The following is a 144,179-nucleotide window of genomic DNA, read 5'->3' as shown; positions in this document are numbered from 1 at the left end:
AACCTGTCTATATATGGTCCCACAGTTGACAGTGCATGTCAGAGCAAAAACCATGAGGTCAAAGGAATTGTCCGTAGAGCTCCGAGACAGGATTGTGTCGAGGCACAGATCTTGGGAAGGGTAACAAAACATTTCTGCAGCATTGAAGGTCCCCAAGAACACAGTGGGACTCCATCATTCTTACATGGAAGAAGTTTGGAACCACCAATACTATTCCTAGAGCTGGCCGCCCGGCCAAACTGAGCAGTTGGGGAGAAGGGACTTTGTCAGGGAGGTGACCAAGAAACCAATGGTCACTCTGACAGAGCTCCAGAGTTCCTCTGTGGAGATAGGAAAACCTTCCAGAAGAACAACCATCTCTGCATCACTCGGGCCTTTATGGTAGAGAGGCCAAACGGAAGCCAGTCCTCAGTAAAAGGCACATGGCAGCACACTTGGAGTTTGCAAAAAGGCACCTAAAGGACTATCAGACCATGAGAAACAAGGTTCTCTGGTCTGATGAAACCAAGATTGAACTCTTTGGCCTGAATGCCAAGCATCACGTCTGGAGGAAAACGCCTTCCCTATGGTGAAGTATGGTGGTGCCAGAATCATGCTGTGGGGATGTTTTTCAGCGGCAGGGACTGGGAGACTAGTTAGGATCGTTGATGAAAACCAGCTCCAGAGCGCTCAGGACCTCAGACTGGGGCAAAGGTTCACCTTCCAACAGGACAATGATCCTATGCACACAGCAAAGACAACGCAAAAGTGGCTTCAGGACAAGTCTCTGGATGTCCTTGAGTGGCCTAGCCAGAGCCCAGACTAGCACCCGATCAAACATCTCTGGAGAGACCAGGAAATAGCTGTGCAGCAACACTCCCCATCTAACCTGACAGAGCTTGAGAGGATCTGCAGAGAAGAATGGGAAAAACTCCACAAATACAGGTGTGCCAAGCTTGTAGCATCATACCCAAGAAGACTTGAGCCTGTAATCGCTGTCAAAGGTGCTTCAACCAAATACTGGGTCTGAATACTTATGTAAATGTGATATTTCAGTTTATTGTTTTTGATAAATTACAACAATTTAGAGGGAGGAAGAAAGAGAGCCAACTCACTGGGCAAAAACAGAGTAAATCAACATTGTTTTCAGATTTCCACCAAAACATTCTATGTGATGTAAAAAAAAAAATTGTTATCAATGTAAGGAAATTTTATATTTTTTTACTTTTAACCTAAATCCACTGGCATTGTGACATTTTTTATTGACAACCCAACCAAATGTAAATCAAAACTAGAAGTTTAACTGACGTCTGTGCCCAGTTGGATGGTTACTTGTTGAAGCCTGAGAAAGGGAGTCCTGGCTGTAGCTCCAGTCTGGCTTTATGCCCCATTCCTTGCACTGTGGTGTATCATCTGCACAAGATGGTTTAGATTATGACGTATGTGAGAGGCTCTTTTTTTCTATCCAAAGAGGTAGAGGAGAGTTTTTTCCATCAACTTTTAGTTCACTTTCAAAAGACTAATGCACTTCCCAGTCATAGTAATTTGGTTCTTCCAATTTGTCAATGTCATCAACCTGGTCACTGAATGCATTGCTTTTATAGTCATTAGCAGTGCCTCTGAACTCATTTCCTAAGGAAAAGACTGACACTGTAGAACCAAGATTAATAAATGGAGATGAAAACAACATTTTGCTCCTAAAATGTTCAGTTTACAATAATTATTTAATCATAAGTTATTAATTATATATTTTCATCAGTAATCACTTTTCTCTTCTAATTCGGTTTAGAATTGTGCAATTGAGTAAATCATCTACAGTAATGACCATGTTTTTGTGAGAGTCCAGATGTGAATGCTGTATGATAAGCTGGGTGAAGAGGAGCAACAACCTCTCAGTCATACTGTATCAGTTTTAGTGCCCAAACATGGGGAATGGTTGGAGGTGGGGTCGACAGAGGCAGTATTTGCCTTGGCACCTTTTGAACTGACAGACAGGATGCATGGGTGAACAATGCAGGACATTACTTTAGCCACATTTTTCAAATAACTTTTATTTCTTGGGAGGGAACTTCCATGTGTGGTGACAAATTGGTACATACAAGACACATAGCAAAATAGAACATATTAGTTTCACACTTAAATGCCCACGATGTCAAGGTGTTTTGGTGCAGTTTTAGGATTTGCCACTAGCCCAATGGAAGAAGGTACTAGGGTGGTTATGGCTAAGATGTGTTGTTCTTTTGTGTGGAGAGACGGCAACATGTACAGCCATGTCTGTGTCGATGCGATATGTCTGTCAGTCACATGACATGACTTGCATCCTGCTCTTTATCTCTCCTTTCAGATCCATAGAGTCTTGACATGCTCTGTCCACTCTGGCACATTGAGGGTTGGCATTGACTGTAAGAAAAACAGACTTGATCAACACTTAGGCTTATCATTTTTCAGTCATGATTAATTTTTTGGCCATAATACAAAGACTCACCCCAATCCAGAGAGGGATATCTTCACGTGCCATGATCAATGAGTTCCCAGGTGTGTGTGTGCACGTGCGTGTGTCTAGTTTGTGAAACTTCTGGTTGTGGCCAAACAAAGATCTTTTCACATAGGAGCTGTAAAATCAGTTTCTAATAAACAAACATCGACATGTTTCGACAAATCTTGGCATCCAGTTGCATAACCATAAGGAAATGGGATTATACATGATGTCTGGTAATGTGTCCTTAAATTGATGATAATAAGGATTAGGTGAATTTCTCATAACTCATCCCATAGAGCACATAGGAAACCTTTTGTATGTTCCTAAAGGAATGTACAACAGAGATGAACAACAAGGGCGATAAATTATTCAAAACACATTGGTATACGTTTGTAAAACTTAATTGCCATGCTGATTTACTGCTTGTGTGTTTTCTTCCAATGAAAAAGGGTAGATACCACTTAAAACCCATAAGCTACACTTATTCATAACATGTTCATATCCAGGATGTGAACCATACTGTACATGGATTTGAAGCATTGTATATCATCTCTGTAATTATTGCACAAAAAAACCTGAGGGAAACATTAGGGTGTGATGTTGACTTTACATCATCAACTTTAATTCACTCGGACCTTTATTGTCTTCCTTCTTATACACTGTACAGTTTCCCTTTGGTTCCATGTCTTCAGCTCAACCATGACTGTCATTGTTTTTTTCACATTTTGGAATGGCTAATGTAACCCAGGTAACTGTAAAATGTTCTCCAGAGCACTTGGAAGGGGTAAGGAGGTTTCAAGGAGGGACCTCTGCTTAAACGAGGACTGCTCTGTAGTATTTTTGCCACGTGTGGGACGGAAGATAAGTAAAAGTATTCGGCCCCCTTGAACTTTGCGACCTTTTGCCACATTTCAGGCTTCAAACATAAAGATATAAAACTGTATGTGGCTGCGCTTCTCATCCCGGTACAGTCCTGTGTTTCAGCCCCTTTTCAGGTGTCCCAACTTTTCTTTCTACAAAAAAGCTCCTTTTGTCAGCAAGACACATAAATTAATTCAGCCTACAAGAATGTAGACCCAATCACAATCACCGTTTTTGATGCTGGAATTATTTAGGAGTGGACGAACATGCACAGGTAGCCTACTTTTTTGAAGTGATGTGTTGACAATAAGATGAAAACATCTTATTGTGTTCATGCCAAAGAAAAAAAAAACTGTTTTTGCTTAGTCATTATTGGGTATCGTATGTAGATTGATGTGGAATTATTTTTTATTTAATACATTTTAGAATACGGCTGTAATGTAACAAAAATTGGAAAAAGGGAAGGGGTCTAAATACTTTCCAAATGCACTGTATGTAAGCACTCCTTCTGATTGTAATGTGAACCCGGCTAAATTATGGAAAACTGTCATATCCCTGAAGAGTTCTACTTCCTCCTCTTTGCCACAACAAACTAATTCAGACACTGGCCTCATTACCTAAGACAATGCCATCATTGATGCATTTAATCACCATTTTATTTCAACTGGCTATCTCTGAGAAATAACTTCTAAGCCTATTCACAATGATTACTGGGCTGGATACTGATAGGGTAAACTTGCTGAATGATCAGAGAAATTATATTCCAAACTTTTCATTTAGTCTATTTAAAGAAAAATAAGTCCTGGATTCTTTGCTAGCAATAGACAACAAGAAATCCACAGGGGCCGACCAATTGGATCCTGATCTGCTTAAGTGTGCAGTCCCCAGCATTGTTGGCTCAAGAACCCACATTCTTTATTTAACATAGTTATCAGGAAATATTCAAAAAGTATGGAAATCAGGTCTTCTGCTGCCACTCCATAAGGGCGAGGATAGTTGTGATCTTAATAATTATTGCCCCATTTCAAGGCTTACTTGTCTAGCTAAGATTCTTGAATCCTTGCTAAATGTACTACTTTGCTTTTTTTAAAATCTGAGAAATGTATTTTGAATGTAAACCAATCAGGGTTTAGGCCTGGGCATAGCACTATTACAGCAACCACTTTAATTGTTCATGCTTTAGACAATCAAATGAAATGTGCTGCTTTGTTTATGGAGTTGTCAAAAGCATTTGATACTGTTGATCATGCTATTTTATTGAATAAGTTGTCCCCGATAGGCCTGATCTCTGACACCTGTTAATGGTTTCATGATTATCTTAGTGACGGAACAAAGGTCATCATGATTGATGGGGTTAAGTCTGAATTTCTTAAAGTGCATAAAGTTGGAACCTGTTCTCTTCACTATTTATATAAACACCATTGGTCAATCTGTTAAAAATTCTAAACTTTATCTATATGCAGATGATACTATGATGTATGCTATTTCCTGTTTCCTGTTTCAGCATAACAATGCCCCGTGGACAAAGCGAGGTCCATACACAAATGGTTTGTCGAGATCGGTGTGGAAAAACTTGACTGGCCTGCACAGAGCCCTGACCTCAACAGAACTGAACACCTTTGGGATGAATTGGAACACCAACTGCGAGCCAGGCCTAATCAGTGCCCAACCTCACTAATGCTCGTGACTGAATGGAAGCAAGTTCCCGCAGCAATGTTCCAACATCTAGTGGAAAGCCTTCCCAGGATAGTGGAGGCTGTTATGGCCACAAAGGGGGGACGAAATCCATATTAATGCCCATGATTTTGGAATAAGGTGTTCGACGAGCAGATGTCCACATACACATACTTTTGGTCATGTAGTGTAGCTGATGGTAGTAGTGTTGGCCTTGCAGTGGGTGAATGAAATTAAGCCGGACAGGGTTGTTGTGTGTTCTGATTCATGTGCTGTATGGATGAGTCTGAAATCTTTTAGTTCATGGAGAAGACAGTACATGCTATATGAGGTACTCCAAATTCATGCCTAGGTGAAACAGATGTCCAGATAAGTTTTGCTTGGGTCCCAGCCCGTGGGGTTGGGGAGGAGTAGATATGCTAGCTAAACAGGCCCTTAGGAGAGAGGTGGATGTGCCAATGAGCAAGACGTAGGCTAAGGAAATGATATGGACAATGGTGGTGCAGAGATGGCAGGAGCAGTGGAACAGAGACATTAAGTCCGGTGTCTTTTTGAAGTAGAGAGTAAAGTCGGGGAGGATGGAAGGAAGAGATATAAGAGCGGAGGCCATCTTTACAAGGATAAGGGTGGGACACAGACAGTTGAATAAGACATTAAATGTGATAGGAAATCATCCAACAGAAAGGTTGATTATTACCAGGAAAGAGAGACAGTGCATGTGCTGATACAGTGTGGGCAGTATGACAGGGAAAGAGAGCAACAGATCCAGTATGAGGGAGAAGGGGATACAGGAATTGAGTTGAAAGAGCATACTGAGTAGGACACTAGATACAGTCTCAAATAGTGTATATTTTTAAGAAAAACGGGCCTGGCATGTACTTCCACCCTGTCTGTGGCCCACACTCCAGTGCAATAGGTGGCGGTAATGCTGCACCATAACGTTGGATGCCTCGTGCCAAAAAACTAAACAACAGTAGAAAAGTGCGCATGACCGGTTGTGGAGTTGTCTGACGACAAGAACCTCTACCGTTTGGCAGTTAGCTGAATTCTGGCTAAATAGCTACATTTCTTGGACGCAAGTTACAACCTCGCCCCCAAAATGGCAAGTGCATTGTATATTATGTGAATACCTTGACATTCGTGTCATTTACATACTTTTTATAGTTCATATCTTATAACGCTAAGTATTTAGCTAGCTATATAGGCTACATGATGCTGGGCGTTGCCATAGCTAGTTAGCTTGGCTTCGACGCTGGTGGCAAAAAATATTTTCGTAGAATAGCGGAAGGCAAAAGCCGCGTTTAAAACAACTAGGAACTTGTGCAAAATTAACTCCGAATGGGAGAAGGTTTTGAACGGTCAACCATTTCGGAATTCCAAGTCGGAAACTCGTATTTTTCAATAGCTCCGACTTTTTGATTTGAAAACTGACGTCGTGATTTGGCCTCTCTTCAAATTCCCAATCTGACAACGCTCTGAATCTACGATCATTCAGAGCGCACTCTGGCACGACAGCTTGAATTTACAAACACACTCATAATATTCCCTCATCTCAATACCTTTGTTGCTGTAGAGGGATTGTTACATAGCTGCAGTGTTTGTCACCTCCGTAGGCTGGACATATGACATTAACTACATTTTTTTCCTAATAAGTAGTTCATTGCATCCGTCATAATCGCGAAACGCTGGTGGTTCCTTTTAAAACACGGGTCTTCAATATTCCTAGGTAAGACATTGAAGTCATTTACATTGAGACGTTTTAGGTTGTAGTTATTATAGGTTGTAGTTATTATAGGACTGTTTCTCTCTACCATTTGTATTTCATATCTTTGTTTTTAATGGGTACTTTAGTATTGCCAGCCTAATCTCGGGAGTTGATAGGCTTGAAGTCATAAACAGTTCAATGCTTGAAGCACAGCGAAGAGCTGCTGGCAAATTCAGGAAAGTGGTTTTTGAATGAATGCTTACGAGCCTGCTGCTACCTAGAGCAGTCTGACTGAGCGGTGCTATCTATGATTTCATAGACCTAATTATTATATAATAACACAGAAATACGAGCCTTAGGTCAATTAATATAGTCCGGAAACTATAATTTCGAAAACAACGTTTTATTCTTTCAGTGAAATACGGAACCGTTCCGTATGTTATCTAACAGGTGGCAACCCTAATTCTAAATATTGCTGTTCCATTGCACAACCTTTAATGTTATGTCATAATTATGTAAAATTCTAGCAAATTAGTTCGCAACGAGCCAGGCGGCCCAAACTTGCATATACCCTGACTCTGTGTGCAATGAACGCAAGAGAAGTGACACAATTTCCCTAGTGAAAATAAATTAATATTAGCAGACAATATTAACTAAATATGCAGGTTTAAAAATGTATACTTGTGTATTGATTTTAAGAAAGGCTTTGATGTTTATGATTAGGTATTGGTGCAATGACAGTGCTTTTTTTCATGAATGCGCTTGTTAAATCACCCGTTTGGTGAAGTAGGCTGTGATTCAATGATAAATTAAAAGGCACCGGAATCAATTATATGCAATGCAGGACAAGCTAGATAAACTAGTAATATCATCGACCATGTATAGTTAAGATCGTTTTTTATAAGATAAGTTTAATGCTAGCTAGCACCTTACCTTGGCTGCACTCGCATAACAGGTAGTCAGCCTGCCAAGCAGTCTCCTCGTGGAGTGCAATGTAATCGGCCATAATCGGTGTCCAAAAATGCCGATTACCAATTGTTCCGAAAACTTGAAATTGGGCCTAATTAATCGGTCGACCTCTAATTTATGTAGTCAAGCTACCCCATGCAAGTATCTGCAAAACACATGACTGTATGTATGTATGTATGTATGTATGTATGTATGTATGTATGTATGTATGTATGTGAGGGGAGACAACTGGGTGAAAAGGTTGCCTCAGTCTGTCACAATTGAGTGAGGACAATAGGGTCCAGAATGACAGGAAGTTACTCCAATCAATCAAATGTATTTATAAAGCCCTTTTTACTCCAGACATACTTCCTCAAAAGTTGAGCAAGCAAGTGCCTTTGACTGTCGGCCCAGATGATGTAAAGCTGCATGGAGAGAGAGAGAGAGAGCGGAGAGGGATGACTCAAGTGTTGGGGCGGCAGGGTAGCCTAGTGGTTAGCGGTGGACTAGTAACCGGAAGGTTGCAAGTTCAAACCCCCGAGCTGACAAGGTACAAATCTGTCGTTCTGCCCCTGAACAGGCAGTTAACCCACTGTTCCTAGGCCGTCATTGACAATAAGAATTTGTTCTTAACTGACTTGCCTAGTTAAATAAAGATTCAAAAAAGTAGCGAAGTAAACTATAAAAATGGACATTAAACATGCCGTATCACATTTAACAAACCAAACATTCAAATGCTGTTATAGAGGGTAAAGTCAAAACCCAAACTGGTCCACGCATCAATACTGGTATTAGAGGTCGACCGATTAATCGGCATGGCCAATTAATTAGGTCTGTTTTCATAACAATTGTTCATCTGTGTTTTTGGACGCCGATTACATTGCACTCCACGAGGAGACTGTGTGGTAGGTTGACCACCTGTTACGCGAGTGCAGCAAGAAGCCAATGTAAGTTTAATGCTAGTTAGCAACTATCTTAACATAATCACTAGTTAACTACACATGGTTGATATTAGTTTAACTAGCTTGTCTTGCGTTGAATATAATCAATGCGGTGCCTGTTAATTTATCATAGAATCACAGCCTACGTGTGATGATTTAACAAGCGCATTAGTGAAAAAAGCACTGTCGTTGCACCAATGTACCTAACCATAAACATCAATGCCTTCCTTAAAATCAATACACAAGTATATATTTTTTTAAACCTGCATATTTAGTTAAAATAAATTAATGTTAGCAGGCAATATTAACCAGGGAAATTGTCACTTCTCTTGCATTCTGTGCAAGCAGAGTCAGGGTATATGCAGCAGTTTGGACCACCTGGCTCGTTGCGAACTGTGTGAAGACCATTTCTTTCTAACAAAGACCGTAATTAATTTGCCAGAATTTTACATCATTTTACATAATTGTGACATGACATTGAAGGTTGTGCATTGTAACAGCAATATTTAGACTTCGGGATGCCATCCGTTCTATAAAATACGGAACAGTTCCGTATTTCACTGAAAGAATAAACGTTTTGTTTCCGGATTTGACCATATTATGTATGTCCTAACAGGCTGACTACACCGCTTGCGTCGCATGGACGTGCGTTGCAAAATGAATTTAGAAATCAAGTCCTGCCTCTCCCATCTCCTCACTGGTTTATAGAAGCAGGTACCCATGTGCCATCTCCTCATTGGTTATACCCACGTGAGTGACTGAAAGACGAACGATGTCAGTGGCGGTAATGCACCTAATTTATAAAAGTTGCCAATCGCAATATAAAGTCGAGAAGAAAAGGCCTGGAAGGAAGAGGGATGACTAGAAACGATTTGGTTGACTGTTTTCATGTGTGGATTAATTGGCGGAGTAGAGGACCTTGTGCATTTCAGGTAAAATAACAACTCAATGTTTATATTCCAGGAAAAATTATCTAGTGACAGCAAGCTAGCTAAATAGGATAAATTAGCTAGCAAGTGCAAGCTAGCTAGCTAAATTGCCATAAATGTTTAATGCTTTTCGACCTGTCCCCAAATTAATATAATTGGTTCAGAGTTTGTTTTGATGTTTTAACCTGCGTGTCATGATCGCATTTGGTGTGGGGGGACAAAATAAATGTATGCATGATGGCGCACGCACGCAGCCAGTTTGGGTTCTGTGTAAGGCTCGTATTTCTCTGTGTTTATTATATGATAATTGTCTGTGATAGAGCAGTCTGAGCGGTGGTAGGCAGCAGCAGGCTCGTAAGCATTCATTCAAACAGCACTTTCCTGCGTTTGCCAGCAGCTCTTCGCAATGCTTGAAGCACAGTGCTGTTTATGACTTCAAGCCTATCAACTCCTGAGATTAGGCTGGTAATACTATAGTGCCTATAAGAACATCCAATAGTCAAAGGTAAATTAAATACAAATGGTATAGAGAGAAATAGTCCTATAATTCCTATAACTACAACCTAAAACTTCTTAACTGGGAATATTGAAGATGTTAATAAAAGGAACCACCAGCTTTCATATGTTCTGAGCAAGGAACTTAAACGTAAACTTTTTTACGTGGCACATATGGCACTTTTACTTCTCCAAACGCAGTGTTTTTGCATTATTTAAACCAAATTGAACATTCATTTCATTATTTGAGACTAAATTGATTTTATTTATGTATTCTATTAAGTTAAAATAAGTGTTAATTTAGTATGGTTGTAATTGTCATTATTACAAATATATAAAATCGTCCGATTAATCGGTATCGGCTTTTTTTTGGTCCTTTTTTGGTCCTGTATCGGCGTTGAAAAATCATAATCGGTCGACCTCTAGTATGTGTGTATTAAATCCTGTAATATTCATCTGTATGCCGACGATACGGTTATATATGCCATTGCAAGGACTGTTGACCAAGCTATGTTAGCTGCAATCTGATTTTGTCACATTACAGAAAGTCCTTGTTGAATTAAAACGTAAATATGTTCTCTAATTCACGGCAAAATGTCTCAGACGGGCTACATATTCACTCATTGAATGGTTCTCTCGTCGAGTAGGTTCCCACCTATACATATCTGGGCATTTTGATTGATAAATAATGTTTAAAAACATACTGATGATCTACTTAAAAAGCAAAGATTTAAAGTGGGTTTATTTTTTTTAAATTATTGATCTTGCCTCCACGAACAGCAGGAATCAGATTGCACAGTCAACTTTCCTGCCAGTTCTTGGCCATTGTGACACAATTTACCTGAATGCAGCAGCCACTACTCTTAAACCTTTGGATGCCTTCTACCATTGTGTCCTTTGCTTTATTGTAGGTGACAGTTTTAATACTCATCACTGCATCCTGTATAAGAAGGTTGGCTGGACCTTACTAAAGTCCCGTAGATCACTTCATAGGACAATTATAAGCACCCAACAAATGTGTTATTATTATTGTTGAAAGGAAATTTTGCAGGCCGCTGGCTAGCCAAGTTGGCTAACAACATTCTGGTTTGGTTCGATTTCATGAAGGGAAATCATTTTAACTTAGCTAACTAACCCTACAAACAGTATATTAACTGCTTAGCAACCACTCCAGTCTAATACTTTGTCACTTTGAAGTTGTTGTTCTGCTAACATTAGCCAACTAGTCACTGGCTAGCTAGCTACTGTTTTTTTTTCTTTTTTTCTTCTTTCTTTCTTCTCCTCATTCCTGTCTTGTTGCAATCTTGATGATACTGCTTTTAACTTAAGGGAAGTGTGATTTTTTTAAAATTATATTTAAAATAACTGCTGTCTTTTAGGCTGAAGTAGAGGAAACCCTCAAGCGAATTCAGGGTCAAAAAGGGGTGCAAGGAATCATCATTGTCAATGCTGAAGGTAAGCCTAATGCAATGATTACCATAGTTTAAACTGGTTTGCTATTCCATGAACAATATCCTTTATTATGGTAAATCATGGCACAATTAAGTTTCTTTCAAATGTATTTAAGTCTGCAATGATCTCCCACAGACTCAATGCACAATGGTTCCCTCTGCATTCCCCTCTGACATTCTCCAGGCATCCCTATCAAGACCACCCTTGACAACTCCAGCACAGTGCAGTATGCTGGACTCATTCACCAGTTAGTGATGAAGGCACGTAGCACAGTTAGGGACATTGACCCCCAGAATGACCTCACCTTCCTCAGGGTCCGCTCCAAGAAGAATGAGATTATGATTGCTCCAGGTAACTTACAATGATTGTCACATATAGCATGGCTTTTGCACATCGGTGTCCCCTGTAGTTGCATTACCCCCACATTTAGCTTGGATGTTGAATTTTGTCAAATGCAATGTTGCAGTAGTAGTAATTTGTTGTAGAGGACACTGACACTACATACATGATTAGAATCTGTAGAAAGTTAAGATTAGGGTTTTCAAATAAACTTTTATTTGTCACGTGCACAGGACACAGCAGGTGTAAACAGTACAGTGAAATTCTTACTTGCAAGCTCTTCAACAGTGCAGTGTCAATATCAAAATTGGAAAAAAGGGTTGATATAAAATAATAATTAAAGATTTTTCTGAATTACAGATTATATAGGGAAATCAGTCAATTGAAATATATGGGAATACAGATAGTATGTTGGTCACAGAATACAGTAACTACAGTAACAGAATACAGTAACTTTAAAAAAGGTAGTTGCATGGATCAGAACCAGTAAGTGTCTGGTGTGACCACCATTTGCCTCATGCAGTGCGGCACATCTCCTTCGGAAGGAGTTGATCAAGCATTTGATTGTGGCCTGTGGAATGTTGTCCCACTCAACGGCTGTGCGAAGTTGCTGCATATCTGTATTCTCAGTCATGTGAAATCCATAGATTAGGGCCTTATTTATTTAAATTGACTTATTTACTTATATGAACTTTAAGTCAGTAAAATCTTTGAAATTGTTGCATATTGCGTTTTCTATTTTTGTTCAGTGTATATTTGTTTAGAATAATACTCCTTTTGCTTTCCCCTACAGATAAAGACTATTTCCTCATTGTCATTCAGAACCCTTCAGACTGAGAGGATCACCTACACCATCTCTTTGCTGTATTAGTTTTTTCTATTTAATGGCCAAATGTTTATTCTATTGTTTTAGCAAGATGATAAGTTGTACAATAAGCTTTTGGGAGCTTGATTCATATCATCATGGGTGGGTTGATATATGTATGTTCCTGTTTGATCATCATTGCAATTCCATCTCCCCTGTCTGAAACGCTCTTTATTGGCACATAACCTTATTGAAGGATCGTTGACTAATTTTGGGGCGAAGTCCTTAAAACATTTGAAACTTTAACTTATTTTTTTTTTTAATCCAATAGGTTTTAACAATATTCTTTGTAAACATTGAGCATCTGCTTCATCATTTCATGTTGGTACCTTGTAAGGATAAGATCTATACAATAAACATTTATCATACAAAAGAGCCTAAACTCGGTGACATTTCAAATGTTTATTCAGCAAAGATGTACAGCTGAATAAATCAATGCAGTGTCCACTTATATCCTGAGCTCTCACCCCCTCCCTTCCACAAAGATGTACTTTTCCATCACCCAGGATTTCTTCGTTCTCCTCCGTGCATATCACAGGACTTCTTATCAGTCTAGAGGCCTTGAATTATTGGGAGTACACATTCCTGCAGTCCACTAAATAATTGTATGTCTCATACACTAAGAACTTCCGCAATTGCATAATTAAATGCAAAAATCAACCAATCAGCGCATATTATGCGAGAGCTCGCAATTTTGACGAATCGAATAAAAGGGTCCAATCGAAAGCGGGTTTGTAATTTTGACCAATTTACTGCACTGTTACCGTGGAAAATGGCCCAATCTAACCTCACGTCAACAGTGTTTCCCCCTTGCCCTGTCAGTGTATTCACGTGCGAAGATGGGTGATATTTGATGGCTGGACAAGGCAGTACAATGAACAGAAATCACTCATTTGTCAACAAAAATGACGGCTAACGACTGCGAAACAATTTCCAAATGTTTTTCGAAACTAGAGAAAGTCGACAATCAACAGTCCCTTCGAATCAGCAAATCATATGAAAATGTCTGAACAGTTCCCACAGCAGCGGAAAATCACCATGACTGAAGTGGTAGCAGGGTGGACTGGCAAGCGCTGAAAGAATCAAGGTGAGTGGCGTTTTACTCAAACTTTTACTCGGCTAACCTTGGCCTTAGAGCAGAGTGCCGACCACCCTACTAACTATGGAGAACGCTGCTCAAAGCACGGAGTGCAACTTTGCCTTTTAAACTCTAAAACTTAACACGGATCACGAAAGCACAGGATTTTTTTTTTTAAGAAATGGAATAGTACATAACCACAATACTCAAAGACCCTTTCAGATTTTGAGGGGAGAGCTGCATCTCGTGTTGATAGCAAGCCCCAAGCTTGATGGAGAGGTCTTGAGTGGATTATGACAGTTTTTTTTGTTAAGGAAAATAAACAACATTGGGCACTTTTAGATGTTTCTAATTGTTTTTTTTTTGTATTCTGTTTAAAATCGTTTTAAAACTGAGAACATTACTTTTGATTGCTTTATGAAATTAACGGGGGGAGCATTTTTGGCCAGGAGGGACTGCTGATAGGATATAATGATGTAATTTACAATCAGGCCTATACAAGTAAAAGCTAGTGCTGAGCGAGTAGGGATTTTTTTAGGTCGTTTCGGTAAAAAAAAAAAAAAGTCTCTCTAGTCACCCCCAAAACCAATTCTTTCTTTGGCCGCCTCTCCTTCCAGTTCTCTGCTGCCAATGACTGGAACGAACTACAAACATCTCTGAAACTGGAAACACTTATCTCCCTCACTAGCTTTAAGCACCAACTGTCAGAGCAGCTCAGATTACTGCACCTATACATAGCCCACCTATAATTTAGCCCAAACATCTACCTCTTTCCCAACTGTATTTAATTTATTTATTTTGCTCCTTTGCACCCCATTATTTTTCTCTACTTTGCACATTCTTCCATTGCAAAACTACCATTCCAGTGTTTTACTTGCTATATTGTATTTACTTTGCCACCATGGCCTTTTTTGCCTTTTACCTCCCTTCTCACCTCATTTGCTCACATTGTATATAGACTTGTTTATACTGTATTATTGACTGTATGTTTGTTTTACTCCATGTGTAACTCTGTGTCGTATCTGTCGAACTGCTTTATCTTGGCCAGGTCGCAATTGTAAACTTGCCTACCCGGTTAAATAAAGGTGAAATAAAAAAATAAAAAATCTAATCTCTAGTCGGGCTGTAGCAGCCATCCAGACAATGTTATCTCTGTGCTCCCCATACGGTCTTGTCATCCTGTGTTGCTGCCATGGTATGTTGTCTTAGGTCTATCTTTTATGTTGTGGTGTCTCGTCGTGATGTTTTTTTTTGTCCTATATTACATTTTTTCCATTTTTAATCCCAGATCCTGTCCCTGCAGGAGGCCTTTTGTGTTTTGGTAGGCCGTCATTGTAAATAATCATTTGTTCTTAACTGACTTGCCTAGTTAAATAAAGGTACAAAAATATATATATTCTATTTAGCTAGCCTGGGTAAGCATGCTGCAGAGCTGTCAGTAAATCATTTGACTAGTTCTTCAAGGGAGATAAGGCATAATTACACGAATTTGCCATATTCATCTCATGTGTTGTGTACATTCCTCGCCTATGCTGTCAGTGTGTATCTAGCCTAAAATGTAGCAGATGTAAAAGCACAGACAGAAGGGGAATCCCAAACACGTCACGGGGGCTGTGAACCTTAAGAGACGTTGAGCCTACACGTTTTGTGCTCTTGTAGGAAGCAGTAACTCCCTATTGCTGACCTATACTCATAACTGGGCAAATTTGCTAACTAGCAAAGAATATCACATCAACATGGCAAATTTCGAGAAAAAGGCTACCTAAATTCTATCAGCATATTGATTGTAGTACTCGTGCTGGCAAAACGCTGGATCACTGCTACTCTAACTTCTGCGACGCATACAAGGTCCTCCCCCGCCCTCCCTTTGGCAAATCCAACCATGACTCCATTTTACTCCTCCCTTGCTATAGGCCAGTGGTTCTTAACCTGGGTTCGATCGAACCCCAGGGGTTCGGTGAGTCAGTCTTAGGGGTTCGGCGGCGGTCGACACACATCCGACTCATATGATTTGTGATGACACGCCATCATTGGCTGCCATCATTGGCTGCAGGTGATCACGCTACATCGCTTGGCCTATCTGTGCTGCAGGGAATTTGGTGCGCTCAGAAGTTGACTTGTGATGGTACGTGATGGTACGTCTTGTGATTTCTTTATTTTAATCCCTTCATACTTACTATGTCGAGCAAAAAAATAGTGGTCAGACGAATATGTACAATATGGATTCACATGTATAACGGAACGCGATGGGAGTCAGCGTCTTAATTGCATGATTTGCAATGTTGAGCAATTCTAGTCTAGCACCGGCAAAACTAAGACAACACTTCCTTAAGCTGCATGGAGATGGAAAATACAAGGACACAACGCTCGCTGAATTCAAGGTGAAGAGAGCCAGATTCGATGAAAAGGCTACTCTGCCTGTTCTCGGCTTTGTACCCATCAACAAACCGATCCTCACAGCATCGTACGAAGTTGCTTACCTGATCGCAAAGCAGGGCAAACCACACACCATTGGTGAAACACTCATAAAACCAGCTGTGTTGAAGATGGCGAATATCATGCTGGGAAAAGAGGCTGAAGTTAAGTTATCCCAAATTCCTCTTTCAAATTACACCATCAGTGACAGAATAGAGGACATGAGACATCTTGGCTCAAGTAGTTGCAGATCTGATTTCAAGCCCGGCAAAATTCAGCCTTCAACTCGAGACCACAGACGTTTCCAATTTAAGCCAGCTTGCTGTATTCGTGCACTATGTGAAAGACGACGTGATAAAGGAAGATTTTTAATTTTGTAAGCCTCTTACAACAACTAAGGCAGCCAATGTGAAGAAACTTGTGGATGACTTCTTCAAAGACAACAATCTTTCGTGGGTATGGTTTCTGCAATTTGTTCGGACGGAGCTCCAGTCATGCTGGGAAGAAAGTCTGGTTTTGGTGCGCTAGTGAAAGCCGATGCACCACACATCATTGTTACGCATTGTATTCTGCACAGGCATGCGTTGGCAACAAAAACCTTGCCTCCAAAACTGGCAGAAGTATTAAAAATTGTAGTGGAATGCATGCACATGCGAACTAGTGCTCTGAGGCACCGTATCTTCAGTGCGCTGTGTAAAGAAATGGGCTCTGAATTCGAGGCACTTCTGTACCATTCTAAGGTTTGGTGGTTATCCTGGGGACAGGTGCTGAATCGTGATTTTGCCGTGCGTGTGGAATTAGCCCTGTTTTTGCAAGAGCACCAACAATGTCATGCAGATTGCCTCAAAAATTCTGAGTTCATTCTCATTTTAGCATACATGGCTGATATCTTCGCAGCTCTCAATCATCTCAATCAAAAGATGCAGGGCGGTGGAGTCAACATCATCGAAGCGGAGAAAAACCTGAAGGCTTTAAAAAAAAAAGCTACCGATATGGAAACGACAAACAGAGAACGATAACTTCGCAAACTTTCCCCTGCTGGACGACTGTAAGTAAGATCGAAGATGTATCTGGAATCGGAGACATTTCTGTACCTTCGGAACTGAAGCAAGCAATTGCCACGCACTTAGATGAGCTTGCAAAGTCTCTCGACGGATACTTCCCGTTCAGACAGCCGTTCACGTTTAGTGTTGAGACAACAGATGTCAATGATGAATACCTCGATGAAATCATTGAAATTCAGCAGAGCCATGTTCAACAGCAACTCTTCAGAACAACAACGCTTTCAACGTTTTGGTATCAACAAATGGTAGCGTACCCTGTTATTGCTAAGAAAGCTCTGGAGATTTTCATACCGTTTGTTACAACATATCTTTGCGAGCAATCCTTTGAGGATGCTGGACATAAAAACGAAGAAAAGGAACAGACTGTTGTGAAAATGACATGAGTGGCACTTGCCAAGGTGAAGCTGCGCATTTCTGAACTGCTCTCTGAAAGGCAACAGCAGAAGTCACACTGATTTGCAGCAAATATTCATTATGTTTTGATGATTTTGTTCTTTGAACACAGTGATGTTGATGCACGGTTCATTTTGTGCACCAGTAAACTGTTATGAATTTGAAAAAATCCTATTTTATTTTTCCAGTTAAGAAGGGTTCGGTGAATGCGCATATGAAACTGGTGGGGTTCAGTACCTCCAACAAGGTTAAGAACCACTGCTATAGGCAGAAACTCAAACAGGATGTACCCGTGACAAGGACATTTCAACGCTGGTCTGACCTATCGGAATCCATGCTTCAACATTGTTTTGATCATGAGGACAGACTATTCCGAGGCTACCCGGAACATATATTCATTTTATACGCCGATTCGGTGACTGAGTTTATGGAAGTGCATAGAAGATGTTGTACCCACTGTGACTATTAAAACCTATCCTAACCAGAAACCATGGATAGATGGCGGCATTTGCGCAAAACTGAAAGCGCAAACCAACGCATTTAACCATGTAAAGTTGACTGGGAAGATGGCAGAATACAAAGTGTAGTTATTCCCTCCAAGGCAATCAAACGAGCAAAATGTTAGTATAGAGCGCAGTTCAACGGCTCAGACATATGTGGCAGGGTCTATCTACAATCACCGACTACAAAAAAAACAGCCACATCACTGACACCATCTTGCTTCCAGACAAACACATCCACTTGGGAGCCAAATGAGAGCTTTTTGTGCGTATGAAACAGCACTTTAGGTGTTGAGTTTTATATTTTTGTTCAGTGTGTCTGCTTTATGCTTGCTTCAGAATACAAACCCTGCAACACCTCCAGTTGGTTAAATTTAAAAGATGGGTCATATTCAGGCACTGGATGGACTACCTGAATATGGTTAATTTTCAGTTAAAATGTTTTACTATTGTGCCCTAATGAATGCACATACAGGCACAGCTCAACCTCACACAGGCCACCTTCCTCCTGGTCAACCAGCACAGCATGGTGGAGTGTCTCCACACTCATCTACGTGCAGGAGTGCGACGAGGATGGCTTTCTCTACTATGTGTTCTCTTTTGCCCCTCTCCATGGATGGTTTGAGTTCCACTTAAGGGTCATTAAACAGACACCATAACTGCATCTTTTCATGACACTAGTAAACAGGAATGCATGTGCAACATCACCCTTCCCCTTCTAAAACTTAAAACAGCTTTTGTCTTAAATTAAGGTTAGCAGTGTGGTGGCTGTGCCAGCTAGTGACCACTGCAGAGCTGCATCCAGTAAGAGTCATCTCAAATGCCAACCTGTGACATGTAAAGAGTTCTTAGCAGACTTGCCTAATTAAAGGTTAATAGAAATCAAGGACAAACTAAATATTTAATTTCTCACATAGTTACTGCCTAAAACAATGAGCTTGAGTGTTCCTCTATTGATACAGCTTATGGACATTTAATTCAATTACTGTTGGCAAACTACACAAGGAATGCTACCATAGGCTAATCGAGCAATGGCTGTTTTTAGGTTCTTCTACTTTTGTAAAAGTACTGTTTTAATCCAAAATAATTGATGAAGGTTTATTCAGTAGTGTGTCACCTTTTGAATCACAAGTCTGGGGTAGCTGACTGGTTCCATGGGCAAGATGAACATCCTTAACAGCCAGCATCACATTCGGCCATGATTGGGAGTCCCATAGGGTGGCGCAAATAAGACTTGCCTAGTTAAATTGTAATAGATGGCTAGTATTTAGGAGTGGAAACAAGCTAAGCACAAATGTATACAAGATGAAGCGTTGAATTTAACAATGACTGTCTCCATATGCCTTTGGTAAATTGACTTTTGAAATGAAGGGCTTTGACACACTACATACCTAACATGTTTTGACACAATAGATAACATTTTAATAAACTTCACATTAATTGTTTGAAACTGTGGGTAAAATCATCAATTCTGTATAAATTCAAGCAGCATCCCTACAAATAAACCTTTTGCCAATAGATTCCTTGAGCCATGAATGCAATTTGGTTTACAGGTGTCACGTAAATACAAAGTAGGTATGAACAATTTGATGATTAGAAACAGATTGTGACAAATGCAACGTGTTAAAGGGTAATCCATTTATTGTACATTCCAAAAATCCCCACATCAACAGTTTGCCATGCGTGGCTTTACTGTAATGTACATATCCTGCTTCACATATGGAACATTAAAACTAACATGGTCACTGTTTACAGTAAACTCTTGATTTAATATTGCCAGAACATAAGTAGATTTAAGGAATTATGAAGTCTAGCATTGATATACCATACAAAATTCCAATAAACATTGAAGGTTTAACCATATCGGGAGAAATGTCCAGCTTCTTGCATTCTGCAGCAGTTTGTACCTCCTTTCAAGGTAGAATGGCATCTTATGCAAGGCTGGAAAATAAAATGAAATATTATAAAATGGGCCCACAGTATTGTATGTCAAAGGCTCCAGTAAATCTCCACGAACATCTTAATGTGTTGAAAAACTAACTATAAATACAGTAATGTTGAGCAAAATGGCTTCAGACTTTTCTGCGCATTCAAAAAATAACCTCCCCAAAAGAAAGGGTTTACAAAGGTGATTTGCTATGTCATTGGCCGTAACTTCTGTAGGACAGGGGTTCCCACAGGGGTTCCCAAACTTTAGGCTCAAGACCATGTGAAAAAAGTGATGTAATAAACTGCCAATGTTTATTCAATTTGGGTCTATTAGTCTTTCATAAAATCACTCAACAGTATTTCATAGGGTTGGGCAGTTTCCAGATTTTCATACCGTCCTCCCATTTATGGGATTACCAGTTTAGTATACAAGGGGGCGCCAAAATGTGAAGACCACTGGGCACCTTACCAGAATGCTAATAAAATTAGCACAAGTAAAAGCAAATTTCCAGTGAGGCTGCTAACTAAATATACTAATGAGCACAAATGAAAATAAATGAATTGCTAAGATATACAACTGAGCTGGATTGCCTATGTAGGAGCTACCAAGTGTAACTTTTGTTGAGTTTAGATCATTTACAAGCGAATGGAACAAGAGTTGACGTGCTTGTCTGCTCTGAAGCAGCATGTGTACAACGCTCGGGCAACAGGCCTGTATGCTCTGAGAGGAGGAAGGGGCAGTCGGCAGAGAATGGAGAAAAAAGGCAAGGAAATCAAGAGTGGCAGCTGTGAAGAACTCCTTCAAAGGGCCTTGACTTCTCAAACACTGCACAAACCTCACGATACCCCATCACCTCACGATACCCCATCACCTCACGATACCCCATCACCTCACGATACCCCATCACCTCACGATACCCCATCACCTCATTCATCCAGTTAGACTAATTCAGACTAATTTTGTGCTCCTCCACTTTGAGAATTGACAAACAAATTCTATCAGCAGCCAGTGCTATGACTGATGTAGCTTTTTTTCTCAGAGGTAAAAATGTACGATTAACTTATGCAAAACATTAGGAAATGTAGCTGGCTACATTTTTTTCTATTGATAAACAAATGGCCATGCATCGTTTTTTCAAAAAACACCTTGCAAGCTCATCTACTGTGGCTGTCAGCCAATAGCTTTGCACCTCTCATCTGATAAATTATTATTTTATTTACCGGGAGAAGAAGTTAAGGCACCTCCTGGACGGAGCCTATAATAACTGAGTTCCATGTTGTCAGAAGTGATCACTCACCTGTCAATTAGAGAGTCTCTCATTGTGGTAGCGATGGCGCTAGGCTGAGACTCGCTCAGTCTGAACACACTCTCGATGACAGACAGCTCTGTGCTGGTGGTGTCCAGCCCAGTGAAGGCACACCAGTCGTTTACCACCATCCCCGCAGCGATGACCTCGCTACCACGGTTCACCGTTCCTGCCTGTGGAGTACGGAGAGTTGGGAATTAGTCAAGCACTTATCACCAACTTGATGCAATGTGCACTTCAGTAGATCTGAGAATAACCAATCAGGGGGCAAGGTAGCTGTATTACTACATTGCTTATATGTATCAGATGTATTTAGATCTACTTAAATATTATGGGATAGAGACTAAGTAGAAATGAGCTTAGGCAGCACCATGAACACTAACCACCAGAGGCACTTGGAGTAGGGAGGAGAGCTCATCCTGGTCTTCTATGGAGGTCTTGGGGTGTACCAGTCCCCCCTGATTGCTGAAGGCACAGTAGCTCCCCACTAGAACTTGCTCCGCTACTGTCTGACGAAACACCTCCACCTTCAGACTGTCTGCCAGGATCTCCTCTGTCTCCTAAACCAAGATGGGAAATGCATTAACATCCCCTACATCAGACAATGTCCTAGGGATGGGCATTTGAAATCATTTCGGTTTGAGTAATCATGGAATTGATTAAGGTCTCTAATGTTAAGGTTTTAAATGTGGCTGGATAAGGCAACGTTTGCCGTATTCTCCATTATTTTTGTATAAATTTAACCTGCTATATTTGCTTTTGAAAGTGAAGTGCTCATTGTAATCAAATACAAACAAGGGAAATAACTGATGAATTAAGGTATATAGCAGCTAGTCAGACTGGTTATCCACTCATAACTTTTATTAGCCCAAAACAATATTTAGACAGTCTCATTGTTGCCCCTCACCCTGTCCAGATCAGGATGCACCAGAGCCACATAGTCATTACAGGCAATGACATTCCCCAGTGCTGAGAGCCTCTCCTCTACCCTCTGGATCTTCACTGCGTCTGGGAGACAATTCCTAATGTGCTGCAGCTCTTGGTCCGTGGTGTTGTTGGGCACCAGGAGCCCATGACGATTCCCTGGTGAGCAAAGTTACAAGGTAAAAGTAGTCGTTAGCTGTACATTAATTTATCACAAGTCATTTACCTAAATCATTTATAAAATATCAAGTACAGTATTAATCTATTAAATAAAGCATAATTAACGCTTTGACGCATACGGTCACATATTTGTGATCATTGTTAAGTGGTCCCTGCAGCGTACCATCAAAAATATGTGATTGGAACGTATGAAGCAACATTCACACCTGAAAAGCATCTAAACAATGTTCTGAGGTCCTCAACAACTTTATTCCTCAATTTCACCTTTTATTGTAAAAAAAAAAGAAGTGAAATTCATCATCCACTCACACTCTCGGAGCTCAGATGCAATAACTTAACCTAATAACCAAAGTCAAGTCAGACAAGCTATATGAAGACCGCTTGTCTGTCGAAACATTGGTTATTACATTATTACATCTGAGCACCTAGAGTGTGAGGCTCTTAATTTTTCAAACCACCCCACAAATCATCACCCCAAATACAAGCCTACTGCCGAGCCATAGCACGAAAGATAAAACAGGGATGAAACCATTTCAGGAGGGTTTAAGTACATGGAGGAAGGTATCGTGGGGATATGATGCAGGAAATATAACTGCGATGGGGGGACTTAACAAAAAAATGTGGGTCAAAGAAGTTTATACGCTAAAGAAAAGAAGGGTCTGAGCTGGCAACCCTGAGATACCAGTTGCAATCTGATGCTGCGTTCAAAACGGTCAACTCGGAAATCTCGGGCTTCCAACTTCAGTGCGTTCAAAACGACTGGGAACTCCAAACCGAGCTCCAACTGGGGAAAAAACTTTTTGAACGGTTATCCAACTCGGGCCTCTTTCTGACCTGAAGATCACTGACATGATTGCACCTCGTATTTTTCAAAGTTCCCAGTTGTCTTGAATAAGTCAGTCAAGTGAACTATCCCATAAGCTCATTTGGCCTGACAGATGCTTACGTGACAACCAGAACGCATTGTATGATGTCAAACATGCGCCACACAGCATAGTTTGTCATAGTCAGTACAGCCTTCTAAAAAGTATCACACACTCTATTACAATCTATACAAGAATTGGAATGCATGATTTGTCACCAGTACTTACTGGTAAACAGTAAATACATTATGGTCCATACATACAGTATACAACAGTAGATAAGACAACACGATATACTGAAAATAAGGCACTTTGATAGGAACACAAGCATAACCATACGTTATTTGTAAAGAAAACCATGCAGCAGGGGGAAAAGTTTGGAAGGCCTGTTCTGACTAGAGATGTGCAATATCTTCATACTTGATACCAGGGAAACACTGGGTAAGTGCATGGGCTCTTGTCAAAGAGAGAATTAAAGTCTCAAACAAATTGTCCGCAACAGTGAAATGGGCTACTTCTTATGTGAATTAATGAGGCAGAACACACCTCAACCCCAAAAGTTAAAATATTTGAAATTGAAACAGCCTATAGATAATTAGCAGGCAGTGTGCCTTGTTTTGAGGGCAGCACAGGTTAACTGTCCTACTGCGTAACAATCACATTTTGGAACAGTTGAGTGCATTGTCATCACAAGCAGAAAAAAAAACAGTCACGCTTGTGCGACCGTTCCAGATATTTGGAACTCACACGTGAATTAAGTATTCCATTCTCCTATTGAACCGATGAAGTTTCTTTGTGCACTTGCAGAGGATAGCTGTTTGACGTACAATGTTGATCAATTACAGAGCCATACTCACCCACACACATTCTTCCAATTATCCGACATCCTGCTATTGAGGCATGTACAACTGGGATGGTTTCGGACAACTCGCCTTCGAAGACACTAATCATAAATTGCATGTTACCATTTTTTTTAAAAAACACTCCCCAGAGAAGACTGACATTACTGTATGTAAGCTTTCAATACAACTTTACTTGTCCATTAATGGAAATGACTCATATGCTCTGTTTTCAGTCCCCAATTAGACACAGTGAGAAGAATACTGGGTTAGACACAGTGCAGCTATTTATGGGGTTTAAGTGCCTTACTCAAGGGCACAATGGTAGACAATAGCACCTGGGATCTGACATCAGCAGCCCTCTAGTTTCCAGTACAGTCCCCACTTTGTTAGTGTCATACAATCACACCAGGAACACTTGTGGCATTACATAACTTCAGTCCTCCATTTTACTTGTCATCATAAATATGCTCAAAATGTAGTCTCGATTAGCCTCAATGCCTGGTAGACCATTATTAGTTTCCCCATCGCTGAACGCTATATATAAATTTAAATAAAGGTTATATAAAATAGACACCAGCCCATTGGTTTACCTGTTTCAAAAAAATGTTTCCCGTCAAAAGCATGTGCATAATCCGGAATGCTTTCCCAGTCAGTAGAGGTTAAATGTGTGAACCACTAAAATGAACAAACATTGAAATACAACTTTTCCAGAGCTCAACGAACTCCATACTCCATCACCATCTCGGATCACGCGGTAATCCCGCTTGGCAACTACCACCGAGAGTATCTACTAGGGAGTGAGCTTTGGAAAATGTAGGTATAAACGTTTATTTGTAGTGGTTCACACATTTTTACAACCCGTATTGGGAGGTAAAGCTTTCCGGATTCGGTGACAGGAAGCTTTTTTCGGAAACACTTATTCACTACATCTTGTAACTGAAACGGTTTAAGAACCAAACCGAGAGGGGCCTATCTGAATCGGTCCAATATAAAACTAGTTTTCGTTGCAAAACGTTAAAGGCCTGGTAACGGGGTACTGGAATATAGCGTTCCGCGACGGGATACCAACGTAGCTAACGTTCATGGTCGACCGCACGTAGATGCTCGTCTCGATAAGAGATCTTACCTGTAGAAGTTCTCTGACCCGCCAATTGCAACTAGGCAGTATGTGTTTGTTAATTTGGCGAAGCAGCCTATTTCGTTGTTCTTCTCGAAAGATGCCCTGACAGCCATGTTGAAGTTTTACAGTTGAGGCAGTCCGTTTCTTAAACAAAATACAATGGATGTGAAGATTACGCACTTTAACAAGTTACTGCTAGTCAAGCCTAGCTATTAGTACTAACCAAGCGAGCTAGGCATCAGTTAGCCCAGACTGACAAATTATATTCTTATAAGCTTGTGGCTTTCGATGGCTGTATCACTACAATGGCACATACAAACATGACAACTACCATGTTTCCTTGCAATATATTACGAAGCGATACATTCGTTTAGCTAGCTAGCCGAGGGGCTAGCTGGAAGTTTCCTCAAATTGAGTAACGTTTGCTAACTAACGTTTTAAGAAAATCCAGTATCACTGGCTAGTACCCATACAAACTATAGCTATATACCTACGTTTAAATAGCCACCAGATCTTTTCGACATATCGGATAATGTAAATAACAAGAAATGTACCTACTTACGTGTGACCACTCCGCAAGCGTGGATCCCTTCCTTTCCCCACACGTGTTCACTTAAACATCTACGTTTACGTCTTCTTCTATGATATCATAGCGGTCTGCAAACAAACGTTTAAAGTGCATGCCGCCACCTACTGTGCTGGAATGTACGATCAATCATGATCATGATTTCTGTACTTCCATGAAAATACAATTCAAAACCAAATAAATCCCAAACTTTTCCTGGCAAGACTTTCTCAAACTTCTGCATCACTGATAAGCTTTCACTTGTTTAACCCTCTTTACTACTGATCAACCTTTTTGGCCTCAAACACTCACTCTCCCTCCCATCACATTTTCTTTAATATCATCTGTGGACATTTTTTTATTTTACTAGGCAAGTCAGTTAAGAACCCATTCTTATTTTCAATGACGGCCTAGGAACAGTGGGTTAACTGCCTGTTCAGGGGCAGAACGACAGATGTGTACCTTGTCAGCTTGGGGATTCGAACTTGCAACCTTTCGGTTACTAGTCCAACGCTTTAACCCAGTGGTCACCAAACTACGGCCCGCGGGCCGGATACGGACCGTCAGCACATTTGGCCCGGCCCTCTGAACAATACCAGAGACGCTATCGAATTTTTTTCCTATTTGGCCTCCAGAAAAAAAATCCTAGGCCCGGCCCTGTCAAAGAGAGAACGGAATAATGGCGAAAAGGTTAGGTAAGAGAAAAATTGATTCAGAATGCAGGGTATTCGTTTGTCCTGCAGTGGACAAACGATTATTTTTTTGTTCAATGCAAAGAAAAGGCTGTTTGTCTCATCTGTCAAGAGACGGTGGCGGTATTCAAAGAATACAATCTTCGCCGACACTATGAATCCCGTCACAAAGACAAGTATGATAGCTTGCAAGGCCAAATACGAGCAGACAAACTCTCAAAGCTAAAAAGTGGACTACTATCTCAGCAGAATACATTTGTACGCCTAAGGAAGGAACACAAGAACTTTAAGAGACTGCTCATATGTGTCAGAGAGATTCTGCTCTGACAACTGAGCTGAACTTTTATCTGTTAAGATTGTGCATGGCACGACAGAAAGTTAATGTTCCATGGCTTTTTTTTATATGAAGAACCCAGAGAGAGTTATTTAGTTATTATTTATTTCCTGTTTTTTTCTGTGAAGAACTCAGAGAGGGTTATTTAGTTATTATTTATTTCATTAATAGTGTTATTATTTGTTTCCTGACTTTTTTTCTGTAAAGAACCTGGAAAGGGTTATTTGGTTATGTGTGGCTTTCTGGAAAACAATACATTTTTTAAGCTCCCCTACGATCGTCACACTTTTTCTGTTACAAACTGACACCGGCCCCCCATCAGAGAAGGGAAAAGTTGTGGCCCTCACAGGAAAAAGTTTGGGGACCCCTGCTCTAACCACTAGGCTACCCTGCCACCCCAGACTACCCTGCCACCCCAGGCTACCCTGCCACTAGGCTACCCTGCCACTAGGCTACCCTGCCACCACTAGGCTACCCTGCCACCCCTAGATATTGGGACCCCAGTGATGACTCCCCTCAATCTAGCATAAGCACCGGGGACATGGCTTTTAATCGTCTTCCCATGAAGCTTTTCCATTTTTAGAAATCTTATCTTGCTGAGCCTGGCTACCACACAATAGTAACACTCTACCATTTCACTTCACCTACCTCTTTCTCTACTGCATTAGTTAGTCGGATAGGGTGTGGTCTCATCCAACACTATCACCACTTTCCACTCCAAATACTCTTGCTTCCTACTTTGACTTTCTTTACTAGACACTTTCTGTATCATGATCTGTCTTCTTCCTACGTCTTTCCACTACCGAACATTCCGGTCCTTGACCCTCAATTCTATTATTTTGTCATTTTCCAACATTGTTGCCATTTGTACCTCTGATTTGCCTACCCCTTTACTTGTAACAAAAACCAAGCTATGAAGAGTAAATGACTGATTTAGATTTTTAAAATATATTATATGGTAATTATAGGTGTTCTGTCCAGTGTAGGCTATACATCCGGTGTACTATACATTTTATCCATCATGGTGCATCTAAACAAACAGTTTTTTTATACATCAGTAGCTAGGTTTCCATCCAGTTGGCGACAGACTTTCATACAAATATTTTTTTTTAAATCACATTTTCCCACCACAGATGTGTTTCCATCAAATTAACTTGTTTCAGATCAATCAAATAAAATGTTATTGGTTGCATACACATATTTAGCAGATGTTATTGTGGGTGTAGCAAAAGGCTAATTTATATGTTATGTATCACTAGATTTGATTTATTACAAGATTAAAGGTGTACTCTGCAACTTTCATAAGGTATGGATGCCTTATATGGAATACAGTACAACTAAAGAAAGGAGTGTATTGAAAACATGCCTACGTCAAGGGAGATACCCATTTAGGGAATCCCTGGCTACTCAGTCCTGGCCCTGGGGGTCTTCTCTCCTGTGGGTTGTCACTCTGGCCTTGGCCTAACACACCCGAAACCAATAATAAATGCTTAATTAAGATCCTAAAGCTGAGTGGGGTGCTGTAGGGTGGTGGACACCAAGATAGAGTATGGGGAAACCCAGCTGTATTGTGTGCAAGCTAAAAAAGCTCTACAGTACTATTAGTCCTATGAGATTAATTATATGAGGGATTTGCTGTTTCTGTGTGTTAATGTATATTTGAGGTGTAAGTCAATCAAATTTATTCATAAAGCCCTTTTACATCAGCCGATGTCACAAAGTGCTGTACAGAAACCCAGCCTAAAACCCCAAACTGCAAGCAATGCAGATATAGAAGCACGGTGGCTAGGAAAAACTCCCTAGAAAGGCCAGAACCTAGGAAGAAACCTAGAGAGGAACCAGGCTCGGAGGGGTGGCCAGTCCTCTTCTGGCTGTGCCGGGTGGAGAATATAACAGAACATGGGACCAAGATGTTCAAACGTTCATAGATAACCTGCAGGGTCAGATAATAAAAATCACAGTGGTTGTAGAGGGTGCAGCAGGTCAGCACCTTAGGAGTAAATGTCAGTTGGCTTTTCATAGCCGATCATTCAGCGTTAGAGACAGCAGGTGCGGTAGAGAGGGTCCAAAACAGCAGGACTGGGACAAGGTAGCACATCCAGTGAACAGGTCAGTGGGATTTTGTTTTTGTTTCCAAACCTTTCCCTTGGGAATGACTTTTTTAAAGGTGTGAACTGGGAAGGAAATTGTGTTGGGTGAGTTGAGTTATTGACAAGATTGGTGGGGGTCGGGAGGGCAGGCAGGCAGTTCATGATGGCTGAAATTTGATTTAGAGGATATCTTAATAAAGACAATAAAAAGTCTATGTATACTTCTTAATTTCTCAAAGGAAAAACATCAACCAATTTCTACGTTGCTTAACGCAACGTAACGTAAACAACACTGCTAGCTAGCCAGCTAGCCCCCGAATAGCAGCACTGCAGAAACTATTACACTCAACGGAACGACTTGATTAGTGTAGTGTCAACAACGCAGCTACTGCCAGCTAGCCTACTTCAGCAGTACTGTATCATTTTAATCATTTTAGTCAATAAGATTCTTGCTACGTAAGCTTAACTTTCTGAACATTCGAGACGTGTAGTCCACTTGTCATTCCAATCTCCTTTGCATTAGCGTAGCCTCTTCTGTAGCCTGTCAACTATGTGTCTGTCTATCCCTGTTCTCTCCTCTCTGCACAGACCATACAAACGCTACACACCGCATGGCCGCGGCCACCCTAATCTGGTGGTCCCAGCGCGCACGACCCACGTGGAGTTCCAGGTCTCCGGTAGCCTCTGGAACTGCCGATCTGCGGCCAACAAGGCTGAGTTCATCTCAGCCTATGCCTCCCTCCAGTCCCTCGACTTCTTGGCACTGACGGAAACATGGATCACCACAGACAACACTGCTACTCCTACTGCTCTCTCTTCGTCCGCCCACGTGTTCTCGCACACCCCGAGAGCTTCTGGTCAGCGGGGTGGTGGCACCGGGATCCTCATCTCTCCCAAGTGGTCATTCTCTCTTTCTCCCCTCACCCATCTGTCTATCGCCTCCTTTGAATTCCATGCTGTCACAGTTACCAGCCCTTTCAAGCTTAACATCCTTATCATTTATCGCCCTCCAGGTTCCCTCGGAGAGTTCATCAATGAGCTTGATACCTTGATAAGCTCCTTTCCTGAGGACGGCTCACCTCTCACAGTGCTGGGCGACTTTAACCTCCCCACGTCTACCTTTGACTCATTCCTCTCTGCCTCCTTCTTTCCACTCCTCTCCTCTTTTGACCTCACCCTCTCACCTTCCCCCCTACTCACAAGGCAGGCAATACGCTCGACCTCATCTCTACTAGATGCTGTTCTTCCACTAACCTCATTGCAACTCCCCTCCAAGTCTCCGACCACTACCTTGTATCCTTTTCCCTCTCGCTCTCATCTAACACCTCCCACACTGCCCCTACTCGGATGGTATCGCGCCGTCCCAACCTTCGCTCCCTCTCCCCCGCTACTCTCTCCTCTTCCATCCTATCATCTCTTCCCTCTGCTCAAACCTTCTCCAACCTATCTCCTGATTCTGCCTCCTCAACCCTCCTCTCCTCCCTTTCTGCATCCTTTGACTCTCTATGTCCCCTATCCTCCAGGCCGGCGCGGTCCTCCCTCCCGCCCCGTGGCTCGACGACTCATTGCGAGCTCACAGAACAGGGCTCCGGGCAGCTGAGCGGAAATGGAGGAAAACTCGCCTCCCTGCGGACCTGGCATCCTTTCACTCCCTCCTCTCTACATTTTCCTCCTCTGTCTCTGCTGCTAAAGCCATTTTCTACCACTCTAAATTCCAAGCATCTGCCTCTAACCCTAGGAAGCTCTTTGCCACCTTCTCCTCACTCCTGAATCCCCCCCCCCCTCCTCTCTCTCTGCAGATGACTTCGTCAACCATTTTGAAAAGAAGGTCGACGACATCCGATCCTCGTTTGCTAAGTCAAACGGCACCGCTGGTTCTGCTCACACTGCCCTACCCTGTGCTCTGACCTCTTTCTCCCCTCTCTCTCCAGATGAAATCTCGCGTCTTGTGATGGCCGGCCGCCCAACAACCTGCCCGCTTGACCCTATCCCCTCCTCTCTTCTCCAGACCATTTCCGGAGACCTCCTCCCTTACCTCACCTCGCTCATCAACTCATCCCTGACCGCTGGCTACGTCCCTTCCGTCCTCAAGAGAGCGAGAGTTGCACCCCTTCTGAAAAAACCTACACTCAATCCCTCCGATGTCAACAACTACAGACCAGTATCCCTTCTTTCTTTTCTCTCCAAAACTCTTGAACGTGCCGTCCTTGGCCAGCTCTCCCGCTATCTCTCTCTGAATGACCTTCTTGATCCAAATCAGTCAGGTTTCAAGACTAGTCATTCAACTGAGACTGCTCTTCTCTGTATCACGGAGGCGCTCCGCACCGCTAAAGCTAACTCTCTCTCCTCTGCTCTCATCCTTCTAGACCTATCGGCTGCCTTCGATACTGTGAACCATCAGATCCTCCTCTCCACCCTCTCCGAGTTGGGCATCTCCGGCGCGGCCCACGCTTGGATTGCGTCCTACCTGACAGGTCGCTCCTACCAGGTGGCGTGGCGAGAATCTGTCTCCTCACCACGCGCTCTCACCACTGGTGTCCCCAGGGCTCTGTTCTAGGCCATCTCCTATTCTCGCTATACACCAAGTCACTTGGCTCTGTCATAACCTCACATGGTCTCTCCTATCATTGCTATGCAGACGACACACAATTAATCTTCTCCTTTCCCCCTTCTGATGACCAGGTGGCGAATCGCATCTCTGCATGTCTGGCAGACATATCAGTGTGGATGACGGATCACCACCTCAAGCTGAACCTCGGCAAGACGGAGCTGCTCTTCCTCCCGGGAAGGACTGCCCGTTCCATGATCTCGCCATCACGGTTGACAACTCCATTGTGTCCTCCTCCCAGAGCGCTAAGAACCTTGGCGTGATCCTGGACAACACCCTGTCGTTCTCAACTAACATCAAGGCGGTGGCCCGTTCCTGTAGGTTCATGCTCTACAACATCCGCAGAGTACGACCCTGCCTCACACAGGAAGCGGCGCAGGTCCTAATCCAGGCACTTGTCATCTCCCGTCTGGATTACTGCAACTCGCTGTTGGCTGGGCTCCCTGCCTGTGCCATTAAACCCCTACAACTCATCCAGAACGCCGCAGCCCGTCTGGTGTTCAACCTTCCCAAGTTCTCTCACGTCACCCCGCTCCTCCGCTCTCTCCACTGGCTTCCAGTTGAAGCTCGCATCCACTACAAGACCATGGTGCTTGCCTACGGAGCTGTGAGGGGAACGGCACCTCAGTACCTCCAGGCTCTGATCAGGCCCTACACCCAAACAAGGGCACTGCGTTCATCCACCTCTGGCCTGCTCGCCTCCCTACCACTGAGGAAGTACAGTTCCCGCTCAGCCCAGTCAAAACTGTTCGCTGCTCTGGCCCCCAATGGTGGAACAAACTCCTCACGACGCCAGGACAGCGGAGTCAATCACCACCTTTCGGAGACACCTGAAACCCCACCTCTTTAAGGAATACCTAGGACAGGATAAGTAATCCTTCTCACCCCCCTTTAAGATTTAGATGCACTATTTTAAAGTGACTATTCTACTGGATGTCATAAGGTGAATGCACCAATTTGTAAGTCGCTCTGGATAAGAGCGTCTGCTAAATGACTTAAATGTCATGTAAATGTAAAGACTGTTGACCTCCAGTGGAAGTGATAGGAACTGTAAGCAACTGCCTTAGAATTCTAGATTCCCATTGAAAACCCATTGAAAAGAGAGTGACCTCAAAAAAAAGAAAATCCTGGTTGGTTTGTCCTCTGGGTTTCGCCTGCCAAATAAGTTATGTTATACTCACAGACATCATTCAAACAGTTTTAGAAACTTCAGTGTTTTCTATCCAAATCTACCAATAATATGCATATCCTAGCTTCTGGGCCTGAATAGCAGGCAGTTTACTTTGGGCACGCTTTTCATCCGGATGTGAAAATACCACCCCCTAGCCTAGAGAGGTTAAGAGTTAAGGAGAGTATGGTTAGTGTTTTCCCTGTTGGTAATGCTGGTGTGATTAACACTGAGGCTCGGGGGAAGTGAGATGGGTCTCATTAGGTTCTCTGAAAGTCAAAGTGAAGCAGCTATGGCTAACTGTGCCTCTCCAGTGAGTGCTTAGGGCTGGAACAAAGAGTGGAACATGGATTGTGTTCCAAGTGAGTGTGCTGAAGTTGTGGTTGATATTCACTTGTCCCTGGTGGTGATTGCTCCAAGTCTCACATTGTTGCTTTACATATCAGATGGAGCTTGTTGCTTGTGACCATGGGCCTAGTGAAGGAAGTCAGGCTCTTTGTTTAGAATCAGAGGGGTTACAGGTTGTCCCTTGGTTTGTTCAAGTCAGAGACTTTTGGCAGGAACAAATGACCTGAGTGTAGAATTTGATGGTTTTGGTTTTTCAGAATGGCTTTATCTCAGAGTTGAGTGTTTCTGTAGTCAGGTTGTGTAACTGCAGCGCTAGTCTTTATTAGTGATTGGAAAACAAGGCTTTCTGAGGGCTTCAGTGCTATCACCAAATTCTGCCAAAAAACGGTTCATTACTCAGAGCTTCATTATCTGCTGGTAAGCAATAATTGATCAGATAAGACATTTTTTTCTCTCCACTTTTTCAGCAAAACTCCATGGCGCAGCGGTAAGTTGTTGGCTTTAGTAGCCTATAATCAGTTGGAATACCAGGTTTGCATCTTACATCATTCTTCCCTCTTTTGCCTTGAAGTTGACTATTTAAAAAAAAACGGAATATATGGCATTATTTAGAAAGTGGTTTCATGTCAAGCTAAAGTGTACTGTTAGCTAGCGTTAGCTGGCTGGCTCCCTAGCTAACGTTAGGTGGCGTGACGTGATGTGTGCGATCTTACATGTTGTTTACCTAGCTAGGTTTATTGTTTATCTAGGTAGCTAGCTACATGTCTTAAGCTAAAGTGTACAACACCCGTTGAATATGGCCGGTGTCAGTAAAAGTCTGCAAAAAAGCATAATGAAATTGTTGCCAGCAGAGCTGTTTTCATGTTATCCAGAGGTAAACAAATCATCGGCCAGAGTCAAGTGTGTGCTCTGAATGCAAGGAGATGGGTGGTGCTAAAGCTTAAGAGGGTGTGAACAATGTTGAACGGGTGTAGACAAAGAAGTGCTCTCTCACCGAAACACTAAATTGCCATTTTCTCAAAAGTTTTACAAGTTTATCAACTTTCAAAGCAGAATAACGTTCCCATTGTACCTCAAATGCAGTGTATGATATACCCTTTTGTAGCTCTGAGTCTCTACTTTTATCCAATGTAAAAAAAATGAAATTCTAATTTTGCTACGTAAGACCGAATCCATGTGGTGAGTCACATATTTGTAAGTACGGTGTCCAGTAGAGGTCGGTGTTTGAAAGCAGCTTGGAATCGAAGAAAGCACCATAACCAGTGGGATCTCGCACGATTTGAAAAAGCACGTGATCAAACAAAGCTTCGGACATCGTTGAGGGCTCCAGAGTGGCGCAGTGGTCTAAGGCACTGTATCGCAGTGCTACAGGTGTCACTACAGACACCCTTGTTTGAATCCAGGCTGTATCACAACCGGGCGGGATTGGGAGTCCCATAGGGCGGCTCACAATTGGCCCAGCGTTGTCCGGGTTTGGCCGATGTAGGCCGTCATTGTAAATAAGAATATGTTCTTAATTGACTTGCCTAGGTAAACAAAGGTTACATTTAAAAATATATATAAAATAAAGACATACTTCTGATAAAGTCATAGACGCATCGCCACACTACTTCAATGTTTTGATGCATGCCTTGGAGCTCCAGTATCAAAAGTAACATCACTAGTGCTTATAGTGTCCATATCTTGTCTCTTCAGTTAAGGACGTTTTATGGAAAAGAAATAGGGGGGAAAATATAAAAGTTAGGAAAATTCAAGAAAGTAGATAGTGGTGAATATGAGTTTTTGATGTTCGTGTTAAGACACTATCCAGGATACACTTCTACACTCTATCCCCAGATGGCAGCAACTGGATCTAGGTGCTGAGCTTAGCCTTTATAAGCACATCAGCTGCAGCCAATTAGGGTGATCATCAGTCCCAGCTGGAATAGCTGTTGGTTTTGTTTGGGCATGCCCTTTTCTACATATTTATGTTTCGTCATCATCTGAACAAATAATAGTCCGCTTGGACTGGCTTACCAAGAGATCAACAAGGAGCTGGCCCTGGACATAAGGTAAGGTGGCTGTTTCCTGGGTACATACAGTGCATTCAGAAAGGATTCAGACCCCTTGACGTTTTACCACATTGTTACGTTAGCCTTATTCTTCTAAAATGTATTAAATACGTCTTCAATCTACACATATAATGACAAAGCGAAAACAGGTTTAGACATTTTTGCAAATTCCATAAAAAATAAAGAGCATACTATATTTACATAAGTATTCAGACCCTTTGCTATGAGACTCGAAATTGAGCTCTGGTGCATCCTGTTTCCAATGATCCTCTTTGATGTTCCTACAACTTGATTGGAGTCCACCAGTGGTAAATTAAATTAATTGGACATGATTTGGAAAGTTACACAGCAGGAACCTATAGCCTACTGTAGGGGTGCGCCTCAACAGTCTCCAGTGGCTTCCTCCATCTTCTCCTTTCATTTGCACTGATCTGAACAGCAGATAGGTGAAGGCATTATGGTATTTGTTTTCACCTGTCCATTCAGATCAGTATGAGCAGAGAACAGAATAGTGACAGTGAGCTACCTCAGACTATTGAGATGCACACAAAACCTTGGGTAAGGTGCCACACTGTACCTTGAATTTGAGCTTAGCTCTGTTGATGTCCATGCAGGAGCGGAGACACTCCCCCACCACCATGCCCCTCACACACTATGCTGCTGTCCAGGCGGCTCTGCATCCCTCCCAGCATGAACTGCAGCAGCTCTGACAGGAGAAAGGACACGAGGGTTGTGATTATTAAGCACCAAACAGAAGAAAACTGACTTCAACAAGGCAGGACTACATGAACACTTCCTATAACAAAACGCTCAGTATTCATAGGCTTTTTTTTTGGTGGGGGGGGGGTTATGAATACAACCCAGAGGCGGACAGTGTGTGTGAACAGCTCATCGTGTGACAATACTGTACCTGAGCGTAGCGCTGCATCACTCAGCCACACACCGCAGCAGAGCACAGCGGCCCGGGCCTGGCACAGCGACAGCAGCACCTAGACACATGCATAAATAAATGCACATATCATCACAACACTAAAGACTTTGTTGTACACTCACCTGTATACGTAGCGGACTCTCCCTGTCTGAGCCAGGTAGAATAATCCTCAAAACATCCTCAAAACATGAATCTGGGAATGAAGTTGAAGACTTCAAACACTAACCCTGCAGAAAGAGACAATTATGTAACTCTCTGATGAATGGAAAAGTGTTGCAGTTGACAATCAATGCAGGACAACACACGTTGAACACAGCCTTAATGACCACTGTGTCCCTGAACAAGCCTTCCTCAGGGCATGGGCCACAAATGTCAGGGAGCAGTCTTTTCCATCAGGTAACAGTGTATTTACACTGAGTGACATACAATACATGTTTGAAGACGAGTTAAAGTTAACCATAAATAGACCTGTAATCAGAATGTACTATACTGCATTCAATAATTTATATCTTCTGCATGGATGTAAACCTCAGCCTGACAGGTTCTCTCCAGCGCTGTCAAGAATGTTTATAAAATACAATTAAGTACTTTCTCCCCAACAATCAAACAAGTATAATGGCAACGTTTAGAGCTTGTCAGTGAAATATACAGTGCCTTCGGAAAGTATTCAGACCCCTTTTCCCAAATTTGTTAAGTTTAGGCCTTATTCTTATTCCCCCCCCACCCCCCCATCAACCCCATATTGACTGAGCAAAAACAGGTTTTTATAAAATGTCTGCTAATTCATTACAAATAAACTGAAATACCACACTACACAAGTATTCAGACACTTTATGGGTTCCTCGTCACCTCCCTGACCAAGACCCTTCTCCCCGGGTTTCTCAGTTTGGCTGGGCGGCTCAGTCTTGATGGTTCCAAACTTCTTCCATTTAAGAATGATGGAGCCTACTGTTCTTTTATGACCTTCAATGCTGCATACATTTTTTGGTGCCCTTCCCCAGATCAGTGCCTCGAAACAATCCTCTCTTGGTACTCTACAGACAATTCCTTCGACCTCATGGCTTGGTTTTTGCTCTGACATGCACTGTCAACTATGGGACCTTTATATAGACAGGTGTGTACCTTTCCAAATCATGTCTAATCAATTGAATTTACCCCAGGTGGACTCCAGTCAAGTTGTAGAAACATCAAGGATGATCAATCAAACAGGATGCACCGGAGCTCAATTTCGAGTCTCATAGTAAAGGGTCTGAATACTTATGCAAGTAAGGTATGTTTTATTTGTAATACATTTTAAACATTTATAAAAACCTGTTTGCGCATTGTCATTATTGGCGATTGTATGTAGATTGCTGAGAATTTTTATTTATTTAATTAATTTTAGTATAGAGCTGTAATGTAACAAAGTGGAAAAAGGTCTGAATGCTTTCTGAAGGCACTGTAACCAAATTGAATAATTACCCCCTGTATGAACACTTATCGTTCTTGTATCTTATCTACATAAATATCGGATCATCCTGAAAGGGAAAGACCCCCGCCAAAAATATAGCTTTTTGGAATTCAAAAAAAGCTATGCAAAACCCAATTGTGACACAACTTGTTTAACAGTTCACCAACACCATGCTGATCTGTGGAGGGGGAGAGAAAAAGGGAAAATAAGCATGGCAATAATATAAAAACTGTTCTGTTGACATTATCCTACCATGAAAGTTAAGTTATGCCACTGGTATGACTATCACTAGCTAGTTATTACGGCTGTCACTCAGCAATAACAAGAAGAACGCACAGCTCTAGTTTAACTTTGTCACTGAGGGTGCTCAGACACATGCACACAGAGAGGGGGTGAAAGATTAAACAATGTGGACCCAATTAATAATTTTGCTTGCTTAAAACATGCTTGACTGACTATCTAATACAAATGGTGCAGTAATCAAATGTATCATTTCAGAAAAGTGCGTGACAACAGTAGGTACATTTAGCTAGCCAACCACATTCCCCTTCAGCACCATATTAAGCCCTTCTTATTTGGCTGGACACATGTAATTTTTAACTTTTTTTCTGTTAACTAGTTCATTGCATTCGCTGTGTAGCCCCGTTTCACAATATTACCACATGTCCCAGCTGCTTGCCGCAGTTTGAAGTAATCACGAAAAAAACAGGCCTTATTTTCGGGCATTTTTCTTATGTCGAGCTTCTTAGCTCTGACAGGGCACGTAATTGCTCCGACAAATGTCCCCCTCCTTTCCCACGACGAATTAACCCCCCCAGGCAAAAAAAAGTAGGTATCATACAGCGTAACATTCAAGAGTACAAATACAAAATATCACGACTCTAAGTGCATGTTAATTGATAAAAAGACGCCCTCACTTCTACATGTGAACAAAATGTAGTTTATGCTCTTAAATTATTAACTCACGACGACCAGCTCCGGTTACCTCAAATCGCTCTCCATTTAGGTTATGGGCGATAACGTTCATTGATTTTGTTGCCATGACACCCATACCAACGAAACACAAAGAGGATCAAATGAAAAAAAAGTAGTTTTCCTGCTGGTAGACAGAGATCCTTAGCGGAATGAGAATGTGTATCTCAGCTGGCAGATTTGGAATCATATGCAGGCGATGCGATTCAAGATCAATAAATTGATTCACATTAAACACATTAAAACAATAGTAATGAAATGCATTAAAAATTATTTCAATGTTTTTATTCCCTATTTTTAAAATGTCATTCATGCTGCAGTAGACACATTTTCATGGTGCAGTGGATGGTGCAATATTTACCTGATATGAGAAGCTGACACCCTAAGCAGGTCAGTGAATCCAAATGGTAGTTTGGAAAAAATACCCGAATTCAAATTGTTATAAATTCAGTTATGCACCCAACAGGCCGTTTTCAGTAATATTCTGCCTATGTCTGACATCTGACAAGTTAAATGTCAACAAAAAAATATAGATATTGTGGATATTTCCATGAAGTCCCCTTAATTGAATCAATATAGGCTATGCAATATATGGTTATTTTCGTGTATCTCATGTTTTCAATACAGCAATACAGCAGCAAGAGGTCAGGCTGATCTTTGGACTAAAGTTTGGACTAAATGTGATGGACTAAACACATGGGATGTCTATTTTTGGGGGGCGAAATAGTTGGAACGCCGATTGGGTCTTTACGTGTCAAAGATTCACGTCAAATAAGCTTTAAATTTGACACGTCAAATAATACAATTATATTATAGAATTGGATTGTATTTGCACGTGCAAGCCAAGCGCCACCATTACGATCACTGTCAAAGCTGTACAATACTGCATTGGTAATAAGGCATTATTTGTTTGACCACATGGGAAAATGTTTGTCAGCATTTGCAATTAGATCAGGATCAGATTTTTGAAGTTGCTACTAACATATGTCTTTAGCTTGGTACATTGCTAGCACCAATGCAAACCCGCCTGAAAACAATGACCAGTAAAAATGGCAGTAATTTTCAATATTCTTAACAATGATTGAGGAATCAATGTGAGTAAGTATCAGCTAGATAGCCACTTGCTTGTTCTCCTGTTGAAATTAATAATAATAATAATAATAATAATATATGCCATTTAGCTGACGCTTTTATCCAAAGCGACTTACAGTCATGTGTGCATACATTCTACGTATGGGTGGTCCCGGGAATCGAACCCACTACCCTGGCGTTACAAGCGCCATGCTCTACCAACTGAGCCACAGAAGGACCACATTACTAGCTAGCCAGCTACTTAACCCTGTTACTCAAAACTAACCTTATAAGCAGCCAGCTAGCTTCATCTGGCTAGTATGGCTTGACCGGAACAGGTTATGTGCTGTGAAACTAGCCACAATAGCAGAAATTGCATGTTGCCTTCAAAATAAGTCACTCTTTGAAATTGATACAGAAGGTTACAATTGGTGGCATCATGCCATATTTAGACTAGATAATGTTAAACAAGGTTTGAGTATTGGAATGTGGAGCATTGAAATGGGGTATCAGTCTACTCGGTAATACCCACAGAACACAACTGTGTAGTTTATGCAAATATTAGCTCTTATTTACAAGCATTTTGCTACACCGGCAATAACATCTGCAAAATATGTGTATGTGACCATTACAATTGGATTATTGTGGGACTTTGACTGTTCCCTAAAGTCAGCCTATTGTGCATATTGACATTCACATTCCACTGTACAGCCTTACCTAAGGATTGGGGATCAATTCAAATGGGGTATCAGTCTACTCAGTACCCAAGTGCTTTTTTCCCAATGGCCTCAGAGCTTTCAGGCTGTATTGTTTTCCCTCTGGAATAGTGTTCAATACATGTATATAGTAGGTTGACTGGAACAATAAATGTGACTAAATTCAGCGTTTTTCAGAGTCCCGTAATAAGAGCTACGACGCTACTATTCTCTGGGTGTCACTGTCATTCGTCCACAATCCATAGGTAAGGCTGTACAGTGAAATAAGTATGCCCCACAACGCAATTCTAAAGTCTAATAAGTGTGATTTCAGATTTTTTTTTAAATGAATAAATTATTGTATTTTGTTGAATTTATAAGAACATTCCATCCTTGTTTAGCATGATCTATTCCATTCTGTCATGATTCAAATATTTGTATTCATTGGCATCACTTTCATTGAGAGACGTTTACTTTGAAGGCGAACAGCAAATTTCACTTGTCTAAGCCTTTATTGTGGCTAGCTTCACATAGGTGGGTCCCGACCACCATTAATCAAATAACAACTGTCTTATAAATTAGTGGTATTTTAGATGACACCAAGCTAGCTAATTATAGCTACGGAAACAGATTGTCGTTTTTGGGGAAGAACATTGTCTGCACCCATCAGCTCGCTAGCGTTTTTATGACCAGCACTGTCCAGAGCTTGGGTGTCTGCGCTCGTGCGGCAGGTGCGTGAGACAACTTCATCAGCGTCATAGCATTGGTATCAGCGAATCGTTAGTGGCAAAGACAGACCTGATATCGCCCAAAATTCAACGTTCATGGACGTCACGTGGTGAGTGGGCTTCATCAAAAACTGCATCACCGTCGATCACATGGTTTTTGTGAAGTTCATGCATCCGATATGCAGGCGCAAGTCAAGAGAGTTTTATCCTCAATGCACATACTTGGAAAGGCAGACAAAATGTATCACCTCGAACGTACCCATTTCCATTCAATAAACCCGCATAGCAACTGCGATTTCAGAGCCAATCACCTTGGGGCTCCGTGTGACGTCTTGTTTGTTGACACGTGTATTAGCTAGCCACCTGTGAAACGTCATTGCAGCAGGGAAACATCACTCCTTGGACTGTCAACCAGCTTTTTCTGCCTAGAAACACACAACTAACGGGAACATGGACACAGAGTATCTCGTGGGGGTCGCTTGCATGGGGTAAACGTTTTTTTTTATAGGCATCTAGTGTACACCTTTATCATGTAGCATAGTGTTCATGAAGCATACTCCTGAATCCATAGATCTTGCTCGCTTTCAACCTTAAAGACTATTTGCTACTGTGCTGTAAGGTTAGCTAGGATATTTCTCGTAAGTTAGGTTATTCTAAATGGCTTTCAAGTTGGCTATAGTGCAGCCACAAATGTTCAACTATAAACACATTGATTTCACCCGCTTCCTTATAATGAGCATAATATACAGTCTAGGGAAAGGTCTTCTTTAGCCTTATGTTTTGATTAGTTGTGAGGGTGAGTTGCTTTGAGGAGGAATTTGGTCCACCAATTGTCTTTCACAAGAGGGCAGCATAGAGCGCAGCAGGGGTTGTCAAAAGCCACAGATTGCTTTCTATATAGCAACATGCAGTAACTTATTCTGATGCTGCATGACTTTGTTATGATATTTTACCTGAATAATTTGCTGTAGACCTAAGTGTTCTCAAAAGAGACAGGGTAGCCTAGTGGTTAGAGTGTTGGACTAGTAACTGGATGGTTGCAAGTTCAAATCCCCGAGCTGACAAGGTACACACACATCTGTCGTTCTGCCCCTGAACAGGCAGTTAACCCACTGTTCCTAGGCCGTCATTGAAAATAAGAATTTGTTCTTAACTGACTTGCCTAGTTAAATAAAGGTAAATAAAATAAGGTTTAGAACTCTTGGCATAGGACCTAACTAGACTGACAGAGTTAACGTTGTGGGGTCAAGTCCCACACGGACTGCAGTCAGATCTGTAGTTGAATCAGTCAGTCAGTGGGATGTGGCCAGTCCAATCTTTAGGGATTTCATATCCCGACGGGGCGTCGTAGTAACATCTGACTCTATCAAAAGGTTGGATCCCTTTGGGTTGGACTGACAAACAACTGCACCCTAAAAAAAAAAAATGTATGTCCAGTCACAAACTCTGACGTGACTGGCTGAGTTTGAATCTAATGTCTGCCTCAAGACTTGTAGCTCGCAGAGGTAAAGCTTAGGCATTCACTCGAGGAGCAAACGCACGTCTTCAGGTCTCAAAGCATGGTTCCTAATGTCTTAAACTCAATTTAAACCTGGTTTTAACATGTTTCCTTTGTCCTGATTTTGTCCCCATTCTGATTGTGCCCACATTTTCAGACATGCATCTACACATAAAATAGGTTGCTTATTCGTCCACTGTGTCTAGATTGTGACCAGTTTTCCTGGTACCTCCCTGTATGCAAATTATGAGATTCTTTAAAACGTATATTTGTTTACTTACTTTAAGCAACATATTGCATCAATAAGTCAATAAGACAGTGGCACAGAGGTCTAAGGCTTCTCCTGGTTCAAAGTGGAAGAGATTGACTTCATCACTACTTGTTTTTGTAAGAAGTGTTAACAAGCCGAATGTACAAAGAGGTCTGTTTTAAACTACTAGCACACAGCTCGGAGACCCATACCCCACAAGACATGCCACCAGAGGTCTCTTCACAGTCCCCAAGTCCAGAACTGACTATGGAAGGTGCACCCTACTACAAGGAACTGTATTCCACATCAGGTAACTGATGCAAGCAGTAGAATCAGATTTGGTAAAAATACACCTGGAACAGCATGAATAGACACACACACATTGTAATATGGTGGTATTACAATCCATCCAGAATTGATTTTTTTTTGGTGATTTCTTGATTGTGGTAGCTTTTCTACAATTGTTTTACCTTTATTTAACTAGGCAAGTCAGTTAAGAACAAATTCTTATTTTCAATGACGGCCTAGGAACAGTGGGTTAACTGCCTGTTCAGGGGCAGAACAACAGATTTGTACCTTGTCAGCTGGGGGATTTGAACTTGCAACCTTTCGGTTACTAGTCCAACACTCTAACCACTAGGCTACCCTGCCACCCCAATGTAGCAATACATTTTGCGGATGTTTTTTTCTCACAATGCAATGTCACATGTGCTCTGTTTTAAGATAATTTGAAACCTAATACAAAAACAATTAGAAACATCTAAAGTGCTCAATTTTGTTTATTTTCCTGAACAAACAGGTCTGTCATAATCCACACACACACACACCTCTCTATCAGACTTGGGGCTTGCTATCAACACGAGATGCACTTCCCATTCCTACTTACTCTCTTTCTCACTTCCTCTAAAAAACAAAGGATTCAAAGCTGATCAATCACTTTCAATTTGAGGATCGGTATTTCTTTCTAATAAGTTGTCTTCAAAATACTTGATTGTGATGTATTTTCTGAAAGGGTCGTAAGGAGATAAAGCACAGAAAACGTAAAAAAATAGATTTGTGTTTGACATGTACTATTCCATTTCTAAAAAAATCCTGAAAGATTGTGCTTTGAAATCAAAGTTTAGTCACATGGGCCGAATACAAAAGGGGTAGAGCTTACAGTGAATTGCTTACTTACGAGCCCCCAACCAACAGTGCAGTTTCAAAAATGTTCAGGAGTCTTATGGCTTGGGAAGAGAAGCTGTTTTAGAAGCCTCTTGGACCTAGACTTGGCGCTCCTGTACTGCTCGCCACGCGGTAGCAGAGGGAACAGTCAGGGTGGCTGGAGTCTGACAATTTTTAGGGCCTTCCTCTGACACTGCCTGGTATAGAGGTCTTGGATGGCAGGATGCTTGGCCCCAGTGATGTACTGGGCCGTTCACACTACCCTCTGTAAGTGCCTTGCGGTCAGAGCAGTTGCCATACCAGGCAGTGATGCAACCAGTGCTCTCGATGGAGCAGCTGTAGATCCTTTTGAGGATCTGAGGACCCATGCCAAATCTTTTCATTCTCCCGAGGGGGAATAGGCATTGTCGTGCCCTCTTCACAGCTGTCTTGGTGTGCTTGGACCACGATAGTTTGTTGGTGATGTGGACACCAAGCAACTTGAAGCTCTCAACCTGTTCCACTGCTGCCCTGTTGATGAGAATGGGGGCGTGCTCAGTCCTCTCTTTCCTATAGTCCACAATCCTCTCCTTTGTCTTGATCACGTTGAGGGAGAGGTTGTTGTCCCGGCACCACACGGCCAGGTCTTTGACCACCTCCTTATAGGCTGTCTTGTTGTTGTTGGCGATCAGGCCTACCACTGTTGTGTCATCGACAAATGTATGATGGAGTTGGAGTCGTGCCTGGCCATGCAGTGATGAGTGAACAGGGAGTACAGGAGGGGGTTAAGCACACACCCCTGAGGGGCCCATGTGTTGAGAATCAGTGTGGCAGATGTGTTGTTACCTACCCTTAGCACCTGGGGGTGGCCCGTCAGGAAGTCCAGGATGCAGTTGCATAGGGAGTTGTTTAGTCCCAGGGTCTTTAGCTTATTGATGAGCTGAGGGCACTATGGTGTTGAACGCTGAGCTGTAGTCAATGAATAGATTTCTCACATAGGTGTTCCTTTTGTCCAGGTGGGAAATGGCAGTGTGGAGTGCAATAGAGACTGCATCATATGTAGATCTGAGGTATGGAAATTGGAGTGGGTCTAGGGTTTCTGGGATGATGGTGTGACTGTGCACCATGACCAGCCTTTCAAAGCACTTCATGGCTACAGACATGAGTGCTACGGGTCGGTAGTCATTTAGGCAGGTTACCTTAGTGTTCTTGGACACAGGTACTATGGTGGTCTGCTTAAAACATATAGGTATTACAGACTTTGACAGGGAGAGGTTGAAAATGTCAGTGAGGACACTTGCCAGTTGGTCAGCGCATGCTCGCAGTACACGTCCTGGTTATCCGTCTGGCCCTGCGGCCTTGAGAATGTTGACCTGTCCAAAGGTCTTACTCACATCGGCTGCAGAGAGCGTGATCAGTCTTCTGGTACAGCTGGTGCTCTCATGCATGTTTCAGTGTTATTTGCCTCAATGCGAGCATAGAAGTAGTTTAGCTCATTGGGCAGCTCTCGGCTGTGCTTCCCTTTGTAGGCTGTAATGGTTTGCAGGCCCTTCCACATCTGATGAGTGTCAGAGCCGGTGTAGTTCGATTTGATCTTAGTCCTGTATTGACGCTTTGCCTGTTTGATGGTTCGTCGGAGGGCATAGCGGGATTTCTTAACTTCCGGGTTAGAGTCCCGTTCCTTGGAAGCAGCAGCTCTCGCCTTTAGCTCAGTGCGGCTGCTGCCTGTAATCCACAGCTTTTGGTTGGGGTATGTACATACGGTCCCTGTGGGGACGACGTCATCGATGCACTTATTGATGAAGCCAATGGCTGCAGCATAAATACTGTAGGCTGTGACAGGAGGGGTCGGGGGACACTGTGGCCTCGTCCGACAGGGCCAAACAGGCAGGATATAACCCCACCCACTTTGCCAAAGCACAGCCCCCACACCACTAGAGGAATATCTTCAACCACCAACTTACCTTCCTGAGACAAGGCCGAGTATAGCCCACAAAGATCTCCGCAACGGCACAACCCAAGGGGGGAGCGCCAACCCAGACAGGAAGATCATGTCAGTGACTCAACCCACTCAAGTGACGCACCCCTCCTAGGGACAGCATGGAAGAGCACCAGTAAGACAGTAATAGGGTTAGAGGCAGAGAATCCCAGTGGAGAGGGAGGAACCAGCCAGGCAGAGACAACAAGGGCGGTTCGAAGCTCCATTGCCTTTCCGTTCAACTTCACACTCCTGGGCCAGACTACACTCAATCATAGGACCTACTGAAGAGATGAGTCTTCCATAAAGACTTAAAAGTTGAGAGCGAGTCTGCGTCTCTCACATGGGTAGGCAGACCATTGAGACCATGGAGCTCTATAGGAGAAAGCCCTGCCTCTAGCTGTTTGCTTAGAAATTCTAGGGACAGTTAGGAGGCCTGCGTACGTGTAGGTATGTACGGCAGGACCAAATTGGAAAGATAGGTAGGAGCAAGCCCATGTAAAGCTTTGTAGGTTAGCAGTAAAACCTTAATCAGCCTTAGCCTTAACAGGAAGCCAGTGTAGAGAGGCTAGCACTGGAGTTTTATGATCACATTTTTTGGTTCTAGTCAAGATTCTAGCAGTTTATTTAGTGCTTTATCCGGGTAGCCGGATAGTAGACCATTTCAGTAGTCTAATCGAGAAGTGACAAAAGCATGAATTAATTTTTCTGCATTATTTTTGGACAGAAAGTTTCAGATTTTTGCAATGTTACGTAGATGGAAAAAAGCAGTCCTTGAAACAGTCTTGATATGTTTGTCAATAGAGAGATCAGGGTCTCGAGTAATGCTGAGGTCTTTCAGCTTTATTTGAGACGACTGTACAACCATCAAGATTAATTGTCAGATTCAACAGAAGATATCTTTGTTTCTTGGGACCTAGAACTAGCATCTCTGTTTTGTCCGAGTTTAAAAGTAGAACATTTGCAGCCATCCACTTCCTTATGTTTGAAATACAGGCTGCTGATTGGTTGATATTTTTTTGTTTTTGCATTAAATGAAATCCTAAACATATTTAAAATCAGTCCAATCACTCAGAATCCAATGGTATAAAAATATGAGGTGAAAATAAATCAACTTATACAGAAAATGTTGTGAAAGTAAATCTCATTTGAAAGTTATTTAACAAATCAGTGTTTTTACAGGTTGATCCAAATTCACAAGTATCACGGAATCCTGGAGGGACTGGTATTGTACATGTTGTATTGTAGATATCTAGTGGTGTAATGATGTACTGTTGTTATTTTTTGTTTTATGTGTAATGTAAGTGCCTTAATGTGTTTGGACCCCAGAAACAGTGGCAGCAGCTAATGGGGATTTCTAATAAATACAAATACTACTCTGCCCCTCAGTGACTGCCCCTCAGCTCTGCCTCCTCAGCTCGCGCATAGGCCATGCCAACATTGCCTGGATTGTTTTGCCAGATATATGCTATGAGGGGGAACTGCATAAATTATAACAGCACAACGTAAATGGACCGTCCTGGGGTGCTCAAATGTACGTTCAGTCAGAACTTCTGGGTCTGCTCTCGTCTCCCTCCCAATATGTATCTAGTGCCAGACTTGCTTGCTTACTTTCTTGAGATTAGATCTGCTCGATCAGGTACAGATGGTGCTAATTGTAATTAACTTGTAAATAAATAATAAAGGTCATGGGACCTGATAAACCGGACATCTACATCCAACTGTAGTCGAAGGACAGAGGGATACACCAGCTAGAACCTTGTGAATCTGGTAGGAGAGAACCATGACGTTGGCTTATTGTTTCCCCAACATGTTGTTAATTAATCAGCTTCTACTGTAGGTGTCAGGGCGACAATGTTGTATACTAAAACAAATAATTAGGTACATTATTGTGTCAAATAATTTGTTGTTGGTCAAATTAACTACCAGTTATCTACCTTAAGCAGATTGCTTGCTAGTTAGTTCCCATGCCAATTTCAAGTCTTTCTAAACAAATATCTGACTAACTCAAATATGAAATTATTTCAGAATGACTGGCTAGAGCATAAATGCTTTTGACATTGTTAGCTAGCTATTCCCAGTTAATGTGCTAGATATTCCCAGATAATGTGTTTACTTATTGCATCTGCATGCTTGTTGCGTTCTCCCTGGTGCACTCGTTCATACGCGAGCTGGCTGCTCGTTCTACAGAGTATAATCTGTTCAAAGCAGTGGCAGCATGTGCAACAGTGGCCATTCGGTTTTGGCATGCAAAGTGAAATGGTTGTATTTATGCTGTTGTTCAAATGCTGCACATATCGCTTTATCTATCTTCTCAAAGAAACTACCGGTTGTTCAAGAACTTGGCATCATATTTCTTTCATGCTGCATGGATGACAACTTCAACCACTTCACGCTCTGGGTATTCAGCAAACTTAGGGGCCGCCACTGACTTAGCCTTAGCTCACACAGTTAAAACAGAAACCTGTTAAATTACTGAGTATGCTATAAAGTGCATCTTCAAATTGTGCAACACATTTATACAAACAGGTCTGGATAGGGTTGATCTTTACACATGGATGTTTGCATATGTTGGGGTGGGGGGGGGGCTTTGCTGGTGACATTCAGTGATTTTATTTAGAATTCAGGGCACACTTAACCGGCATGGTTACCACATCATTCTGCCCCGATATGCCATCTGGTTTGCGCTTAGTGGGACCATCAGTTGTCTTTCAACAGGACAATGAACCAACACCTCCAGGCTGTGTAAGGGCTATTTGACCAAAGAGAGTGACGGAGTGCTGTATCAGATGACCTGGCCTCCATAATCACCCTAGCTCAACCCAATTGAGATGGTTTGTGACGAGTTGGACCGCAGAGTGAAGGAAAAGCAGCCAACAAGTCCTTTCAAGAGTGTTGGAAAAGCATTCCAGATGAAGCTGGCTGAGAGAATGCCAAGAGTGTGCAAAGCTGTCAAGGCAACGGGTGGCTACTTTTGAAGGATTTAGATCTAACACTTTTTTTGGTTACTACATGATTCCATATGTGTTATTTCATAGTTTTGATGTCTTCACTATTATTATACAATGTAGAAAATAGTAAAAATAAAGAAGAACCCTTGAATGAGTAGGTGTCCAAACAGAATGGTATTGTATGGTTGTGTGCTTAGTTTTATATACAATCTCCATATACGATCTCCACATTAGCAGTGGAATGGCCTTACTGAAGAGCTGTGACTATCAACGAGGCACCGTCATAGGATTCCACCTTTCCAACAAGTCCGTTTGTCACATTTCTGCCCTGCTAGACCTTCCCCGGTCAACTGTAAGTGCTGTGAAGTGGAAACGACTAGCAGAAATAACGCCTCAGCCACGAAGTGGGAGGCCACACAAACTCACAGAACGGGATCACCGACGCGAGAAGCGCGTTTAAAGTGCTCAGTTGCAACACTCACTACTGAGTTCCAAACTGCCTGTGGAAACATCGTCAGCAAAATAACTGTTCTTCAGGAGCTTCATGAAATGGGTTTCCATGGCCAAGCAGCAACACGCTAGCCTAGAATCCCCATGGGCAATTCCAAGCGTTGGCTGGAGTGGTGTAAAGCTCGCCGCCATTGGACTCTGGAGCAGTGGAAACGCATTCTCTGATGGGATGAATCGCACTTCACCATCTGGCAGTCCAACGGACAACTCTGGGTTTGCCGGATGCCAGGAGAACTCTACCTGCCCAAATGCATGGTGCCAGCTGTAAAAGTTTGTGTGGAGGAATAATAGTGTGGGGCTGTTTTTCATGTTTGGGTTAAACTCATTCGTTCCAGTGAAGGGAAATCTTAACACTACAGCATACAATGACATTCTAGATGATTCTGTACTTGCAACTTTGTGGCAACAGCTTGGGGAATGCCCTTTCCTGTTTCAGCATGACAATTCCCCTGTGCACAATAGCGAGGTCCATACAGAAATGGTTTGTTGATATCGGTGTGGAAGAACTTGACTGGCCTGCTCAGAACCTATCCTCATCGAACACCTTTGGCATGAATTGGAAAGTAGACTGCGAGCCAGGCCTAATCCCAACATCTATGCACGACCTCATTGTCCCTAGAATTTCCAAGCAAACTCCTGGAGACAGGGCTTTCCCCTATAGAGCACCAAGTCTTTACTGAAGACTCATCTCTTCAGTAGGTCCTATGATTGAGTGTAGTCTGGCACGGGTGCGAAGGTGAATGGCAAGGCAATGGAGTGATGAACCACCCTTGCTGTCTCTGCCTCTGACCCTATTATGGGGGCTGAGTCACTGGCTTACTAGTGCATGCCGTCCCTAGGAGGGGTGCGTCACGTCGTGCCATGCTTTTCCCCCGCTATATGTGACTTGAGTGGGTTGAGTCACAAACATGATATTCCTCTCTGGTTTTGCACCCCCTCTGGCTCGTGAGGTGGAGGAGATCTTCGTGGGCTGTACTCAGCATTGTCTCAGGGAAGTAAGTTGGTGGTCTGATATCCCTCTAGTGGTGTGGGGGCTGTGCTGTGGCAAAGTGGGTGTGATTATATTGCCCCACCGTTCATCAGATGTGCTACCTTGTGCCCAACCTGCTGTTTTCGACCCTCTCCCTCTCTACCGCACCTGCTGTATCGACCTCTGAATGATCGGCTATGAAAAGCCAACTGACATTTACTCCTGAGGTGCTGACCTGCTGCACCCTCTACAACCACTGTGATTATTATTTGACCCTGCTGGACATCTAAGAACATTTGAACGATCTGGCCTTAATAGCCATGTACTCTTATCTCCACCCGGCACAGCCAGAATAGGACTGGCCTCCCCACAGAGCTTGGTCCCTTTCTAGGTCGCTTCCTAGGTTCCTGCCTTTCTAGGGAGTTTTTCCTAGCCACCTGCTTTCAAAATACAGAAATCATCCCTGTATGATGCATCATAGAGGGATGATATCTGTATTTTGAAAGTAACATATCTTGACAACTTGATTTGTCAACAATAGACTAATCGTTTTTGGGTGGAGATTTCCTTTAAGGGGGTGGCTCTCCCATAGGCACTAATGCTATAGCAGCTGGTCTGGTCTACTTATTTACTAACATTGAAACAGAAAAATGAGTGAGTGGGATGTCTCGCTTCCTCTTCTATGATCTTAATTCAAGTATCCATTTTTTTTTTTTGAGATGGTGGGACAACCGTGACGTCTGCAAAATTTCTACGCTTTCGTTGTCAGGATTAGTTTACGCTTCAAGGATATCCATACAGGATGTGCCTTCAACTACCTCCGGAGGTGGTCAGGAAGAGCTAATCACAATCAGATCACAATGATGGGGCGGCAGGGTAGCCTACTGGTTAGAGCGTTGGACTAGTAACCGAAAGGTTGCAAGTTCGAATCACCGAGCTGACAATGTACAAATCTGTTGTTCTGCCCCTGAACAGGCAATTAACCCACTGTTCCTAGGCCATCATTGAAAATAAGAATTTGTTCTTAACTGACTTGCCTAGTAAAATAAAGGTATATAAAAAAAAATGCTTCTTTTGATCCTCCACACCTGTCAATGTGGGCACAACAGAATGTGTACCAGCTCAGGACAATGGATGCATGTTTGAACCAGGTATAAATGGGGCTAGTGATGCCACCTATCAATAACCCCATTTTATAAGCTACCTGGTGCTAACATGCAGCCTCCGGAGGTAGTCGGGTACCCGTTTTGTGTCTGGATATCTTACAAGTGTAGACGGATCTGGATGGTCAAACCATTTTAAATCATTATAATGGCCTCTAAAATCATTGACAGGTAGCACCATTGACTTATGGCATTAATATAGTCTTTAAATAAATAAATCAATTAACAGATGGCAAATGGCTCATATTGAGCAAATCACGAAACCTACGTGTTAGCGCAAGGTGTAAACGGGGCCAATGATTTTAGAGGGCGGGATCATGATTTAAATGTTTTACTGTCCAGATCGGTGGAAGATATCCAGACTCAATGCATTCCTGACTACCTCCGAAGACAGAGCTATTAGAAGACCACATAGCATGAAGACCGTGAGATCACTTTGAGCCAACCTAAGGAGTCCCCCACCAAGCCCTCCTCCAGAACAATCGGTACAGTCCCCCGACCAGAGCTTCCCCAGTGTCAGATGGCATCAGGTGAGTGGATGACCAACTGGTAATGACAGAAGACAATTGCACACAAGAAGGCTTGTTTTCACTTTCATTTATTGACATGTCTGATTTAATAGAGCATGGTGATATTGTTAAATAAAATATTTTTTATTTACTGTGGGGCAAAAAGGTATTTAGTCAGCCACCAATTGTGCAAGTTCTCCCACTTAAAAAGATGAGAGGCCTGTAATTTTCATCATACACTTCAACTATGACAGGCAAAATGAGAAAAACAATCCAGAAAATCACATTGTAGGATTTTTAATGAATGTATTTGCAAATTATGGTGGAAAATAAGTATTTGGTCAATAACAAAAGTTTATCTCAATACTTTGTTATATACCCTTTGTTGGAAATGACAGAGGTCAAACGTTTTCTGGAAGTCTTCACAAGGTTTTCACACACTTGCTGGTATTTTGGCCCATTCCTCCATGCAGATCTCCTCTAGAGCAGTGATGTTTTGGGGCTGTTGCTGGGCAACACGGACTTTCAACTCCATCCAAAGATTTTCTATGGGGTTGAGATCTGGAGACTGGCTAGGCCACTCCAGGACCTTGAAATGCTTCCGTCGTTGCCCGGGCGGTGTGTTTGGGATCATCGTCATGCTGAAATACCCAGCCACGTTTCATCTTCAATGCCCTTTCTGATGGAAGGAGATTTTCACTCAAAATATCACGATACATGGCCCCATTCATTCTTTCCTTTACACGGATCAGTCGCCCTGGTCCCTTTGCAGGAAAACAACCCCAAAGCATGATGTTTCCACACCCATGCTTCACAGTAAGTATGGTGTTTTTTGGATGCAACTCAGCATTCTTTGTCCTCCAAACACGACGAGTTGAGTTTTTTTCATCTGACCATATGACATTCTCCCAATCTTCTTCTGGATCATCCAAATGCTCTCTAGCAAACTTCAGACAGGCCTGAACATGTACTGGCTTAAGCAGGGGGACACGTCTGGCACTGCAGGATTTGAGTTCCTGGCGGCGTAGTGTGTTACTGATGGTAGGTTTTGTTACTTTGGTCCCAGCTCTCTGCAGGTCATTCACTAGGTCCCCCCGTGTGGTTCTGGGATTTTTGCTCACCGTTCTGGTGATCATTTTGACCCCACGGGGTGAGATCTTGCGTGGAGCCCCAGATCGAGGGAGATTATCAGTGGTCTTGTATGTCTTCCATTTCCTAATAATTACTCCCACAGTTGATTTCTTCAAACCAAGCTGCTTACCTATTGCAGATTCAGTCTTCCCAGCGTGGTGCAGGTCTACAATTTTGTTTCTGGTGTCCTTTGACAGCTCTTTGGTGTTGGCCGTAGTGGAGTTTGGAGTGTGACTGTTTGAGGTTGTGGACAGGTGTTTTTTATACTGATAACAAGTTCAAACAGGTGCCATTTAATACAGGTAACGAGTGGAGGACAGAGGAGCCTCTTAAAGAAGAAGTTATAGGTCTGTGAGAGCCAGAAATCTTCCTTGTTTGTAGGTGGCCAAATGCTTATTTTCCACCATAATTTGCAAATAAATTCATACAATCCTACAATGTGATTTTCTGGATTTTTTTTCTCATTTTGTCTGTCATAGTTGAAGTATACCTATGATGAAAATTACAGGCCTTTCTCATCTTTTTAAGTGGGAGAACTTGCACAATTGGTGGCTGACTAAATACTTTTTTTGCCCCACTGTAATCTGTTAAATTAAAATGAGTGTTTTTTTTAAATAAACTTCAATATCTTTAGACATGAACTAAATCTATTTCATTTAAGCATCTTATTGAAAATGGTAATCGATTTTGTGCAAAAACTAAGCTTTGAGAAAGACAAATACAAAATCTTAAATAGCTTAGAGCTGTCTGTATATTTACATGAATTGATACACTACATGACCAAAAGTATGTGGACACCTGCTCATCAAACATCTCATTCCAAAATCATGGGCATTAATATGGAGTTGGTCCCCCTTTTGCTGCTATAACAGCCCCCACTCTTCTGGGACGGCTTTCCACTAGATGTTGGAACATAGCTGCGGGAACTTGCTTCCATTCAGCTATGAATATTAGTGAGGTCGTGTATTTATGTTGGGATTAGGCCTGGCTCACAGTCAGCTTTCCAATTCATCCCAAAGGTGTTTTATGGGGTTGAGCATAGGCTCTGTGCAGGCCAGTCAAGTTCTTCCACACCGATCTCGACAAACCATTTCTGTATGGAACTCGGTAGTGAGTGTTGCAACTGAGGACAAACCATTTTTACACGCTTCAGCACTTGGCGGCCCCTTTCTGAGCTTGTGTGGCTTCCTATGATGGTGCCACGTTGAAAGTCACTGAGCTCTTCAGTAAGGCCATTCTACTGCCAGTGTTTGTCTATGGAGATTGCATGGCGGTGTGCTCGATTTGATACCCGTCACCAACGGGTATGGCTGAAATGGCCAAATCCACTAATTTGAAGGGGTGTCCACATACTTGTGTGTATTTGATTGTAAATTACATAAGGTTCCACCACAAAATATTGCAATTTACCAAGTTGTTTTACCAAATGAATTAAATCGACAAACTAATCAAAGTGTATATACAGAAAATGTTATAAGAAACACCACCGAATTCATTTTCTCTTAAAGCTGTATCTGATAAAATCTCCCTTGATCAGTAGTATCCAAAGAATTTCAATGTCGTCATTTTAAACATCTGGACCTTTTTGATTTAACCTCCATTATTATTTTATGAAAAAGAACATTAGAAACAAAGGCAACAGGCAAGTGAAAGGCAACTCACTGTTGTCTAAAGCCACCAGCATATCCTTAACAGAGGCCCACTGAAGAGGACTCGTCGCCCCACCCCCTAGAATAGTAGAAACCGTTACAATGAATAAGAGAGAAAGAAAAGTGGAAAGGCATGGGGCACCTTAGAATAAAAGTTGTCTTCATGTGTTCAATAAACAATTGAACGTGAAGGTCATTATAATGAATCTCGAGTACCCCTACATCTTCTCAAACACAACCATGCCGATACATATGTTGTGGTTTATTAGTACTCTTTTGGACATGTCAGATCGGATTTTACGTTTCAGTAAATATATATATACATTACACAGTTTTGCCTTGATTACTCTGTAGGTACACTCAATCATTGTGATGAAATCAATAAACAAATTAAATTGACTTTGGAACAATTGCATGTAACCTCCAATATGATATGTCCTTTTTGTAGCGTGAAGCATATGGTGAATGAGATTTATTTAGCTCCCCCTTCCACAATAGGATTTAACAACGTGATAACCATGCAGATTGAAAATGGCTTTGCCTGGAAAATGTTCATCTAATGAACAATGCCTGGCTAATACCCTGTATCTTTCCCATTCATCTGCCATCATCTTTAGCTGAGATGTGAGTTGAGTAATACCAAGAACATTTCCTACTCATATGAGCATGTTCCACATACACTGAGTGGTTGTTTTAATGGGTTATTTTGTCAGAATCAGATTTTTCGTAATCTGCATCAAATACTCAATCGCCAATTGATCCAGTTGCTATCAATTAAGGTGTTGGTTTCAGATCCCGCCCATAACACCAGCTAATAAACTTTGTTTTGTTGGATACTTCACTCCATACAATGTTTGCCTATAAAGACATACAGGGCTTAAGTTAGAAGTTATGTTCTGACGGTGAGGGAGAAATTGAATATCGCTATTTCGCTATTCCTTGTGTGGCTCTCTGTAGCCTGAAAATAGATGCAGAAAGCCACCCCAAAAATGTTCCCAAAAGTCTGCCCAATGATTTATCTAGAGATCGTGAAATGGAGTTATTAAAATATGGGCAAACACACTAAGTCTGCTCTGATTCAGTGCCATGTCTCTGCCACTCGCTAAACTGCTCAGAATGAAAACGACAGAATAAGAAAAGATAATAGAGCGAAGAAAATCCATGAACTGAGTGCATTTTCATAGTGTGAGAAATATTGGAGAAAAATACACCTTTGAAAACAAATGATACAAAAAAACATAAAAATGTTAACTCTGATGTTATCGTTGAAAGAATCCTTAGAGGTATATGTTTGTCAACTAAAAAAGCACATCAATTGAGCGCGCCACTGCAAAGTCTGACAAGGCACAACTTCCAGAAGTACCAGCAGAGGCTATTTAAGGCAGACACTGACACGGTCAGACATATACACCATTTCAGTAAAGATCTCATGGTGGAGATTATTTTGGAAGACCTAGAGCAGATTAGGGCTGTAGAAATAAAGTAGGGTAGCCTTACAGTAAATTACATATTTTCAAGTTGCAGATTTCTCACATAACAAAAGTATCTTTGCCTACTGGAGATTTTAAGTCCTCCAAAACGGAGCCAAAGACCAGACTGGGAGGGCTGTTGTGCGTCTTACTACATATTGCTCACACATTCAGTGCGACACAGAACTAGAGAGCTCTTGACTAGGAGCATAAAGGATACAGAGAGGGGGTCAATGGTGGCAGAGCTGAATAGATAGTATAGACCCATTCTCAGAGACCTTGGGGATGTTACACAAAAGCCACATAACGGATGGTTTTGTTCAGCTGATGGTTTTGCTGATTAATGATTGGGATATGCTTTGAAATGGATGATGGCAGGAGAGAAAGTGATTTGGCACTTTGTCAACGCAGCCATATCTGCAGTATATAAGCTCTCCCCAACTTAGTTACGAATAAAACCATAGATGTAATTGCTTTGTTAGTAGTACTACATTATGACAAGGAGTGAGCAGTGTTATAGAGGTAACATCAGTGTGCACATCTGAGATTATTTTTAAAAAAGTGGATAATGAGTAAATATTTGTCAAATCTATGCAGTTACTTTCAATGTAATTTCATAGTACATGTTATCAGAATTCTGATAGGGATTCCAGTGGTTGTGAAAACCCATAAGGCAAACATGTAAAAACAAGAGAAAGTAATCTTCCAGAAAACTGTCCATTTCAAATTCTCACCATAATAAATCCACTATAGCTTTATACGAAACATCAGGCCATTTAACTATTCAACTCCACTTATCAATGTGTAATATCCAAATGTTTACATTGTGTGTGTGTGTGTGTGTGTGTGTGTGTGTGTGTGTGTGTGTGTGTGTGTGTGTGTGTGTGTGTGTGTGTTAGGAACGGGGTCACAACTGAGAAGAATCTCACAAGAGTTACCATGACGTAGCAACATCGCAGATAAACTAAGAAAAGTACTTCAAAGGCATGATTAAAAAAAGCATGTCAAATTAGTAGGAAAAGAACATTAACAGTTTAAATATACTATTCTTAAGATTGTAACAACACTTTGCCAGTGATTATCACACTATTAAGACCCATTAGAAGTGGATGTCCCACTCTGGTTGCAGGAAGCCTTGCAGTTAGAGAGGTGAGCCAGCAACAGGAGGGTTGCCATTTGGAATCCAAAATCTGTTGTGCAGGGAACCGGAGGGTTGCTGGTATCAAATCCTAGATGCCATTGACTTACGTCATGTCCTTATGCAAGGCACTTAATTTCTCACAACAGCAGCTCCCTAGGCCCCCAGTGTGGCAGCCCACCACATCTCTCCAAAACCTTTATGTGTGTCTTTCGGATGGGTTGGGGTAAGTCAAATTCGGGTTGGACATTGTGTGCAATTGACCAATAAAGTGATCTTAATCTCTTAATAAGATATCTTAATTGTGTAGCCTGTCCAGGTATCCCATTCTATAGACCATATGCTTTTTGCATTTGCAAATATAAGGAATACTGTATGTTAAAAGCAAAGTCTAGATTTGGTCATTTTGTCATTGTCATACGTTATCAATTACACTGAACAAATATTCAAATGCAACATGTAAAGTGTTGGTCCCTTGTTTCATGAGCTGAAATAAAAGAGCACAGACATTTTCCATACTCACAAATTGCTTATTTCTCTCATTGTGTGCACAAATTTGTTTACATTCATTTTAGTGAGCATTTCTTCTTTGCCAAGATAATCCATCCACCTGACAGGTGTGGCATATCAAGAAGCTGATTAATGCATGATCATTACACAGGTGCACCTTGTGCTGGTGACAAATGGCCACTTTAAAATGCAATTGTCACACAACACAATGCCACATATGTCTCAAGTTTTGAGGGAGTGTACAATTGGCAGGCTGACTGTCTGCCCTCTCACTAAGGGGTGGCCAGATTGTGAACCACAAAGCACAAAATGGACGGCCGCAGAAGCAAGGGGAAGGCTCGCAAGGTTAGGCCGACCAACATATATATATATAAGGGGTCAAGCCACACCAGGAAGAGGGGAAGAGCAAGGAGCTGTGAACCATTGAAAAGAGAAAGTGATAATATATCGGCTGGATTTACCGTGTATGATCTGGACTTACCTGTTGGTTGTTTGGACCCTGATCTACTGAGAAGCCAATTTATGTACCGAACCCTGCTATCCTCGATCACGCCTGCGGCCTGGACGGTCCAAACAAACATTGATTTTGTGTCAGTCTCACGCTTAATTTGTGTACAAACACTCCTAACCTTGAAGAGGATTGTCACAGTATGGGCAGGCATAAGTTACAGACAACAAACACTCAGTAAAACAAAAATCTATGGCAATTTGAACGCACAGAGATACCATGACGGGATCCTGAGGCCCATTGTGGTGTCATTCATCCGCCGCCATCACCTCATGTTTCAGCATGATAATGCATGATAATCCATGTCACAAGGATCTGTACACAATTCCTGGAAGCTAAAAATGTCCCAGTTCTTCCATGGCCCGTCAATAACTTTGAACCGCTATTGAAGAGGATTGGGACAACATTCCACAGGCCACAATCAACAGCCTGATCAACTCTATGCGAAGGACATGTGTCGGGATGCTTGAGGCAAATGGTGGTCACACCAGATACTTACTGGTTTTCTGATCCACATCCCTACCTAGTGTATTCGCAGTCATGTGACATCCATAGATTAGGGCCTAATTTATTTATTTCAATTGATTGATTTCCTTATATGAACTGTTAACTCAGTAAAATCTTTGAAATTGTTCCATGTTGCATTTCTTTTTGTTCAGTATAAATGAGACTAGTCACATCATGTTTCATCATTTAAATAAGCAAAACTTTTTAACAACAACGAACAATTTGACAGATTGTCAATGCAATGACAAAATGGGAAAGTCAAGTCTCCTTTCAACCGATTCCTAATTTTTGTGATTGCAAAAAATGTATATAAATTTACTAGCTCGATAGGATACATACAACCAGATCGGGATATTCGCTAATGATAATACATCATTTCAACAGCAAATAAAAGTACAAATAAGATTTAATTATTTTTTTTTTTTTTAAGTCAATAAAAAAATCTAAAGACTACATGTTTGATGTGTGGTACCAAACCCCATTGGGGTCAGAATTAAGTCAGAAAATACAGTATCAAGGACTATACAGATCTTAATCTTGGATCTTAATTTGAGCCAGTTTGCTACAGCAGGCTAATAATCTTGCAGCAATGGGAAATGGGAATTATGTGGAGTATAATTAAAGTAAATTTTTGTAGATGTTTCTGGAAATTACAAACTTTAGAGGCCTTTTTAAAACCTCAAATAAACTACGTTTGCATTTCCTACTGTACAGGAAAAATTCTCTGGTTTCAGTCCTGGCAACTGCATTGACATTATTATCTGGGTGAGATGAATACATGATAATTCTCTACTGTAGTAAAAGTAGTGAATAGAAATACAGGGAAATTAATGGAACGTATGAAATAACTTTGCTTTTATCATGGGTCATCTGTGTATTTGTTTTTATCAGGGTAAGAAACAGCTGAACTCAGGAAATCCTGACCTGCCCTACAGAGATAGACAAAGTATGGTAATTACCCCAGTGTACCAATGCACCCCAGTGCAAAAAGACTCTACCTGGATTTTTCTTTTAAACATCACTTTCCCATTGTACATCTTTCCTATTGAAAGCGAGGTTAGTAACAAAACTGTAAATTAGATCACGAGGACAGCATTTCAATGAAATGTAGGGTGTTAGATATAATGCCCTCCGCAATGATTGGGACAGTGAAGCATTTTTTTTTTTTGTCTCTATACTCCAAAAGTTTGGATTTGAAATCAAACAATGACTATGAGGTTAAAGTGCAGACTGTCATCTTTAATTTGAGGGTATGAATCGTGAATAATGAAAAGCGAGAAAGTTACAGATGCACAAATATCATACCCCCCAAGCCATGCTAACCTCTCGCCATTAGAATAACAGGGGGGTTAGCATTTTTTTAGGGAGGGTATGATATTTGTGAGTTGTAACTTTCAAGAAACATATTCTATTCTTATTTACAATAAAACGGACTCCAAAATGACACAAACAAAAGAAACAGAAAATGCATCCAACAAATGTGTAGAGTCACAAGCTTGATGTAGCCATTGTGTGTAATGAATATGGGACCAAGTACTTAACTTTTTACTACTTTAATACATATGAATTTGTCCCAATACTTTTGGTGCCCTAAAATGGGGGAAATACGTACACAAAGTGCTGTAAGTTCTTAACCGTTCACCCGATATGATTGAAAACACCCTCAAATTAAAGCTGTCAGTCTGCCCCTTAACCTCAGTCATTGTTTGATTTCAAATCCAAACTTTTGGAGTGTAGAGGAGACAAAAGAAGAAAAATTGCTTAATTTTCCCAGTCATTATGGAGGGCACTGTATATAAAGAGAGAGCGACACAATTGGAGGAAGAGAGAAAGTGAGAGAAATAAGGAGGAATGAAGAGGGGTATGAGTGGAATTCAGGCTGCCTCAACAGCAGTTCATTGTGCCTAGTCAATGTTGGTCTGACATGCTTAGCCTATGGAAACGGCCATAGGTACTCCTCTACGCCTTGAGGCATGTAAAAAATAAAACTAAGTTTAATTCTAAGAAAGATAACTGTGACCAATGTCTTTAAATGCTAACTCGCTCTCTCCTACGCCCCTTGGTCCAGGCAGAGGAGCAGGGAGTCTGTGCTGGGGGATGTTGGTATAGCGGCGGTCCTTCAGCAGACATAATTACATTCTCAGTCCTCTAGCTTAGGTCAGTCCATCGCTAGAGGCAGAGGTCTGGCTATGAAGAAATGTATCATTTGCGATGTACAAAGTTTCTCCTCTTGATAACTCCAAGCTCTCGAACTGAAAATATTAAATGATCCACAGAAATCCTTGGTATTCTTTTCTATGGCCTTTCTACTACATTTTTTGTTCAAGTTTACATTTTTTCTTTAAATATCTTGTTTGACTTGATAATACTTGAAGTCCATGTACAAGTTGATACTGGACAGATTACTGGTACCTGGCTATGTGAGGGTAGGCTCCCCCTCTGTCTCCCCCTGAGAAAAAGTGTATGGGAGTCCCATCGAGGTAAAGTATGTGTGACAACACCCACTGAAACAGCCAGATAAGAATGGACAACAGATAGACGAGGCGCAAAAGGCAGAGCAATCGGATTTGCTGTGCTCTGTCCTTACCCTCAAAGCCTCCCAGCGTCCTATGAATCGCCTCATGCTAATATTCAACATACTCAATTTTGGCGATGTTCATCTAGAGGTCCTTGACAGTGGATGAAAGGGAGTAACTTAATTCTCCTCCTTCCCTTCTCGCAAAGGGTTTGTGCAAGACAGGCACTGGTCACATGGTGCTCAGAGTTTTTGTAGCCCTCTCAGTGCAGTTTCGTGGTTAAGTGGCGGCGCGCTGCCTAAGCCTGTCATACCCACTCCTGGACCGGATGTTTGTAGTAGGTGGCGTTCTGTTGCACCCCTTTGTTTTTGAACTGGAAGATGGTATAGACCAGGACCAGGATGCACAGGGACAGGATGCAGGGTATCACCACAGCGATGGCGTTGACAGTGCTGTGCACATCATTGATGGTCACCATGATGTCCACGTCATCGTGGGGAAGCTGCCGGTCTTTGTTCTTCTCCATGTCTGATTGGTGGCAGCCCATCCAGTCATTGACAATAGACTTGGGGTAGCCGGGCTCAACGGTCAGCTTCTGGTTGTCAAACTTCCAGTAGTCCTTCCCTTTGTAGAAATAGGTATAAACTAAAGAGGGGAAAAGAGAGCAAAAGTACAAATTAATTTGTATCTAACAGATTGACTTGTATAGTTTGCAAATCTAACACCTCAAACATTCTGCCTGACAACTCATCCTGAATTTAACTCTGCTGCTCGATCACTTACGCCATATATTCTCCACACATTCCATTGTGGAGAAGAAACGCTAGTGGGCGTGGCGTTTGGCCAGGAACGATGTGGATTGGTAATCAGGCTACTCAAACATTCCCTTGTCCAAATAAACACTGTACCTGATTATCTGTTTGTCATATCATAATGGTATGCTATCAAAGCTCTAAAACCGAAAATGCAGTCTCCAGACCATAACTCTCTAAATGCCCTGTTTGTTTTGGAGGGGTAGTTCTTTGTACTATGCAATGCCTGGGAGAAAAGGCACACGGATTGAGAATGTGTGGCAATCAGAGGACCACAGAAACCCTGGAGGCTACTGATTGATGAAGTACTCCCCCCTGCTGCCGTCCAAAACAGCACCTCCAGATCCCGTAAGAAAATGGCTGAGCTACAGGCTAGTGGATGGACTAGCCAAATGGACCATGCCACCCCCTCTGATTTCCACCTCTCATGTTTTCAAGTCCTCTGTGGAATGTGTTTCAGGAGGTTGTGACATGACTCGCAAAAAGTGATGATAGTTCCTTCCAGAGGAAGTCTCCCGGGAGGTGCTGAGGCAGTGCAGCGTTTTTTTGCTAGAGCAGCACAAATGAGTGGCGGGGCTGAGGCCTCTGGCTGGGTTAACCCTCTGACCCTGATTACAAACAGTCCTCGGACACAGACGGCCAAAAGTTCAGCGACAGCCCTCTGGCCAGAAGGGCCAAGTATCTGATGTTGACATGGCTCTCACAGATGGGTTAATATTAGCCAAAAGCATCTCAGAGAACGGTGAGCAATTCTGACTCACACAAGCTGCTGAGACTTCATAAATACACACTAAAAACAAATGGCTCTATAAAGTTCCAAATAAGGGTGCTTTGGCATGAAACCATAGGGGAAGCCTTTTTAGTGCTATATGGAGCCTTTTTTTTAAGGTTCAATAAAGAACCATGCTCATAAGGTTCTAAATGGAACATGTATGTTGCTATAAAAGAACCCTTTCATTAACTTCTATAAAGCAACATTAAAAAAGGTTCTATATAGCACCAAAAAAGGGTTCCGCTATATAACCCTTTTTGGGGCTATATAGAACCCTTTTGATGGTTCCTTATAAAACCTTTATGGAGAATCGTTCTATAAAGAACCTTTCTCAATCTCAAAGGTTCTTTGTAGAACCAAACATGTTTTTATTTTGGTTTAATAGCCAAATTATATTGTTAAAATACCATCGCTTTTATTATTGTGCTTATTAACAAGTTGAATCAGGTCTGCTAGCTCTGGAATGGCTTGGGATCCCCGAGGAGAGAATTGAAAACTACTGAGTCAACAGTTCTCAATTGACACAAGGACATACATGAGTCTTTCACAAGACACTGTCACTGGCCATAGTTATAACATGCACTAGCATAACACAACAGATCAAATCAACTGTAATGACACTCACTCACTGTTGCACAAAAAGCTGTGAACAAACCACGCCCCAAAATATTCTAATGAGCTGCCGCCCCTACATTTTAATTATCACTAAAAGAGGAAAGATTCCTTTTGTTTCAGTAACGTTCGACATAGAACCATCACCCTTCCCAAAGAGCCATTGAGGAACCCTAATGATTTAGTGTGTACATGATGAATTATTTTCTGCTGTGTTACGAATGTGTTGTCAACACATTTGAAGCTCGATCTCGTATAATATTTACCTCGTGCTTGATGAATATTCTGTATACATATTTAGTAGGCCGACTATAACATTGGCACTTTACTCCAGAGGTAGTCAGGGACCCAGATCTCGATTGTCAAACCATGAAAATCATCATTATTACCAGACTCTAAAGTCATTGACAGGCATCAATAATTGTCTTAAAATAAATGCATTCATATTATTTTGAAAATATATCTGTTAAATAATATGCATAAAGGGAGGCATCAGGATATCTGGTCACCTGGAAAACAATGTGGACAGATATTTACATTTTGATCACAAACTTTGATCACAAAACCCACATGTTAGCGCAAGTTGTAAATAGGGCCTTCTGATAAGACTCAAAAGTGCAATGTTGTTATTGTAAGACTTCAGTTATTGTTTCAATGTGCAATTACAGCTTATGTACGTCACTACGATAACAGTCCAAGTGCTTTTTTACTGTAATAGCAATTACAGTACCAAATGTAGTTCATTCATAAAGTAAACAGAAATTCCAATTCCCCAATGAAAATAATTGGAATTTCAAATTACTCCCCGAATTGACGTTATTGAGATGGAATGAACCCAAACCCCTGTCAATCTGCATGCTTCAAGGCTGTAGCCACATGGTCTGTGGATAATTATACTCACAGCCCTCCCTGCTGACAAAGGCTCCCTGCGGCGCCTTGGGGATGCCCTTCCACACAGTGATGGGTTTGGGGTAGCCCGGGTCGGCCATGCGTTTCTCCTCGTTGTAGCGCCAGTACTGGTCCCCTTTGAAGAAGTAGGTTTTGCCCACGGGCTCCCAGCGCAGTGCTGTGTCAATGCCGTCCTTAGGGAGACAGTTACCCAGCTCCACCAGACTCTGGGGGTACCCGGGCTCAGCAGTCACCTCTTTGAATAACCAGTACTTGTCACCTGTGGGGTAAACAACAACAGGGTCATGTTCATTAGGCACTAAACAGAGGAAAACCGACTGAAAAGGGGAGATTATCTCAAACTATTTTCATTTTCCATTGTAAAAGTTTTTTTTTATTTTTTTTTTTTTTTTTTTACCTTTTACTGAAGTGAGCTAGATCAGGGTCTCAGTGTTTCTTGGTAGTTTTAAACAAATCCCACACACATGGTTATGGGCTTAAGAATAAGAAGACACCTGTGCCATGTCAGATACAGGGCTCTATTTTCGGCATGGCGCACTGGCATATTCCAGCCTTAACACCAGGTTTAGCAATTTACCTGTCTAACATCAGCATGCTTGTGCTCAGATGGAAGGGGTGGAAATATTTGAGGCACGTCCTTAATGATCCAAAGTGCTAATTTCAGGCAACGCTGGTAGGGATATTTAAGACCAACCAAATCTGGTTTTAGCAATTGGATATGACATTAGTTGTGACAGTGGAAACGCAGCTGATCCAGCCTTTTTCCCCATTTTATTTGATTAAAAACAAAGCATAGTGCCCCCCTCAAAAAAGTCTGTTTTCTTTTTGTCCTGCCCAATGTAGTCAAAACCGTTGATAAAATGTTCGGCTCGTGAGACAGCTTGGAAATAAATCTTAAATCACTAAAGAATTATTAAAATACCAAGTTTGAGAGGAGCAAAACAGTGAGCTGACGTTACATTATATTAGCAATGCTTTGGATGTACGTAAAACCCCCTCCATGATGTAGGCTACATGTGTTCATGCTCATCATGAAACGAGAGATGAGAACCTCAGTGAATACCAATGAACCTCATATTTAGAAGTTATTTGCCTGTTACAATTGTTTGTTTTTCGTTTCATATTTTTGAAACCCAAGCCCACCGTTGGCTACCCTTACCCTAGGCCTTCTATAACAAAGGCTGGTTCAACTGCAATGCATTGTCTTTTTTTATGATGGTGATTTTATGATATGACATTTTACATGTACTGCATTTATTGTAGTTGAAAAAATTAACAGATTACTTGTATTTCATTGAATTTTATTCAACCCAAACTAATTCGAATGATTCACTGTCCTGGTTTTATGGTGGGAATGTCCGTGGCACGCATGTAATGCAACTTCTGGAGAAGTGTGAATGCAATCTGTAAGAAGTTTTCAATTCGTACAGTACTAGTCAAAAGTTTGGACAAGGTATTTAGACTATGTTCTACATTGTATAATAATAGTGAGACATCAACACTACGAAATAACACATGTAGTAACCGAAAGGTTGCAAGTTCATATCCCCGAGCTGACAAGGTACAAATCTGTCATTCTGCCCCTGAACAGGAAGTTAACCCACTGTTCCTAGGCTGTCATTGAAAATAAGAACCTGACTTGCCTAGTTAAATAAGGTACTCAGGGATCTATTGTCCCTCCATCCTGTCCTAATGGTTTGGTACTCAGGGTAGTATTGTCCCTCCATCAGGTCCTAATGGTTTGGTACTCAGGGCTCTATTGTCCCTCCATCAGGTCCTAATGGTTTGGTACTCAGGGCTCTATTGTCCCTCCATCAGGTCCTAATGGCCTGGTAATTCAAGGGCCTGCTGCCAAGGTAGCTAAACGACTACCGCCCCGTAGCACTCACTTCCGTGATCATGAAGTGCTTTGAGAGACTAGTCAAGGACCATATCACCTCCACCCTACCTGACACCCTAGACCCACTCCAATTTGCTTACCGCCCAAATAGGTCCACAGACGACGCAATCTCAACCACACTGCACACTGTCCTAACCCACCTGGACAAGAGGAATACCTATGTGAGAATGCTGTTCATCGACTACAGCTCGGCATTCAACACCATAGTACCCTCCAAGCTCGTCATCAAGCTCGAGACCCTGGGTCTCGACCCCGCCCTGTGCAACTGGGTACTGGACATCCTGACGGGCCGCCCCAGGTGGTGAGGGTAGGCAACAACATCTCCTCCCCGCTGATCCTCAACACGGGGGCCCCACAAGGGTGCGTTCTGAGCCCTCTCCTGTACTCCCTGTTCACCCACGACTGCGTGGCCACGCACGCCTCCAACTCAATCATCAAGTTTGTGGACGACACAACAGTGGTAGGCTTGATTACCAACAACGACGAGACGGCCTACAGAGAGGAGGTGAGGGCCCTCGGAGTGTGGTGTCAGGAAAATAACCTCACACTCAACGTCAACTAAACTAAGGAGATGATTGTGGACTTCAGGAAACAGCAGAGGGAACACCCCCCTATCCACATCGATGGAACAGTAGTGGAGAGGGTAGCAAGTTTTAAGTTCCTCGGCATACACATCACAGACAAACTGAATTGGTCCACTCACACTGACAGCGTCGTGAAGAAGGCGCAGCAGCGCCACTTCAACCTCAGGAGGCTGAAGAAATTCGGCTTGTCACCAAAAGCACTCACAAACTTCTACAGATGCACAATCGAGAGCATCCTGGCGGGCTGTATCACCGCCTGGTACGGCAACTGCTCCGCCCTCAACCGTAAGGCTCTCCAGAGGGTAGTGAGGTCTGCACAACGCATCACCGGGGGCAAACTACCTGCCCTCCAGGACACCTACACCACCCGATGTTACAGGAAGGCCATAAAGATCATCAAGGACATCAACCACCCGAGCCACTGCCTGTTCACCCCGCTATCATCCAGAAGGCGAGGTCAGTACAGGTGCATCAAAGCTGGGACCGAGAGACTGAAAAACAGCTTCTATCTCAAGGCCATCAGACTGTTAAACAGCCACCACTAACATTGACACTGACCCAACTCCAGCCACTTTAATAATGGGAATTGATGGGAAATGATGTAAATATATCACTAGCCACTTTAAACAATGCTACCTTATATAATGTTACTTACCCTACATTATTCATCTCATATGCATACGTATATACTGTACTCTATATCATCGACTGCATCCTTCCTTATGTAATACATGTATCACTAGCCACTTTAACTATGCCACTTTGTTTACTTTGTCTACATACTCATCTCATATGTATATACTGTACTCGATACCATCTACTGTATGCTGCCCTGTACCATCACTCATTCATATATCCTTATGTACATATTCTTTATCCCCTTACACTGTGTATAAGACAGTAGTTTTGGAATTGTTAGTTAGATTACTTGTTGGTTATCACTGCATTGTCGGAACTAGAAGCACAAGCATTTCGCTACACTCGCATTAACATCTGCTAACCATGTGTATGTGACAAATAAAATTTGATTTGAATTTGATTTAGTCTTCCTGGGGTCCAGCAAAATTAAGGCAGTTATACATTTTAAAGCATTACAATACATTCATATCAGATTTCACAACATATTAAGTGTGTGCCCTAAAAATTTAATTAAAAATAGAATTCATGGCACACTTAACCAGCATGGCTACCAGAGCATTCTGCAGCGATACGCCATCCCATCTGGTTTGGACTTTTTTATTTTATTTATTTGTATTTTATTTCACCTTTATTTAACCAGGTAGGCGAGTTGAGAACAAGTTCTCATTTGCAACTGCGACCTGGCCAAGACAAAGCATAGCAGTGTGAACAGACAACACAGAGTTACACATGGAGTAAACAATTAACAAGTCAATAACACAGTAGAAAAAAATGGGAGTCTATATACAATGTGTGCAAAAGGCATGAGGAGGTAGGCGAATAATTACAATTTTGCAGATTAACACTGGAGTGATTAAATGATCAGATGGTCATGTACAGGTAGAGATATTGGTGTGCAAAAGAGCAGAAAAGTAAATAAATAAAAACAGTGTGGAGATGAGGTAGGTGAAAATGGGTGGGTTATTAACCAATAGACTATGTACAGCTGCAGCGATCGGTTAGCTGCTCAGATAGCTGATGTTTGAAGTTGGGGAGGGAGATAAAAGTCTCAAACTTCAGCGATTTTTGCCATTCGTTCCAGTCACAGGCAGCAGAGTACTGGAACGAAAGGCGGCCGAATGAGGTGTTTGCTTTAGGGATGATCAGTGAGATACACCTGCTGGAGCGCGTGCTACGGATGGGTGTTGCCATCGTGATCAGTGAACTGAGATAAGGCGGAGCTTTACCTAGCATGGCCTTGTAGATGACCTGGAGCCAGTGGGTCTGGCGACGAATATGTAGCGAGGGCCAGCCGACTAGAGCATACAAGTCGCAGTGGTGGGTGGTATAAGGTGCTTTAGTGACAAAACGGATGGCGCTGTGATAAACTGTATCCAGTTTGCTGAGTAGAGTGTTGGAAGCAATTTTGTAGATGACATCGCCGAAGTCGAGGATCGGTAGGATAGTCAGTTTTACTAGGGTAAGCTTGGCGGCGTGAGTGAAGGAGGCTTTGTTGCGGAATAGAAAGCCGGCTCTTGATTTGATTTTCGATTGGAGATGTTTGATATGAGTCTGGAAGGAGAGTTTGCAGTCTAACCAGACACCTAGGTACTTATAGATGTCCACATATTCAAGGTCGGAACCATCCAGGGTGGTGACGCTAGTCGGGCTAGTCGGGCATGCTGTTTCGGTTGCTCCTTTTGTTACTTTGTATTTAACGTTCAGTTCTATTTCATAAAATGACGAACACGTACCACGCTGCACCTTGGTCCTCACCTTCTTCCACCAACGGCCGTTACAGTAAAACCCTCTGTAGTCTGCATTCTTTTAATATTGCATGCCCACAGGAAGCAATTATGTTTGTCTGTAAGTGTATTTACATATAGCCTATTTAAAGCAAGTTGTCGTTTAATTTTGTTTAGAATTTGATTAGAATTATTCACTCTTTTTAGGCATTATCAATAATTAATTTAATCTTGCATATTGACAGTATCAGTGTGAATGCTATGTGTATATATTCCCACTTTTTAAATTTTTTTTTTATCTGTTATTTTACCAGGTAAGTTGACTGAGAACACATTCTCATTTGCAGCAACGACCTGGGGAATAGTTACAGGGGAGAGGAGGGGGATGAATGAGCCAATTGAAAACTGGGGATTATTAGGTGACTGTGATGGTTTGAGGGCCAGATTGGGAATTTAGCCAGGACACCGGGGTTAACACCCCTAATCTTACGATAAGTGCCATGGGATCTTTAATGACCTCAGAGAGTCAGGACACCCGTTTAACGTCCCGTCCGAAAGACGGACCTAACATTATAACCATGCAATTACTTAGAGCAATTTGGACTGCAAACAGGTTGAGGTTAACATATTTAGCAAAGATGGATCAACATTTTGTTTCTGTAAACTGTTAAACAAACTATAGCGGACTATCATTGGAGTTGATTCCAAGGCAATACATAAAACACTGTAAATACACAATTGAAAGCAACCACATATTTAGCCCTGGAGCATGTTCTGATTGTCCAGTGGGGGGCTAAGTCTAGACACACCCACAACTTGTTTATTCATCAAAACCCAGCCCTTTCGCACCGATGCCAGTAACTGTGCTGATAATTGTGGTTGTTAAAATAGCTACAATAGCTCGAACCTATAGCAGATTGACCATTGCTTTAGGTTTGTTAATAGAGTTTAAATGTTTTCTTTGCATCCCAATATTACACTTTATATTCATCCCAGAAGACTGAAATATAATTGTTTGACATAGAAACACAGGATTTTTGGCGTCATTTCTTAAATAATGCTTAGTAATTATGAAATTATGAGGAATAATAACATTCCACCCATGAGGGCACTAGGTCATTTGACTACAGGAAAGGGCTACATGTTTCCTGTCGCATGCCCTAATGAACATGACCTAGGTCAATGTGATATTGTGAATATTGTGAATCCTCAACTATCCGCATGTTCAGGGCTTGGAAATTGAACTACCGTACAAGGACCGTGTTAGAGATTGGGGTTTTATAGTTGGTACTGTGTCTCTAATCCAGGTTTATTCACCTAAAGCGAAAATGACTTCGCTAACAATAACACTGATCAGTGCAAAAAGGGCTATATCACATTTGAAAAGGAGAAGGGAGATAAAATACCCTTAAAGAATACAAATTTGCCGTCCGATCTCTCGTAGGCGGCGTCGATACGGGGCGGTAGACCTTTCCAGAACTGCTCAATCTGCATCGGGTAGCCCTCCTGCACCTCGTTGTTCCGCAGTCGCCAGAACCATCGGTCCTAAAGAGAATAAAAAGAGAGAGAGCTCACATCAATCACAGCTCATTATCATTTGGCTCTAGTAAATCTAGGGCACGGCTGAGCAAACTCCCCACTGACTGCTACCCACATGCAAATACCCACACTTACCCCTCAAACAGCCACAAATGATTCGCATAGCAGAGGCCTTATTGCAGGGTAACTACAGTGCTTTCGGAAAGTATTCAGACCCCTTGACTTCTTCTACATTTTGTTACGTTACAGCCTTATTCTAAAATGGATTTAAAAAATAATAATAATCCTCAGCAATCTACACACAATACCCCATGGTGACAAAGTGAAACACCTTTTACATTTTTTTTTGTCAAATTTATTTACAGAAATGCCTTATTTGCATAAGTATTTAGACCCTTTGCTATGAGATTTGAAACTGAGGTCAGGTGCATCCTGTTTCCATTGATCCTTCTTGAGATGTTTCTACAACTTGATTGGAGTCCACTTGGGGTAAATTAAATTGATTGGACATGATTTGGAAAGGCATTCACCTGTCTATATAAGGTCCCACAGTTGACAGCAAAAACCAAGCCATGAGGTTGAAGGAATTGTCCGTAGAGCTCCGAGACAGAAGATCCCCCAAGAACATAGCGGCCTCCATCATTCTTAAATGGAAGAAGTTTGGAACCACCAAGACTCTTCCTATGGCAAGACATCAAAATGGTTGTCTAGTAAAGATCAACAACCAATTTGACAGAGTTGAAAATAATAATGGGCAAATTTAAATGTTGCACAACCCAGAGTCTTAGCGACTTACCCAGACAGACTCAGCTGTAATCGCTGCCAAAGGTGATTCTGACATGTATTGACTCAGGGGGTTGAATTATTATCTCATCAAGATATATGAGTGTTTTACTTTTCATATGTATATATATATTTAGAAATGTTTAATCCCACTTTGTAACACAACAAAATCAAGAGCTGTGAACTACTTCCTGAAGGCACTGTGTCAATATAGTGAATATAGTTGCTATTTAACGTGTTTCAGCATAGAATATAATCCTTTATATTTGTACATGTTTTATTTTGTCAATATACTCTGTCAATATACACATTAAGGACACCTGCTCTTTCCATGACATAGACTGACCAGGTGAATCTGGGTGAAAGCTATGCTCCCTTTTTGGGGAGGAAACAGGTTAAAGAAGGATTTTTAAGTCTTGAGACAATTGAGACATGGATTGCTTATGTGTGCCATTCAGAGGGTGAGTGGGCAAGACAAAAGATAGAAGTGCCTTTGAACGGGGTATGGTAGTAGGTGCTAGACGTAGGGCTACTGCGGTGACCGTATTACTGCCACCCTGGCAGTCATAAATCATGACCGCAGTAAAATTCTGCGTGACCGTTGAGTCACGGTAATCTCCTTTTATGCACTCTGGACTTGTGCTGTTGGTAGTACCCAACTTGCTAACAACCATCAGGTCCTAATGGCCTGGTACTCAGGGATCTATTGTCCCTCCATCCTGTCCTAATGGTTTGGTACTCAGGGCTGTATTGTCCCTCCATCAGGTCCTAATGGTTTGGTACTCAGGGCTCTATTGTCCCTCCATCAGGTCCTAATGGCCTGGTATTCAAGGGCCTGCTGCCAAGGTAGCAGCTAGTCTTCCTGGGGTCCAGGAAAATTAAGGCAGTTATACATTTTAAAGCATTACAATACATTCATATCAGATTTCACAACATATTAAGTGTGTGCCCTGAAGACTACTCCATGGGTATTCTAAAAATTACAAAGTTCTCACAGAGGGGTTGAATAATAGAACAACCAATACTAGCCATGTTAGGGATTTGAATAATAATTTAAAAAAATAGATAAAGCAATAAAATTAAACAATTGTTAAATAAAATACAACTACACTATACCATTCAAGATAGAGACTGTTGTAAAATAATTCTTTACTTTTCCATTTATCGTATTTTATGAATGGATAAGACGGCATTCGAAAAAAAGGACAACTAGCAAAATAATACGTCTTCAAATATAACGAATTGGAACACAAAAGTACTCAATCAACATGGTGGAGATAAAAATATAGCAAACAGAAGACATAGAAAGCACAGTATGTGGATGTGTGGATGTATTGTCATGGAAGGTGTGGTGTGTGTTTTGTATGGCGTTTAAGTGAGTGAGAAAGGAAACTGTTGCATATCCCAGAACCAATGTGTATCTGTGAGCAGGGGTAGCGAGAGAGAACTTTCAATTTTGTGCAGATGAGGGATATACATTTTTAAATAAATTATACATCCTCATACTTATTGTCCTATCATGATGGAACGGTCCCCAACCTTAAACCCTAGACACCCACCTGAGCGACCAATACACTAGGGTCCATATCTGTTTTATGGGCTTACTGTAATGTGGACAGCACAGCCCCCTCAAGATTCTGAGCCTGCCTGGCAGGGTTGGTACTACAAAGCCAGAGCCCCCACAAAAGGGACATTCTCAAAGCTGCTAATGAGAACCTTGATGACCTCGTACCTAGCCGGTGGGGATTCCGGTGGGGTACCCCCAACCAGGTAGTGGCAGTGCTGGCAACACTGGCTGCAGTAACCCAAAGGGAGGGGATCACACTCGGCCAACCAGAGGGGACATATTATTGTGACCCTGGTGGCACAAAATAATCTAAGATCTGACTGCACAGAGATGCTTGGGTAATGGTCACAACAGGGGACCAGTGTTTTTTCAATTAATTTAACCTTTATTTAACCAGGTAGGCAAGTTGAGAACAAGTTCTCATTTACATATGTAAACTGGCCAAGATAAAGCAAAGCGGTTCGACACATACAACAAGAAAGAGTTAAACATGGAGTAAAACAAACATACAGTAGATGAATAAGTCTATATACATTGTGAGCAAATGGGGTGAGATAAGGGAGGTAAAGGCAAAAAAAAGGCCATGGTGTCAAAGTAAATAGAATAAAGCAAGTAAAACACTGGAATGGTTGATTTGCAGTGGAAGAATATGCAAAGTAGAGATAGAAATAATGGGGTGCAAAGGAGCAAAATAAATAAATAAATACAGTAGGGAAAGAGGTAGTTGTTTGCGCTAATTTATAGATGGGCTATGTACAGGTGCAGTAATCTGTGAGCTGCTCTGACCAGCTGGTGCTTAAAGCTAGTGAGGGAGATAACTGTTTCCAGTTTCAGAGATTGTTGTAGTTCGCTCCAGTCATTGGCAGCAGAGAACGGGAAGGGGAGGCGGCCAAAGGAATAATTGGTTTTGGGGGTGACCAGAGAGATATACCTGCTGGAGCGCGTGCTACAGGTGGGTGCTGCTATGTTGAACAGCGAGCTGAGATAAGGGGGGACTTTACCTAGCAGGTTCTTGTAGATGACCTGGAGCCAGTGGGTTTGGCGACAAGTATGAAGCGATCCCACGAGAGCATACAGGTCGCAGTGGTGGATCGTATATACAAAAAGGATAGCACTGTGATAGACTGCATCCAATTTATTGAGTAGGGTATTGGAGGCTATTTTGTAAATGACATTGCCGAAGTAGAGGATTGGTAGGATGGTCAGTTTTACAAGGGTATGTTTGGCAGCATGAGTGAAGGATGCTTTGTTGCGAAATAGGAAGCCAATCCTAGATTAAACTTTGGATTGGAGATGTTTGATGTGAGTCTGGATGGAGAGTTTACAGTCGAACCAGACACCTAGTTATTTGTAGTTGTCCACATATTCTAAGTCATTCTAAGTCATATTCTAAGTCTAATTTGATTAACCAATGTCAAGTCATAGGTGATGGAGATCAGATACGCCTCCTTCCCCTGAAACACACACATCGAATCCAGGCTGCATCACATCTGACCGTGATTGTGAGTCCCATAGGGTGGCGCACAATTGGCCCAGCATCGTCCAGGGTTGGCCGTCATTGCAAATAAGAATTGGTCCTTAACTGACTTGCCTAGTTAAATAAAGGTGAAATAAAGACATTTTGCATGCTTTCTCAAAAGGCTGTAACTTTATATGCATTCGTAAATCAAGTCCTTTCTTGAGTTGGCTCTGGGATGTAACAACTGTTTAGTGTGTGTGTGTGTGTGTGTCCCACATCTGTTGCTAGGGGGTAAGGATCTTAGGGACAATATAGGATGAATCACAATTGTTTGTAAAAAATAATAATTGCTTGACAAAAATGTAATGCAATGGCAATCCTGGTTATAGGTCACAATCCTTTGCATGAACTGTCAACATTATTATTAATGATGGAAATTTAAGATACACAAGATTTTGGAATATATATATACAGTGCCTTGCGAAAGTATTTGGCCCCCTTGAACTTTGCAACCTTTTGCCACATTTCAGGCTTCAAACATAAAGATATAAAACTGTATTATTTTGTGAAGAATCAACTGCAAGTGGGACACAATCATGAAGTGGAACGACATTTATTGGATATTTCAAACTTTTTTAACAAATCAAAAACTGAAAAATTGGGCGTGCAAAATTATTCAGCCCCTTTACTTTCAGTGCAGCAAACTCTCTCCAGAAGTTCAGTGAGGATCTCTGAATGATCCAATGTTGACCTAAATGACTAATGATGATAAATACAATCCACCTGTGTGTAATCAAGTCTCCGTATAAATGCACCTGCACTGTGATAGTCTCAGAGATCCGTTAAAAGCGCAGAGAGCATCATGAAGAACAAGGAACACACCAGGCAGGTCCGAGATACTGTTGTGAAGAAGTTTAAAGCCGGATTTGGATACAAAAAGATTTCCCAAGCTTTAAACATCCCAAGGAGCACTGTGCAAGCGATAATATTGAAATGGAAGGAGTATCAGACCACTGCAAATCTACCAAGACCTGGCCGTCCCTCTAAACTTTCAGCTCATACAAGGAGAAGACTTATCAGAGATGCAGCCAAGAGGCCCATGATCACTCTGGATGAACTGCAGAGATCTACAGCTGAGGTGGGAGACTCTGTCCATAGGACAACAATCAGTCGTATATTGCACAAATCTGGCCTTTATGGAAGAGTGGCAAGAAGAAAGCCATTTCTTAAAGATATCCATAAAAAGTGTCGTTTAAAGTTTGCCACAAGCCACCTGGGAGACACACCAAACATGTGGAAGAAGGTGTTCTGGTCAGATGAAACCAAAATTGAACTTTTTGGCAACAATGCAAAACGTTATGTTTGGCGTAAAAGCAACACAGCTCATCCCTGAACACACCATCCCCACTGTCAAACATGGTGGTGGCAGCATCATGGTTTGGGCCTGATTTTCATCAGCAGGGACAGGGAAGATGGTTAAAATTGATGGGAAGATTGATGGAGCCAAATACAGGACCATGATGGAGTCTGCAAAAGACCTGAGACTGGGACGGAGATTTGTCTTCCAACAAGACAATGATCCAAAACATAAAGCAAAATCTACAATGGAATGGTTAAAAAATAAACAAATCCAGGTGTTAGAATGGCCAAGTCAAAGTCCAGACCTGAATCCAATCGAGAATCTGTGGAAAGAACTGAAAACTGCTGTTCACAAATGCTCTCCATCCAACCTCACTGAGCTCGAGCTGTTTTGCAAGGAGGAATGGGAAAAAATGTCAGTCTCTTGATGTGCAAAACTGATAGAGACATACCCCAAGCGACTTACAGCTGTAATCGCAGCAAAAGGTGGCGCTACAAAGTATTAACTTAAGGGGGCTGAATAATTTTGCACGGCCAATTTTTCAGTTTTTGATTTGTTAAAAAAGTTTGAAATATCCAATAAATGTCGTTCCACTTCATGATTGTGTCCCACTTGTTGTTGATTCTTCACAAAAAAATGCAGTTTTATATCTTTATGTTTGAAGCCTGAAATGTGGCAAAAGTTCGCAAAGTTCAAGGGGGCCGAATACTTTCGCAAGGCACTGTATATATATATATATATATCCCCCCAAAATATATATATATATTACTACACCTGTACATAGCCCAGTTTAAATATATATATATATAAATGTATATATATATATATCGTATTTATATATATAGTACACTACCATTCAAATGTTTGGGTTCATGTAGAAATGTCCTTGTTTTTGAACGAAAAGCTCTTTTTTTCCCCATTAAAATAACATCAAATTGATCTGAAATACAGTGTAGACATTGTTATTGTTGTAAATGACTATTGTAGCTGGAAACAGCTGATTAAAAAAATATCTAATATCTACATAGGCGTATAGAGGCCCATTATCAGCAACCATCACTCCTGTGTTGCAATGGTACGTTGTGTTAGCTAATCCAAGTTTATCATTTAAAAGGCTAATTGATCATTAGAAAACCCTTTTGCAATTATGTTAGCACAGCTGAAAACTGTTGTTCTGATTTAAAGAAGCAATAAAACTGGCCTTCTTTAGACTAGTTGAGTATTTGGAGCATCAGCATTTGTGGGTTCGATTACAGGCTCAAAATGTCCAGAAACAAAGACCTTTCTTCTGAAACTCGCTAGTCTATTCTTGTTCTGATAAATTATGGCTATTCCATGTGAGAAATTGCCAAGAAACGGAAGATCTCGTACAACGCTGTGTACTACTCCCTTCACAGAACAGCGCAAACTGGCTCTATCCAGAATAGAAAGAGGAGTGGGAGGCCCCGGCGCACAACTGACCAAGAGGACAAGTACATAAGTGTCTAGTTTGAGAAACAGATGACTCAAGTCCTCAACTAGCAGCTTCATTAAATTGTACCCGCAAAACACCAGTCTCAATGTCAACAGTGAAGAGGTGACTCCGGGAGGCTGGCCTTCTAGGCAGAGTTGGAAAGAAAAAGCCATATCTCAGACTGGCCAAAGAAAATAAAAAATTAAGATGGGCAAAAGAACAAGACACTGGACAGATTAACTCTACAAAGAAGGCCAGCATCGCGGGGGTCACCTAGTAATGTCATTACTACATAGTACTGTACTTACTAAGGGATTTTACCATTATGGTTACTCTGATATAAGTCAACTATCATCAAAATGTGACTAAATATTCCATTATGAACAAATTGCAAGTGGCAGGGGTTATTACCAAGTATTCAATTTATGTACATGGGTACATTTCCTATTGATTTGTTTATGAACACTGAACATGTAACTATGCTGTAGTAAGTAAACTTACTGTGTGTCCATTCATACGCCTTAAACATGCCTCCAAAAAAAGCTCCTAAACAGGAATATACAGTTTGTATCAATAAAGGCCAGGTTTTATTGATGTGTGTTAACATTCATCAGATAGTGGAGGAGTGACCTTTTAGGACATTTAGGCAAAGATCAAATGCATCAAACAGGGTTTGTCTACTCTACGCACTGCTCAGTATGAGAAAAAAAAGACAAGTAACAATGCAAGTTTACCTTCATTAAAGCACATTATCTGGTGACTAACTTGGTGATGGGGAAAAGGCCCATTGAGTGTGACACCAGCTACAGATAAGCGTATTACTGTAAAAAGTGATCTGAAGAGGGAGGTTCTACACCCGATCATGAGAGAAATACTAGAATACAAACTCATACTACTGTGTATGTAATAACCAGAGAACCAATAGTTTGGAACGTTGTTGGTACCCTTGCAAAATCTAAGAGCTCCCTACAGTGTGAGAATCTCTTCAGCATTGCTGAAACCCTTAAGTAAAAAAAAAAAAAAGGTTCAATTTGGTGTTGTCATTTTATGTGAGTCCGGTAAAATAAAACACTACACTACCACTACCAACCAAGGCATGTGAACTGAAGAACAAATTGAATGTGCAGGAGATATTTATCCACTCTTGGAGGAAAATGGTGCGGACACATTTTTTGAGTTGGGAACAAGGCAAAATTAAAGCAACTTCTATTGTGTTAAATTCAATACTCAAAAAGTGTTAATTTTGGGAAAGGGAAAACGTAGTCAGTTTCACAACTGAATGCATTAAAACGAAATGTGTCTTCTGTATTTAACCCAACCCCTCTGAAGCAGAGATGTCTTAATCGACATCATCGGCGCCCAGGGAGCAGTTGTTGTTGGGGTTAACTGCCTTGCTCAAGGGAAGAACGGCAGATATTGCTACTTTGCCGGATCAAACAATCAACCTTTGCTTACTATCCCAACACTCTAACTGCTAGGCTAAAACTGCCCCAAATTATAAAAGGATTGTCCTACACTACACAGACTTAATGTTACACTTTGCAGTGTTCGCTTTGTAATGGAAGTCTCACCCAATGATTTATATATACACTACATGGCAGGGGGCGCTGTTTTGAAGTCACCGTGCCTCCATCTTAGCACTCCCCCAGCAGTGTAAAACATATTTATAAAGCTATAGAAATGCAGTTAAAAATGATTTGTTTTTGCCACATTTATTTTATTACAGATACCTTAATGCATACTTTTAAATGATATTATGTGAGCTAAACATCAAAATGAAAAAATATACACATTTTTGTCCTTGAAACATTTAAATGAAATACTGTGGAATTCCATTAATTTCTATGGATGACTGCTTTTATGAGGAGTGCCAATATGGCTAATACATGGCATCAGCAATCCAGGGTTTATATACATCGTTGGTCTCACCTTGAAGACAAACATCTCGCGTCTGAAGAAGGCCACGGTGTTGAAGTTGCCATCACAGATGTTGGGTTTGCCATTGGGGAAATAGGGTCTGTCACCGGAGGGCAGACGTGGCGGGCGGGACTGACGGTCATGTTTCCTCTCTGAGGTGGGGTGGGTTCGGCGAGCGGGCAAGGTGGGCAGTGGTCGTGTAGGCTCCAGCATGGCTGTAGGGACACCTGCACACAGAGGCACACTCATAAGAACAGGCTTTCAAAAAGCTCTCGTCATTCCTAGATCTCTCTATCCTGTAATTTAGTCTAGGTCCTGCTGTAATAACAGTATATTAACACCAATTTGTCCACAATGAAATCAGGGGGGACTATTTTTTTTAACCTTTATTTAACTAGGCCAGTCAGTTAAGAACAAATTCTTATTTTCAATGACGGCCTAGGAACAGTGGGTTAACTGCCTGTTCAGGGGCAGAACGGCAGATTTGTACCTTGTCAGCTCGGGGACTTGAACTTGCAACCTTGCAACCGTTACTAGTCCAAATCTCTAACCACTAGGCTACCCTCCTGCCACTATGGATCTGTCTCAGTCTGTTTGTACGTACGTTAGTCACACACGATATTTCATGCCAGCTCTCTTGCCATAGATTACATTGATTGGCCGAAGGGGGGCACTATAGTAATCAACTGAAAATGCAGACTTTGAAAAAGCATATCTCCTGTCCCGTTTGAGCTTGAATTTTTGTCAATAATTGGCCCAAGGGGGGAGGGCGCTGCATCATTCGTGGGGGAAGTTTTTAATGTTGCGATGTTTTATGTTTACGTTTTATGTTTAAGTTGGTGTAATTTATGCCTAAATTTGTATTCATATTTTTTCTGTGTCCATGTTGTTCACGTGCTTCTAGTAAATAGACATGGTTTAGGAGACAATAGCCCCAAATAGCCTATAATCGACAAGGACAAACAGAAAAACAAACAAATTCGACCAAGGAATTAAGAAAAATCCACACACAAAGGTGCCTCAGTACAGGTAGGCATAGTGGAGCTCTGTGGGGTGTGACTGAATGGACTGAATGCCAGCTAGAATTAGGCTATTCAGTTTGTGGGAAGTTAGACATTTTCTGGGCACAGTTGAGTAGTCTACAATGCCTATATGAAATTCATAACTGACACGCAGATCTTTAGAAATTGTAGGATCAATTGTAAATTGTCACTCCTATGAAAAAGGTTGCAGACACCCTGCTATAGGCTATATGAAGTCACCCTTGTGGAACGGCACATACAGTGTACTATGACAGTGTCATTGTCTCGTGCACTTCGCACCAAAATATTTGTTCTGCATTCAGAGATGTTCCTTATAATGTGTGAGCCCAGCTCATTTCTGTATTTGCATTATTCGCCAGGGAAGGGAAACATTCTATGTATGTTGAAGAATTGCATCAACAAGGTTTCTGAGTATATTGAAACATTGTATCCACGAACGAGTTGGCTCAAAGAATATTGAATCATTTTGTATCAACGAGACTGCTTTGAGAATATGTAACGAGTTTCAGAGAACTAGGCGTATGTCGCGTGTCACTACTTCACAGGAGTGGCATTTTAACTTAAACATTTATTTTTTATCAAAATGTGTTCTTTGGAAATTCTGGTGTTTGATTGCAAACAATGCGGAGGTAGTCAAAAGAGAACACACAGAAGAAGGCTGTTGTATAAATCACGTCTTTGTTAAAAAAGTTTGAAATATCCAATAAATGTCGTTCCACTTCATGATTGTGTCCCACTTGTTGTTGATTCTTCACAAAAATATACAGTTTTATATCTTTATGTTTGAAGCCTGAAATGTGGCAAAAGGTCGCAAAGTTCAAGGGGGCCGAATAATTTCGCAAGGCACTGTAGCTAATGTTAGATGGCTGGCTCACTAGCTAACATTACGTGTATGATCTGTGTAGTAATATTATTCATATCTCAGATCCATTTGCATTGCTAGTTATAGCCAAAAGTTATCTAGCAAGCTAACATTGAACCTAGCTAGTTGGTTAGTTATAGCTACCAACAGATTCATGCAGGGTAGTAACATTATGAGTTGGGATTATGGTTAATTGTTTAGCTAGCTAGCTACATGTCTAAACAAAGACTCCACTGTGCAAGTAACCATTTCACTGTGCAGTTTACACCTTCTGTATCATGTGCATGTAACAAATAAGCGTTGATTTTATTTGCAATAGTGTTTGTTTACCAGAGATGGTAACGTGAAGAACAACATGTGAATAACAAAGTCAGATTATGATATAATGTTAGGCCACCGAGATAGTGTCCAAGTTCTAAAATTCTCCAGTAGAATTCTAGTTCTAAAATTCTCCAGTAGAATGCCCTGCTTTTATTTTGTCACAATCACAACGATAAGCTATTTTCTGTAATTAGCTTGCCATTAACTTGTAAATAATCATCTTGTTGTGAGTTTATTTTCCTGTAATAGCGACTACAAATTAGCTAAAGTTAAGACTTTGTATGCTATATGATATGGTCTTTATTCGAACTGGCGAGCCAGCTAACAAGCTAGAAACTAACCAAAACATTGTTTTAGTTTCTTGGTTTGTTAGATTGACATCTACTAAATAAATGTTTAAACGAATGGATTTATTGGTGTTAAAACACACCAGGTATGCTATTTTGAACTCCAGGCTGCTGATGTCATGCATCCTGTCGTTTTTGTGTTTATGTTTTTTCATAACGGCAACGACAAGTTTGATGTGGGACAACAATAGTATGTTCATGATGTCACTGAGACAATTGTCTACAGACATGACGATAGACGTAGTATAAACCAGCCTTAAAAAATCTTTGGTTGTTTTTACTAAACTACCGTATTCACTCTGTATAGCACATGGCCTCACATGTGAATCCTTAAAGAGATGGGTGGGCCTAAGGCTTAAGAGGGTGTGGACGAAGAAGAGCTCTCCAGTAGTTGTGCCAAACCATTTTCTAAAAAGTGGGGTTACAAGTTTAACTTTCTACCATAAAGTTTCACTTTCAAAGCATAATTACTTTCCCATTGTTCCTCAACTGTATTGTATGATATACCATTTTCTAGCTCTGAGTTGCTACTATTTTCCCATGTAAAACACACAATTTCAAATTTTGCTACATAAGATCGTATTGAGCCGGTCGGTCACATATTAATATTACAATCGAGTAGCCAACGCTGGCAAATTTTCACCGGGCCAGCTTGTCTCTGTCTGATATAATTCTGTTTCCTACGCAGCATCTGGGTGCTCATTATATAAAAAAACAGCCCTACATCTACCCTATAGTTAAATAACTAAATAAATAATTAAATAGCAATATATATATTTTTTATTATTTTACCCCCAATTTCGAACTTGTCTCATCTCTGGAACTCCCAAACAGGCTCAGGAGGTTGAAGGTTGAGTCATGCGTCCTCCAAAACATGACCCGCCAAACCGCGCTTCTTAACACCCACCCTCATAACCCGGAAGCCAGCCGCACCAATGCGTTGGAGGAAACATCATTCAACTGACGACCGCAGTCAGCCTGCAAGCACCTGGCCCACCACAAGGAGTCGCTTGAGCGCAATGAGTCAAGTAAAGCCTCCCTGGCCAAACACCCCCCTAACCTGGACGAAGCTGGGCCAACTGTGCGCCGCCCGGCCGGGCGGGACTCCCGATCACGGCCGGTTGTGATACAGCCCTGGATCGAACCCGGGACTGTAGTGACGTCTCTAGCACTGCGATGCTGTGCCACTCTGAGGCCAAGTTAGTCATATTTAATGATGTTTTGCCAGCTAGATTGATCTGTTATAATATCTCATTTTAATTCAGGAAGATGGCCAAGCAAGACTGATAGAGTGAGAGGTGGAAATACATTATACTACAGGTAGGGATGAAGGCAGAGGATGATGATGTAGGCCTAGAGCAAAAAGTTTAAAAAGTTAGCCCAACTAGGTAATCATGAATTATTTGCATTATCTCAATTATCATTCTGTCACTGCACTGTTATAACCTTCAATTGTTATTGTCTTTGAAGACAAAAACAAGACATGCATTTTGGGGAATCTCCTTGCTTGCTAATTTGGCATGCTAACATGCTAACTGCTAGCTTGTTTAGCCCAGGTCCGCTAACTACTACCATGTTTACCCCGGCCTGCTAATCTGTTAGCTTGTTAGCACAGGCCTGCTAACCGTCTGCATCGCAGTGGCCCATATGTACTTTCTATCTCTTCCCGATTTTTAAAAATTGTTTATACCTTCCGGAAACCTGCCTCACCCAATGTGATACGGAATCGCTATTATTTTAAATTTTTAGAACACACTCAAGAACCTCCAAAAGCTAACCAGCTAACTAGCTACAAGCTATTTAGTCATTGTTAGTTTTTTAAAACCTGGATAACACTCGCCAGTCCAGCCCCCCTGCCCCATCCACCGCTGCCCCTGGACTCTGATCACTTGGCTACATAGCTGATGCACGCTGGACTGTCCATTAATCACGGTACTCCATTCTGCTTGTTTGTTTTATCTGTCGGCCCCGTTGCCTAGTCAATGCCATTTTACCTGCTGTTGTTATGCTAGCTGATTAGCTGTTGTCTCACCCACTGTTTTAGCTAGCTTTCCCAATTCAACACCTGTGATTACTGTATGCCTCGCTGTATGTCTCTCTCAAATGTCAATATGCCTTGTATACTGTTGCTCAGGTTAGTTATCATTGATTTAGTTCACACTGGAGCCCCTAGTCCCACTCCTCATACCCCTGATACCTCCTTTGTCCCACCTCCCACATATGCGGTGACTTCACCCATTACAACCAGCATGTCCAGAGATAAAACCTCTCTCATCATCACCCAGTGCCTGGGCTTACCTCCGCCGTACCCGCACCCCACCATACCCCTGTCTGCGCATTATGCCCTGAATATATTCGACCATGCCCAGAAACCTGCTCCTCTTATTCTCTGTCCCCAATGCTCTAGGCGACCAGTTTTGATAGCCTTTAGCCGCACCCTCATACTACTCCTTCTCTGTTCCGCGGGTGATGTGGAGGTAAACCCAGGCCCTGCATGTCCCCAGGCACCCTCATTTGTTGACTTCTGTGATCGAAAAAGCCTTGGTTTCATGCATGTCAACATCAGAAGCCTCCTCCCTAAGTTTGTTTTACTCACTGCTTTAGCACACTCTGCTAACCCTGATGTCCTTGCCGTGTCTGAATCCTGGCTCAGGAAGGCCACCAAAAATTCAGAGATTTCCATACCCAACTATAACATCTTCCGTCAAGATAGAACTGCCAAAGGGGGAGGAGTTGCAGTCTACTGCAGAGATAGCCTGCAAAGTAATGTCATACTTTCCAGGTCCATACCCAAACAGTTCGAACTACTAATTCTGAAAATTACTGTCTCCAGAAATAAGTCTCTCACTGTTGCCGCCTGCTACCGACCCCCCTCAGCTCCCAGCTGTGCCCTGGACACCATTTGTGAATTACATTTACATTTACATTTAAGTCATTTAGCATACGCTCTTATCCAGAGCGACTTACAAATTGGTGCATTCACCTTATGACATCCAGTGGAACAGCCACTTTACAATAGTGCATCTAAATCTTTTAATGGGGGGTGAGAAGGATTACTTTATCCTATCCTAGGTATTCCTTAAAGAGGTGGGGTTTCAGGTGTCTCCGGAAGGTGGTGATTGACTCCGCTGTCCTGGCGTCGTGGGGGAGTTTGTTCCACCATTGGGGGGCCAGAGCAGCGAACAGTTTTGACTGGGCTGAGCGGGAACTGTACTTCCTCAGTGGTAGGGAGGCGAAAAGGCCAGAGGTGGATGAACGCAGTGCCCTTGTTTGGGTGTAGGGCCTGATCAGAGCCTGGAGGTACTGAGGTGCCGTTCCCCTCACAGCTCCGTAGGCAAGCACCATGGTCTTGTAGCGGATGCGAGCTTCAACTGGAAGCCAGTGGAGAGAGCGGAGGAGCGGGGTGACGTGAGAGAACTTGGGAAGGTTGAACACCAGACGGGCTGCGGCGTTCTGGATGAGTTGAATTGATTGCCCCCCATCTAGCTTCAGAGTTTGTTCTGTTAGGTGACCTAAACTGGGATATGCTTAACACCCCGGCAGTCCTACAATCTAAGCTAGATGCCCTCAATCTCACACAAATCATCAAGGAACCCACCAGGAACATCCCTAACTCTGTAAGCAAGGGCACCCTCATAGACGTCATCCTGACCAACTGGCCCTCCAAATACACCTCCGCTGTCTTCAACCAGGATCTCAGCGACCACTGCCTCATTGCCTGTATCCGCTACGGTGCCGCAGTCAAACGACCACCCCTCATCACTGTCAAACGCTCCCTAAAACACTTTTGTGAGGAGGCCTTTCTAATCGACCTGGCCCGGGTATTCTGGAAGGACATTGACCTCATCCCGTCAGTTGAGGATGCCTGGTCATTCTTTAAGAGTAACTTCCTCACCATTTTAGATAAGCATGCTCCGTTCAAAAAATGCAGAACTAAGAATAGATACAGCCCTTGGTTCACTCCAGACCTGACTGCCCTCGACCAGCACAAAAACATCCTGTGGCGGACTGCAATAGCATCGAACAGTCCCCGCGATATGCAACTGTTCAGGGAAGTCAGGAACCAATACACGCAGTCAGTCAGGAAAGCTAAGGCCAGCTTCTTCAGGCAGAAGTTTGCATCCTGTAGCTCCAACTCCAAAAAGTTCTGGGACACTGTGAAGTCCATGGAGAACAAGAGCACCTCCTCCCAGCTGCCCACTGCACTGAGGCTAGGGAACACGGTCACCACCGACAAATCCATGATTATCGAAAACTTCAACAAGCATTTCTCAACGGCTGGCCATGCCTTCCGCATGGCTACTCCAACCTCGGCCAACAGCTCCGGCCCCCCCGCAGCTCCTCGCCCAAGCCTCTCCAGGTTCTCCTTTACCCAAATCCAGATAACAGATGTTCAGAAAGAGCTGCAAAACCCGGACCCGAATAAATCAGCTGGGCTTGACAATCTGGACCCTCTATTTCTGAAACTATCCGCCGCCATTGTCGCAACCCCTATTACCAGCCTGTTCAACCTCTCTTTCATATCGTCTGAGATCCCCAAGGATTGGAAAGCTGCTGCAGTCATCCCCCTCTTCAAAGGGGGAGACACCCTGGACCCAAACTGTTACAGACCTATATCCATTCTGCCCTGCCTATCTAAGGTCTTCGAAAGCCAAGTCAACAAACCATCTCGAATCCCACCATACCTTCTCCGCTATGCAATCTGGTTTCCGAGCCGGTCACGGATGCACCTCAGCCACACTCAAGGTACTAAACGACATCATAACCGCCATCGATAAAAGACAGTACTGTGCAGCCGTCTTCATCGACCTTGCCAAGGCTTTCGACTCTGTCAATCACCAGATTCTTATCGGCAGACTCAGTAGCCTCGGATTTTCGGATGACTGCCTTGCCTGGTTCACCAATTACTTTGCAGACAGAGTTCAGTGTGTCAAATCGGAGGGCAGGCTGTCCGGTCCTCTGGCAGTCTCTATGGGGGTGCCACAGGGTTCAATTCTCGGGCCGACTCTTTTCTCTGTATATATCAATGATGTTGGTCTTGCTGCGGGCGATTCCCTGATCCACCTCTACGCAGACGACACCATTCTATATACTTTCGGCCCGTCATTGGACACTGTGCTATCTAACCTCCAAACGAGCTTCAATGCCATACAACACTCCTTCCGTGGCCTCCAACTGCTCTTAAACGCTAGTAAAACCAAATGCATGCTTTTCAACCGATCGCTGCCTGCACCCCCATGCCCGACTAGCATCACCACACTGGATGGTTCCGACCTTGAATATGTGGACACCTATAAGTACCTAGGTGTCTGGCTAGACTGCAAACTCTCCTTCCAGACCCATATCAAACATCTCCAATCGAAAATCAAATCAAGAGTTGGCTTTCTATTCCGCAACAAAGCCTCCTTCACTCACGCTGCCAAGCTTACCCTAGTAAAACTGACTATCCTACCGATCCTCGACTTCGGCGATGTCATCCACAAAATCGTTTCCAACACTCTACTCAGCAAACTGGATGCAGTTTATCACAGTGCCATCCGTTTTGTCACTAAAGCACCTTATACTACCCACCACTGCGACTTGTATGCTCTAGTCGGCTACATATTCGTCACCAGACCCACTGGCTCCAGGTCATCTACAAGGCCGTGCTAGGTAAAGCTCCGCCTTATCTCAGTTCACTGGTCACGATGGCAACACCCATCCGTAGCACGTGCTCCAGCAGGTGTATCTCACTGATCATCCCTAAAGCAAACACCTCATTCGGCCGCCTTTCGTTCCAGTACTCTGCTGCCTGTGACTGGAACGAATGGCAATAATCGCTGAAGTTGGAGACTTTTATCTCCCTCACCAACTTCAAACATCAGCTATCTGAGCAGCTAACCGATCGCTGCAGCTGTACATAATCTATTGGTAAATAGCCCACCCATTTTCACCTACCTCATCCCCACAGTTTTTATTTATTTACTTTTCTGCTCTTTTGCACACCAATATCTCTACCTGTACATGATCATCTGATCATTTATCACTCCAGTGTTAATCTGCAATATTGTAATTATTCGCCTACCTACTCATGTATATAGACTCCCCTTTTTTTCTACTGTGTTATTGACTTGTTAATTGTTTACTCCATGTGTAACTCTGTGTTGTCTGTTCACACTGCTATGCTTTATCTTGGCCAGGTCGCAGTTGCAAATGAGAACTTGTTCTCAACTAGCCTACCTGGTTAAATAAAGGTGAAATAAAAATACAAATAAAAAAAAATAGAACATTTGTGGGCAGAACTGAAAATGCATGTGTGAGCAAGGAGGCCTACAAACCTGACTCCGTTTCACCAGCTCTATCAGGAGTAATGGGCCAAAATTCACCTGATTGTGGGAAGCTTGGGTCTTCCAAATGGACAATGACCCCAAGCATACTTCCAAAGTTGTGGCAAAATGGCTTAAGGACAACAAAGCCATGAAAAAGCCCTGACCTCAGTCCCATAGAAAATTTGTGGGCAGAACTGAAAATGCATGTGCGAGCAAGGAGGCCTTACAAACTTGACTCCGTTTCACCAGCTCTATCAGGAGTAATGGGCCAAAATTCACCTGATTGTGGGAAGCTTGTAGAAGGCTACCCGACACGTTTGACCCAAGTTAAACAATTTAAAGGCAATGCTACCAAATACTAATTGAGTGTATGTAAACTTCTGACCCACTGGGAATGTGATGAAAGAAATAAAAGCTGAAATAAATAATTCTCTCTCCTATTATTTTGACATTTCACATTCTTAAAATAAAGTGGTGATTCTGACTGACCTAAGACAGGGAATTTTTACTCTGATTAAATGTCAGGAATTGTGAAACATTTAAACTAATTTAAAAGTTATTTGGCTAAGGTGTATGTAAACTTTCGACTTCAACTGTACTGTATATATTTTTTCTGTTAATATTTTTCAGGGGGTGCTGCAGCACCCTCAGCACCCCGACTTCCTGCGGCTATGGGCCTGGATAACATTGATCTTTTCAACAATGTTCCAGTGACTATGGTGGATGAGTAACCAGGCCAGCTCAGTACAGCTCGGTTTAGCTTAGCTTGGCTAAGTAGTGTAAAAAATACACAAGTGACAAAGTACCGTATATTTTCTGGATACCCTGGAGGTCATCGAGGGGCAGTTTGAAGTTGTGTGTCTCCATGTATTGGTAGAAGGGAGCCATTATGGCACTGGGGTCATTCGAATGCTCCAGTCCCAAAGCGTGCCCAAGCTCATGTACCGCCACCAAGAAAAGGTCATTACCTGGAGAGAAAAAACATTGCATTGGACCATTATTCAAAATAATAGTGGTAAATGTATCAATGAAGGGAAAGGGAAAGGAAAGGGGGATGCCTTGTCAGTTGTACAACTGAATGCCTTCAACTGAAATGTGTCTTCCGCATTTAACCCAACCCCTCTGAATCAGTGAAACCATGCTGCAAACGTTTTACCACGTGAATTAGACTAAATGTGTTTGGGGTTTTCTATTGGTTGCACAACGGACATTTGTTTGAAATAAAGGATGCATTGGGTTTTAAGAATAAAATACAGCTTTTTCAAGCAAACGTGCATTGGGCTACCAAGAGTTGCTTTATGTCCTTTCATTTTCAGCTTCATGCACTGGATTCTGTCTGTTGGTGGAATTCCTTAGGGACCTATGCTGTGTCTGGTTTTGCTCTTAATGTTATGTCTTGGTGGGTGTCATCCTTCCATTCCCATGCCTTAATATTTTATGTAGGCCTACTTGTTCATTCAATCATTGGGGGTCAATTTGTACTTCCTATGTATTTTTGCAGCATTGTTTCACTGATACATTTTGGACACTGCTATTTTGAATAATGAGCCTGGAGTATCCCCCTTACTTGTTCATATTGTCCAGTGCTATGTCACTCAGATGGCACACACACACACTTATCAAGAGCTCACTGGTATTCAACTATTGATCATTGATCACTGAATCATTCAGCAATGACCATCAGCCAATGAAAGAGATTTCTTCATCCTGGTATGCACTATTCTTTGGTAGCTTTTGAGTAGGACAACACTTGTTAACCAACAACTGAGCAAAAATGTAAACGCAACATGCAACAATTTCACTGAGTTCCACTTCATATGTGAAAATCGGTCAATTGAAATAAACACATTAGACCCTAATCTATGGATTGCACATGACTGGGAACACAGATATGCATCTGTTGGTTTACCTTAAAAAAAAGGTAGGGGGGTGGATCAGAAAACCAGTCAGTATCTGTTGTGACCACCATTGGATGTACGCTGTTTTTCACGCTCAACAGTTTCCCGTTTTGCATCAAGTGTGTGTGTGTATGTACCAGTCAAAATTTTGGACACATACTGCCAAGTTCTCTAAAACGATGATGGAGGCAGCTTATGGTAGATAAATTGACATTAAATTCTCTGGCAACAGCTCTGGTGGACATTCCTGTAGTAATTGCACTCTCTCTTAAAACATGAGACATCTACAGCATTGTGTTGTGTGACAAAACTGTAAATTCTAGAGTGGACTTTAAGTGCCCCCAGCACAAGATGCACCTGTGTAATCATCATGCTGTTTAATCAGCTTCTTCATATACCACATCTGTAAGGTGGATGGATAATCTTGCAAAGGAGAAATGCTTACTAACAGGGATGTAAATGAATTTATGCACAACATTTGAGAGAAGCTTTTCTGGGATCTCTTATTTTAGCTCATGAAACACGGGACCAACACTTTACATGTTGCATTTATATTTTTGTTCAGTGTATATAGAATCAGGAGCACTTTGAAAAAAAAGTTACGGTGGTATAAACCAGTATGTAAAACCCATTATACATTTAATAATCCATTCAAATACAAGGGTTCAACATTACACATGAACAAGCCAAAGTAGTGAGTATTACTTACCATCATGATTAGCGTTGCCTAGTGTCCAGGGCTCGTCCGAATCAAAGTGAGTGTCCCCACCGATCCCAGGGCCCGGGAAGTAGGCGTGGGCCAGGAACCCCCCCTCTCCGTCAAATGGAGAGCTATCACCATGGAATCCAGAGGCGAAAAAGATCATGATGTCGGCCTCCTTCCCCTCGTTCTTGATCTCGGAGTAGGCCACCTCCTGGAAAGTCAGTGGGGTCACCGTCTGCCACACGTCAAAGGCCTGCCGTATGGCTCTCTGCGTGTCTTTCTCCCCCACTTTAGGGGTAAAGTTGTGTATGCTACAGTAAGGAAGAATGGGAAAAGGGGAAGCATGGTAATAAAGGAGTACAGAGGAGTACAAAGTACTGTATGCAGTATGGTATTAAGAAAGAAAGAAAGAAGAAAGAAGACTAAGTGCACTCAAAAACATTATGGGTTAAAAACAACTCAAATTGGGTTATTTGGTAAACCAGCGCTGGGTAAAAATTGGACAGAACACTAGCTGGGTTATTTTGACACAGCCAGTTGGGTTGTGTGAATAATCCAACTTGTTGGGTTTACTCAAACGTGGTTCATTTAACCATCAGTTGGGTTTTTATTAACTTTCATGCTGGATTGACCCAGCAGCTGAGAAGGCTGTAATTGCAGAATGCAGTTAATTCTGAGTTCTGCAGAATTTATTTAATGATACAAATCATTAAAATCCAGACAGAAAATATTTACACAAGAAGCAATCTAATATCACACAGTCAAACTCTCAGTCATTTAGTAAGTTCACCATTCTGCGATTCTCACTGTTAATAAACATCGCAAGGCGTTTCAACACAACGGCTCTTTATGTCATAATTTGATCTGATCAGTCAATGCCACTTTTTAGGTAGCGTCCCACCTGGCCAACATCCAGTGAAATTGCAGAGCGCCAAATTGAAAATACAGAAATACTCATAATAAACATTCATAAAATACATTGGTTTAAAGATGAACTTCTTGTTAATCCAGCCGCTGTATCAGATTTCAAAAAGGCTTTACGGCGAAAGGGGAGCCTTGAGGGGAGCCACCACTGGACAACACGAGGAGTTACTGCAATGTCTTATGGAGGAACTCCATACCCTGGCAGAACTCCATTGTGGAAGCTGGTCTGAGTCTGCTGGGTCGGTCATGACCAGTTCGTACTATCACGTTTTAGGGAAGACCCAGATGCAGACAGTGTCGAAGTAACAAAAGTTTATTCCTAGAAAAGGGGGCAGGCAAAACGACAGGGCAGGGCAGGCAGAGGTCGATAATCCATTGTGGTGAGGCAAGGTACAGGATGGCAGGCAGGCTCAGGGTCAGGGCAGGCAGAATGGCCAAAACCGGGAAAACTAGAAAACAGGAACCATAGACAAGACAGGAGCAAGGGGACAAATGCTGGTAGGCAAGGAAGAAACAAAACGAAGGAGCAAGGAGAAAAACGCTTGTAGGCTTGACGAACGAAATTAACTGGAAACAGACAAACAGAGAACACAGGTATAAATACACAGGGGATAATGAGGGGAGATGAGAGACACCTGGTGGGGAGTGGAGACAAGTACATAGACTGGTGAAACAGATCAGGGTCTGACAGGGATGCTGAACCACATCAGGGACTGCACCGTGGCTGAGTCACACAGAGTACAGGAGGACAGTTCGTGGGACATATCTGTTGTCGAACTAAAAGCCGTCATTTCGATTTTGTATATCTGTGGTGCACAAGAGTTTGGCATTGGAGAGCTTCTGGTCGGCTGACTATGGCTATGCATTCTTCAAATGACCATGTCCCGGAATCGATTCAGGGAGATCATGAGATTCCTGCATTTTGACAAGAGAGAAAATCGAAGCAGATGTCTCCAAGAAGACAAATTTGCCCTGGTTTCCGAGGTGTGAGTGAAACTTGTTCAGAACAGCATCACCTGCTACAAGCACGGTACTGACATCACTGTGGATGAGCAACTGTTCCCCACAAAAGCACGCTGTCGCTTTACTCAATACATGGTGAACAAACCAGAAACGTTTGGTATAAAGTTTTGGCTGGCTGCAGATGTGAAGAGCACGTACATTTTGAACGGCATACCTGAGAAAGCATGAGACGCGGAGACCCGGTCAAAGATGGTGCTGAAGATGGTTGATCCTTACCTGGGGAAGGGAAGAAACATCACTACGGACAACTTCTTCACCTCACTTGACCTCGCCAAAGCACTGCTCTCCAAACAAAAACTGCCCGGTGGGCACAGTAAACAAGGCAAGACAGGAGCTGCCCCCCTCTGCTAAAGAGCAGATGGAGCTGTTCAGCACACAGGTGCTGAAATGTGAGAATGCCACACTGACCATTTTACTAGGGTAAACAATGAAAGAACGTCTGCCTCATCAGCACGATGCACCCAACGGTTGCCAAAAGGAGAAGCAGGAGACGGTTGCCCACTACAATGCAATGAAGATATATATTTTGTTCTTGCTGTGTTTACATTGATTCTTTGTATTTACACTGGCACTGTTTTGTGTAGCCTATAGAATTTGCAAGTAAGAATTTGATTGTAGCAAATGGTGTACTGTATTGTTTTCCAGTATACCACTAATAAACTTGTATTTCATTTGAAGGTGAGCGTGGATGTGCTGGACCAAATGACGTGCAAGTACAGGGTCCAAGGCAGTACTCGAAGATGGCCAGTGGCAGTGTCCTACAACATCTTTGAACTGGCTGGCATAAACGGCTGCAGCATCAGTAGGATACGCGGCCAGAGCAGAAGCGGAGGCAGTTATAAGTGTGCAGGCACCGCAAACAGAACAAAACTTGTAAACACTTGCCAGAAAGTAGAGTGTGGAAAATGCAGACGAATGCGGTGATTACTTGTGTTAACTGTGAGTAGGTTATAGAGACTAAACAGTATGAGCCAGGGCACAAAGTTTGTCCAATAAATATATATTGTTTTACATTTAACCAAGTTAAATTCTTATTTACAATGACGGCCTAGCAGGGGGCAGTGGGTTAACTGCCTTGTTCAGGAACAACAGATTTTTACCTTGTAAAGCTCAGGGATTTGATCCAGCAACTTTTTGGTTACTGGATCATCTGGATCAATCAATAGATTGTCTGACTCATTACAATTGACATTTGGTTTCCTAAGGTTTCTTATGACATATTTTAACATTACAAATGCATTAATTAATGAATTGTAAAATGTGCCATGGATAAAATGTGTGTAGAATGTACATGTAACAACAAAAGAAAAAGCAGAAAAACAAAGTATAATGTTGTCCTCTGAAAACAAAGAGTAACAACAGTGAAATAACAGTGGAGACGCTGGATGAATGGCAATGAGCCTGGCCTTCTTACTATCCCTCACTCTGATGCTGGGTGACAGTCCTCAAAGATCAAATCAGATTCACTCGCCCAGACAGACTAAATATAGAGCGCAGCCAGTCAAGAAAACACATTTAAAGGTGCAGTACAAATATCTTTCCCCTCTCTCCTGTTCTACATTTACATTTACATTTAAGTCATTTAGCAGACGCTCTTATCCAGAGCGACTTACAAATTGGTGCATTCACCTTATGACATCCAGTGGAACAGTCACTTTACAATAGTGCATCTAAATCTTAAAAGGGGGGTGAGAAGGATTACTTATCCTATCCTAGGTATTCCTTAAAGAGGTGGGGTTTCAGGTGTCTCCGGAAGGTGGTGATTGACTCCGCTGTCCTGGCGTCGTGAGGGAGTTTGTTCCACCATTGGGGGGCCAGAGCAGCGAACAGTTTTGACTGGGCTGAGCGGGAACTGTACTTCCTCAGTGGTAGGGAGGCGAGCAGGCCAGAGGTGGATGAACGCAGTGCCCTTGTTTGGGTGTAGGGCCTGATCAGAGCCTGGAGGTACTGAGGTGCCGTTCCCCTCACAGCTCCGTAGGCAAGCACCATGGTCTTGTAGCGGATGCGAGCTTCAACTGGAAGCCAGTGGAGGGAGCGGAGGAGCGGGGTGACGTGGGAGAACTTGGGAAGGTTGAACACCAGACGGGCTGCGGCGTTCTGGATGAGTTGTAGGGGTTTAATGGCAGAGGCAGGGAGCCCAGCCAACAGCGAGTTGCAGTAATCCAGACGGGAGATGACAAGTGCCTGGATTAGGACCTGCGCCGCTTCCTGTGTGAGGCAGGGTCGTACTCTGCGGATGTTGTAGAGCATGAATCTACAGGAACGGGCCACCGCCTTGATGTTAGTTGAGAACGACAGGGTGTTGTCCAGGATCACGCCAAGGTTCTTAGCGCTCTGGGAGGAGGACACAATGGAGTTGTCAACCGTGATGGCGAGATCATGGAACGGGCAGTCCCCGGGAGGAAGAGCAGCTCCGTCTTGCCGAGGTTCAGCTTGAGGTGGTGATCGGTCATCCACACTGATATGTCTGCCAGACATGCAGAGATGCGATTCGCCACCTGGTCATCAGAAGGGGGAAAGGAGAAGATTAATTGTGTGTCGTCTGCATAGCAATGATAGGAGAGACCATGTGAGGTTATGACAGAGCCAAGTGACTTGGTGTATAGCGAGAATAGGAGAGGGCCTAGAACAGAGCCCTGGGGGACACCAGTGGTGAGAGCGCGTGGTGAGGAGACAGATTCTCGCCACGCCACCTGGTAGGAGCGACCTGTCAGGTAGGACGCAATCCAAGCGTGGGCCGCGCCGGAGATGCCCAACTCGGAGAGGGTGGAGAGGAGGATCTGATGGTTCACATTATCGAAGGCAGCCGATAGGTCTAGAAGGATGAGAGCAGAGGAGAGAGAGTTAGCTTTAGCGGTGCGGAGCGCCTCCGTGATACAGAGAAGAGCAGTCTCAGTTGAATGACTAGTCTTGAAACCTGACTGATTTGGATCAAGAAGGTCATTCTGAGAGAGATAGCGGGAGAGCTGGCCGAGGACGGCACGTTCAAGAGTTTTGGAGAGAAAAGAAAGAAGGGATACTGGTCTGTAGTTGTTGACATCGGAGGGATCGAGTGTAGGTTTTTTCAGAAGGGGTGCAACTCTCGCTCTCTTGAAGACGGAAGGGACGTAGCCAGCGGTCAGGGATGAGTTGATGAGCGAGGTGAGGTAAGGGAGAAGGTCTCCGGAAATGGTCTGGAGAAGAGAGGAGGGGATAGGGTCAAGCGGGCAGGTTGTTGGGCGGCCGGCCGTCACAAGACGCGAGATTTCATCTTAATCTGCTTCTACTTCACAAGACAATATTTGTTTATGTCCCTGTCTTGAGGAAGAATTTCAGCAAGTGTTGCCGGATTGCATAAATTGAACTGAAAATATAGCACAAAAAAAATGTGTAGGCCGGAATGTTGATATGGAAAAACAACAGAAGATAGATTAATAAATAGATGAGTAGAAATGTACAGTAATGGTGGGTCCGCTAAATGGGATGTCTGGGTGTCTCAGCGGCAGCATCTTCCTTATGGAGCAGATATGTTTAATATTCTTGACAGATTTAATCAGAAACACAGGAGCAGGTCCTGACTAGGATGAAAAATAAGGTAGCATATGCTTATAGTAAAATATACATGTATTCCATAAACAAACCATAAACTTGTCAAGACAGGAGGCCAGCAAACCCAGATCTCAGTCTATCATACACAGCCATCTTGGAGCCCATCACTGAGGGACAACAAATGGATCACGGGCATGAAAGCTACCTTTGGTCCAAAAACTACAATATATATATATATATATACACACACAAAAGGATATGGACACCACCTCAAATTAGTGGATTCTGTCACACCCTGATCTGTTTCACCTGTCTTTGTGCTTGTCTCCTCCCCCCTCCAGGTGTTGCCTATCTTCCACATTATCCCCAGTGTACTTATACCTGTGTACTCTGTTTGTCTGTTGCCAGTTTGTGTTGTTTTGTCAAGCCTACCAGCGGTTTCCCCGTGCTCCTGTCTTTCTCTAGTTCCTGTTTTCTAGCTTTCCCGGTTTTGACCATCCTGCCTGCCATGACCCGACCCTTCCTGCCGTTCTGTACCTTTCGGACTCTGCTCTGGCCTACTGACATCTGCCTGCCCTTGACCTGCCGTTTGCCTGCCCCCCTGTTTCTGTAATAAATTTAACTTACTTCGAAACTGTCTGCATTTGAGTCTTCTCCTGAGCCTTGATATATTCAGGCATTTTAGCCACACCCGTTGCTGACAAGTGTATAAAATTGAGCATACAGCCATGCAATCTCCATAGACAAACATTGGCAGTACTGGATAGCTCTGTGACTTTCAATGTGGCACTGTCAAGGGATGAGGATGTCAGTTTGTCATATTCCTGGCCTGCTAGAGCTTCCTGTAAGTGCCGTTATTGTGAAGTGGAAACGTCTAGGAGCAACATCGGATCAGCCGCAAAGTGGTAGGCCACACAAGCTCACAGAACAGGTGCTGAAGCGCGTGGCGTGTAAAAATGGCCAGTCCTTGGTTGCAACACTCATTAACATCAGCAAGCTCTGGAGCAGCAGAAAAGCGTTCTCTGGAGTGATGAATCACGCTTCAATATCTGGAAGTCCGACGGATTAATCTGGGTTTGGTGGATGCCAGGAGAATGCTACCTGCCCCAATGCATCGTGTCAAGTGTAAAGTTTGGTGGAGGAGGAATAATGGTCTGTGGCTGTTTTTCATGATTCGGGCTATTCCCCTTAGTTCTAGTCAATGGAAATCTTAACGCTATAGCATACAATGACATTCTGCACTTCCAACTTTATGGCAACAGTTTGTGCAAGGTCTGTTCCTGCTTCAGCATAACAATGCCCCTATGCACAAAGCGAGGTCTATAAAAAAATGGTTTGTTGAGATCGGTGTGGAACAACTTAACTGGCCTGCAGAGAGCCCTGACCTTTACCCCATTGAATACCTTTGGGATGAATTGGAATGTCGACTGTGATCCAGGCCTAATCGCCCAACATCAGTCACCGACCTCACTAATGCTCTTGTGGCTGAATGGAAGCAAGTCCCCACAACAATGTTCCAATATCTAGTGTAAAGCATTCCCAGAAGAGTGTAGGCTGCTATAGCAGCAAATGGTGCACCAACTCCACATTAACGCCCATGATTTTGGAATGAGATTTTCGACGAGTGTCCACATACTTTTGCTCATTTAGTGTATGTTGACTATGAGGTGACAACGATGTAGGCTTTGTGTAGCTGTTAGCAGTCATGATAGTATATATATATATACTGAACAAAAATACAAATGCAACATGAAAAGTGTTGGTTCCATGTTTCATGAGCTGAAATAAAAGATCCCGAAATGTTCCATATGCACAAAAAGCATATTTCTCTCAAATGTTGTGCACAAATTTGTTTACATCCCTGTTAATGAGCATTTCTCCTTTATCAAGATAATCCATCCACCTGACAGGTGTGGCATATCAAGAAGCTGAATAAATAGCATTTTCATTACACAGGTGCATCTTGTGCTGGGGACAATAAAAGGCCACTCTGAAATGTTCAGTTTTGTCACACAACAAAATGCAACAGATGTCTTAAGTTTTGAAGGAGCGTTGTTGCTTGTTGCATTTATATTTTCGTTCACTATAAAAATAATTCCATATTAGTAGCACATTGTTGAGGTCAGAACTGCAATTTACAAATACTCCACATGTGTAGTATCTCCTTAAAGTAATACCACGGAAACACAGCTGTTCTTAGAGTGAATCACCTCTCAGGGGGAGTTAAACCCTTAATTTGATTTGTCAAGAAAACAACAGAGCAGCACAGACAAAAGAAGAACCATGGGAAAGGTTTGAACACGATCCACCCAAGCCTTTTCAAAGCCATACACACTGAAATGTCCCAAAGCAAAGAGAGAAAAATGAACTGTACCTGTAAGAGATCTTTCTGTCTCTCCATTTCTGTCCCGTCAGGGCGTAGCGTTTATTCCGCCTCCGCCGGCTGATGTGGGGGTGGTCAGGTACGCCACATCGAGGTTTCCTCATCCACCTTTAGAGAATGGGACACAACCCCAAATACATAATTACACACCTAAAGTATAACGTGCCTTCGGAAAGTATTTTCCACATTTTGTTAAGTTACAGCCTTATTCTAAATTGATTAAATATTTGTTTTCCCTCAGCAACCTACACACAATACCCCATAATGACAAAACAAAAACAGGTTTTTAAAAATGTTGGCAAATGTATTACATATAAAAAATAAAAAAAATTTACATAAGTATTCAGACCCTTTGCTATCAGACTCGAAATTGAGCTCCGGTGCATCCTATTTCCATTGATGCTCCTTGAAATGTTTCAGCAACTTGATTGGAGTCCACCTGTGGTAAATTCAATTGATTGGACATGATTTGGAAAAGCACACACCTGTCTATATAAGGTCCCACAGTTGACAGTGCATGTCAGAGCAAAAACCAACCGAAGAGGTTGAAGGAATTGTCTGTAGAGCTCCGAGACAGTGTTGAGGCACAGATCTGGGGAAGGGTTACAAAAAATGTCTGCAGCATTGAAGTTCCCCCAAGAACACAATGGCCTCCATCATTCTTAAATGGAACCACCAAGACTCTTCCTAGAGCTGGCCGCCAGGTCAAACTGAGCAATCAGGGGAGAAGGGCATTGGTCAGGGAGGTCACCAAGAACCCGATGGTCACTCTGACAGAGCTCTAGGTGCCTCTGTGGAGATGGGAGAACCTTCTAGAAGGACAACCATCTCTGCAGCACTCCACCAATCAGGCCTTTATGGTAGAGTAGCCAGACGGAAGCCACTCCTCAGTAAAAGGCTCATGACAGCCTGCTTTGAAATTGCCAAAAGGCACCCAAAGGACTCTCAGACCATGAGAAACAAGATTCTCTGGTCTGATGAAACCAAGATTGAACTCTTTGTCCTAAATGCCAAGCATCACATCTGGAGGAAATCTGGCACCATCCCTATGGTGAAGCGTGGTGGTAGATGCATCATGCTGTGGGGATGTTTTTCAGCGGCAGGGACTGGTAATATAATAATAATAATATATGCCATTTAGCTGACGCTTTTATCCAAAGCGACTTACAGTCATGTGTGCATACATTCTACGTATGGGTGGTCCCGGGAATCGAACCCACTACCCTGGCGTTACAAGCGCCATGCTCTACCAACTGAGCCACAGAAGGACCACAGATTAGTCAGGATCGAGGCAACAATGAACAGTGCAATGTACAGAGAGTTCCTTGATGAAATCCTGCTCTCAGGACCACAGACTGGAGTGAAGGTTTATCTTCCAACAGGACAACGTCCCTAAGCACACAGCCAAGACGACGCAGGAGTGGATTTGGGATAAGTCTCTGAATGTTGTTGAGTGGCCCAGCCAGAGCCCGGTCTTGAACCCAATCTAACATCTCTGAAGAGACGCTCCCCATCCAACCTGACAGAGCTTGAAAGGATCTACAGAGAAGAATGGGAGGAACTCCCCAAATATAGGTGTGCCAAGCTTGTAGTGTCATACCCAAGAAGACTCGAGGCTGTAATCGCTGCCAAAGGTGCTTCCAGAAAGTACTGAGTAAAGGGTCTGAATACTCTTGTAAATGTAATATTTAAGTTCTTTATTTTTAATACATTTGCCAAAATTTAACAACCAGTTTTTGCTTTGTCATTATGAGGTATTGTGTGTAGATTAATGAGGAAAAATACAATTGAATCCATTTTAGAATAAGGCTGTAACGTAACAAAATAACCGTTTATTTAAATGTATTGATCCAACCGTGAAATTGATTTATCACCATGGTCCTGTACTGATTATGGCCAAAATACAGACAGCATGGCAAGTCAGTAAGTATTTCAAAAAGTGTAGTAGGACAATGCATAATAGTGAAATCAAACAAAATGTCTCATTTGTATAGGAGGATCTGATTTTTATGTAAATTACCCCTTTAAAGCTAATGAGAAAGTGACCACGACACTCACTCTATGGTGGTCTGATCCAGGATTCCAGTCACTGGGATGCCATAGAATCGCTGCATGGCAGCGACTGCCGATTGCATGGCTTTCTCTGACCGCAGGTCCGACGTCCGGATGTCGTGGGGGAGCAGGTAGCCATAGTTCTTCAGCCATGTCTGTGGAGGAGAAAGAACACGAGAGACAGGTGACTGCGTAACCTTCCACAAAATCACTGCACGGCGGTTGGAGAGAGCAGATGCGGAAGCAGGGTCCCCTTTAACTGCGTGCCACAGTATAAAAGGCCCTTTAAAAGGCCCTCCTCAATTGAGCTCATTTTGGTCATGACTATTTTAACAGAGGGTGGTTTCACAGGCTGTCTGTGCTTTCTGTAGGGGATCCAGCACCAATAATAACACTACAAGGTAGCTGATATATAGAAGTTAACACAAGGGAGTCAAGCCTTAGAGGCTTAACATTAACTAGGCTTAGCACCCCTATGATTTGTAATGCATTTGTTTTGTACACTGAATTTAGTTTGTTATCCAATTGTTTTGTTTTCATCCAGCTCCATTCATTTAAACGGGGTCCCCTTTTGACCTTTGCACCCCTGACAGCGATCAATCGTTGGTAAATATTCGGTCAAGTGAGAAGAAAGGTGCTGGGTGTCTAGATTTTGAGGGTGTTTTTCTTTTTTAAGACATTTTATTAGTGATTTATACACAATCATATCTGTTTACTGAAAATTATAAAACTGAAGGTATGGTCTGGTAACATACAAGATCAATTACATCATCAACAATGAGAAACCTTAATAGGATTTCATTTGAATTGGTATGTAATTGCACTGAGGAACAAAACCTTGCTTTCATCTTGGGTCTCATTTAGCCAGTCCAGAGCAAATGTACTACAACCTCCCTCTGATAATGGAGTCTCAAAGCCTCCGAATACTCTGTGTGTAAGTGTGTGCGTGTGTTTGTGTGTGCGTGCTGCGTGCGTGCCTGTGTATATGTGCATGTAGAACACTTTCAACTGAAGCTCAGGGGAAATGACTCAAATTAAATAATTCACCAGTACCATTATACAACAATTACTACAGCATCATTAAAGCTCAACACACAGGCAATGTCAGTAGCATGAAGCCACCACAAACCAAGACAATGGGTTCCTTATCCCCCATACCAGGAAAAACAGACAGTAAGTAATTTGGACAGGCTTCAGTGGGCTTATTGTTTCTGAGGTATTGGAAAAGGGCCAGTAACAACACAAAGAAGGTAAAGACGATTCTCTCCAACAAGGTGGTCGTTTTTGGGCTGTCTGGTCCCTGACCCAGTGGAAAAGGCTGTGACTCTTTGCCGTCCTCTTGTCTAATTACGTTCATAGCAGATCCTCTCTCCTCCACATTTCTACTCAGCTTCATTCAGACTACAAAAAAATACCAATCATTTCAGGTCCAGTATCATTGTTGAGCCGCCGGGTGTGAAAAAATTCATCAGAATGCTGGCATTACACATCTGGCTAAAAGACTACTGTAGCTCTGCTGGAGTCACTTTTATTGATAACTTTGACAACTTCTGGAAACAGAAGATACTCTACAGGAATGACGGAGTCCATCCAAATCATCTTGGCTCCTGGACTCTGTCCATGCATTTCAAGGCTGCGTTGAAACAATGACTGGTAAATGATCCAAGTTAATCTCAGTTAATCCCTACCATTGTGACAATGAGTCGTCATAATGCTGCATCAAATGTACATGATGTTAGGGGCATTGGCAAACACAATGTAAGTCATTTAATTTATGTACCCCTAATTGCACCGAATACATCTGTTTATCCTACAGCTATTGTAAGCAGTAATCATGAGCCTATAAACCAGAGTTACACTGTCAGCACGGAGGTGGTGTGCAATAGTAGGAAGACTACTTTATGCAGCTCACCCTGCACTATCAGCTCCAATGTAAATAACACGAGTAAGTCTACTTCTGATAAGCTTCACAATATAATAGCCATATTTAGGAAGGCTGTGCCTAATATAGTGTATAAGAGGTCATACAAAAAGTTTTATGATGATGATGATGATGATGTAAAGAATATTTGCTGGTCTGTGGTGTGTAATGAGGAGCAACCAGACGCATTTATGAAACTACTTATTCCAGTTACTAATAAGCACGCACCCATTAAGAGAATGACTGTAAAAACTGTTACATCCCCTTGGATTGATGAGGAATTGAAAAATTGTATGATTGAGAGGGATGAGGCAAAGGTATGGCAAATAAGTCTGGCAGCCCAACTGATTGCCAAATGTACTGCAAATTAAGAAATCGTGTAACTAAACTAAAGAAAAATAAACTACACTATGAAACAAAGATACATTATATAAAGAATGATAGTAAAAAGCTTTGGGACACCTTAAATAAAATTTGTGGAAAAAAGCCAGCCTCTTATTTATTGAATCAAATGGCTCATTCATCACAAAGCCCACTGATATTGCAAACTACTTTAATTACTTTTTCACTGGAAAGATAAGCAAACCTAGGGATGACATGCCAGCAACAAACGCTGACACTACCATCTAAGTATATCGGACCAAATTATGAAAGACAATAATTGTACTTTTGAATTCTATAAAGTCAGTGTGGAAGAGGTTAAAAAACTATTGTTGTCTATCAACAATGACAAGCCACCAGTGTCTGACAATCTAGATGGAAAATTACTGAGGATAATAGCAAATGATATTGACACTCCTATTTGTCACATCCTCAATTTAAGCGTGAGAGAGCGTGGGCCCTCAGGCCTGGAGGGAAACTAAAGTCATTCCGCTACCCGAGAATAGTAAAGCCCCATTTACTGGCTCAAATCGCCGACCAATCAGCCTGTTACCAACCCTAAGTAAACTTCTGTAAAAAAAATTGACCAGATACAATGCTATTTTACAGTAAATAAATTGACAACAGAATTTCAGCATGCTTCTAGGGAAGGACATTCAACAAGCTTACACAAATTACTGATGATTGGCTGATAAAATGATTGTGGGGGCTGCCTTGTTAGACTTCAGTGCTGCTTTTGATATTATCGATCATAGTCTGCTGTTGGAAAAACATATGTGTTATGGCTTTTACACCCCAGCTATAATGTGGATAAAGAGTTACTTGTCTAACAGAATGGGTGTCCTTTAATGGAAATCAAATATAATCAAATATAATCCAGTTAGAATCAGGAATTCTCCAGGGTAGCTGTTTAGGCCCCTTGCTTTACTTTTTTTTTATATTATAGTGACATGCCACTGACTTTGAGTAAAGCCAGAGTTTCTATGTATGCGGATGACTCAACATTATACACTTCAGCTACTACAGCAACTGAAATGACTGCAACACTCAACAAAGAGCTGCAGTTAGTTTCAGAGTGGGTGGCTGTCACGCCTTGGTCATAATATTTTGTGTTTTTGTTATATATTTGGTCAGGCCAGGGTGTGACATGGGTTTATTTTGTTGTATTTCATATTGGGGTTTTGTAGGCATTGGGATTGCGGCTGAGTAGGGGTGTAGCATAGGTTTGGCTGCCTGAGGCGGTTCTCAATCAGAGTCAGGTGATTCTCGTTGTCTCTGATTGGGAACCATATTTAGGTAGCCGGGGTTTCACTGTGTATTTCGTGGGTGATTGTTCCTGTCTCTGTGTTAGTGTTCACCAGACAGGCTGTATAGTTCCGTTTGTTGTTTTTGTATATATAGTTATTTAATGTATCGTTGTTTTTTCATTAAAGAACATGAGTAACTACCACGCCGCATTTTGGTCCGACTCTCTTTCGACAGAAGAACGCCGTTACAGTGGCAAGGAGTAAGTAATCCCTAAATATTTCTAAAACTGGAACAAAACACTCACTAAACCCTAAACCTCAACTAAATCTTGTAATAAATAATCTGGAAATTGAGCAAATTGAGATGACTAAACTGCTTGGAGTAACACTAGATTGTAAACTCTCATGGTCAAAGCACATTGATGAAATAGTAGCTAATATGGGGAGAAGTCTGTCTATAATAAAGTGGTGCTCTGCCTTCTTAACAACATTATCAACAAGGCAGGACTTAAAGGCCCTAGTTTTGTCACACCTTGACTACTGTTCAGTCGTGTGGTCAGGTGCCACAAAAAAGGAATTGGCTCAGAACAGCTGGTCCTTGGATGTACACAGAGAGCTAATATTAATAATATGCATGTCATTCTCTCCTGGCTGAAAGTGGAGGAGAGATTGAATTCCTCACTACTTTTATTTATGAGAGGTCTTGACATGTTGAATGCACCGAGCTGTCTGTCTAAACTACTGGCACACAGCTCAGACACCCATGCATACCCCACAAGACATGCCATAAGAAGTCTCTTCACATTCCCCAAGTCCAGAACAGACTATAGGGGGCACACAGTAGTACATAGAGCCATGACTACATGGAACTCTATTCCACATCAAGTAATTGACGCAAGCAGTAAAATTAGATTTACAAAAACAGATTGATAAACACCTTATGGAACAGCGGGGACTGTGAAGCAACACAAACATTGGCACAGGCACATGCATACACACACACAGACACACACACATATGATAACATATTTACTACTGTATACATACACATGGATTTAGTACTGTAGATATGTGGTAGTGGTGGAGGGCACACAGTGTGTTGTGAAATCTGTGAATGTAATTGTAATGTTTTAAAATGGTATAAAACACCTTAATTTTGCTGGACCCCAGGAAGAGTAGCTGCTGCTTTGGCATAATAATAAATACAAAATACCAGGGTCACCGAAATAACAGTTCGACAGCATTTAAAAAAAATAAAGACACATTTTCTCCTCTACAACGCTCCTGACTGCATGTGCTGCGATATAAATAGAATGAATAGAATAGGTGTCCCCATTCATGTCAAGGATGGCATAATAGGTGGACTGGTGGCCAGTGCAAGGAGCAAAGCAGGAAGTGAAAGAAGGAAGTGTACCCACCAATATGTGCTGTGATTTGTTGATTCAACTCAACTGACATTTCAAAAAATACATTCCATTGCATCATTCGAATTAACATTCTACATTACTATGGAAATTATTGCATCACAATACCAGGCAGCCTTTGCAAGTGTTAAAACAGTCATCTGATTTTGGCCATCCTTTATGGTTAGCTCTAGTCGGGCAGTTTTGTCTCCCATTCAGAGGACCCTTACTTTTGTTAGTGTCTTATTGATCAAAGTCACGCCAAATACTTATCATCACATCTCATTCAGCCTATCAGCAGCCTTAATTCCCGGGACTTCAGTTTCTGTTGGTCTATGACCCCAGCACGCTGTGTGGTCAGAAACGTGCTTTCCCCGTCCTGATGAGCACTTCCACAGTTTTCCCTCCTGCTGAACTTTTCCTCCTGTGGACTAAATCCCTGTATGTCTGATGTTTAATTAACCATAGTTAATGTCAGTTGACATGATTCTAGGTTATCTGAACCATGAGTGGTCAGATGTGTGTGTGATGTGTGAATGTGGACATCTTCTTCCATTAGACTCCCCCGAACCTGGACACCCGCTTCATCCTAGTTCTGACTGGACATTCTGTAGTGATTGCTACCGGCCTTAAGCCAGCACCTAAGATATCTTATTACATTCATGGTCCTTCGATTCTCTACAACCCTACCCCTATTTTACAGCAAGTGTACCCATGAGTAATCGACTAATCGACTAGCAAGCTAATCAAACCCCAAGTTAAGTGACAGGGACACATTAAATGGCTAAATAACTAGCTATCTACATATGTTTGTACCAATACAAAATGGTCCAAGGCAAAGTATTATTATTTTTTAAAAGGACACTACTTTAAAATATTATGGTATGGACAGGTTCCAAGCCTGTGCTATTCATTCAGTTTGTTATATGCATGTGTGCTGTTGCTGCAGGGAGGGGCGGTGCAACGAAGGCAACCGTCAGCAAGAAGAAACCAAGTTTCATCACGTTAAAAGTCAATGTCAATGACTCAACCGCATGTATGCCCGGCCGTCCCGTCTTCAGTCAGCTGTTTGTCCCCCCAAAATAAAATAAAATACAAACGCAACATGGAAAGTGTTGGTCCCACGTTTCATGAGCTGAAATAAAAGTTCCCGAAATGTTCCATATGCACAAAAATGCTTATTTCTCTAAAATGTTGTGCACAAATTAGTTTCCAACCCTGTTAGTGAGCATTTCTCCTCCTCCAATTAAAGGCCACTCTAAACTGTTGTTGGGGAATAATCAGAATTGGTTGGTAACATAGGTAAGATGTTTTATATTCATCATATGTTTGTAAGTTACTTCTCATCAGAATGTTGTTTTTGTATAATTACTGTGGCGGGATTGCAGTATCTGTTCTATGTCAAGACTAAGTTGCTTGGGCCGGAGAGAGGGGAGAGGTCAAGCGTGTATCTCTTGGCTCCACAATGTCTGTGTGCCAGTCAGTGTGTCTCTGTGATCTTGTCAAGATGGGATGGATTTGATATATGCCTGTTGATATGGAGGATTGGTTTATGGTTCTGAGTTTGAGAAAAGACCATAGTTTAGGAGATAAAGCTGAACAATAATGTGTGTTTTTGCTATTAAAGGATCTCAGTTGCAATGTGGAAGGGACTCTCAGAGAATTCATTGATAGACATTGAATTGATCTGAGAGTCACAGGGTTGTGATAGAGCTCATATAATTAAAGATGGACTTTGTGATAACTAACTCTGACTTGTGTGTGGTTTGCTCTCATGATTTGGTAAATAGAGGAAATTTCCACGACACTGTGCAGTTCTGTCACACAACGCAATGCCACAGATGCCTCAAGTTGAGGGAGCATGCAATTGGCATGCTGACTACAGGGATGTCCACCAGAGCTGTTGCCAGAGAATTGAATGTTAATTTCTCTACCATCAGCAGCATTCAATGTCATTTTAGGGAATTTGGTAGTATGTCCAACAGGTCTCACAACAGCAGACCATGTTTAACCACGCCACCCCAGGACCTCAACATCTGACTTCTTCAACTGCAGGATTGTCAGTGACAAGCCACCTGGACAGCTAATGAAACTGTTGGTTTGCACAACCGAAGATTTTCTGCAGAAACTGTCAGAAACCGTCTCAGGGAAGCTCATCTGTGTGCTTGTCGTCCTCAGCAGGGTCTTGACCTGACTGCAGTTCGGCATCGTGGCTGACTTCAGTGGGCAAATGTTCACCTTTGATAGCCACTGGCACGCTGGAGACATGTGCTCTTTACAAATTAATCCCGTTTATACCGCTACAGGGCAGATGGCGAGCGGTTTGCTGATGTCAACGTTGTTAACAGAGTACCCCATGTGCCACATAATCCCGGTGAGGTTATGGTATGGTCAGGCAGGCATACACTACGAACACAATTGCATTTATCAATGACGAGATCCTGAGGCCCATTGTCGTGCAATTCATCAACCTCCATCACCTCATGTTTCAGCATGATAATGCACAGCCCCATGTCTCAAAGATCTGTACAACATTCCTGGAAGCTGAAAATGGCCCGGTTCTTCCATGGCCTGCATACTCACCAGAGATGTCACTGATTGAGCATGTTTGGATGCTCTGGATCAATGTGAGTTCCCGCTTAATATCCAGCAACAACCCACATTACACACACCTGGCAACCATCAATATAAAAGGTAAAAAAGGTAAACAAGAAAGGCATTCTCTCTGGTCGTGCGCATGAAAAAGCTCTGACACGTCAGGGTCCACTCATTCAGACTGCTCTTACTCCTTTATTTTTCAGAATACAAGCCTGAAACCATTTCTAAAGACTGTTGACATCTAGTGGAAGGCATATGAACTGCAATTTGAGTCCTAAGTCAATGGATACTGTTATGGTATTGAATAGAAAAACTACAACAAACAAAAAAAATCCTACTTCCTGAATGGATTTTTCTCAGGTTTTCGCCTGCCAAATCAGTTCTGTTATACTCACAGACATTATTTTAACAGTTTTGGAAACTCTGGAGTGTTTTCTATCCAAATCTACTAATATGCATATCCTATCTTCTGGGCTCGAGTAGAAGGCAGTTTAGTTTGGGCATGCTTTTCACCCAAAATTCCAAATGCTGCCCCCTACCCTACAGAAGTGAATGCTTCTTATTATTGAAAGCATTCTGTCGGGCTATATCAACGCCTGGTACGGCAATTGCACTGCCCGCAACCGCAAGGCTCTCCAGAAGGTGGTGTGGTCAGCCCAGCCGGGGGCAAACTACCCACCCTCCAAGACACCTAGAGCACCCGATATCACAGGAAGGCCAAAAAGATCATCAAGGAAATCAACCACCCGATCCACTGCCTGTTCACCCCGCTATCATCCAGAATGCGAGGTCAGTAAAGGTGCATAAAAGCTGGGACCGAGAGACTGAAAAACAGCTTCTATCTCAAGGCCATTACACTGTTAAACAGCCATCACTAGCACATTTAAAGCTGCTGCATATAGGCATAGACTAGAAATCACTGGCCACTTTAAGGAATGGAACACTAGACCCTTTAATAATGGTTACATATCTGGCATTGCTCATCTCATATGTATATACTGTATTCTATACTATTCTATTGTATCTCATTCACTTAATCATATTTACATATCTTGCATTACTCATCTCATATGTATATACTGTATTCTATACTATTCTATTGTATCTTAGTCCATTATGCTCTGACATCACTCGTCCATATACATATAGTCTTAATTCATTCCTACATAGATTTATGTGTATTGGGTATATGTTGTGTAATTTGTTAGATATTACTTGTTAGATATTGCTGCACTTGACGGAGCTAGAAGCTACACCCGCAATAACATCTGCTAATCACGGGTATGTGACCAATAACATTTGATTTGATTTGAATTCCCTGTTTAACACACACACACACACACACACACACACACACACACACACACACACACACACACACACACACACACACACACACACACACACACACACACACACACACACACACACACACACACACACACACACACACACACACACACACACACAGCTTGTGTGGGGGAGGGAGCCTGAAAACGGCATGAGCAGCAGAGCAGTGATGAGGGATGGAAAACGAGAGCAAACCATCCAAGAGGGAGTGGGAGAGCAAGAGTGAGAGAGAGATGAGATGAGAGGGAAGGAGAGTGAAGATGATGGGGGAGGGGAGTGCAGTCTGCCTGAGCTGAAGGAGAAAAATCACATGGTACAGCAAACAAAGGAAGCCAGTTACAGTTAAGGGGCGAGACCAATGCTCAACAGCAGCAACAATAACAACATCACTAACTCATCATTAGTGGGTGGAAGGTTAGAAGAGATGAGAAATAGGTACGACTCTCACTCACAATTAAAGGCTGATACATTATCCAAACATGACCTGACCGTATGAAGTGATGAAAGTAACTTCAATTGTTTTTCATTATCATTATGTCATAGATAAAATAATAATAATAATCGAAACAATAAAGTATTAACAGTAGTATGAAGCCCATGTGGTGCTGTGGAGGTTCAATTTGGGATTATGAAATTAGGTAACACTTTATATTAAGTTGCCCTTATTATTATGGAACTAACACAGTAATAACTGTGTTAACAACATAATAGTTACATACGTTTTACTATGCCATTTACATGGTAATAGGGTTGTTGCGGAATCGGGTATTACACAATTGGAACAAGAAATGTGTAATTACACATTCACTTGCTGAAGTTTATTCCACATGTGTACAGTAACTACCAGGGCCATGCACAGACCTTTCAGGTTTTTCAGAAAAACAGCTAGTATCTGGTGTGACCACCACAAGTCGATCCAGAGCATCCCAAACTTGCTCAATGGGTGACCATTTTCACCTTCCAGGAATTTTGTACAATCCTTGCGACATGTTGCCGTGCATTATCATGCTAAAAATGAGGTGATGGCAGCAGATTAATGACACGACAATTGACACAACAATTGTGTTCGTTGTCCGTAGCTTATGCCTGCCCATACCATAACCCCACTGCCACCATGGGGCACTCTGTTCACAACATTGACATCAGCATCTGCCATCTGCCCATCTGTACAGTTGAAAACGGGATTAATCTGTGAAGAGCACACTTCTCCAGCGTGCCTGTGCCATCGAAGTTGAGCATTTGCCCACTGAAGTCAGTTACAACGCCAAACTGCAGTCAGGTCAAGACACTGGTGAGGACAAGGAGCACGCACATGAGCTTCCCTGAGACGGTTTTTGGCAGTTTTTGCAAAAATTCTTTGGTTGTGCAAACTCACAGTTTCATCAGCTGTCTGGGTGGCTGGTCTCAGACAATCTCGCAGGTTACACGGTTACATGGTCTGCGGTTGTGAGGCCCGGTTGGACCAGTGACGGTCGGTGACGTTTAAGATGAGGAAGGACATTTTTTTTTGTTATGAGCATGGCCTTATTTCTGTTACAGCATATTGGATGACTGTCATTCATTTTCCATTCACCCAGCTCACTGTAACATCGAGGTTTAGGCTACTAAATGATACTCAAATATCTATCATGAGGTTGCTACAATCTTATGCTTATGAATGAAAGTTCACATGCACAGGATGAGAGGAACATTTTGAGTAATCAAGGTGACAGATTCAATATCGCTTTGCCTGCATCTAGATTATCTAGTGTGTAATTATTAGTCCAACAGTTGCAAACGAGAGTTTCTATTGGACAAATTCAGGTATGTTTATCCCTGTTTGCTTCCGTTTAAGTAACGCTTTTTAACAGAATCTGCGAAATGAATATACTCCTGATCACACGCAAACACAGTTCACTTTCTACATCGTAACCATATTAGCTAACATCATACGTAGTCAACATATCTACTAGAACTAACGCATTAGTAAACCTGCTACAATTCTGCATTACAGTTATCAAGCAGTTTAGCAGTTGGCCTAGGTGGCAATAAATTAATAAAACCAAAAGCTTAGCTTGACTTAGAAGAGTTCCAGCGTTGGATAGCCATAGCCAGCTAGCTAACATAGCATCCCTCTCTGTTTAAGTAGGCTAAACTAGCAAGCTGCATTCGCTAGCTAAGTAAAAGGGGAACAATACAATGAAATATATATATTTTCTCACTTTCTCTCTCTCTCCCTTCCTCCTATAAGGAGCCCCTACTGGGTTGGACGTACTGCCAAATTTTCTAAAACGACATTGTAGAGAAATTAACATTAAATTCTCTAGCAACAGCTCTGGCGGACATTCTTGCAGTCAAATCAAAATAAAATAAAAATTTATTTGTCACATGCAAATGTTAATGCGAGTGTAGCGAAATTCTTGTGCTTCTAGTTCCGACAATGCAGTAATAACCAATGAGTAATCTAACCTAACAATTTCACAACAACTACCTTATACACACAAGTGTAAAGGAATTAAGAATATGTACATGTACATGAGTGATGGTACAGAACGGCATAGGCAAGATGCAGTAGATGGTATCGAGTACAGTATATACATATGAGATGAGAAATGTAGGGTATGTAAACATTATATGAAGTGGCATTGTTTAAAGTGGCTAGTGACACATTTTTTTCATCAATTTTATACATTATTAAAGTGGCTGGAGTTGAGTCGGTATGTTGGCAGCAGCCACTCAATGTTAGTGGTGGCTGTTTAACAGTCTGATGGCCTTGAGATGGAAGCTGTTTTTCAGTCTCTCGGTCCCTGGTTTGATGCACCTGTACTGGCCTGCCTTCTGGATGATAGCGGGGTCAACAGGCAGTGGATCGGGTGGTTGATGTCCTTGATGATCTTTATGGCCTTCCTGTGACATATCCCAGTCCACGTGGTCAAAGCAATCTTGAAGCGTGGAATCAGATTGGTCGGACCAGCGTTGAACAGACCTGTTTTAGTCTCTGTCTATAGGCTGGGAGCAACCAAATGGAGTCGTGGTCAGCTTTTCTGAAAGGAGGGCGGTTAGAATAAGTTAGAATAACAATGATCCAGGGTTTTACCAGCCCTGGTTGCACAATCAATATGCTGATAGAATTTAGGGAGTCTTGTTTGCAGATTAGCCTTGTTAAAATCCCCAGCTACAATGAATGCAGCCTCAGGCTATGTGGTTTCCAGTTTACATAGTCAAATTAAGTTTGTTCAGGGCCATCGATGTGTCTGCTTGGGGGGGAAAATAAACGACTGTGATTATAATCGAAGAGAATTCTCATGGTAGATAATGCGGTTGACATTTGATTGTAAGGAATTCTAAGTCAGGTGAACAGAAGGACTTGTATGTTGTTGTTATGATCACACCACATCTCGTTAATCATAAGGCAATACCCCCCCCCCCCACCCCCATCCTTCTTCTTACCAGAAAGATGCTTGTTTCTGTCAGCGCGATGTGTGAAGAAACCAGCTGGCTTTACCAACTCTGATAGCGTGTCTCGAGTGAGCCATGTTTCCGTGAAGCAAAGAACATTACAGAATGTTTCCTATGTCTCTCTGGAATGCTACCCGTGCTCGGATTTCATCTACCTTGTTGTCAAGAGACTGGACATTGGCGAGTAGTATGCTCAGGAGCAGTGAGCGATGTGCCCGTCTCTAGAGCCTGGAGAGCCTGACCAGAAGATCGCCTGCCCCTTTTATGGCGTCGTTGTTTTGGTTGGCCGACTGGGATCTGATCCATTGTCCTGGGTGGTGGGCAAAACAGAGGATCCGCTTCGGGAAAGTTGTATTCCTGGTCGTAATGATGGTGAATTGACGTTGCTCTTATATCCAATAGCTTCTGTAATAACTGTATGTAATAAAACCTAAGATTACCTGGGGTACCAATGTAAGATATAACAAGTAAAAAAAATAAAATACTGCATAGTTTCCTAGGAACGCAAAGCGAGGCGGCCATCTCTATCAGCGCCGGAAGAGGTGCAGCATGCCAATTTCACACTCCCTCAAAACTTGAGACATCTGTGGCATTTTTTTTTGTGTGACAAAACTGCACATTTTAGATTGGCCTTTTATTGTCCCCAGCACAAGGTGCACCTGTGTAATGATCTTGCTGTTACAAGACTCCCTGTTACGATGTGCCCTGAGAGTCGGGATCACGTTCAGGGAGTGAGTGTTTTAATAAATAAACGTAACATAATACAAAACAAGAAAACACAAACAGACACGACACGACACAGAAACAGAAATAATGACACCTGTGGAAGGAACCAAAGGGAGTGACATATATAGGGAAGGTGTTCAGGGAAGTGATAGAGTCCAGGTGAGCGTAATGATGGTGACAGTTGTGCGTCATAACGAGCAGCCTGGTGACCTAGAGGCCGGAGAGGGAGCACACGTGACAATCAGCTTCTTGATATGCCACATCTGTCAGGTGGATGGATTATCTTGGCAGAGGAGAAATGCTCACTAACAGGGATTTAAACAAATGTGTGCACAAAATTGGAGAAAAATAAGCTTTTTGTGCTTATGGAACATTTCTGAGATCTTTTATTTCAGCTTATAAAACATGGGACCAACACTTTACATGTTGCGTTTATATGTTTTTTCAGTGTACATATTTATAATGCCTCCTAAAGACATGATTGTTATTGGGAAAAGAAGGTAGGCTATCAACTCATCAGTTAGCTAGCTCAATATTTTTTTTTATGATTGTGATTAATCTTAATATAGCCTAATATTCATAATCTTCGAACTCATGATATATTAGCTAGAGTCTATACCTCTGTTCAGTGCTTAATTTGTAAATCAGGAGGTGCCGGAACAAAAAGTGAGTGCGATAGGGGGGTGACCTGGGGAGCTCTGAGGTACACGTGAAGAAAAGAAATCCACCTTTATTAAAAAATATTACAAGCAAATCATCGCATTTGCTTAGTTGTCACGACTTCTACCGAAGGCGGCTCCTCTCCCTGTTCGGGCGGCGCTCAACGGTGCGTTTGTGCGTTTGCACGGGTTCTCTGTTAACGAGGGCGTTGTCCTCTTCGATAGTGCCATTCCTGTGTTGGTGGACTGTCTGATTAAAACACGCTTCTCAGACATCCCTGCTCTCCTGCGCCTGACTCCTACACCTACCACCTAGAATAGTGCTACAAAAATCACTTCTGGTAGTCGCTGTATCGAAGTGGCAAGAAAAGAGTTTGCAGGTAGGCTATCAGCCAACCAGACCGGAAATGAATGATGATGAAAATCAAGTGTTATCAACTTGTAATCAAATGGTATGCTGCTGTGGCAGTACTGTTGAAATTTAAACTAGGTAACTTGGTACACACACTCGACAGGTGACTGCATCCCGCCATGCATGTTTGGATACGGGGCGCTAAACAGGGCAGACTGGAAAAGGGCACAACCTGGTGCATATGAGCTCTGTTCAGGGCAGACCAACATACGAGGTAGGGGTAAGGATGGGAGTGGTGAACTTAAGGACATCACGATGACTTGGTGGCAGTGGATTCAGAACAACAATGACAAAAACTGTATACTAACAAATACTATACCACCACCCAAAAGGGCACTTGGCAAGTAAGGAGGGCAACGGTGCAGGTGTTAGGGCACAGGTAGACCCCTATTTGTGCACATGCCTGGTAACTACTGATGTAATTACACATTATCTTGTTCCACTATGTAACTAATGTTTTGTAATTACACACTTTAACTACCGGTCATTTTCAATTAGTTTATTTCTATGTTTGGACCTTGTTCAAAAGCTATACCACATCAAATGTCATGTAAGAACAATGTAGTTACATTGGATATACTTGTATTTATCATGCACCTACGCAGGAGCAAGCAACTTAATGTAAAGTAAAACCCAGTATGGTATAACCTTTACAATTACTATTTAGTTCAAATGTAATAGGCTAAACAGGAGAAATTAGGAGACATGAGAACGTTAGGTTATTTTAGTTACAGTGTACTTACAATGTAACAATCTTTAACAACCAACTCTGTAATACAGGACTCTGTACTTACTCAGGAGCAAGCAATTTAATTTAAAGTGACATTTTGATTACTTTGTAGTTACAATGTAACAACCATTGCAGACAATAGGCTAACCAGGTGAAATTAGGAGACAGGAGACATGTTTTCAGTTTGAACTTTCTTTAATAGATTTGAGAAAGACTCATATTCAAACCATTCAAATTAAATTTCCCATATCAGACTCAAAGCAATAATTATTTTAGTTAGTACGTTTTACTAACACAGGTTGGTGGTAAAGCTAGCTAGCTAGCTAGCGGTTTTCCATCACTCACTAATGTAAGCTAGCTAAGAGCTGGCCCAATGTAGGATGTCCAATGAAAAAACACATATTTTCACCAATGGGTAGAAATTGTGTAGAAAAAAATGGTCCAAATCTCATGTCTCTATCTTAATCCGTTTACCCTTGTAGGATGGTCAAAATTAAGACGACTAAATCAATGGAGGCCAGAGAGAAAAATCTGGAAATAGTATCGCATCAGCTAGGCTGGATGCTGTACAATAATTAAAGATACCTGACAGACTTACGATTGAACTCGTCATTTTTCTTCTCAAATCCGGTGGATATAACACAATATAGAGGTAGTATAGATATCGATTTTGAGATATGCCATGTAGTATTTTCATATTAATGCGAAGTTCCTGTTCTTCTTCGAAGACTTTCACAAACACAAGTGTATCTCTGTGAAATGTCAATGGAGCGTACGTCAGCCTTCTATTGTCAAAGCCTTTTACATTTAATTCAGCTTGGGTCATGCTAATTTAGTTATTTGCGACCCGCTGAAACAACTTGGAAGACGATGACCACAAAATCGTAAACCCTCAAAAGTTTAGGTGAGAAAGCTGCAGAGCTCTGTCAACAGAGCTCGGTCCTTATTATTGTATTAGGTATCAGTGTCACGACTTCCGTCGAAGTTGGTCCCTCTCCTTGTTCGGGCGGTGTTCGGCGGTCGACGTCACCGACCTTCTAGCCATCCCTGATCCATTTTCCATTCATTTAGTCTTGTCTTCCATCACACCTGGTTTCAATCCCATCAATTACATGTTGTGTATTTAACCCTCTGTTTCCCCTCATGTCCTTGTCGGTGATTGTTTGTTGTATGTATTGGTGCAAGTTATGTTTTGGTGTGCGACGGGTTTTGCACCCTCTTATTTTATTTTGTATATTTTGGTTTTCTGAGTTTTTGTATATTCATTAAACTGCTCCGTTTATACCAAGTTCACTCTCCTGCGCCTGACTTCCCTGCCACCAGCACGCACCCATTACAATTAGGTTACGAAATCAGACTTCTTGCTTATCATGTTAACGTTAGAGAAAGACCCCACTGATGGATTCAGAACATAAAGAATCATATTTGTCTTGGTAAAATGTATTTTATAACATAAGGAAGTGAAATTGCATCACCAAAGTACGTTTTCTTCCACTCTGGGCAGAGTGGGTGGACACCCTATACCCCTCAAACTCAAATCTGGACGTTGAAGCCAGTTCCACTGCTTTATATCATTGTTCCCCTCTCATCAGGCACTGATTTAGATCTGGGACACCAGGTGGGTGTAATTAATTATCAGGTAAAACAGAAAACCAGCAGGCTCCGGACCTCGTATGGGTAGGAGTTGAATACCCCTGCCCTATACCATGTCAACATGTTTTCCAACATTACAAAATCATCAGAAAACTTATGAAACATTTAGTTAACAATACTATTTCGCTATTTTGAGATTTACATTGTACTTTTGCACATTACAAACCTTTATAATAGTGATGGGGAAACAAATCTTCCTGAGGTTTTGTCTGCAGAGAGTGTAAGAGATTAGTGTGACAACTCTTCCTGTTCATTAAATCATTAAAAAACCACAGCAAGCATTTAGTGTGCTTTTATGTATTCCATATAGTGATTGAAATTGTACGTTTGCACATTCAAAAGAAAAATATATAAAATTAGAAGCCAGAAGAACGCTGGGCTGTCACCAGGAGGTGACAAATGTATGTATTTGTGTAAAAAATAGGGACCACAATGGAAATAAGTCCCTAACTTTACTGTGCAATCTGTCTCTTTTTAAAATATTGATGTATATATGTATTTTTTTAAAACGTACAAATAAAATCAATCAATCATTTCAAACTGTGCAGTCCAGGCGAAAGTTCAGACGAAAAGTCATATTACAGTTCGTAGAAACATGTCAAACGAAGTATAGAATCAATCTTTAGGATATTTCTATTATAAATCTTCAATAATGTTTCAACCGGAGAATTCCTTTGTCTGTAGAAATGCGATGGAACGCAGCTACCTCTCACGTGATTGCGCATGATCAGCTCATGGCACTCTGCCAGACACCTGGCTCAAACAGCTCTCATTAGCCCCCAATTCACAGTAGAATCCTCAAATGAGGTTCTAAAGACTGTTGACATCTAGTGGAAGCCTTAGGAAGTGCAATATGACCCCATAGACACTGATAGGCAATGACTTGAAAAACTACAAACCTCAAATTTCCCTCTTCCTGGTTGGATTTTTTTCTCAGGTTTTTGCCTGCCATAAGTTCTGTTATACTCACAGACATCATTCAAACAGCTTTAGAAACTTCAGAGTGTTTTCTATCCAAATCTACTAATAATATGCATATATTAGCAACTGGGCCTGAGTAGCAGGCAGTTTACTCTGGGCACCTTATTCATCCAAGCTACTCAATACTGTCCCCCAGTCCCAAAGAAGTTAAAGACAAAGACTAGTAACATACTGCAGTTTTAGACTGTATTAATATTGGGGGAAAAACTGTATCTAGCTAAAATGTATTTTAAAGTATTCAGCTCTTGAGATTTCCAGTTTGGTTGGTGGGCACATCATCCTCAAATAGACAGCGGGAAATTAACATCTTACAGTTACTGTACTGTGGCTATATAGGCCAAGTGTTTAAATATTACACAACTCATTGCCGTATCACTGGATTCCCAACAACCCAGTTTTCAGTCTAATCTTACCAAACTACCATGAAACCCTTGCTATATCATAACCTAACTGGCTGATTTCCAAACTGCCTGACATGCATTCAAGAAGTCAACGTATTAGATCCAATCCAGAACAGCTACAGTACCACATCATTCTACTGACCAGAAAGTGTTAAAATGATATTGCAAGCACAAAAGCTTCTGTCATCATCAGTGGATATTACATCACATGACTGACATGATTGAGTCAAGCGCTATGCCCTTAATGCAGGTTACATAACTCCCAGGTTAACTTTATTCTTGTCTTTTATTCGATGTGTGCACTCAGGGCATCAGTGACATTCACTGATCAATTACTGCAAGTACAGTACCAGGGAGAACCAAAATATCTGCATGACTGGAGCTGTACAAGATTGCGTGAATTCAGTGTGAATGTGAGTGATGTGAATTTAGCTTGCTGAACTTTAGTAACCATCCAAGTCCTATCCTTTCCCTCGGTTGTTTTGTCTCCCTCTTGATTTGATTTGGTCAGGTGGCAGGTTTCAAGTTAATGTCAGTATAAGCCCCCTCTGAATCTTGACAGTGTCAAGTCATCTCTCATCAAACAGCCAATGCCAATTTATAACTAAGCAAACACTGGCCAATCAATTATCCTTACTTGGAACGAGATGGCAGTGTCATCTAGGCATACAGCTGAACAAATAGGCTTACAGGTTAGCAGTACAGTATCCTCAAAGATAAACACTGAACTATATAAATATGATTAAGAATACATGCATACTCTGAGCATATAATATAAATAATGATGTGTGTGTGTGTGTGTGTGTGTGTGTGTGTGTGTGTGTGTGTGTGTGTGTGTGTGTGTGTGTGTGTGTGTGTGTGTGTGTGTGTGTGTGTGTGTGTGTGTGTGTGTGTGTGTGTGTGTGAGGGGGGTCAGAGAGAGAGAGGAAGCATACTAGAGTCTAATGTAGGCTATCACTGGTGATTAACAACATATCTCTAAATTGTTTATTTGCAATCATAATTACGTATAGTCTGGCCGATGGTCATGAATTCTATAATCAATCGGGACATTTCTATAGCCTTTGAAGGGAGCCTAATGAGAGGGCTTAATGTTGGTTTTAAAAGGGTCCTACATGTTTATCAGTCTGCTAAATTCACTAGGCTATAACAGCAACTTTATCTAGCCTGGTAGCCAGATGTGCTTCTGCTTTAGTCAACTCCTTTATTGTTGTCATGCCTAACAAAGGAAAAACAGAATTAACCACCAGGCTAAAGTTCAGCCATGACACTCAGGTACGCACGTGATGTCACAGGAAAGGATCGGGTGAGGATTATGCTAAATGATGGACTCTGACTATAGAAATGGTCTATTCATTCATACATAATGAAAATACTGTCAGTGAGGATGAATTAAATTGATTTAAAGGCAGCAGGACTGACATAAATAATCAAAAGTCCATCTGTTCAGTTACTCTTTGTTTTTTCATGGCCCCATTTTTTAAAATTTGTTGTACTCATCATACTGTCCACACTCACCAGCCATGCTTTGTCAAACACCTATAAATAACTATCTTTGTGTGTACGTATCATCCTGAAATTGTTACATTACAAGTAATTGGAAAGGCTTTCAATGCAAACAGCTTATTCAAAACACAGCACAAACTCATATACAACTCTATATGCCACCAGTGCCCTCTCTACTCCCTGCTATTGCAATAAATTATGGAGGAAGCTATATTTGGAATCATGTAACAATTCTGGATTCATTGTTCTGTCCAAATGAAAACAAAGCACATACGTTTTTTTTCTGTGTGGAAGGACCTATTTTATTTGCACATTGGTGATATGCTGTTATTGACAAAATACCTTATGATAATAACAGTGTTTTAGATAACTGGGAACCCTAAGAAAGGTCTAATGTTTTTGTAGCTTGTGCTTCAACTCATTGTGCATATCATATATGAATGTTGACTGTTGTGTTTAGCATTGACCCACGTAACCTTGATTTTAATACTAGTCATGTTTAAATCAGCTACAAATATGGGATACCATATGTTTGCTAGGTGACATTTAATTAAACAGTGATACCGAATTGGAATTTGCTACATGTGCTGTGGCGCAATGATTGTCCTCTCCAATGCAAGCAAAACATACAATCAGTCTCTTTGTATGTCATTTGTCATTGCAACCCATATACTAGGCTACCACTAGTGGATGAATATGCGACTTGAAAGGTTCAACAATTCTCATTGCGAAATTAAACTTAATGATCGTGAAGGCAGCTGTGTTCATAAACAATCAATTCGACGGACAACAGCGTTCAATGTTTTCTCCAACATGCATTCAAGTGAATATGTGTAGAGGAGTTGAACATGTAGATCTAGGTCAGTCTATAGATGTTTTGAGGTGAGGTGATACATAGGCTAATGCCACTAAAATCTCAATAAATAAAATGGTAGAGCTGCCTGACATCTTGTTTATGTTGTTTATTTATTTGGATAATTTAATTGTTATATAACTGTTAACAGTTCGGATAAGCTATTCATAAACGATACACAGAAAAACATTCAAACGCACGATTTTATTTTATTTCCACCTGCGCTATAAAGAAGCGCAATACAGTGCTGTGCGATTTTGCCCAGTCCGTTTCGGTAAGGATGCTGTATAGAATAAATCAATTGCATCCCTGTTCGTGCATCTGACCTACCTCAACGATGAACGTCTTCTCTTCACCACAGACCGAGACAACCCAGAATAAAATATGAAAGTAGCAGGTTTTCCAGCAAAAACCAGGGAGCCCCGCTTTCCTCCTCTTCACTCCAAGCCCCGCCATGACTGTCCCCAAATTCCCCCCTCAGTCCGCGTTTGAGTTCCAGTCTGTGTCCGTGCTTTATTCCCAGGAAGAATGATTACCTAAATTTCTTTGGTTGAATTTCAACGCATACCAACCGCTATTCTCGGGCTCTCATTGCGCAGACTCTGTTCTTAAAGCGGCACACAAAACGGAAGGTATTTATGCCTGCACTCCAATGCTTAAACTGTAAACCGGGAGGTGCCAGAACAAAAAGAGAGCGCGAGAGAGGGGGGTGACCTGGGGGATTCTGAGGTACCGAAACGGATAAAAATAAATAAAAAATAAAGCAGTGCATGCATATCATCGCATTTGCTTGGTGGCATAGAGCATTGGAGTAGAGGTGCTTCCAGAAGTTGCACAAATGGGAGAAAACAATTGTACTTGGGTCCAGGAAGAATCTGGCCTTTTATAAACCCATTTCAAACAATTCTACATCATTTTATATGACTGGAGACTTTAGCAGAATATTTTTTTAAACCGCACAAATGATTGAAATGGCAGTCTACATTGACACTGACAAACTGAGAATCCGAGATCAATAAAAACGACCTCGTCTTGAATCCAACAATAGCCCAGGCTTACGTGTGTGGAGACACATATTGTACAGTGTGAGGAGGAAATTGTAGTCCTAGAAAAGCTTTCCACTTTCTCTGACTCACCCATTGCAGCAGGAAGCAGGGGTGCTACAGCACCCCCTAAAACAAATCTAAATAAAAAAAAAGGATCTTAAGCCAATAATTGTTTCCCAAAAGTAGTAGTACATTGTACACGCCATTACAAACCTTTCCTATTGATCAGAACATGCTATATACTTCCACTCATATAAGTATATCGCTTTGTGCAGGATGTTAATATGTATGGTGTTGAGTCTCTGCCACTTTGTACCTGCAGTAATCACGTCTGCATCCAGCTCTGACAGCAGGTCCTCGGCATGAATATCATTTACATTTTACATTTAAGTCATTTAGCAGACGCTCTTATCCAGAGCGACTTACAAATTGGTGCATACACCTTATGACAACCAGTGGAACAGCCACTTGCATCTAAATCTTGTTGGGGGGGAGAAGGATTACCTACCCTTACTTACCCTATCCTAGGTATTCCTTGAAGAGGTGGGGTTTCAGGTGTCTCCGGAAGGTGGTGATTGACTCCGCTGTCCTGGCGTCGTGAGGGAGTTTGTTCCACCATTGGGGGGCCAGAGCAGCGAACAGTTTTGACTGGGCTGAGCGGGAACTGTACTTCCTCAGTGGTAGGGAGGCCTTGCGGCCCTGACGCAGTCTCTTCTCAGTGAAAACTATTTTCTGTTAGCTTTGTTGAACATCCAAAGTTGAGTAAATCAAAATTTGGATCAATCTGGAGAACAGGTCTATTCATTTATTTATCATTTCAATTAGAAGGGTACATTGAAAGGTAGCACGTTCAATGGCAAAATCTAAGCTGTAATGCATATAATTTTGCACATCCATGAAACTAGCACAAGAATCATGAAATCACACATTGAATTCTGCCTACTGACAAGTATGAGTATCACGGTTCGAGCACACTAAAATTCAAATTCTCTTTAATGCATAAATTCAATGAGGACAATATAGAATTAGGTGTTATTTCTGAATTGACTGGAACTGAAATGGAACTGACCCAAACCCTGATGAGTATACTTTAAATCATGTATGGAAATTAATTTGATTTTAACCCTGTTGCTGAGGTGCTTAGTATGACCCACCATGCCTGGAGTATCCGGCAACTGTGATTGAGATCTCCTCCATGGTCTTGGACCCGTTTTCATGTATCCACGTTGCCCTCTGGATGGCTGTCTCCTTTAGGGGACAAATCTGACTCTCTTTTTGGCAAAAAGTACACTATATATGCAAAAGTATGTGGACACCCCTTCAAATGAGTTTTCGGCTATTTCATCTACACCCACTGCTAAAAGGTGTACAAAGTTGATCACACAGCCATGCAATCTCCATAAACAAACATTGGCAGTATAATTACCTTACTGAAGAGCTCAGTGAATTTCAAAGTGGCTCTGTCATAGGATGCCACCTTTCCAACAAGTCAGTTTGTCAAATTTATGCCCTGATAGAGCTGCCCCAGTCAAATGTAAGTGCTGTTATTGTGAAGTGTAAACGTCTAGGCTCAACAATGGCTCAGCCGCAAAGTGGTAGGCCACACAAGCTCAGAGAAAGGGAAGAGTACTGAAGCCTATAGCGCGTAAACATTGCCTGTCCTCGGTTGCAACACTCATTACCGAGTTCCAAACTGCCTGTGGAAGTAACGTCAGCAAAATAACTGTTTGTCGGGAGCTTCATGAAATGGGTTTCCATGGCCAAGCAGCTGCACACAAGCCTAAGACCACCATGTGCAATGCCAAGCGTCGGCTGGTGTGGTGTTTAGTTTGCCGCCATTGGACTCTGGAGCAGTGGAAACGCATTCTCTGGAGTGATGAATCCCACTTCACCATCTGGCAGTCCGACGGACGAATCTGGGTTTGGCGGATGCCAGGAGAACGCTACCTGCCCGAATGCATAGTGCCAACTCTAACGTTTGGTGGATGAGGTCTGGGGCTGTTTTTCATGGTTCAGCCTCGGCCCCTTAGTTCCAGTGAAGGGAAATCTTAATGCTACAGCATTCAATGACATTCTAGACAATTCTGTGATTCCAACTTTGTGGGAAGCCCCTTACCTGTTTCCTGTGCACAAAGCAAGATCCATACAGAATGGTTTGTTGAGATCGAAAAACTTCACTGGCTTGTCAGTGCCTGACCTCACTAATGCTCTTGAGGCTGAATGGAAGCAACGTGAAAGTGACCGACACCAGTCAAATGTCAGACTTAGCTAGCTTTCTACAGGCACTGACGTAGCTACCTAGCTAGCTAACAATGTTAACGTTAGCTAACCAGACGCCGGCAAAAACTTTACATTTAGCTAGCTATATTCCGTGACACATGTAAAACATCAATGTTAACAGTAAGCTCCAATAAGCTAGCGAGGCTAACATTAGCTAACATAGCTAGCTACCACAACAGAAGAAAATAGTTTGTTAGCTATCACTCGAGCTAACGTTAGCAGGCAAAATGTTGATTTGAGGTAGCTAGCTGACTTAGATAGCTAGTTAACGTTAGCTATATAACTGAAAAAAAGAAATTGACAAATAAATGTATTTGTGATAGGATATAACCTGAATTACATAACATGTATAAGTAGTAACATTTGTTACTTAAGTTTTGCAGTCAGACAAAACACATTTTCCAAAATGTCTGTTGAAATGGGAGTTTGTTAACTTTTGTAACACAGCATTTGTGCACTGGTGGACTTTACTTCAAGCGCTGGTGGCGGGAGAATTAACTACGTTCTCTCCGATCCTCACCAGTTACCACAGCCACAGCCACAGTCATAAACCTCGCCTATTTCTACAATTATTTTCTTAAAATGTGATTTAAAAATGAACCGTTGCCTTAACCACACTGCTAACCTTATGGCTAACATTAACCTTAAATTCATATATTTCAAAATGGGCACTGATTATTGTTACAATTCAGAAGGACTATTTGAAGAGAAAGGCTTCAAATTCAGCACAGAGCTATATTTATGAACCCTGAAAATACTTAGATTTGGGGCCACCACAGATTAGGTCCCTGAGGGCCATGGCATTTTACACAATGGCCACTGTTGGTAATATAATGTTACAGTTGTCTTTTTTTTAGATAAACACAATAAATGTGGCACAGAGGTAGATTCATGTAAAGACCCCAAATAGGCTAGATTATATACATCTCATAACATGCCTGCCATTGGTTGTTTTACACCATACACTTGAATACAGGGTGTCAGGTCAGATCCAAGCCACTAGTAAATTAGCCGGTTAGTTCCAAGGCTTTTAATGCTCTACTTTTTCTTATGATAAAAACACACTTCCTAAAAGGGTGTATATTGTCTGGTGTTATACTGAACCAATAATTATTATTTTGAATGATGATGTTGGAAGTCCCTTAGAGTGCAGGAAGTACACCTTAACTTCTTGCGGCGACCCATACCGGATTCGGTATCGTGACTACGGCTCAAGCTCATTACCATAACGCAAAATGCAAAAAAATATTCTTAGAAATATTTAACCTCCACACATTAACCTGTTAAGTCGACCCTCTACTTTTTCGAACATTCTGTTAAAAATCGCGCAACATTTCAGCGCCCTGCTACTCAGGCCAGGAATATAGTATATGCATATGATTAGTATGTGTGGATAGAAAACACTCAGACGTTTATAAAACTGGTTAAATCACGGCTGTGACTATAACAGAACGTGCGTTTCATCGAAAAGTGCAGGAATATCTGATCACTGAAAATGGAAATAAATATCCATCCGCGACTTCAAGGAATTTTTCAAAGTGAATCGAATTAAATGAGGCCGAGGTTGCAGAGCCTACAGCTTCCACACGTTGTCTAGAGTCTTGTCATTTGATTCGCAATTGATTCTTGGTCTAACCGAATCAAGGGAATCGATTCCCTCCGGTCTCTGACCGGATGTTTTGGTCGAGCTCTCTCCAAGACATTTTTTCGAAACAGACACCTATAGAATTGACATCGCCTCCTGATGAATTTTATCGCTTATTAACGTGTACTAATACCTAAAGTTGCATTACAAAAGTATTTCGAAGTGTTTTGTGAAAGTTTATTGTCAACTTTTTGAATTTTAAAAAATTACGTTACGTTATGAAACGCTATTTTTTTCCGTTTATCACACAGTTTTCATAGATCGATATCTAGGCTATATATGGACCGATTTAATCGAAAAAAAGACCCAATAGTGATTATGGGACATCTAGGAGTGCCAACAAAGAAGATGGTCAAAGGTAATGAATGTTTTATATTTTATTTGTGCGGTTTGTGTAGCGACGACTATGCTAATTATTTTGTTTACGTCCCCTGCGGGTCTTTTGGGGTGTTACATGCTATCAGATAATAGCTTCTCATGCTTTCGCCGAAAAGCATTTTAAAAATCTGACTTGTTGCCTGGATTCACAACGAGTGTAGCTTTAATTCAATACCCTGCATGTGTATTTTAATGAACGTTTGAGTTTTAACTAATACTATTAGCATTTAGCGTAGCGCATTTGCATTTCCAGAGCTCTAGATGGGACGCCTGCGTGCCAGGTAGGACCAGGAGGTTAACAAGTCCAATAGCTCAAATGAAAGATAAACACCTTGTTCATCTACACAGCAAGTCAGATTTCTAAAATGTTTTACGGCGAAAACATAGCACATATTTATATTAGATCACCACCGAAACAAAAGACAAGCGGCAGCCATTTTGTCCCAGAAAATATAACATTTAAAAGTAGGATTAAAAAATAAATAATTCACTAACCTTTTGAAAATCTTCACAGTACATTTAATATTTTTTCAATAATATGCCATTTATATCCATAAAACTCTGTTTACAATGACGACATTTCAAAAAATGCTACTCAAATGTCCGGAGAAATGATGATAGCTCCGACAGATAACGTCAGATAACAAGCAATAAACATGACTAAATATACATTTTCTACATATAGTGACAAAGATACACTTCTTCTTAATGCAACCGCTGTATTACATTTATTTTTAACGTTACAGAAATCATCCACTGGGCTATACAATGAGACGGCGCTCAGACATTAGCAGTATGTCTCCTCTACGTTTGGAGTCCACAGAAACCCCAAATAACCACATAAATATTCCCTTACCTTTGATGTTCTTCGATCAGAAGACGTAGAAGGAGTCATACTTACCCAATACATCATTTGGTTTCACGTTGTGTGTCTCTGTATTAGCATATGCTAACAGCTTCAGCTGAAATGCATCCAAAATGACTTCTGGTCCAGCACTCTTGCGCATCAAAACTTCCAATTTACATATTATATGTCGACTAAACTGGTCAAACTATGTGCAAAATCGAGCTTTATGATGTTTTTAACATGTAGCACAAAGATCAGCGCGAACAGACAAACCGGATTCAATTGCTGGACCATGGAAAATAACGTTCTCCAAATCGGCCGTGCGCAATAGAGTGCATGTTTTTCAGAGTGACACGAGCATTTTCGCCCGCCAAACGTCGAGGGCTCGTGGGATTCTCACAATGAACGCGCCATTTGAAAGCAGACATCGCGCTGAACAAATACATACTGTTCCCAGATCGGTAGCTGCCTGGGTAGGGTGGGGGCGATGACGTCAAAGTTGACCCAACTTTTCTCTTCACAAGAGAGAGTTTGGGAGAAAGGCTGCCCTGAGAGTTCTGCTCAGACATAATTTAAACGGTTTTAGAAGTTTTAGAGTTTTCTATTCAATAATAATTATTATATGCATATATTAGCAATTTTGGACAGATTTTTTTTCTGTTTACTATGTTCACGCAATTCCTCCAAAGGGGGCAGTAGTCAGCCCTATCCTTAACAGGTTTTAACCCAATACTGCCTCTAGTGTATTTAGTCTGAATTTGTTCCTGATATTTCTATTTTATTTGATTTAACCTTTATTTAACCTCTTGAAGCTAGGGGGCAGAATTGTCACTTTTTCAATTTCAATTTCAACTTCCTGCTACTCATGCCAAGAATATAAGATATGCATATTATTCATATATTTGGATAGAAAACACTCTGAAGTTTCTAAAACTGTTTGAATCATGTCTGTGAGTATAACAGAACTTATGTAGCAGGCAAACCCCCGAGGACTAACTGTTCAATTTGGTTGAGGTTATTCCTTTGTGCAATGAAGAAAGAAGTAGGCCAACGCGGAACTGGGGACACTTTTGTGAGTTGCGCAAGATGTGAAAAGCAGCGCTGGTTTGTTTTCTTTCCTGTATTGAATACAGATTGCCCCATCTACAATTTGATCGATTATTAACGTTTAAAAATACCTAACGTTGTATTACACAAGTAGTTTGAAATATTTTGTCAAAGGGAACTTTTTAAATATTTCGTAGTGACGTTGCATTTTTTGTAAGCTGTTTTTTTTCAGTCTCAAACGCGCTTTATAAATGGACATTTTGGATATACAGTGGGGGAAAAAAAGTATTCAGTCAGCCACCAATTGTGCAAGTTCTCCCACTTAAAAAGATGAGAGAGGCCTGTAATATTCAGAGCTGTCGAAGGACACCAGAAACAACATTGTAGACCTGCACCAGGCTGGGAAGACTAAATCTGCAATAGGTAAGCAGCTTGGTTTGAAGAAATCAACTGTAGGAGCAATTATTAGGAAATGGAAGACATACAAGACCACTGATAATCTCCCTCGATCTGGGGCTCCACGCAAGATCTCATCCTGTGGGGTCAAAATGATCACAAGAACGGTGAGCAAAAATCCCAGAACCACACAGGGGGAACTAGTGAATGACCTGCAGAGAGCTGGGACCAAAGTAACAAAGCCTACCATCAGTAACACACTACGCCGCCAGAGACTGAAATCCTGCAGTGCCAGACGTGTCCCCCTGCTTAAGCCAGTACATGTCCAGGCACGTCTGAAGTTTGCTAGAGAGCATTTGGATGATCCAGAAGAAGATTGGGAGAATGTCATATGGTCAGATGAAACCAAAATATAACTTTTTGGTAAAAACTCAACTCGTCGTGTTTGGAGGACAAAGAATGCTGAGTTGCATCCAAAGAACACCATACCTACTGTGAAGCACGGGGGTGGAAACATCATGCTTTGGGGCTGTTTTTCTGCAAAGGGACCAGGACCACTGATCCGGGTAAAGGAAAGAATGAATGGGGCCATGTATCGTGAGATTTTGAGTGAAAACCTCCTTCCATCAGCAAGGGCATTGAAGATTAAACGTGGCTGGGTCTTTCAGCATGACAACGATCCCAAACACACCGCCCAGGCAATGAAGGAGTGGCTTCGTGAGAAGCATTTCAAGGTCCTGGAGTGGCCTAGCCAGTCTCCAGATCTCAACCTCCAAGTCCGTGTTGCCCAGCAATAGCCCCAAAACATCACTGCTCTAGAGGAGATCTGCATGGAGGAATGGGCAACAGTGTGTGAAAACCTTGTGAAGACTTACAGAAAACATTTGACCTCTGTTGTTGACAACAAAGGGTATATAACAAAGTATTGAGATAAACTTTTGTTATTGACCAAATACTTATTTTCCACCATAATTTGCAAATAAATTCATTAAAAATCCTTCAATGTGATTTTCTGGATTTTTCCCCCCTCATTTTGTCTGTCATAGTTGAAGTGTACCTATGATGAAAATTACAGGCCTCTCTGATATTTTTAAGTGGGAGAACTTGCACAATTGGTGGCTGACTAAATACTTTTTTGCCCCACTGTATGTGCCTTCAGACCAGGATACAGGGATGAATGAACCAAGATATTTATTGCAACACAGGGAGAGAGGAGTGCAGGCCAGACTAAGCTCGGGTGGGTTGTAGTAGGAAACCAGATGAGCTGAGGTTGGAGTGAGCTGGGTAGAGACAGGGTGAAAAAAGTTGAATGAAAAAAGTTGAGCGAGGGAAAAAACTAAGACGTCGTTAAATGTTTTAAATGCAGAGTTTTGATTAAACGGTTATTAAAAGTAAAAACGAAAGGTTTGGTAGGTAGCTAAATCACAATAAACAGCACAGCAGCACGACAATGCGGAAGTGTGACATTTTAAGAGATAAGAAGGAGGAGCATTGGCCAATGTTCCTGAGTGGCCTAGTTACAGTTTTGACTTAAATCATCATGAAAATCTATAGCAAGTCTCGAAAATGCCTGTCTAGCAATGATCAACAACCATCTTGACAGCGCTTGAAGAATTTTTAAAATAATAATGTGCAAATATAGTACAGTCCAGGTGTGCAAAGCTCTTAGAGACTTACCCAGAAAGTCTAACAGCTGTAATCACTGCCAAAGGTGATTCTAACATGTATTGACTCAGGGGGTTGAATACTTATCTAATCAAGATATATTAGTGTTTTATTTTTCATATTTGTTTTTACAAATGATAGAATTTTCTCTGACTTTGACAGTACAGAGTTTTTTTTTAGATCGTTGACAAAAAATGACAAGTAAATCCATTTTAAACTCACTTTATAACACAACAAAATGTGGATAAAGTCAATGAGTGTATGCTAGATCCGAAAATGTGGTCGGAGGCTTCATATGGAGGGTGTGACACAATTGCAGAGCCTCCGGATGCATGCATAGGCCAAAGCAAGCTCCATACCGCATCACCGTATTTAAAATTGTGTAACAATGAAGAGGATTCCACATTGACATGATTGGTTGACAGTAGGTGGGGGCGACACATCCTGTATAAACACAAATTCACTTCCTTGACAACTGTCACGCCCTGACCTTAGAGATCCTTATTATTCTCTATGTTTGGTTAGATCAGGGTGTGACTCGGGTGGGAAAATCTATGCTTTCTATTTCTTTGTGTTTTTTGGGTGAGTATGGTTCCCAATCAGAGACAGTTGTCTATCGTTGACTCTGATTGGGGATCATATATAGGTTGTCATTTTCCTCTTGGTTTTTGTGGGATCTTGTTTTCTGTATAGTTTATTTTGCCTTACAGAACTTTCCGCGTTCGTTTTTGTCGTTGTTATTTTGCTTTTGGTGTCATCAATAAAAATAACGATGTATGCCTACCACCCTGCACCTTGGTCCGGTCATTCCACAAATGAGCGCCGTAATAACAACAACTTCCTTCACAATAGCTCTCCTCTGAAAAACGTAAGAAGTATGAAAGCCCTGAAGTCTGCAGAAGCTTCATCGTAGTACGGCCACTTTACCATGCAGAGCCTTTTAAGGCATTGAAGTGGTAAAAACAATGGCATAAAAAGGCAAAAAGCATTAAAAAGGAGAAAATACATTTACAATGGTTCTCTTTATTGGTATTACCCATATCAGCCCATTAAAACACCTAGCTGGAGCAGAGAGGACTTAGAGCATGTGGCTTTGCAAGACGCAAGTGTTTCATCTCCTCACTGGGATGATTTTAACAGTGCGACGCCACACAGGCCTCATGCCGCTCAGCTAGGAGCATACCAGAAATTATTTTTATAAAAACACAAAAATAATCAATATATTCAACTGGCTCGGCTCGCTATTACAGCACCACCAATTTCCATTTAGGTGGACAAAATTCCTATTGAGAGGGGTGGCTGGAAACAACTGATGAATCGTCCAAAGTCTGCCAAAAGTCTGCCAAAAGCTCCAGCACTTGTTGGTAAAGTTGAAATCAGGAAATAGCGTGTTTGTTTGAGCTCCTCTGGAAAAATCTGTTATAGAGTCTAGACTTGTGTAGTGTGGCATTGTCCTTGACTCCCCTGTGAAAAGGAGGAATATGAGCACCATGATCATGGTGAAGTAGAGGATGGTAGTGGCCGACGGCCACGCTGATGATCTGCAGGTTGGAGAGAAGTAGTGCACTTCGTAGACAAACAGGTAGACTACCATGAAGAGACTGTTCAGGAAGGAGTACCAACAACAGTGAGTCCTATACAAAACACAACACACTTTTTAGGTTCGGCGCAATACAATTTTTGGACACTGCGGTGGGGTCTAGGTGCTTGGATCGATGAGCAGAGATAAATTGAATGATATTAGAAAGAAACATTTGCATAATTTAGAATGTTTTCATAAAACTAAAATAGATTTAGTGTTGACATGAAGACTTCACACAAACTGGAAATCCATTAAAAATATATTACACATTGCTTACATACAAAGAGAAAGATCACAGTATGCCATTATTGTGATAACCATGACCAAGTGCTGTATGTATGGCTTCCTCCACATCTGCACACAAGTGGAAGTAGCACAGCAGGATGGTGGCCTTGGAGGAGGTGATGAGGAAAATGATGAATACCAGGAACAGATACTCAACAATCAATCAAATTCAGTCTCCTTGCTTAGCCTCTTAGAACTCTTGCTCTATACTGCCCCTGTTGGAGAAAGTGTGTGCCCATAGTAAACTGAAAATATTTTTCCCCAAAATTGCTAATATATGAATATATATATATATATTCATCGAATAGAAAACACTCTAAAGCTTCTAAAACCGTTTAAATTTTGTCTCTATGTAAAGCAGAACTCTCAGGGCATGCATTCTCCCAAATGCTCTCTTGTCATGGAAAAAGTTGGCCCAACTTTGACGTCATCTCACACGCACTTCCCAAACAGATACCGCTCTGGGAACAGTCTGTACGTGTTCAGCGCGAAGCCTGCTTTCAATGGGGCTTCTCATTGTGAGAATCGCGCGCTCACGGGAGTTTGAGCGAGCCGAAACCTCTCGGCCAAGCGAAAAAAAAGGTGACTGTTACGCGCGCTCTGGCCGGGTGATGTATTTTCTTCAGGATCGATTAAACGACGTGTGTGTTTCTGTTCGTCCTCACGATTTCTGTGCACCTTTATAACATGTTAAAGCTTAATTATGAACATAGTTTGACAAGTTTACTCGACATATAATATGTAATTTCGACGTTTTGGTGCGCATCCACTTGAATTTTGCCTACATTTCGACCGAAATGTGGCTATTTTGAGAACCGAAAGACACAGACTTGAAAACTAAACGCTGGTTTGGTAAGTATAATCCCTTCCAGGTCTTCTGATGGAAGAACAGCAAAGGTAAGGGAATATTTACGTGGTAAATTTGGGTTTCTGTCGACTCTAAGATAGAGGAGCGATAATGCTAATTTTGGAGCGCCGACTCCTAGTATAGCCTAGTGAACGCAACCTGTAACGTTAAAAATAAATGTAACACAGCGATTGCATTTAGAAGAAGTGTATCTTCCTATACATATGTAAAACATGCATATTTAGTCAAAGTTTATGATGTGTATTCCTTGTTAGCTGACGTTATCTGCCGGAGCTATCGGCATTTCTCCTGACATTTTAGTAGCATTTTTTGAACGATGCATCATTGTAAACAGAGATTTATGGATATATATAGCAGATTATTGAAAAAAAAATGAATGTACTGTGTAACATGTTATATTACTGTCATCTGATGAAGATTTCAAAAGGTTAGTGAAATGATTTTTCTTTTAATCCTGCGTTTGTTGATTGCATATTTTTTCCTACTTGGCTATGCAAATGAGCTATGTCTGTGGTGGTGGTTTGACATAAATATGTGCTATGTTTTCGCCGTAAAACATTTTAGAAATCTGACTTGCTGGGTAGATAAACAACTTGTTTATCTTTTATTTGAGCTATTTTACTTGTTAATGTGTGGAGGTTAAATATTTTTAGGAATATTTTTTCGCATTGTGCGTTATGCTAATGAGCTTGAGCCGTAGTCACGAACCCGGATCCGGTATTGGTGGACTATGAGGTTAAAGGCTGAGTTGACCTTGGTTCAAAGAAATTATGAGTTGGATTGCAAATGTTACTTACTAGATGAAAATGCCCCCATGACGATGCCGGGCACTGGCTTGGTGAAGAAGGAACGTTCATGGATCTGCCGAGTGATCTTGTTGGTTCGCACTAGCTGCTCAATTGCCTGGAGCACAGAGAGTAGCATAGAAACTCATCAAGACATTGTTAGACCCTTGTTAGTGTGCAAATTGTTATGCCGGTGTGAGAGAGCAAACACACCATTGGGTGCACACTGCCTGCCCTAGAGTACACCTACAACACCAGGTGTCACCGGAAGGCAAAGTAGATCATCAGGATCTCCAACCACCCAAGCCATGCCCTGTTCTCCCTGCTTCAAACACTCAGACGTGAACCAGTACAGGAGCATCATGGCAAAAACTGAAAGACTTGCCAAAAGTTTCTAATCTCAGACCAGACCATCGGGCTGCTGAAAAGCCACCCCCTTTCCCCTGCCCAAAAAGGTTTCTTGTTTTTATTTCCCTCAATAGTCATGCTGCTGCTCCCCCTATTGTCAAACCACCATACCCCCTCAGCAATCGGTACTCTGCCTCTACCCCAATGGAGATGTATTTATTAATCACTGCCACAGTTGTTATTATGTACACAGTGCATTCTGAAAGTATTCACCCCCCTTGACCTTTCCACAATTTGTTATCTTACAGCCTTATTCACCCACAATACCCCATAATGACAAAGCAAACCTATTAAACATAAAAATGGAAATATCACATACACATAAGTATTCAGACCCTTAACTCAGTACTTTGTTGAAGCATCTTTGGTAGCGATTACAGCCTCGAGTCTTGGGTATGATGGTACAAGCTTGGCACACCTGTATTTGGGGATTTTGTCCTATTCTTCTCTATAGATTCTCTCAAGTTCCGTCAGGTTGGATGGGGAGAGTCACTGCACAGCTATTTTCAGGTCTCTCCAGAGATGTCCGATCAGGTTCAAGTCCGGGCTTTGACTGGGCCACTCAAAGACATTCAGAGACTTGTCCCGAAGCCACTCCTACGTTGTCTTGGCTGTGTGCTTAGGGTCGTTGTCATGTTGGAAGGTGAACCTTCTCCCCAATCTGAGGTCCTGAGAGCTCTGAAGCAGGTTTTCATAAAGGAACTCTCTGTACTTTGCTCCGTTCATCTTTGCTTCAATCCTGACTAGTTTCCCAGACCCTGCCGCTGAAAAACATCTCCATAGGATGTGACGCTTGGCATTCAGGCCAAAGAGTTCAGTCTTGATTTCATCAGACAAGAATATCTTGTTTCTTATGTTCCGAGAGCACTTTAGGTGGCTTTTGGCAAACTCCAAGCAGGCTTTCATGTGCCTTTTACTGAGGACTGGTTTCCATCTGGCCACTCTACCATAAAGGCCTGATTGGTGGAGTGCTGCAGAGATGTCCTTCTGGATAATTCTCCCATCTCCACACAGGAACTCTGGAGCTCTGTCATAGTGATTATCGGGTTCTTGACCAAGGCCCCGATTGCTCAGTTTGGCCGGGTGGCCAGCTCTAGGAATAGTTTTGGTGGTTCCAAACTTCTTCAATTTAAGAGTGATGGAGGCCACTAAGTTCTTGGGGATCTTCAATGCGGCAGAATGTTTTTGCCACCCTTCCCTAGATCTTTGCCTCGACACAATCCCGGCTCACCAGACAATTCCTTTGACCCTCCACTGTCAACTGTGGGACCTTATATAGACAGTGTGTGTGCCTTTCCAAATAATGTACAATCAATTGAATTTACTCCAGGTGGACTCCAATCAAGTTGTAGAAACATCTCACGGATGAGCAATGGAAACAGGATGCACCTGAGCTCAATTTTCAGTCTCATAGCAATGTCTGAATACAGTATTTCGTTTTTTTTTTATTTGTACATTTGCAAAATCTGTTTTTCGCTTTGTCATTTTGGGGTATTATGTATAGATTTATGAGGGAAAAAAGTATTTAATCCATTTTAGAACAAGGCTGTAATGTAACAAAATGTGGAATAAGTAAAGGGGTCTGAATTAATTCCAAATGCGCTGTATAGTGCTATTTCTATTTTTGTTTGTTTATTACAATTTTAATTATTTGATTTAACTTAGTCCTGCATTTTGTAGCTCGAAGCCAGATGTTCACTGTACCCTGCAATCATACCTGCAACCCAGTGCATTTGACTATTAAACACTCTGAATCTCTAAAAAAGAGCAGAATCAACAACCTCTGCATAATCAAAACAGTTGCTTTGTGATAAGGTGTTAAACTTCAAAGTTAACCATTGTTACGTAAATAACAGCTGAAAAGTACCAGTGACCTGGCTTTGGCCCCAAGTGAATGCAGGTCTGAGACGGGGGTTTGGGAGACACTGTGGCCCTGTCCAATGTCACTCCTGGACAGGGACAGACAGGAAGGAGATTACCCAACCACTCTGAGGCAGTGGGTGTGTGGCTAGTGAGACAGAGGTGTGCTTACAGATCTGAAAGATAGGCACAGCATTATTTGAATCAGAAGTCAGTTCACTTGATAATTCAGCGGAATTCAGTATTCTTCATACTAATGATTTGTACAACTTGAGACAGATAAACAGTACAGTACAAATAAATCTAAACATAGTATGTAATGTAACACATATAGGTGATGTGCATGTGGTGGTTTCAAATAATTAATGTTACTACAGATAGCTAGCTCTACCCATGTGTCTATCTGATATTATAGCTAGCTAGTTGATGTTGTTCTAGTTAGCTCACCCAAGGCAGGCTTTTCTCCTCCTCGCCGGTCTGCAGATACATGACTACATGATCATGATATTGTGGCTGAAACATTTAACAGAAACAAGAACAACAACAACTAGCTAGCTATATCAGTTAGACATTTACAGGAAAAGCAGCTCATATAGTAAGCCAATAAAATGAATATAATGGCATTGGTTCGATATTGACATCAAGCTAGCTAATCAAGATAGCTCTCACCTTTTATCTCTGTAGCAGTTAGCTCTCATCTCGTCTGGGCACTGCATCAACAAGACGAAGCAACTGCACATCTAAATCTTCCTCCCCATCCCCTTAAGTAATAATGCCCTCGAAGCTGGTGTTTGGAGTATATATAGGTGTTGTTAGGCCTGAGACAATGTATATATATCCTCCAAACACCGGCTTCGAGGGCATGATAACTTTTATACAATGGGTTGCCAAAAAAAATTCAAATAATGATTGACATACTTTCATAAAAATGATGAATTTATTTATACTATTTCATCGTTACCACAAGATATAGTCCCAACATTTGCTTTTTTAAAAGCTGTTTTCTAGAGACTTATTTGGTGACATCTACAACAATGAGTTAATGAGGAAATCAGGTGCAATTTCGCCTAGCATGGAAAATGTGCTCGCTTGTCAGGACACTGTTGTTCAGAGGAGCTAGCCAACAACACAGCATACACAATCACTTCAGACTGAAGTTGCAGACTGCAAACTAGTTGCACTTCTTTACGTTGGACCTTTTTTCAATTGACATTTCTTTGTATATATTCATAAAAATGATGCCAGCTGATTCATGATTTCGACTGGCTGAAAAAGGCTGCCTGCCTGTCTCTGTCTCGTCCTGACTCCTGACACGTTCTTTAATATGGGAGAGCTGGAGATCCAATTTGAATATTGAAACAATGTTGCAAATGTCGGAGAGACAGACAGCAAGATTAATACAAATATCCGCTGTTGAAAACTAAATGTTCGTCTAAAAGAAATGTAAGATAATGTCTAGATGCTTTTTATAGTGGAAATCAAGTTTATAAATTGCTTGGTTGGGCTGATGGTTGGGCTGATGATTGAGCAGTCAGATGGAACAGAGTAAATAGCATATTAACTTCATAGATTTAGCCAGTGGTAACTTATGGAATAGACATGGGCTGGAATGCGGTTTCAACCAATCAGCCACGTGATTTCAATAGAAAAGAGGCTAGCTGTCATCAGCTGTGTAGCAGTTATGCTATGTGGAAACACTAGTTATAATTCTTTCCATCATTTTCCTCACCAACGCCTTGCTGCAGCTTTCATCTCTCGGCATGTCCAGCCCATCCATTATCTCAGCCAATTATGGCTAGCGGGAAGGTTCCTGTCTTTTTCCGTGGCTAAACCATCTAGGCTTGTAATTTTTCTATTTTTTCCCCCCTATTTACTGATGGCATACAACTTTGTTATTAAGGCACATGAAAGTTCATATATTCCAGAATGCATTTCGGCCCAAAAATGTATGTTCATGTTCAAATGCCTCTCCTGTGAAGTAGTGACATGCGACATAAGCCTAGATTCCTGAAATGAGTCACAATTAGTGACACAAATCAGAACTGATTATACAGGTGCAACTCATATTTTACATGTGCAAATCATACTTTACATGCTTTTGTCTCTATTTTAGCTCCATAAAATCCACACAGGTCCACAACAATTTACAATAGGTATTTTTTTCCAGAAACTGTCAGATATATGGCAAATGTCACTGTAAAAGTTTAAAACATTCTGCCAACACCTCAAGAGACATTTGATCAAGTTCCCCATAGTTATTTCCTGTTGAAACGGCTTTGGCCTTATTCCAATAAGTCCAAAGTATACAGCAAGGGTGTTATTGTCACCATAAAAGGTGAATCGACTGAATATACCACCTGGTTTTACAGCTGTTACAAATGGACTGTTTCATCATTCATAGGCTTCTAGCCAAGCACAGAGAATACAGCTTGATAGATGTGAGGACGGTGGTCAAAGTCTATAAGAGCACCCAACTGAGCACCAGTATCCAAAATAGCGGGTTAAATTGAGCTTCAAATCAAATCGAATCAAATATTATTTGTCACCGAATACAACGAAGTCATTTGTAAAGTGACTATGCATTGATAATAATAAGCTGCTACTCGCTAATAAGCTGCTACTCACTGCTGCTACTCGCTGATAATAAACAGTGAGTAGCAGCAGTGTAAAAAAAAGGGGGGTCAATGTAAATAGTCAGGGTGGCCATTTGATTAATTGTTCAGCAGTCTTATGGCTTGGGGGTAGAAGCTGTTAAGGAGCCTTTTGGTCCTTTGACAATTTTTTGGGCCTTCCTCTGAGGCCTAATATATAGTTCCTGGATACAATTGAATTGAAGTAGTTTGATGGGCATTTTATGTAGCTATTTTGTGTAGATATCTTGAAATTGCATTTGTGTACCTGCATTGAATAGAAATTGAGCAGTTACAGTGTAACAATGTATAATTACAACATTAACTATCATGTAATAATAGTGTAAAAATGTAACTTAATGCAACTTAATGCAATGGCGTCTTAGCCAGACTGACAGGTTTCCCACGCCTCAGTGACCGGTCCACTCCTGATCTCTGGGATCATCATTTTGGTCAGCGTCCTGCGGCTGGAGCCATGCTTCGGGGAGGGGGGTACTGTCACGTGTGCTCCCTCTCCGGCCTCTAGGTCACCAGGCTGCTCATTGTGGCGCACATCTGTCACCATCGTTACACACACCTGCCTGTCTTCAGACTCACCTGGACTCCATCACCTCCTTGATTACCTTCCCTATATATGTCACTCCCTTTGGTTCTTTCCCCAGGCATTATTGTTTCTGTTCCAGTGTCATGTCTGTGCGTTGTTCATGTTTTCTTGTTTTGTATTATGTTACGTTTATTTATTAAAACACTCACTCCCTGAACTTGCTTCCCAACTCGCACAAGTTACAAAACATTTTTTAAATTATGTTTATGGAATGTTTTTAATTCATGCTTTGTTTTGAAATGTTCAATGCTGATTTAATGTGAATTAAATTTAACTTCATGTGTCAGTTAAACTATGTTGCATAGTAAATCCCATGTTCTTTATGTGTGTGGCGTATGGGTCATTTCTCTCTCACTCTAGTATGGAAGTTCAGCTAGTCTACACATTTTAAACATCTTATCCTGTTTTTTTACACAGTTTTATAACTTTAAAAAAGCTAAAAGAAAAATACTATTGCTGCTACTAATAATAGTTCATAGGATCATTATTGTTATTGCTGAAGGAGTCACATTCAATATTTGTGGGCCGTAGTGATATGTCATTCAGGGTAACAAAATATTGTCATACAGTATAACACCAGTATTTTATATTAAAATACAATAACTTTGTTTTGTTGACTCAGAGAGACAAAAGGAAATCTCAAAGGATGACGTGAAAGATGTTTTTAGATTTTAGCATTTTTTTCAGTGTAAAAGGCAGGAAGTTTTTGTAAAAAACCTAGAACAAATTTTTAGTTGTACCTGTGGACATCAAATATGTGGTATTCAAAAGAATATAATGTCATTTTTTAATAATAATAATAATATATGCCATTTAGCAGACGCTTTTATCCAAAGCGACTTACAGTCATGTGTGCATACATTCTACGTATGGGTGGTCCCGGGAATCGAACCCACTACCCTGGCGTTACAAGCGCCATGCTCTACCAACTGAGCTACAGAAGCTTTCTGGATAGTTATATATCTGCCAGTCTAAGCATGGATATAGAACCTTGTGATTATGAAAAATTAGCTAAATATGACATTTTACTAGAGTACATTCATATGAATCACAATAAAAATGAATTATTGGCTTTATTCTTGAATATAACTAATATAAGGGCATAAGTGATACTCCAATGTACATAAAAAGGCCTTTTAGGGAATTGTAATTGCTTTTTTATTTTTTTGCTACTTTGAAAATGGATTAATTAATTAAGGCATAATTCTAATAGTCATATATAATTTTCAAACATTCAGTCATGTTGATATTTGGCTAACATTATAAAAGCAGTATGAACTTGAGGAGACAATGAACTGTGCTTTTATTTTATTCCAGTTCATGAGTTAACATTGTGTTACTCATCTCTCCTGTAACTTCTCCCTGGCTAACCCCCAAGACTAGATAGCATGATACTTCAAACCTATGCTGTCATTTAGCCACTAGGTTGGTGTAACAAGTGCGCTGAGAGTCAGGAAGCAAGTTCAGGGAGTGAGTATTTTAATAAATAAAAGAAACAATGAACACAAAACACAAACAGTCAACCGACACGAAAACAGTCAATAACACCTGTGGAAAGAACCAAGGGGAGTGACAGATATAGGGAAGATAATCAAGGAGGTGATGGAGTCCAGGTGAGTGTCATGAGGCGCTGGTGACAAGGTGTGCGGGATAATCAGCAACCTGATGACCTAGAAGCCGGAGAGGGATTACACGTGACAGTGGGTTAAGAAAACTACATATGTTTGGAACCTTAAACAAGTAAACAACACTCCCCTACTATCAGAGTTCTAGAACATTGTGTGTGCTATTAGAGAAAGCAGAGAGAAAGCAGAGAAAACCATAGGTTGTACATTAGGATTGAATGGTGGGATCCTGGAAACCGAGATTTACTACCCAAAACCACTCCCGTTTCCTGGGATAAATAACTGCGAGAAACTGGTAAATTCTAATAATTTATTTATATGAACAGCGTAACATGAAATGGATCTGTTAAACTATATACAATGTCTAAATCTGGCTTCTCTATGGCTTCTCTCTGCATGATTAATCATCAATGCACAGGGTGGGGACAGACAGCCCATCTCAGTATGGAGCACAGTTCACAATACCTGTAGAGCTATCATCTCATCGTGGTATCTTTTTTTCTTGTGACAGGCAGGCCTACATTATATGCAGCATAGCCTATTCTACATTTGCATTGACAAGAACCAAATCATTTACCCATCTCCATCTGGCTTTCGGGGACACCTTATTTTTTTTGTGTAAAAGCTGCAGAGTTTTAAAACCTACATTGTTGCTTTAAATCAGTGCATGTGCTAGCACTCTCCCGTAGTCTTTCTCTCTCTATGAATTCCATTCAAATTGCATCCAAAATAGACAGGCTAATTCTGTTCAATATTGAAATATATCAGTGGAGGTTCCTTAGAGAAGGGGAGGACCATCCTCCACAGTGAATTTCTTAAAAAAAAATGTAAGTGAAACATTAAAAAAGTGATATTTTTTAGATAAAACTAGACTAAATATATTCACGTCACCAAATAATTTATTAAAACATGCTGTTTTGCGATGAAGGTCTACAGTAGCCTCAACAGCACTCTCTGGGGTAGCATTGATTTCAATTCAAAACCTAGGACGCTCATGGTTCCCCCCTTCCATAGACTTAAACTGTAATTATGATAACATCTGGAGAACGTCCTAAAACCGATCAGAGCTCTTACAGCATGAACTGACATGTTCTCCACCCAATCAAAGGATCAGATAATGAATCTATCTTCAGCTAGCTAGCACTGCAGTGCATAACATGTGGTGAGTAGCTGATTCAAACAGTTAACATTCATTTCATCAAAAATGAAGGAGACGGAATAGATAGAGCGAGAGAGAATTTTTTTTTTTTTCACTTATCTAGCGAATGCAGCTAGCTAGTTTAGCCTACTCAAACACCTGGCTCAAACAGAGATGTTAGCCAGCTTGTTATGGCTATCAAATACTAGATCTCTTCCAAGTCAAGTTAAGCTTTTGGTTTTAGAAATGCATTGCCACTGGGGCCCGCCAGTGTAACTGTTAAAGAAATCAGCCAAGACCTCAGAATTTTTTTTGTAGACCTCAACAAGTCTGGTTCATCCTTGGGAGCAATTTCCAAGCGTCTGAAGGTACCACGTTCATCTGTACAAACAATAGTACGCTGTAACGTCGTTCTTCGTTTGTAGAAAGAGAGTCGGACCGAAATGCAGCGTGGTGGTTACTCATGACTTTAATGAAAAAAGTGACACATAAAATAACTATACAGATACAAAAACAACAAACGGAACGTGAAACCTAATTACAGCCTATCTGGTGAAACTACACAGAGACAGGAACAATCACCCACGAAATACAAAGCGAAACCCAGGCTACCTAAATACGGTTCCCAATCAGAGACAACGAAAATCACCTGACTCTGATTGAGAACCGCCTCAGGCAGCCAAACCTTTACTAGACACACCCCTAATCAACCACAATCCCAATGCCTACAAAAACCCCAATACGACAATAAAATAAACCCATGTCACACCCTGGCCTGAACAAATAATTAAAGAAAACACAAAATACTAAGACCAAGACGTGACAGAACCTCCCCCCCCTAAGGTGCGGACTCCCGGACGCACCTCAAAACCATAGGGAGGGTCCAGGTGGGCGTCTGTCCATGGTGGCGGTTCCGGCTCGGGACGTGGACCCCACTCCATTAATGTCCTAGTTCCTCCCCTTCGCGTCCTGGGATAATCCACCCTCGCCGCCGACCATGGCCTAATAGTCCTCACCCAGAACCCCACTGAACTGAGGAGCAGCTCGTGACTGAGGGGCAGCTCGGGACTGAGGGACAGCTCGGGACTGAGGGGCAGCTCGGGACTGAGGCAGCTCGGGCTGAGGAGAAGCTCGGGACTACTGAGGGGAAGCTCGGGACTACTGAGGGGAAGCTCGGGACTGAGGGGAAGCCCAGTACTGAGAGAAAGCCCAGTACTGAGAGGAAGCCCAGTACTGAGAGGAAGCCCAGTACTGAGAGGAAGCCCAGTACTGAGATGAAGCTCAGGCAGGTGGTAGGCTCCGGTAGATCCTGGCTGGCTGGCGGATCTGGAAGATTCTGGTTGACTGGCAGATCTGGAAGAGACTGGTTGACTGGCAGATCTGGAAGAGACTGGTTGACTGGCAGATCTGGAAGAGACTGGTTGACTGGCAGATCTGGAAGAGACTGGTTGACTGGCAGATCTGGAAGAGACTGGTTGACTGGCAGATCTAGAAGATCATGGCTGACTGGCAGATCTAGCTGCTCTATGCAGACTGACAGCTCCTTGCAGACTGACAGCTCTGGCGGCTCCATGCAGGCTGACAGCTCCTTGCAGACTGACAGCTCCTTGCAGACTGGCAGCTCTTTGTAGACTGACAGCTCTGGCTGCTTCAAACAGACTGACAGCTTTGACTGCTCAATGCAGGCTGACAGCTCTGACTGCTCCATGCAGGCTGACAGCTCTGGCTGCTTTATGCAGACTGACAGCTCTGAGTGCTCCATGCAGGCTGACAGCACCCTGCAGACTGGCAGCTCCTTGCAGACTGACAGCTCCTTGCAGACTGGCAGCTCTTTGCAGACTGGCAGCTCTTTGCAGACTGACAGCTCTGACTGCTCCATGCAGGCTGACAGCACCCTGCAGACTGGCAGCTCTTTGCAGACTGACAGCTCTGGCTGCTTCATGCAGACGGACAGCTCCCTGCAGACTGGCAGCTCAGGCTGCTCCGAACAGGCAGGAGGCTCCGACAGCGCAGGAGAGGAGAAA

The 144,179-nt window shown here is 41.8% G+C and overlaps 3 protein-coding genes and 1 long non-coding RNA gene across 8 annotated transcripts; 1 reads left to right on the top strand and 3 right to left on the bottom strand.

Moving 5' to 3' along the window:
- The first annotated feature begins 5,913 nt into the window (after positions 1-5,913).
- dynlrb1 (dynein, light chain, roadblock-type 1) lies at positions 5,914-13,042 on the top strand. The gene is made up of 4 exons (XM_035778448.1): positions 5,914-6,095; positions 11,391-11,466; positions 11,647-11,814; positions 12,596-13,042. Exons 1-4 carry the CDS (start codon positions 6,093-6,095, stop codon positions 12,637-12,639), a joined length of 291 nt encoding a protein of 96 aa, XP_035634341.1. The 5' UTR covers positions 5,914-6,092; the 3' UTR covers positions 12,640-13,042.
- Positions 13,043-19,740: 6,698 nt separating this feature from the next.
- eif6 (eukaryotic translation initiation factor 6) lies at positions 19,741-25,957 on the bottom strand. Of its 4 annotated transcripts, none has more exons than XM_035778444.2 (7): positions 25,845-25,957; positions 25,289-25,426; positions 24,178-24,263; positions 22,261-22,436; positions 21,737-21,913; positions 21,345-21,526; positions 19,741-20,058 (listed from the first exon to the last, which is right to left on the bottom strand). In XM_035778444.2, exons 2-7 carry the CDS (start codon positions 25,393-25,395, stop codon positions 20,049-20,051), a joined length of 738 nt encoding a protein of 245 aa, XP_035634337.1. In that variant the 5' UTR covers positions 25,396-25,426; positions 25,845-25,957; the 3' UTR covers positions 19,741-20,048. The 4 variants fall into 4 exon arrangements, with proteins under 4 accessions (XP_035634337.1, XP_035634336.1, XP_035634339.1 ...); XM_035778443.2 differs by having other exon boundaries at positions 25,841-25,955; XM_035778446.2 differs by having other exon boundaries at positions 25,837-25,933.
- Positions 25,958-35,165: 9,208 nt separating this feature from the next.
- LOC127932242 (uncharacterized) lies at positions 35,166-41,228 on the bottom strand. Its single transcript, XR_008144645.1, has 5 exons — positions 41,056-41,228; positions 36,192-36,296; positions 36,049-36,127; positions 35,716-35,844; positions 35,166-35,569 (listed from the first exon to the last, which is right to left on the bottom strand). It is a non-coding gene; the product is annotated as an uncharacterized LOC127932242 (long non-coding RNA).
- Positions 41,229-52,036: 10,808 nt separating this feature from the next.
- mmp24 (matrix metallopeptidase 24) lies at positions 52,037-121,630 on the bottom strand. 2 transcript variants are annotated; one of them, XM_035778441.2, is made up of 9 exons: positions 121,397-121,630; positions 100,814-100,962; positions 98,747-98,863; positions 90,904-91,208; positions 89,103-89,264; positions 79,428-79,642; positions 70,744-70,882; positions 64,483-64,749; positions 52,037-62,030 (listed from the first exon to the last, which is right to left on the bottom strand). In XM_035778441.2, the coding sequence occupies exons 1-9, from the start codon at positions 121,520-121,522 to the stop codon at positions 61,693-61,695; spliced, it is 1,818 nt and encodes a 605-aa protein (XP_035634334.1). In that variant the 5' UTR covers positions 121,523-121,630; the 3' UTR covers positions 52,037-61,692. The 2 variants fall into 2 exon arrangements, with proteins under 2 accessions (XP_035634334.1, XP_035634335.1); XM_035778442.2 differs by having other exon boundaries at positions 79,428-79,630.
- Positions 121,631-144,179: the final 22,549 nt, after the last annotated feature.

This window comes from Oncorhynchus keta, chromosome 10 (assembly GCF_023373465.1).
Source record: "Oncorhynchus keta strain PuntledgeMale-10-30-2019 chromosome 10, Oket_V2, whole genome shotgun sequence".
Taxonomy (NCBI): Eukaryota; Metazoa; Chordata; class Actinopteri; order Salmoniformes; family Salmonidae; genus Oncorhynchus; species Oncorhynchus keta.
The sequence above is the reverse complement of the archived record's forward strand: the minus strand, read 5'-3'. Positions and strand labels throughout refer to the sequence as shown.

What these genes read in the sequence shown, in the direction of transcription:
- dynlrb1 (XM_035778448.1), top strand. An exon ending in CATCATTGTCAATGCTGAAG is followed by an intron (nt 11,467 to 11,646) that starts GTAAGCCTAATG and finishes GACATTCTCCAG; the next exon opens with GCATCCCTATCAAGACCACC. An exon ending in TGAGATTATGATTGCTCCAG is followed by an intron (nt 11,815 to 12,595) that starts GTAACTTACAAT and finishes TTTCCCCTACAG; the next exon opens with ATAAAGACTATTTCCTCATT.
- eif6 (XM_035778444.2), bottom strand. Translation starts at nt 25,395, where the DNA reads ATGGCTGTCAGGGCATCTTTCGAGAAGAACAACGAAATAGGCTGCTTC. An exon ending in GGGTCAGAGAACTTCTACAG is followed by an intron (nt 24,264 to 25,288) that starts GTAAGATCTCTT and finishes ATTTATGATTAG; the next exon opens with TGTCTTCGAAGGCGAGTTGT. An exon ending in AATTGGAAGAATGTGTGTGG is followed by an intron (nt 22,437 to 24,177) that starts GTGAGTATGGCT and finishes TTTGCTCACCAG; the next exon opens with GGAATCGTCATGGGCTCCTG.
- mmp24 (XM_035778441.2), bottom strand. Translation starts at nt 121,522, where the DNA reads ATGGCGGGGCTTGGAGTGAAGAGGAGGAAAGCGGGGCTCCCTGGTTTT. An exon ending in CTGGATCAGACCACCATAGA is followed by an intron (nt 98,864 to 100,813) that starts GTGAGTGTCGTG and finishes CATTCTCTAAAG; the next exon opens with GTGGATGAGGAAACCTCGAT. An exon ending in GCGAGATGTTTGTCTTCAAG is followed by an intron (nt 70,883 to 79,427) that starts GTGAGACCAACG and finishes TATTCTCTTTAG; the next exon opens with GACCGATGGTTCTGGCGACT.